The sequence below is a fragment of the Ixodes scapularis genome, unplaced genomic scaffold, assembly GCF_016920785.2.
Source record: "Ixodes scapularis isolate PalLabHiFi unplaced genomic scaffold, ASM1692078v2 PGA_scaffold6__148_contigs__length_123643588, whole genome shotgun sequence".
NCBI lineage: Eukaryota > Metazoa > Arthropoda > Arachnida > Ixodida > Ixodidae > Ixodes > Ixodes scapularis.
The window spans coordinates 49,671,883-49,789,886 of NW_024609881.1; the positions used below are offsets into that span (position 1 = coordinate 49,671,883).

The 118,004-nt window shown below is 45.8% G+C and overlaps 1 protein-coding gene and 1 pseudogene across 1 annotated transcript; one reads left to right on the forward strand and one right to left on the reverse strand.

The window, feature by feature from the left end:
• Window positions 1-29,807: 29,807 nt before the first annotated feature.
• On the forward strand, window positions 29,808-33,495 carry LOC115315680 (annotated as a pseudogene).
• A 20,951-nt stretch (window positions 33,496-54,446) lies between these two features.
• LOC120837172 (venom metalloproteinase antarease-like TtrivMP_A) lies at window positions 54,447-93,037 on the reverse strand. Its single transcript, XM_042294638.1, has 12 exons — window positions 92,983-93,037; window positions 88,887-89,065; window positions 85,617-85,709; window positions 85,384-85,510; window positions 82,222-82,272; window positions 80,192-80,322; window positions 78,703-78,774; window positions 78,058-78,200; window positions 61,549-61,571; window positions 60,154-60,268; window positions 57,451-57,609; window positions 54,447-54,547 (listed from the first exon to the last, which is right to left on the reverse strand). Exons 1-12 carry the CDS (start codon window positions 93,035-93,037, stop codon window positions 54,496-54,498), a joined length of 1,200 nt encoding a protein of 399 aa, XP_042150572.1. The 3' UTR covers window positions 54,447-54,495.
• Window positions 93,038-118,004: the final 24,967 nt, after the last annotated feature.

The window sequence follows — 118,004 nt, forward strand, 5'->3', positions numbered from 1 at the left end:
CGTGAGCAAAGCCCCCTATACATCCGTATGTGCATTTAGGCGACACCTGTTCCTTTTTTTTCGTCAAACACCCCTGAACAAAGGACCGAACTGGTCCTGAAACGTCGGGTAAATGTTTAATAAATTTTTGGTTAGATTCCCTATTTTTCGCTTCATGTCTACTCCTAACCAGGCAGAGGGATGCCGAACGTTTACCTCCAAGTCAATTTTCGATGACTACGGTCAAGACACATGTCAGCTTGCAAGGCGGTATGTACATCTTACGTCTTCCGTCACCACTTTCAAGTCTCATCTTATGGTCAACAAGAAGTGCAAAGACCTCGACTTTGTGCCCAAGAGCCTACGCCTGAAGCGTTTTGTCCACACCGCTGAGGGAATTCGCGTCATCGACCAAGCAGAACGCCGTCTTTTGTGTGCATGGATCCACGAATGCCACGACACCATCAAACGGAAAGGCATGGCACTCTCCTTCATGCTACGACAGCTGGAATATTCAATGCCTGAGATGTTCCAGGCCCTGGATACTTTGGCCAGGGACACCGCTTCCACGTGCTCTCGGACCAAAGAACAGGTGCATGCAAAGAAGCTGGCTGCACTTCAGCCGGACAACTCAGCCTCCAGCCTCCGCGGAGCCGACACAAGGTTCGTGTGCAATCTCGAGAGAGCTCTCCCCTTCAGAGACATTAGTACTGGCAAGAGGCCGGGGTTTTAACTTAACCACTCGCAAGCTGCCCCTCCCCGCTATGATTGCGTCCTTCGAAGACGGTCTTCGGGGGTTGGACCCGCCTACTCGCGAGGAGGCTCGGTTGAAAGCAATCGGCGTCATATGTCAGGCAGTTTCAGCGGAAACCTCTCAACGATTCGGCCGGGGAAAACCGGACCTTGCGTCGCCTCAAGAAGGACAAAGACATCGCAGTGTTGCGGGAAGACAAGGGAAACGCCACCGTCGTCATGGACAGGGTGAAGTACGACCAAAAGCTGCTTGAGCTCCTTGGCAGCAGTGCCTACACTTCCTTGCCAAGAGATCCCACACAAAAAAGTGCAAGAAACGCTCAACCAAACACTGGCAATCATCTTCCAGAAATAACCTGACTTCCGCAGCCTTTACATGAGGCTCATCTGCAGCAACGGATCCATCCCGGAGTTGTACGGTCTCCCCAAGATACACAAGGCAGGTGTACCACTTCGACCTATTGTGGACTTCACAACGCCACCTTTACGCGCCGTCTCCAACTACCTCCACAGGCTTCTCTCACCCCTCACCGGAAAGACTCCAACGTACATGCAGAACTCTAGTAACTTCATAGAGCTTGTTTCCGACTTAGAGCTACGTGACGACGAGAGCCTCGTCTTTTTTGACGTGGTGTCTTTGTTCACCAGCATCCCGGTACCATTGGCGGTATCTGTTGCAAGAAGTGCTCACTCGGAAGACGAAAAACTCCCGGAGAGAACGTGCCTATCGGTTGACGAGATCTGCCGACTACTAGAGCTCTGCCTGAACAGCACATACTTCTCATTTAACGGGAAGTACTACAAGCAAACCAGCGGCACAGCCATGGGGGCAACCATTTCTGTGACAATGGCAAACCCCACAATGGAGGCCATCGAACGCCAGCCTCTCGACACTTTCGAGCCTAAACCCAGAACGTTCCTGCGTTACGTGGACGACTGTTTCTGCGTTGTTAAAACCAGCGAGGTGGATCGTCCTCTAAAGCACCTGAACTCGGTGAATGAGCCGCTACAATTCACGGTCGAACGCGAAGACTAAGGTTCCCTTCCCTTTCTGGATGTACTGGTAACCAGGAGTGGCAGTGGGCTAAGCTTCTCTGTTTATAGGAAGCCAACCCATACTGGCAGATACTTGGGGTTTGATTCCCACCACCCCCGATGTCACAAAGCGTCGGTGGCCTCTGCACTCTTCAGGCGCGCCTTCGCCACCTGCTCCACAAAGAAAAGCCTCCAGGAGGAAATCAAGGTCGTTACATCGGATCCTCTTAAGAACGGCTACCCTAAACGGTTTATTTTTTGGATACTCGAAAAATCAAGGCATCCGCGCCACCCCTAGGGCGGAGCAGTCCCTCTTCTGATCGCGTCTGTGTCCCCTACATTAGCCGCACCAGCGAGACCCTTTCCCGCGTCCTCGGTTGCTACGGGATTGCGGTGACTCATAAGCCCGTGTCGACAATCGGTCATCACCTCCCCCTCCCGAAGGATCGGCTTTCCAAAGAAAGGGCCCAAGGCTTGGTCTACCGCATACCATGCAAGAATTGCCCGGCCTCATACGTTGGCGAAAGTACGAACTTCGCAGAGAGGCTAAAGGCCCGTTCACACTGTTGCAACCTAGTACGACCGAGGTAGACAATACCGGTTTTTAAGCCTCTTGCGATGTCTTAGGACCAGCTCCGCTGCGGCGCATCCTGTCCAAAGACGTCGCAAGAGGCTTAAAAGCCGGTCTGGTCACTCTCGGTCGTACCCGGTTGCAAGAGGGTGAACGGGCCTTTACGCGACACAAATATGATGTCCGGAAGAAGGATGTGGAGGCGAGCGCCGTCGCGGAGCACGCAGAAGGAGCCGGCCACTTTGTCGACTTCCAGGGAAACACCGTGCTGGCCTTGGAGAGGAATTGGCGAAAGCGCCTCTTCGTTGAGTCCTGGTTTATCCAGCACACGAAGGGGAACGTGAATCGTTCTTCAGGCTCCCTAACCAGCAGCTACGTCTCAGGACTGCGTGACGTGAGCAAAGCCCCCTACATCCGTATGTGCATTTAGGCGACACGTGTTCTTTTCATTCCCTATCAAAAAGGTCATCAGGAAAATCCTCATGGTCTGATGGAGTCATATTTTGGGACGTCTGATGGTTTGAAGGTATGTTCGCCTGATGGTCTGTTGGCCTGATGGTCTGTTGGCCTGATGGTCTGTTGGCCTGATGGTTTGATGGTCTGTTGGTTTGGTCTGAAGGTCGAATAACCTGTCGTATTTTGAGACGTCTATTTTTACGGTTTGATTATGGTGGTTTCATGGCTAATTTGAAACAGTTCGAGTTGGCCACAACCTAAAAAAACACAATATATGAATGCATAATGTGGAAACTTAATTATGCCATGTCTGGAGCATGACGAGGTGCATATCCCACTTAGAATTAAATTATATTGTCCACTGCACACTGGTAATCGCCAGCCTAACATTTGAGTATGGTGAATGCAGCTACTAATAAGAATAAAGTCAAACAAGCTGCATTGCTTTGATATTTTTATTATGAAATTATTAGATCCTACATTGTTTCGCTGGGCGGAATGGCTAGGTGGTACAGAAAAACCCGAAACATTTGAGGAAGTACCATTGTGACCAATACTAGTTGAAGTGCCATGACGCATGGCGTGTGGTACTGTTAAAGCCACCTGTCGGATTTTCAGTGAACCTCAGTGTTTGCTGAGGTTTAGGCATGTTGCTTCTTGAACTCGTTGCGCCACTATGAGCTGGAAATTGACACGGAACGGCATAGTGGTGCAACAAGCACAAGAAGTGATTTGTTTCTATTTCAGCGCATACCAAGGTTTGCTGAACCATCTGAGAGACAACTCTCACATTATTGCGTGCCACGTGTGGTGGCGTTTCAGCTCGTATTGGCTGCGATAGTACATTTGCTCCATTTCAATAGTATTGGCGATATATAAGTTAAGCTAAATTAATATGAAGAAAAGGGTAAAAAGGCTACAACGTGGGGTGCAAGCGATGGCAGACCTACAACAGCAAGGGCAGTCCGTGGAGGGACCGCGCATCGGGGGAGGACAGGCAGCAAAGGGATGAGCCTGGACATATCAAGGGCAATTCAGAGATCAGCAATGAGTCCAAACACAGGACGACCATTGACATACGTCGACAGCAGAGTGGGCCTCTAGAGACGACTAAGGTGCACTAAGAGTGACGTGCTTCATTGTAATTGTGTGACCATGCAACTTTTTGGAGAGTGAACCAACACGACCTGATGGAATGGCAGTAGCGACCAAGCAACCCACAGCCTTTTTCAAGCGGTCAGCTGATCAAAAACTACTTTGAAGTTGTTTGCGTAAACATTTAGAGGTATATTAACCTCTAAATAATTTATCTATATCATAATTTCAAATAATTGCTTGTAAACTTGAGACCCAAAATAGTATGTTACTTAACTAAGGAGGTTAGAGTATAGGAGCACATACCTTTGTAGCGATTTCTCTTGAGATTGGACAGCTTTTCTGACAGGTACCGCCGTATCTTCTGGTGCCGGGCTGCCCTTTCAGCCTGGCGGTACCTCTTCTCCCCCAGGTGTAGTCAAAAGCAGCCTGGAATATTGAAAATCCAGGGTAATAATTGTTTGCAGTGCTCAGACTTAAAATAATATAGAACGTCATAAATACAGGCCGGAGGGTCATAGTTAAGAAGACCAAGGGTAAATTAGTCTCAAATGAAAGCAGTTACGTGGCAGCTGGCACCTAAAATAGCTTCAACGTTTCTTAGTATTTACAGTGTTCAGAGATTACCATAAAAACAAAAGTCCCGCAGTATCCTGATTCATGCTCCACTCCCTACAGACAACCCACCCTGGCTTATGTCAGATTCTTTTACGCACAAAACAGGTAGCCCATGTCTATAAATCTCACTGCTAGGCTAGTGACTTTGTAAGAAATAGGAGCTACAACTGTAGATAAGTAGACAATGAACGTTGGAAACTGCTTACACTTGGTTGTCATCCCTCGTTCTGGTAACAGCTTAGACAGGCCACAGAAGTAAAAAATAGCATCATGAACATCAGAAAGAACAATGCAGTTCTATATAAAAACAATCTTTCACATTCCTTGAAAGATCTTCCATTCATGGCCTGGCTACAATATTTATAACCCTTTTTGGTAGCACTCTACAAGGTAGACTACCTTGCATTTTTTACCGAATTTCTCAATTTTAAGTGGGGATACCTTCAGGATATTATGGCAATGCTCGTTTTTAGTTAACCTTCGAAAAGTCTACAAGCCCTTATTTCTTTACTTATTGAATAAAGTGATGTTTGCTTCTAGAGCACTCACGACAGTAGTCATAAGCAGGGATGGGCAAAATGCATGCAAATATGTATCGAAATACAAATACAAAATACTTCGTCAAAATGTATTTAATTACAAATCTAATTACATTTCCAAAAAAGCATTTAAGTACAAGATACGAATACAACCAAATGTATTTGGTCTCCTCCAAATACTTTTCCAAATACATTCCTCAAAATTAGCGTCAGCGACTTCAGGGCACCTGCAACGGGTTTCTGGGTATCTCATTTTAATTTTGCATCGCACACTCAGGAGTTAGCGCGCGAGGCTCTAGTAATGTAATAGAAATATAATCACAAAAAAATGTAATCAGCTTCGACGTAATAGGCGAAAAAAATACAGAGCTTCAAGCAGCTTTTTTTGTCGATTACATTTTGGTATAGACCAACAAAGAACTGATACGACCAAGACGCGCAGCACTAGCTAGAGATTTTTTTATTGATGCAACTCGCACCAGTTACGAAAATCTGGACGACCCGCGCATTTAGAATGTTCCAGGCAAAAATATGGATGGAAATCAGTCTGGGAAGCATCACAAGTTGTCACAGGCACTTATTTAGCCAGTCTGCCTGCGAGCGTCGACTTCGTCACTATTCTTGCCCTGGACTAGCTCCGTAATCACAAAGTCACTAAACGCGTGTGCTTGATTGAGAGACACTGCATTCGGTGCAGAACGTAGTTTTCTTCCTGCTCTGAACAGTGACAATAAATTTGAGGGATGTATTTTCGCCCACAAAATTGAATTTAATTACAATTGTATTTGAAATACACACGTTTTAGTATTTAAATACACACGTCAAATACATTACCCAATTTGTAATTAAATACAAATGCAAAATACACAAATTATCTAAAATACGCATTTAAAATACTTGTATTTTAAATACTGCCTGTCCCTGGTCATAAGTATGCCCATATCCAATCTAACAATCTGAGATCTGCATAACAAAGTGATCCTTAGGTTGGGAGTCACCTGAAGAAAGAAGAGAAATTCATGGTTAAAATGAATTCAGAACATTTACCGCTCTACAGTTGGCGTATATCATGAAAGGTACATTTGAAACCTGCAATACACATGTCAGCAAGCAGATTATGGCCATAAGAAAATTAAATGCAAATGCTAAGAGGATCAGTTTATGTTGTCTTTCTTTTTTGAAACTAATAGCCAATAGTATTGAATGCCTTTCGTAGCGTGGGCTGTTCAAAACAATGAAATGTTTGTTCCTGCATTGTTGCCAATTTCTTTTTTACTTCAACATGCTGCTTTGAAGTTTAATCTGATGCATGTGTCTCCCCACTAAGAAAAAATAAGTAGATAAACAAAGCAAAACAAACAAGTTTTCCTAATGCCGAAATTAATTTCCTCTAGGCATTAGTTGGTGCTTTTCGAAGAAGTGTGCCTCCACAAGAAGTTACTCAAATGCCAGAATGTAGCTTACAGCAGATCTTAAAGGGGTATGAAAACGAAATTCCAGCACTCATTTGCTAGCTTGGATGTGGGCTGTATTGCAGCATCATCTCAAAATCAACAAACTTTCGTGGAATGGCACAAGAAAACTACATTTAAAGGTAATTAAACAGTCTTTCAATGTGCACCTGGTGGAGGCCTCCGAAGCTTCGTTTGGGGGGTAATCTAGCAATGTTGGGGATCTTGGACGTAGTCGTGACATGGCAAAAACCGCTATGTAGCTGCACTACACATCGGAGCAGCGCCGCTCTTTGGAGTGATACTCAACTGTTGGAGTAATTTCGCCCTGAACGCGACGGCCTTGACATGACTTATCACACACATAGGCGCTTAGACGGTTTGGTCCGCGTCGGTCCACGTAAAGCCCACAGGTGTTTCAAATGGCTAGGCTGTAACACGTCTACGCCACCACTATGCACCCGAACGGCACAGCTCGTAGCCACGCCAGCTTTGCCGGATAGCCCACGACGCATCGAGCTCTCCGTTGACTTCTCTTCGAGCAGTTGCTCGAGTTTGCTGCTTAGAACGAATAATAAAATCATCTGTTCAAAATTCTTGGCGGGGTACCCCCATCACACGTCCAGGTGTTAGCAGACAACCTACTAGAGTAAAATCTCGGTGATACTAACTGGTACAAATTTCGGAATAAAACAAATTCGCAAATTCCCCGGCCGAAGCGCATTGTATACGACGTGAAAATTTACGGGTGTTCCGAATACCTCTACGCGCTGCGACGGCTGATACGAGTGCGTGCTCCACAACCGATGGTGGCAAGGAGGCCACGATCGGCGACTGTAAGCTCCCAAGGCTCCCGGGCGGCTGATTGCCTGCTGCTGCCAGGGATCAGTCGCACTTTACCCAAAAACTGGAGCTCAAAATTGCATGCGTGTTACAATCGGACCCAAAAACCAAAACTAAACAAAATGCTAAAAAAACTGTGCAAAGTGGCCAGCCCCATCACCATCAGCACATGTTTCAAATCTAATCAAGTCTGAATCCAAATTCGCTTTTTTGTTTTTGCAATCTTGAGGAATGGTGTTTCAGCCTTGGAAATGCAAAACCGATTTTACTATAAGGTTACTTCTAAAAAAGAAAGTAAGTGCGTTGGCAAAAGCAGAAAACCGAGTGATGTTGGTGGTGTCTTCGGTGTGGTCCACGGTGACATGCGAGCTTGGTTGGAAAGACAAAGGAACCGAATTTTTGCTTGCAAGTTTTTGATGTAGGGCTTCAACAGCACATAGTGTGGGCACTTTCCGGGTATGTGCATTTCACAAAAAGTTTTCCGCGAAGTGTATGCTGTTCAGCCATCATTATTTTATCTGCGCAGTAGAATCGACATTAATTAATTTTTTAACATTCGTGGGTTGATTATAACCATGTGTTACTATCGGGGGTGTGTTAGAATCGTGCATATTGCATACAAGATATTTTCTGCCATAAATAAACGCACATTCATGCATTCCTTGTGTTTCAAGATATAAATTTTGTTTCGCTTTCGTCGATACGAATTTAGCATGAAATATTTTACGCGACTCCGCGAGATTCATATCAAGATTTTAAAAATGTTTGCTTAATGAGAGAGCCTGCACCTCGCGCTGAGTGAATAGGGCAAACGCCTTCTCTTGCCTCGCTGCCTTTGCCTTGTTGGAGAGGGTGCCGGTCACCGACCTCTCCAAGAGCACTTCCACTGGCCCTATGGAAGCAGCAGTGATCTTGCAAAACAAGGAGCCGCACTCTGCTTTACGCATGTTGCCCGGATTCCTGGTTGACGTGCACACCTTGTCCGACATGAATCAGTTATAAACAAAAGCGAGAAACAGCTTCACACAAGCCAGTCGTTGACGCAGAGTGGTAGTGTATACTTAAAGATGCATCGAAAATGCACTAAAATAATTACATGCATGAAATTTAGGCCTTTAAATTTAAGACAGCACTACCTATGAATTCCTATCTTCATGGGAATCTGCTAATCTGATGGGCCTACAAAGCTTCATGACATTTGCATGAAACAGGTACGTAATTCCTTAGTTGCATCAGTTGAGCATGACAATAGCATGTTTTCCCAGGCCCTGGCTATAACTACAATTAAGAGCCTGGCTACAATAATGTTTTAATAACTTCTGGTTGCAATCGATTCAATCTACTGTGCTTACACTATCTCAGGAGTGGCCAAACTTAGGCTCGCGAGCCGCACGCGGCTCTTTGCGGGTCCAAGTGCAGCTCGCGGCTCCCTGGAAAACGTGTCCCCATGACGCGTGTCCCCTAGACGGAAAGAGTTCTAGAATTTAGAAAGAGCTCACAGTCTTGACAGCCTTGCAACACACTACATATATACACCTGGAATGCTTTTTGCCGCATAGATGCGTCGAGTGACCCTGTTTGCTTTATTGTTCTAGAAACGCTTTCAACCGTATACGCATAACAGTTGTCAGGGGCAGTGACTGGCTTGTGAATCGTGTATTAATTTTTGCTTAGCAGTGGAAAAGACCTTCTGATGCATAGGGTCATTTGTTGTAGTCGCCCATAATACTTGTTCTCTTTGGTAATAACTGTTCACTCCATATTGTTTCTTGTTAAAAGTAGCCCCCACCCCTTTCTTTTTTTCCAGAGGCTCTAAACTTTCGTAGTTTTGTCTGCGGCTCTAACTCCATGTCACTCTGGCCATTCCTGCACTATCCTAAACTCTTTTAATGTATATTATACACTGCATGAAAGTGAAGTTTCTTTATTTTACCATTCCATCCTTATTCTGGAGGTCGATGGTAGGATCCACGATCTCATTCTTCGTAAGGATGTCCTCGTCAGCAACTGAAAAAAAAAACAATTTCACAATAAAGAGGTACGGAAATCAAATTCCAGAGCTCATTTCTGTCGCTTTAATGTCTTGCATGTTGCAACATAACCTCAAAAATACCAGTCCTTCGCTGAAAGGCACAAGCAAACTAATTTTAAAGCTTATCAATCAATCTTTCAATGTGCACCTGGTGGATGCATGTCGAGCCTATTTGGGAGGTAATCTAGCAACGTTGGGGAACTTGCTACGTAGTCATGACGTAGGAAGGACATTCCTCGGTCATCCTGCTCAGCAACAGAGCGCAGCCACAACAGTAGAGTAGAGAGCTCTTTGCCGTTTATGCGTTCTTTTTCAGCATTATTGTTTCCACCCTTTATGAATGAATATCCTCTATGCAAGATATAAGCGATGTGTTACATATGACATGTTCGGCTCTATCACCGCACAGCAAACCTCTTGCATATAGTGCAGGTTCATTAAAAAAGTCACCTTTTCAATGCTAAAGCATGGGTTCTGTGAGTACGGTAAACATAAAAAGTACCCAGAGGTCAGGCCATAAATGACTTACGTGTTAGGCAGTAGGGCCCTAGAGCACCTCCCGCATCTTCTGGAAGCCGAGCCGCAGGTAGTCCTGCAATTGAGAGAGCAGGGTATGTCAGAGAAAGGTGTTTCTAGCTGCTCTGCCGGTGTGCCCCCTAGCAGCATTACTCACGCACATTGGGGTGTAGGCAGAAAGCATGGCATTCCTCATAAAAAAATCATGACAACACATTGTTGCGGGCATCAAACTGGATCCTCGTGCTATATTTGTTTTGTGATTTAGTTGATTCTTTGTCTTCCTTGTCACTCCCGACTGCTTTAGTGGCCTTTGTGAAATAAAGAAGGCTTGGTAAACTGCAAAGCCTTGGGTGAGTGGTGAAACAGAGTAATCACAAGGAAGAATAAATGTTAAGGACTCGACATGACATTACGCAGTGTTGGGATTTCCAAGCTGCTTTCCACACTCACATTTTGTGTACGATCGGCTTTCTTTCTGCATCAGTTGGACCGGTCAGCTGTGTGCCCGTTTCGGTCGCTGCTAGCCATATGTGGCTGGCGCTGCTTTTCAGAGCCTTGCAACATCGTCCCTTTCAGCTTTTGTCCTGACATAAACTGCATCTAAAGATTTAATTAACGTTAAGATTTAGCTTTCGGACACTCCCAGCAAAATAGGCTGTACCACATTACATAGATAGGTAATGATATTCTGATGACAGAATTTCCACAAAAACTGTTTTGCATTTAAGGGCACAAGGGGGGGGGGGGGGGGAAGGGGGGTACGGCGTCGACCTGCGGAACGAGAGGTAGCTGGTTCGACGCCGCTCGGAGTCGGAAAAAAAGACTGATCTTTTTTTTGTGTTTTGTTTTTTTATTTTTATTATATCTATTGGTGGTGGTGGTGGTGTTGAAAACTTTACTTCAATCTACAACCCGTGCATGCGACGCTCCTTCGTTAACGACCGCCCTGGTCCAAAAGTCTTCTGGTGCAGCTGAATACTGAATGATGCGGGTTCTTCTACCTTTCGTGTCGCCGGTTTTAGTAGCTTTAGTGACTCGGCGTGTTTTCGCTCAATAACTTTGAAGGTAGTCTGAACGACGAGACAAATAAGGCTTTTCCTTAATAAAAAGCTCACATCAACTCATTGACCACGCGGCTGCGGCCCATCATATATCATACGCGAGATTCAACGACAGCTTTTTTTCGCGACTTAGCCTCAAATCACCTATTTTGTAGCTTGCAAAGTTGTGGAGCCTCCTCGACTTTGGGCTGCTTATTCAGCGAGGCGGTGGCGCATTCCCCCGACTATTTGAACTTCGAGCGAAGTAAAGCAAAGCAATGGCCTTGCGGTCTGTTTGGAAGCTGAACTTAATTGCCGCCGCGACCGTCCGATGCGCACAGCGGTCGCGGGGCTCGGGGGTGCCGTGTCTATAAAAAATAATGTGTCGACGAAAAGTCTGTCGACCTTCCATTGGTAATCAAAGGCGTAGATGAAGCATATGCAAAACTATGAACCCTACCGTAAGTACGGGTTTCCATGGTGCGTGATTGCAGACGAACGCACAGTTGCCGGTGAATCGGGGACTAGGAGAGTAAAGAAAAATCGCGTGACATAGTTGTGTTAGCACCTCGCGAGCCGGCGACTCATCACATGGTGGCAAATATGTTGCGACCCATATATCAATTGTTATTAAACGCCTCTGACGGCGCCGTCAAAATACGGCGAGCAACAATTAATTAAGCACTTTTGATAAACATTCTGTCCAAAGAACGTCCCGACGGCTGGGAGATAAGACGCTTTTTATGGACCCGAAGTGAAACATGAAACTTCTAATACCATTAGACCACCTCTGACGGCCCATCAAGTGTGTCCAACAGACGATTAGGCGCCGTCAGGAACTTCTGACGGACCATCTAAACGCATCTGATGGTCCATCAAGACAGTTAGATGGTCCGTCAGGAATGGGCTGATGTTCCATCAGACTTTCTTGATGATCCATCAGGAAGCCTGATGGGCCATCAAAGAAGTCTAATGGTCCATCAGGAAATTCAGATGGTCCGTCAGGAATGGGCTGATGGTCCGTCAGGAGTGGGCTGATGGTCCATCGGACTCCTTTGATGGTCCATCAGGAATCCTGACGGACCGTCAGAAAAGTCTGATGGACCATCAAGAAACTCTGATGGTCCATCAGGAAAACCTGATAGTCTTTTCGATCTGTTTTTTTTTTTCGTCACTCACCCGTGAACAAGGGACCGAACTGGTCCCGAAACGTAAGGTAAATGTTTAATAAAATTTTGGTTAGAGTCCCCATTTTTCGCTTCATGCCCTGGTTGAAGGTATTAAAGTTATAAATAAAATATGATTCTTTTTGCTCTCTTTCAGTTTTTGCGCTGAAGCCTGATTCCAAAATTACAACAGGGTCGCTAAACTCGTCAACAAAAATATGCTTTGTGTTATGACATAGTGGGGGGAGGAGCCGAAAGATTGCTGCGCAGTTTTCTTTTCTCACAAACCTGCAGATCCGCCTGTCTGAGTGACGTTTTTCATTAAGGGGACGAAAAATCCCTACGCCTCCCTAGGCACCGAACAAGAGCAGCACTAGAGAGCGCGCGGAGACGACCGTGGCTCACACGTGTGACGTCACAACAAAGATTATCAGCTGCGACCGGCATGCTTGATGGTCTCTAAAAAGCACGATGGATACTTGGCAATTGCATTTTAAAATCAACACTGTCGAAGTAGATAGTCTGGTATCGTTCTTATTTCCGCCGATAAAGCAGAATTTACTAAAAAAACGTCCCTGGCGTTTGTTTGTTTTTTTTTTGTTTTTTTTTTTTTTTTGGTCTTTTGAATCTGGCCAAAGTGTAGCCCGACGTGGATAGGTCACAACCAGCCGACTACCGTTGTCCACTTCCGGGCGAATTTCGCCTCCGGGCAGTTGCCCCTTTATCGGCGGGATGAAATTATTTTATGGTAGACATTCGAAGATCAGTCAGTTTGGGATTAAGTATGTTTATCAACGGAAATAGGGAAATAAAAGTAATGTCAGGTTGTCAGTATTGACAGTGATGCTTCAAGAACGCAAGGGCACTAAACTTGACATCGTCGATTTGAACACGCACCATCCAATTTGTCGTTCACAACTGATAATCCTGACTCCATCGTCAAAGGTATCAACTATAAAATGACGTCACTGAACGCACCCTGGCACACTATATACGTGCCCTGGCACGAGTCTTTCGCTTGAAAGTCTGTCATGGCCACTCTTGAGTTCATGGAACGCGCGCCGTTTTAATTCCAGAATCTCTTGAACCGTTATTTTGAAAATTGCAGGCTGTGTTGTGCCTCGTCATTGCTCATTGGAACACCTCTAAGCAGGGTCGTCGACTGGGAAGGGGGGGATTTAGCCCCCCCTCCCCCAGTTGCGTCGAAAGAGGGGGCAAGGGGCATAAGGGTGGAAGGAGGGGAGGGGGGGGGGGGGGGTATCGCCCCAGTCCCGAACCACCATAGCATTTCAGATAGTTATAATAAAATATTAGGGGAAAGGAATATCCCTCTTCTTCACCACCATCACCTCCTTTCTCTCTCTCTCTCTCCCGAGCAATTTCTACGGCCCTTCTTGAGACTCTTATTGTGTGTGTGTGTGTGTGTGTGTGTGTGTGTGTGTGTGTGTGTGTGTGTGTGTGTGTGTGCGTGTGCGTGTGCGTGTGCGTGCGCGCGCGCGCGTGTGTGTGTGTGTGTGTGTGTGTGTGTGTGTGTGTTTGTGTGTGTGTGTGTGTCGTACCTTAATTTTTTCTTTAGAGCGCAGCTCTTCGGCGCCCGTTTCCGGGTTTCGCGGCGTGGGCGTCGCCATCGGCGTAACTAGAGTAACTGTATATGCTCCGCTTGCGGAGCAGAGTACCGCAATGGTGCCATTCCGGAGCCAAGCACTGCGGGAAGCCACGATCGGTTTTTGCAGGGGCACGAAGGCGCAGACGCGAGGCGGCGGCGTGCTGAGGCGTGCTGCGGCGCGCTGCGGAAGGAAAATAGTGCGGCGTGCGGCAACGAACCGCGCATGCGCCGTAATCGTTGTCCCGTCGTTTCCTGTCTCCTTCCCGCAAAAAGCACACCCGCGTACGCAGCCACCATACCCGCGGGTCCCGCGGGTCGCGTGTGAAATGAAGTCGTCAAGTCGCTGTTGCTGGGACGCAGATAGCGTCGTGAGCCCGCCGTGTGCCCAACTTTTTGAGGACCCTTTCCCTCGAGCGATCGCAAGCAGCAAAAGAACGCACGCCTGCTTCTTTTTCTCTTGTGTTTAATCGAAGAGCAAGTGCCGCTGCTCAACCTGACTTTTTTTTTTTTCAGCAGACAGTTTACTAGATATTATGTAGACGGAAAGGTGCTTTACCTTCGTGCGTTCCAATTATATGCGAATCTGAGGAATGTTGAGCACCTGCACTTTCATGCTAAAATAGTGTACAACTTTTCTTTTTCTTTTTTATCCGAAGTTTTTGCCATTTGACGAATTCGAGACGCCCGAATTGAGAGCTCTTGGAGACCGGAATTTTCGCAAGCTTCCAAGTTGGGCTAAATTTTGAATTCGCTTGAATCGCAAACATTAGGGGCTCGCGAATAATAAATGTTAGACGGTTTTCCGAACTCTGGGAGATGCGCCGCAAGGTGCAAACTGCTAATATATAAAAAAAGTCCACCTACGTTCCACTTTCATTGCGGATAAGGCTTTGAAAACGCTGTCTAATTCGTTGCAGGGACCAGAACGATGCCGAGATTGACTGTTTTCCTATTGACCAGTTTATTCCGCCTCGAGAATAAGGCGATACTAGAGGTCTGTCTACTTTCAGTGCGTGACACCAACCTACCATCTCGCTTTCTCTTCTATTTTGAGCATTTTGCTGAACCTATTAAACTGTTTTACTACCACCGACATGGCAGAAATCTTTTGGGGTATTGTAAAAGGGCAGACAATGATTAAAAATGATCTCCTTTCCATACGAAAAAGCCAGACGAGGGAGCGTCTCGCACCTTGTCTCGCGGTCGGAATCCGGTACAAGCTTTTGCCACTGTCTGCGCGTATTGTGCACTTGGTAACACTACAGCCTGTCATTTTCACGGGGCTCTTTCTACGCGCATGCAAAATTTAATGCGGCAAACGACGTAGCGGCTGACGAAAACGCCGTCCCCACGCTTTCAAACGTGAGCTCGGCGACTCGCCAAGATGGCTGGATGTGCTGATCGCGTATCAATCCGCGAGAGCCGCAGCCGCGGGGAACGCAATCGCCGTCCGTGTCGTCTGCTTCACATACCCTGAAAACGAATGTCCCAGAACATCGCTCGCGTTATAAAAAAACGCGATTCTACTGTGCCCAGTTGATACACATAATGTTCAATGACTTTGGACGCTTTCGGTTTGTTCAATTTTGGTCTAGGATCTATATTTTGCGAACGCAAAGCGGAAAATATGTTCCCCCCCGAAACTCGGCGCTCTGGAAGGCCGCTTTCCCGCACGAAGTTCGGCTCCAGTTCTGCGCACGTGACCACTCCTCCGCCAATCGGGAGATGGCGGCGAAAGGAAAAGGAACGCGGTACTCTGGCTCTGCAAGCAGAGCCAGGCGTAACCGGCCGGCTAAATTTAGCGCGAAATTGACGTCACATGACCTCAACACCAATTCAATTCCCAGCTACGTGACTTCAACGCCAATTCACTTCTCCGCTAGATTGTCATGTGATGTCCTTTTCCCTGCTAAATTTAGCGGAGAAACTGAATGGGAGGAGGAGGGCAGTAAAGGAAGAAGGGAGGAGGAGAGGCATACCCTCCTTACCGTACCCTCCCTTATTCCTCCTCAAGAGTTGAGCTCTAATTTTGCATTACAAAGATTTGTAAACGTCTTTATTTTTTTTTTATTTCCCTTTCTTCGGCTTTTTTTTTTTTTTGTTATCCCTTGTTTTTCCTTATCTTTCAGACATTACCGACGTCTCTACACAAACCACCTGTGGGTGACCCCGGTGGCGTTGTTGAGAGTGGCGGAAGATGAGCTCTATAAAGTCGCCCGCGTACACCGCACACAGCTCCACAACATCACAAAGTTCAATCTTCACCTCGATTCCGAAGCGAAGATTTTGGCCTCAAATAACTCCTTCCCAAAGTTGTGAAACGTCACTTTGTCGTCACCAATAACTTCCACAAACGACGATCTTGCGACGAGAAAGTTCAGAGTATTTACCCCCCGCCTAGGTACAATCTACGCATCATTGACTCTAACGCGGCGTAGGGATGTAGGGACACTCGGGCGAGACGTCATCAGTGCAGCCGTTCAATCGGCTGGCACCACGGTGTTGCTCGCACGCGCTTCGATGGAGCTCGCTACGACTTTGTGTTTACATTCTCTCTAGAATTTGAGCACCGAGAGAGCTTGGATGATTGACACCTTGCTCGGCTTGACGTCAGCGTCGCGAGAGTCCAATTAGCGCGTTGCGCAACTTTCGGACACAAAGTTGTGCTCGACGAGTTTAGCTACCCAGAAATCTGCTTGATTGAGAGATTAGGAAGAGACAGGGGCTTTGAGAGCGGAAGTTGGGGAGTGTTTGTGCGTGACATTTGTGGCTGTTAAAGCGTAGTCTGAAAGCCAGATTAGTCTGTCCGGTGTACTGTTTGTTACAGACATTGCAGTGCAGGAGATAAATCACGTTTGACGTGCCGCAATCGTAGCTACCCCTTATGTTCCACGTGAACACTGAATTTGTGCTTGTGGCGTTTTTTTGTTTCTGACATGTGCTTGCATACTTTGCACCTGGGCTTTCGGCATGGTCGGCAACCTAGGGTTGCGGGAGTGCTAGTTTTTGATTTTACTAAGACGTCCCGGAGATTCCTGCCACGTCGATAGACGACCCGATTAGCGTCGGGAAAGATTGTTTTGAGGCGGTCGCTCTGTGACAGAAGATTGTAATTTTTGCTCAGTAAGTTGTTCATGTTTGGAAGATTGCTTGTATCCGTTAAAATAAGGTTAGACTGTCTGCTTTCTTGAGGACGCTCTATTTGGTTGCCAATGATGTCTGAGCGGTCCAGCTTTCTTGCCTTGCTTATTGCGTCATCGATTACGTTTGTTGCATACCTCTGCTGGGTTAGTACGCGTTTCAGTTCCTGAGCGTTTTGTTCAAACTCGTTGTTGTCTGAGCATATGCGCTTAAATCTGTGCGCCAAAGAGTAGAGCAGATTAGTCTTACAGTGTCGAGGACGGCAGCTGTTAAAATGGAGGTATTCTTGCCTATCTGTACGTTTTCTGTAAAGTTTCGTACTTAATTTGTGTTTAGCAATTTCCACAGTTATATCCAGGAAGTTTATGTACTTTTGTGATACGCAGTGGTAAATTTTATCGATGGCTGAGCTAAATTGAAAGCGGCGATGAATTTTATGAGTTAGTCTTCAGTACAGGCCCAGATCATGAATATGTCGTCCGTGTATCTTGTGTAAAACAGTGGTTGAGTGGGGCGTTCGGCGAGAAAGGTGGCTTCTAGTTGTTACATAAATATGTTAGAGTAATTTGGCGCCATTTTAGTTCCCATAGCGGTTCCGTTGATCAGCAGGAAGCGCCTATTCTCAAATTCAAAGTGATTTTTCTCCAAAACCGGTTTCATCAGACTCGAAAAAACGTCCCCCTCGATGTCAAGTGTGTGATGAGCGTGTTCATATGCTTCGATCAGTGCCGCAATTCCGTCTCTGTGGTGTATATTTGCATATAGGGAAGCCACATCAAGGGTTACGAGAAAAGCGTTATCCGGAATGTCTAGTGGGGCAATTTTCTGCAGGAAGTGGCTGGTGTCCTTAACAAACGAAGGGAAGTTTGGAGGAATGCCCTTGATCAGTGTGTCGACATGACTCGAGATGCGTTCGGTGACCGTACCTATTCCTCACACTATGGGTCTCCCTTGGTTTTTGATATTGTGTATTTTAGGGAGGAGATAAAAGCGACCGGGTTCGGAGGGGGATGGTTTTGTGGCGTTAAGAACCTCCTTGTTTATTTTGCCACTTTTCTTTAGATCTACTAAGTTCTTTATGATGGCCGTTTTAAGACATTGTGTGGGGTTTGTCGGTTGTTCGTGGTAAAATGATGCGTCATTCAATTGCCGAAAGCCTTCATCAAGATAATGTTGTGTGTTCATAACAACTATGGAGCCGCCCTTGTCTGCAAGTTTAATAATTAAATCTGCCCTGGCACTGAGTCTTTTCAGGCACTCATTCTCTGACCGAGAAATGTTATATTTTGTCGGTCTTTGCCTCTTCATAGCGAAAATGGTTTCGCGTTGCATGATATCAATTTACATGTTGATATACTTATCTCTTCGTGGATTAGGCCTGTCTAGAAGAACTTCGACCATCTAGCACAGTGGTTCTTAACCATCGATGTTTCGTGGACCCCTTGCGGATCGGTGGAAATGATGGAGGACCCCGTTCGGGGTAATGGGAGGGGAAAGGTATAGGGGAAATTTAATAATTGAATAAATAGATTTCAGTAAGGGCTAGTGTAAAGTAGACCTTTCTTATTGACATGCACACGAGGAAACTCGCCCAAAAACTGAAACATTTCTTCTCGACCTGGAAAAAAAAACTTTTATTGCCGGGCTTGACTGATGAACGCGGATCCCTAGAATGCTTTGGGGGACTCCGAAGGTTTGGAGGACCCCCATTTGAGAACCACTGTTCTAGCGCAAACGAATGTCTCGGGATTTGGGCGCGTCGGTGGTCAGATATGACCTATATCTGCTTTGAAGACGTGCCACCCCCTCCCAACCAAAAATTTTCGGACACACTTTTTTGTGTGTGTGTGTGTTTTTTTTTCTTTTGCTTCAAAACTTCTCACCTGTGTTCTTTTTTTTTCGCTTTTCTTGTTGTGCGGGCGTAGATAATCTCTCCGCCAACCGTTTTTTTTTCTTCTTCTTTTTAGCATTCGCAAGTTTTTATTTATTTATTTATTTATTTACCCTCAGGGCCCTTTCGGGCGTTACATAGGGAGGAATTTTAACACCAATATTAGAAGCAATACAAACAATGAAGAAATAGCCGTAACACACCGCGAGCAACGAAAAGAAAAAAAGAGAGATAAAAGCCACGAAGAAACAATTCAAAATTGTCATGGCGAAGCAAAGCATACAAGTGATAATGACTTTGGCTTTTTCTGAGATAAAAGAAATCAAGAAGCCAACAAAAGTTTGGTAATCCTGTATTACTGCAATGTTACTTGGAAAGGCGTTCCATTCATTTATTGCGAGGTTCAGCGGGAAGTATTTGTATAAATTAGTACGTGCAAATACTGAATTTACTTTTTTAGGATGATCAAAGGCGGGGAAAATAGCGAGTAGCGGACATAATGTGCGTTTGACGGAAAGATGATGAACTATGGTAGATTTTATGAAATAACAAAAAACGTGCGATTCGCCTTCTGGTCGCGAGGGGCATTAAATCTAGGGATTCTTTGATACGGGTGATGCTACTAGTAGGAGAGTAATCGCGTGCTATAAACCGGGCTGCTTTATTTCGTAGTGACTCCAGACTGTTAATTAAGTAAGCTTGGTGTGGATGCCATATCACTGAGGTGTATTCCAGTTTGCTTCTTACAAGGGATGCATGTGCCATAAGTTTCGTGTTAGTGTCAGCTAGAAATAAGTGCCTTCTGAAGAAACCTAATATTTTAGAAGCATCCCTTAAAGTTATTTCAATATGGAGGTTTCATGAGAGGCTAGGTGTTAAATGAATTCCTAGATATTTATAAGATTGTACCCTTTCAATATCTGTATTGTTAATTTTATAAGTATGTTCGGTTATCTTCTTTTTTGTAGCGAAAGTCATGCATTTAGTTTTCTTTGTGTTAATCTGCATTTGCCAATGAGAACACTACCTTCAAATTTTCTCGAAGTCAGCTTGAAGTAAAGCGCTATTAGAGAGAGAGGTTATGGTCCGATAGATGACGCAGTCGTCTGCGAAGAGCCGAATTGTAGAAGTAACGTTGGTATGAATGTCGTTAATATAAAGGAGAAAGAGTAAAGGCCCAAGGAAAGAGCCCTGGGGAACATCGGATTTAACGGAGACAGGCGGAGAGACAATGTTATCTATAACAACACACTGGTATCTATTTGAAAGGAAGCCTGAAATCCATTAACGATGCCTGCTTCTATCTTTGCTCCTCTTGGTTTCCTTTCCCCTCTGTGTAAACTACTATCTGATTTGACAACGTTATTTCCATTTCCTATTGCTCTTTACCACCTTATTTTCTTCTTAGGAATATATGCACATTCACGGGCTGTACGCTCGTTGTCCCCGCTCGGAACGTCGTAATAAACTTCCAATTAGTAACTCCGACAGTACGCATCTTTGACTTATATATATATATATATATATATATATATATATATATATATATATATATATATATATATATATATATATGCAGACTTAAGTGTCAAGAAGTAACAAATAAAAGAAAATGAGAAGTGGACACACACAAAAAAGTAGACAGTTTTGTTTTGTTTTTTGTATATTTGACCCCGCTAAGGCAAAACGTGGAGGTTTTTTTTTGTGTCGTCAGTATTTATTTATTTATTTATTTATTTATTTTTAAATACCCTCACGGCATGAAGCATTATAGAGGGGAGTGGTACAGCAAATACAATAAGTAAAATGAAATAATAATTGGGAAAGCATACACGAAAGAAAATTAAAAAAAACAATGGTTACAAATGATTAATACACTTTGATACTATATAGTCCACTAGCCTGAAACCGGCAAACACAACATCTTCTACTAAAACAGTTAAATAATCAATCAGATATATTTTTTAAGGCAGATTGAAACAAATCATAATTAGTAATAGTGGCTATCAGAGAGGGAAGGTGGTTCCAGTCACTAGACGTACGTGGGATGAAGGAATAAAAAAAGGAATTAGTGTTGCATGAAATGACTCCTACTTTATGTGGGTGATCCATCCGTGACGACATGTATGAAGGTGATGTTAACAGTTCACCGCGTAAAGTGGTGTGGTGGAAAATTTTATGGAACAAACAAAGTCGTGCGTTTTTGCGTCGTGACGCTAGGGAAGAAAGACCTAGGTTAGATTTCCTGGAGGATACGCTAGCAGCTCGTTGGTAGTTAGAATATATAAATCGAACCGAGTTATTTTGAATCATTTCCAACTGATTAACGAGAGTTCCGATGCCAGGATCCCATTTCGCTGAAGCATATTCTAGTTGTGAGCGCACAATTGTTTTGTAGAACTGTAATTTAATAGAAGTAGGGGCCGAGTAAAAGTTGCGTTTTAGGTACCCAAGCATACGGTTAGCCTTGTTAGTAATGGAGTCGATGTGAATTTGCCAGCTAAGATTAGAAGTAATATGGACGCCTAAATACTTGTATGATTCGACAATTTCGAGTAGACTACTATCAAGGTGATATGAAGGTAAGTTAGTGGAACAACGAGAGATTCGCATGAATTTTCACTTGTTAACATTTAGTGTCATATGCCACGTTTTGCACCAAGAAGTGATAGCGTCAATATCAGATTGAAGTGCATGCACGTCATTGATAGAGGTTATTTCCCGGTAAAGAACACAATTATCTGCGAATAGATGAATCGAAGATGATACACAGTTTGGTAGATCGTTAATATAGACAAGGAAAAGTAATGGCCCAAGTACAGTACCTTGGGGTACGCCAGATATTACAGGGTGAAGGAGAGAGCTGACTTCATTCGCGGTTACAAATTGCTGACGATGTGTGAGAAAGCATTCAAGCCATTTTAGTATGTTAATATCAATACCTATTTTTTTAGTTTTAGTAGCAGGAGCTGGTGAGATACCTTATGAAATGCTTTCGCGAAATCCAGATATATACAGTCGGCGGATGATCGGTTATCGAGTATAGATTGCAACTTATGGGTGAATAAAGCCAGTTGTGTCTCGCACGAAAAAGATTTGCGAAAGCCGTGCTGTGCGCGGTGAAAAAAAGAATTTGATTCCAGATAGTTCGCGATATGGGAGAAAAGTATGTGTTCTAGAATTTTGCAAGGAACGCTAGTGATTGATATGGGTCTGTAGTTGTAGGGTGAGTGCTTGTCGCCAGATTTGTGTACGGGAACCACCCTCCCTATTTTCCAGTCCTGCGGGAGCTCACCAGAATTGAGGGATTGCTGAAAAATTTTAGCGAGGGCGACAGACGTATAGCCTTTCGTGTTTTTTAGGAACATGGGAGTAATACAGTCAACACCAGAGGAGGAGAAAGGTTTGAGGGAGTCAATAATTTTGGCAACACCATCAGTCTCAATCTGCACAAGATACATGGGTAAATACTCAGGGTTACTAAATGAAGGCAAAACGTCAGAAAAAACACACGAAAAAGCGCTGGAAAACACGTTGTTAAGCGTATCTGAACACTGTTTGTCATCAATTGGTTCACCGTCCAAATTCGTTAGTACAATTCGCGAACTATCAGCCGGGTTCACTGCATTCCAAAATTTTCTTGGATTGTTCAGCAACATATTTGGTAATGTGTTGGTTAGAAAATTTTCCTTCTCCGATTTGACTGCAGAATTATACTCATCAGCCGAGGTACGATATAGAGACCATCGATGTTGGTCACTAGACGTTTTTGCACTTCTATACATGCGTTTTTTTCGATTGGAAAGGCGCCTGATAAATGAATTATACCATGGTGCTTGCGGATTATAACAGATTACACGAACTGGAATAAAACGGTTAGCAAGCTCTGTCATCTTCGTTTTTAGAAGCTTCCAATTATATTCAACTGAGCGTGCTTCGAACCCGTTTAGAAACGCTTGTAGAAATAAAAACAGTTCATCATTGATTTGGTTAAAGTCAGCATTAGGATAATTACGTATCACTTTAGTTCTATTAGAAAACTTTTTTACAGGAATAGTCACAGAAAAATTTAGTAGAGAGTGATCACTTATTTTTGGCATGTATGTTACTTCTGAGCATAACTCGGGACAAGTAGTTAATACCAAATCTAACAGGTTCGCACTTGTCGGTGTAACTCTGGTTGGTTCGGAAATAATTTGTGTAAAGTGAAAGTATGAACATAACTCGATAAATTCCTGGCAAACAGACGAGGACGAATTTAGTGAAGGGGGGGGGGGGGGACGTAGACCATTTGATTCCTGGATAATTAAAATCACCCAGCAAGAATACAGGGGATGTTGGGTACCGTGTGATAACGATGATTATGGCATCATAGAGCTCAGTAACAAAGGTAGAGGAATCATTCGGGGGGCGATAGCAAACCCCGACAACCATTCTACAATGAGCTAGTTTTACAGACACCCATATAATCTCTAAGCATGACGCAATATGAAGTGCGAATGACTCAAATTCCTTTTTAATCGCTATTAGTACACCACCACCTTGCCTCGTTTCCCTATCTCGTCTGTAGAAATGAAATTGATTGGACAAATCGAATATTTCATTTTCACGAATGTTACTGTTAAGCCATGTCTCTGTTAACACGACAATATCGGCAGAGGAAGAATCAATAGCAGAAGAAATTTCCGTGCGGTTTCTGACAACGCTTCTGATATTAGTAAATAAAATAGAGACTTGTGATAAAGATGCACGATAACCACAGCCCCTCGGTAACCCCTACGTGTCTGACGTATCACGTTGCCTGGATGACGCAGCATGTTGTCCCGAGGGCACAGTTGTTGGTGTATCGGTAGTAGCTGATTGTGAAATCGGAATTCTTGACTCACAAATTTTATCGGAGACAGGGTCGTACGTGTATAATTTTCCATTAACGGACAGTTTGTTGTATTTCAGCTGGAAGGAGGGACTGTTAGGCATGGTTTTGGCAAATTCGGTCAGCTTCCTCCGTACTTCGCGCGTCGCGGGTGAAAAATCCTCAGTTACACGCACGTCGTGTTCTTTCAGTTTAGCTTTGGCCTGAAGTACCTTTTCTTTAGTTTTAAAACTAGAAAATTTTATTATTACGGGGCGGCACCTTGAGCCGGAAAATTTTCCTAAACGGTGAGCGCGTTCGATATCAACCGAGGCTAGCTGAATACCAAGCCAGTTGGACAACAAGTTTGATACCTTTTCTTCTGTTTGTGGCCATGTTTCCTGAATATCTGGAATTCCGTGGAAAATCAAATTGTCACGCCGTGACCTGTCCTCTAGCTCGTTAATACGAGTCTGCAATAATTGGTTTTGTCTTTAAAGACCTTCTACCGTGTTGGAAGTATTCCGCAAATCAACTTCAACACTATCTAGCACCTCTAGCTTCTCTTCGACAGCTGTTAATCTACCGCCTATATTTGTAAGCGTAGATTCAATGTTTTGTTGACCATTTCTAATTTCAGTGATGCTTTGTTTTAATTCCTGATTACCTGTTGCTATTTCAGCTGATTGCTTTTGAAGATCGCGCAACATGCGCAAAATTTCTATGTTTTGCTCTGCCTGGGTCAGTGCAACCGCTCCCTCAGTATTATCTTCTGTCATACTAACTATGGGCTGGCTAGTTTTTCCTTTGGTGGACTGTGACGACGTGGTTCGTGTGAAAGGGCCGGGATTGGACTCTACGTCACCCGACATCAATAAAAGAAGACAATTTTTCAAGTACTCCAATATCACACTAAGAAACACCCGTGGGCTCAGGAACAGCAATAGCAAACGTTTGTTTTTGTTTTTTAGGTTCAAAGGAATGTGGATACCCACCTGAGGTACGAAGAATCAAGGTTTGTAAGCCATTGCGGCCGTCGCGCTGCTCCCGTGCCCACACACCATGGCACCTATTGCTCTCGCGAACACTCACTGTAAGCGAACATTGATAACCGGATAACAGTACAGGGAACGAACTAGGAGCTGGGTGACCTCTCAAAATGCCAACAAAGTGTCCCCCAACGTTGAGTGCTTTTCTGAACGCCACCTACTTGAAGAAGGCGCGACCACTGCCGTGGCTATTATGTGGGTTCTTTTTGTTACCCATTCATTCATATTCGTGTCCCAAGTTCGTTTATAGTGAACTCCCCGTATAAGGAATATGGATTGTAGTTAAATGATGCGTCTAAGGTGCGCCGCAGGATGTGATACTCAGCGATGTCACTATTGGCGAAGCGCTCTGACCCGTTTGTCACCCCCATACCTCAGTGTTTACCCAACACAAGGCCTCTGCACATGCCCACAAGCCTTGTGGGCATGTTCGTGTCCTCTTTTTAATAGAGCGCGGGGCATGGGGTGTAATGAAAAAATACCAACAATTAGTGAAGTGACGTTAAATGCCGGACCTCCCCCGAAACCAGTCGTCAGAGGATGCGAACAAGACCCACTTGGGCCTTTCTGCTGAGCTGGGCAGGGTGCATGCTGCATTTTTCATGGAGGCCGGAGTGATAACAAAAGAGCCCCTCCTCCCCCTCACCGGAGAACACGAACTTTAGCCGAACGCTGACGCCGCGTTCGGTTATGTCAGCCGAGCGCTGAGCCATTATATTTGTTGTCCCCATTCATCTAGTTCTAATGTTAACCGCTTGGGGCGCCACGGTTTGATCTCCTCCCCAATAGCTAAAGCGACCTCCTTCTTGCTGTCCCAGAAGTGTTTTGTAACATCTATCAGTGATATTGCCACGTGCGTTGCCCAGCTAGGGCGTGGCCGAATGGTTACCGCGCTTGGCTCTCGCGCGGAGGCTCCGGGTGCAATACCAGAAAGCGGACTTCTCTTTTATTTATGTCTTCAAATCGGCATTCTGGTAAGTTCGAGAATTTTGTCGTCTGATTGAGTTACGAATGTTTTACGCGCCGAACTTTCTACGCCGAATGTTCCAGAAACACACGCGGGTACAAAAGGTGCTCCGAGTGGCGGTCCGGAGTCAGTCTCGCCTCAGCGGACGATTCTGCTGTTTTGCCGACATCGACGCCTGCGACGCTAGCCTTTCTCTCTGTTGTTTTGGGAACAGGTTCGCCCCAGCCTCATTAAACGTTTAGTTTCTTCAGTTCTTCGCCGCCTTATAATTTATCATTCGTGACAATATTTTGCTCTTTATAGTCGGACTGCATAAGACAGCCCTACGATACTTTTTGTTTTCCGTTTTGTGTTGTTGCGTGCTAATACACCATTCTGGTAACCCATATTTGCTTAGTTGCATAATTGTCGTCGTCAGTGACGTCAACACAAATTAAGCAATGCGGAAGTATCTTCAAAAGTAACTGAAATACATTTCTAAGTATTTGTACTTAGAAGTTACTTTACAGTGAAAGTAACTCTAGTAGTATTTTAAATACTTTATGACGCCGGTATTTAGTAACTTAACTTAAATACGTGTATCGAGTATTTTTGCCAACACTAGTTGTAAGCATAAGTAACAAACGGCGAAACCTGATCCCAGTTGTCTTCATCATTGGAAATGTACATTGCTAGCATTGAGGCGAGGGTTCGATTAAAGCGTTCAGTCATACCATTTGCTTGAGGGTGGTAGACGGTTGTGCTGCGATGGATTGTGCAACAATACCGAAGGACGGGCTGAATGACTAGATAAAAAGACGCGCCCGCGGTCGCTCACAAGTTTTCTGGGGAATTCATGTCGCAGAACAATATTGTGCAGAAAAAACGAAACCACCTCTTCTGCAATTGGTGCCGTGAGAGCCTGGGCTTTTACCATTGCTACAACTGGACGACGGCGACGATTATCCATCGTTTTTTGTGTGTCGACTCAGGAAAAGGGCCGAATCGATTCCCACACTCTCAAATACGTGGCTAGAGGGAGGAATGGGATGTAGATAGCCCGCAGGAGCGAGGGTAGATATTTTCCGATGCTGGCATCCTTCACAAGATGTGAAGTATCTGTGGACACTCTCCTATAACCCAAACCAGAAAAAACGACAGCGGGCGCGGTTTTATGTTCGAAACACTCTCAAATATCCGTCAGTCGGATCATCATGAAGGGGACGAGGTACATTAGAGCGTAAATGTTGCGGAATTGTGACAAGCAGGGGCTGTACTGTGGGTTCATAATTGCGACGATATAGAACTCGCTATACAGTTAGATATATATGTTCCATTTTCGCTGCTCTGCTCCGTGGCAAAGGATGCTGTAAGAGGGAAGGGCGCCATGAACGCGCACGACTGGAGAGCGCCGCGACACGGTAGCACACGACAGCAGAGCGTACCACGGGACAGCGCTGCGACACGAGAGCGCGTGCCAATTGAGCGCGCGTCACGAGAGTGCATGTGCGCGCCTAGTTTTCTCGGATCGAACACTTTCCGTTCTTTTTATTGGTTGATTACGCAAACCTGTGGGAAGTTTAAAAAATACAATTGCACGACTAAACGCCGTAGAATGTAACCAAACATTCTGCAGGAATACCCGTTGCTATTACCGGACACATAAAAACAAGAAGGACAAGGTCATATTTCATGAAACTTTTTGGTCCTGCTAAAAACGAGTAAGTTGCGTTAAAGACCTCTTGTTCTGCAGTTTTTCTTTGGCTTCAAAGTATAAAAATTTTCCGCCTCGCTCTCGCGTGTGCACATCATGATTAACTATCACCAGCTCGCCTGGACGTTATCTATTTTGTCCGAATAACTTTTGACACTGAAAAACGTAATGCAGTTCATGGGAACATGAACCCTCAGCCCTTTTTCCCTTTCCGCTTATCTCTAAAAAAGGGCTACTAAAAAGGGCACAGGTTCGAAAAAAACTTGGGAGAAAAATGGAAAGACGACCTCTTCGTCGCACAAAACCTGAACGGAGGAAATACAAGCATTGGAGAGGAGAACCTTTGTGGCGCTGGCTTGGAACGCCAGTGGGACGATCCGCTTCATGATGAAGGCTTTCGAGACACCGGAGGCAAGGTGGTACGTCTGCAGCTCGCCCAGGAAGTTTGCCAGGGACTTGACGTCGTCGAACCCCGTGTAGACTGAACAGTCAGTGTGGTCGGGGCTCTCGCGGCGGGGCTTCCTGCTGGCCAGGCGTGTGGGTCAGGCGCTGCATCACGGAGTTGCACACCTTTGTGACCTTCGTGAGCAGGTGCGTTTATGCGGCTGCGGCCACCGCGGCTTCCGTCTCCCATGTGAGCATTCCTGCAAGCACAAAAAACGCCCTCCAAAACACAAAAAAAGCGGAACACAAGCGCAAAAAAAGTACCCCCCCCCCAAAAAAAAAAAAAAAAAAAACCAACACACGCGTGCAAAACGATTGCCGCGGTCACAAAAACCGTCAGAGACAGGCCGATACAACAAACGCGGACGTGACGGAAGCACGGAACGACGATGGGAAACACGGGGAATACGAAAAAAGCTTATCGAAAGAAGAAACCAAGCCCGGTGAAATTCCAGCGAGTTGGTAGCATACCACGTTTGGGCGCCATTGTGGTCGGTTTGCCTAGGGAGCCTTCATGTGCGCTTTGCTAGGGTGATGCCACCCTTTGTAACACCACTCGCTGACAAACCAGCAACCATTTTGGTCCTCGGCGATAATCCGTGGGCATATAACCCTCCCGGAAACAAGCACCTTATCTCACAAGTTCAGGGCAGTGTTGTGGAACCCACGGAGGGAGGATTAGCATTTCCCCCCTCGGATGGGAGGACCGATGGACACAAAGGGCACTTTCCGGCGCACGGGGAAACAATGAGGAACAAAATGGCGGTGGACGAGGTTGTGGGAAAGGGAAACAGGCAGTTGGCATCACCCTATGCAAAGCGCACATGGAGGCACCCAAGGTTTGCCTTGCTGCATACCCGACCCGGAGGAATAAAACGGAGCCAACGGTTTCAACAACAAGAAGCTATATTTAAGTGGACATGGACCAGACTAGGGAGCCTTCATGTGCGCTTTGCTAGGGTGATGCCACCCTTTGTAATACCACTCGCCGACAAACCAGTAGCCATTTGGTTCCTCGGCGATAATCCGTGGGGCTTATAACCCTCCCGGAAACAAGCACCTTATCTCAGAAGTTCGGAGCAGCGTTGTGGAATCCACGGAGGGAGGATTAGCATTTTTCCCCTCGGATGGGATTACCGATGGACACAAAGGCCACTTTCCGGCGCACGGGGAAACAATGAGAGAAACAAAATGGCGGTGGAAGGGGGTGTGGGAAAGGGAAACAGGCAGTTGGCATCACTCTATGCGAAGCGCACATGAAGGCACTCTAGACCAGACGATTAACACTGTTACCAGCGGCGCCGAGTCCAGGCAGCGACTCCCTGTGCGCCGCCTCTATTCTGCCTTATCTAGGCGGCGTGTACGATGTGCGCGTGGCCGGCGTGACGTCGACGCCACGCGGGAAAAGTTCGCCACCTGTGTCCTGCAGTCGGGCAACTAAGCTCGGGAGCCGCCATGGTTCCCACATGGTATATGCCCTGGTTTTGAGCTTTAGGCCTCTAAATATGCTAAAAAAAGAGCAAATGCCGATGGCGGGTTTATGGGTTATAGCTGTATATTTTATTCTTTATGTTAAGAATCTAAGGGGCGTTTAATAAATATTCCTACAAAATACATTGACGTCGTAAGGCGTATAATAACAAGTTTCAATTCTAAACGTCTAGACACTATAAAATTGCAGCTGCCTAAAGCGGGATTTCAGACAATTTTCGCCGTTGCCATGACTGAGAGGCCTCAAGCGTCTCCAATCATTGCGCCCTATGCGCTACATAATTTATACTGTGCTAGCAATGTCAAAGTATAATATTTTAAAACATCATAGTAAAATACATTCGCAATAGACCTTATGCGAAATTGCTTGGTGGTCTGACAACACTGAGAGCGTCGCCATGTTCGTTGTGGCAAGCCGGCGGCAGCGAAGCGTCTGAAGGAATGAGCGAACGGTGGAGATTTCTGTATTTTGACCACGTAAGGTGGCGTAATAACCTGGAAGACTTACCACGGGTGTCTGAAGGCGCGTTAGAAGCCTTGAACGCTTCGGAAACGCAATTTTCACGGCTGCGGAGAATGTCGTACGCCTTTGCCACCGAAACGTACACCCTGCCTTCGTTAGTGATGACGAACGTCTGCTACTCGAGGTACGAGAGTACCGTTGCGTAACTTTTGTTCCTTTGTAAACATTGTAAAAAAAAACTTTACTTGCTACGCTTGTTCACGTCGTCCCTTTGTTGTCCTAGTCGTAGCAACGCCGGAGTCGTATCTCCTACGCAACCGAGCAAACCAGTTCTTCCAAAGCCGCGCTTTTGCGTTCGTTTTGAACTCTTGAGAAGTCAACGATTGTCAGTGCTTGGTGAGATGCTGAAATGTCGCTTAAACGAGGTGGTTTTTATGAACCAGCCTAGCGTTTGTTACCGATGGGAGGCTTTACTTACTAGGCCATGACGGTGCGAGCTTGTTGGGCTCGCGGCGGGATCCGACTACGCTGCGTCTGAAATGGGCCTTAGCTTTCGGCACGCATTTACATCACTTAATGAAAGGAGACGAATTTAACAACAACAAAGTGCGCGCATAGCTTCCCGATGCGGCTCCCAAATTAAATTTTTTTTATAAGCGACTCCTTTGGTCACTGCCTGTACCTTTTTCTTTGCTGTCCTTAAGGTGCTTACATGTAGAAAAAACAAACATTAAAAAACAAGGCATTTAGCGCAGCTCACATATTCTTCCTTGTTATCCCAACAGCCTCGGTGTCGTCTATGCAAAAGCTACATGCTTCAGCAGCCAGAAGAGGACTGGAGTGCCATATAAAATTCAAGTCGCATTTAGGTTTGACACTGGTGCAGTGACAGGTGAGACTTGTGAGTGCCCTGCTGTCGCAAGCGGGGCATACAGCCAAAATCTCGCCAGTCTTCGGTTGATCATCTTGTTGAAGACAAAAGGCTACAAGGAGACACCGCCAGATTTGTCGCGCTCCGAGCTCCCACGACAGTGGGGGCGCCCTCGACGACAAGGCATTAGGCCAATAAGTGTCCAAGACGTGGATTGGTGGAGCCCCGTGAAGGCGCCGTGCCCACATCAATACCAGTGCGGCTGTTTGATGCCTGCGCCAAGAAGCAGGACGAACAACGGCAGCCAGAGTTGCTGCATGAACTGGGCAGAACTCTCCAGAGCCTTGGGAACCAGGACTTTGGCGCAGTACTACTGGCTGCACGAGGACCACGAACGGACACAAAACTGGGGCCTGCATCTGCTGGTTCACCACTGTCTTATCACTCAGCAGGCAATGCTACCCTCCAGCTACAAGACGTGGACCTAGGGTAACATTTCTGCAGGAATCGGCCTTGCAACTTCCCGGTACCGGAGCTCTCCTTCTTCGAAGGGACTCCACAGCACATATTCTCTGGCACGTTCAGTGCGGAGGAATGGCAAATATTGGTGGTAAGTGCTGCTTACAACGACAGCAGCAGAGAGTGCAATACGTTGCTGGGCTGGCTGGTATGATCGTAAGACATAGTGCATAGCGAAAACTAGGTCACCAAACAAGGAAGTACACAAGACGAGCGCTGACTCACAACTGCTTATTTCAGAGATTCGCACGCACCTTATAGAGGCAAATTTGACGCATACCCGCTGGGTACTGGTCAGAGTGCGCCACCGTCGATTGATCGCCAGTGCGGCCAAACAGTGAAATGCTGAGGCGGCTCGCATTGGCGACGCTGCTGCCGCCTCTGTTTATACGTGCGATATACCGCCTGTAAGCCCGTTTCACATGCTGCGATTCCGATCTATTCGACTAATATTGCAGTGGCACTGTCGCAGCGGCTCTTCGACAGGGTTTCACCCAGCTGGAATCCTGTAGCAGCGTCGGCAGCGTCTGCTGTGCGCCACCTGACCAGGAGAGACAGCGTTTCATGCACATTGCAAGGCTAAAACTGAAATGAAACTCGTCTTGTATTAGCAATGTAAAAATATGAACGTATCGGTTAGTTCATGTAAACGTGATATATCCACGGATATGAAGGCGTATACACTGTATGTAAGCAAAAAAAAAAAAAACACGTGGCGCTGCAGCAGACATTGCGACGGTGGTCAGATGATGTGAATGCAACTGTTGCAATGACTCTCACGGTGCCTGCTGTTGCACCAGTTTTACTCGTACAGTCGCTGCATGTGAAACAGGCATTACACGTCTTACGGAAATTGTGAATTCCTGACGGTGTTGTTTTTCCCTCAGCCTCGATGGTTATCCGGCTTCTCGCCTGATAAGCCTTCAAACCTTCCCCCCTTCGATGCCTTCGAATGGCTGTCCTTCAGTGAAGTCATCTGGAATTTCACGGGACAGTCGATAGCGTTGCGACTGCTGCAACCATACCCAAACAAAGACTGCTTAAGTCAGCACAGACAAAGTGGAAGGAGAGGTTCCACAGTACTTCGCACTAACAATAACAAACATGGCGAAAGGGCTACCTCGGTGTTGCAGATATTTGGGGTTAGGTAGTGCCACCTGTCAGGCAAAACTTGACTGCCCTGCAGGTTGATGCATTTGTCGTAACGACCTGCATATCTAAACAAAATAATATTTTAAAGCACAAAAAAATTATGAACTGCAGCGCATACGCTCCAGGTCTGAACAGCCAATGCGTGCACCAACTATTCTTGCAGCGGCATTAGTCAAATCGCAAAAAAATATATATATCTGGTCATTGGTGTCAATTAATGTTCAAAGGGCCTGTCTGACAGGGCTATTATGCCAAGTTTAGTTCCTTCCTTTAGTATTTTCTTACGCAGTCTCACAAACTGTAAAGCTATAAAATTTCATGTCGCCTAGTGTAAGTTCCTTACAAAATCTAGACACAACACATCTTAGAAAAAACATCTAACACGTGTAAAAGATTCTCAAAGAGGAAATGAAGGTGTAGCATTTTAAGGTAGTATCATTTCCAGTCAAGCAAAAAAAACTGTTTGTGATATCACTTCTTAGCAAGGCTGATGGGCCAGGTGAACTGCGGTAATCTAGCGGTGAGCTGGCTCAGATGTTGTGTTCTTATGCTATAACAACTTTTACTGTTTGTCGCAGCGGATAGAAATGTCGCCGGAAAGTGCAAGGGAGCTCGAAATGAACTCCAGACAGCAAGGACGGAGTGCGCACTAGCGAGACGCGCGGCCCAACCGATTAACCGCGTGAGGTTTTGGTCGTGGATCCAAGCAAGAACAGTGCACAGAAACGGACTTGCGGAACCTCATCGAGCCAAGAGACACCTCGCATGTTCGCGCAGTTCAGAATGGGCTAAAAAATGAAAGTTTGGCTGCGGACCGTTATACAGATGGTATGACTTACTTCAAGAACGATGTGCCGCTCCCGCACTGCGGCTTAGTAGTAAACCCTAGATTCCCGTAGCTTGGTGCCACACCTGACAGGCTGGTATATGATCCAGAGGAGCTCTCGTATGGACTCCTCGAAATCAAATGTTCGTATTCACTCAAGGACACTGTACCAGATTATGCCAGGATGCAGGACTTCTACATAACACTCAATGAAAACGATGAGCCACACCTTGACCGGGACCGCGACCACTTTGCCCAGGTGCTTGGCCAAATGGCTTCGACTGGATGTCGCTGGGGAGACCTCGTTGTCTGCTCAGAGAAGTGGATAGTCGTTGAGCGCATTCGATTTAATTTTGAGGACTGGGTGGAAATGCGTCGAAAGCTTGTTGATTTTTACTTTCGGCACAGGTTGCCCCATCTTGCCCTCAAGTAAAGTAGCTCAAACTGCAGTAGTTAGGGCTAAATAGAGAATGAATATGTCTCTGACTCGGTAAACTGTTGTGTTTAAATCATATTTGTCACCCCTCCCATCGGCACACTAGCATTTAAGGTTCATCACGCCGGCAGACATCTCTTCCTTTTCAACAAAATGCTCTGTCTCACGAACGAGTATGAAACAAAAAGAGACCACACAAGCACTACACCCATGTCAGGTTTCTTTCGTGAAGGTCAGCACACATACAAGGATTAGACAAGGTCAGTCTAGTCGTACAAAGCTCCGACACACATAACGCAAAGTAAAATGAAGTGAACATATCGGGAAACTGCAGAGCATGTGCCCATGTTGCAAAGAGGCACCCACACCCTATTTAAAGGCACACACACAAAGCAAGGTCTCTCACAAGTCTGTCCTGCTTTTTCGTACCCAAACCTAGAAGGTGCCCGTCCCTCCCCCCCTTTCTCGCGATTTTGTCTGTACTTAGAGTGGCCACTCGATCAATATTTTACGGGAAAGGCAAAGTTTATATGTTCTTGTCATAAATATGTGAGTTAGTTTTCAGCCTGCCATTATATCTGCGCTGCCTGTGCGATTTATGAGGCGGGACTGAAAATGTTTGAGTACGGCTGCCACTGTCCAAATTTGATTAGCTACAGGGGCAAAGGCAAGTAATATCAGCCGATCGATTGTCTGCTACGCCTTAATTTTTTGTATCCTACGTTCCACATGACTTCTTAGAGATGCGATCTTCTTTGTTTTTTGCACTTGTCCATCTGTGAATGGGCGGCCTTTCAAGAAAGGGGGCAGATTCAGCTTCACACCTTTTCTCTCAAACAAATCCTTAATCAGAAAACCCTTATCTGCCATCAAAGAATCATTATCTTCAAATTACAACTCTAAAAAGCCGCTCCTTATGACGGTTTCACTGTCTGATGTCGATTCTGTGTAAAGCTCGGACACGAACGCCAGATGCCCGTTAGGCAGTACACCGACAAGCATTTAAAGGTCTTTGCTGATTTGTACATTGAGTATGGGTTCGACTAAAGCGACGGAGAGGTCGGCACTTCACACTGTACCTCCGTTGCATCCAGAATTACCCTCGTTGATGCCTATTTCTTAACAAAATCACCTGGCATCGTTGCATCTGCTATTTCCCTTGGTGCCCACAAGGAAAAATGAGCTCAACTTTGCATACAGGAAATTCAACCAGGACATGCAAATGCTTGACACTGTGGACCGCGCAATAAAATACCTGTGTGCCAAGTCTGCTTCAAAGAGACCAAGACGTAGCCTCACAAGAACTAAAAAAGAGTTCATTATTTGTGGTTAGCTTTCGCTTGCGGCTTCTCAGAGAATTCTCCCCGCTGCTAATTTCTGTTCGCAAGACATTGCAGCCATCTTTTGCAGTCTCCCCAAGACGCAGCAACGCTGCAAAGTGTTGATATCCCGGAAGACCAGCGTAATACATGAAGTCTTCATCGCAGACTTTGAAGCGCTCAATGCAAAAGGAAGCTGATTTTCCCTGCTCTTGCGAAACCTGGCACTCAAGGCTGACTTTTCTGCATGAAGTCCACGTAGTGCACCTCTTGTATTTTCCAGTTGCTGTCTCAGCTGCTTACATTCATCACAAAGCCGTGCTATTTCTCTCTTCTGCTGCTCAACTACACTTGCAAGATGCTCGGCTTCTGCAGCACGTGAAGAGCGGTCGTGAACAAGTTCCACTGGGCTTGCAACAGCGACATTCACTCCATCACTGCTGCCCATCAGTGCGCCTTGGTGCACGTCTTCACTTGCTTGAGCTGTTGGTGCCACTGGTGGCAGTGGCTAATCATTCTTCTTTAGCAGTGGTGGTGCACTTTGTTTTGGGGGCTTCCAAACATTGCTTTGCGGTTCGAAGGTGAACACTGACGGCACTGCAGTGTCCCTAAGGAGGTTGTGCCCGCTAGCAGCGCCAGGCATAAAGTCGTTTGTACGAAAAAGCTTGGAGCACACTTTCGTTGATTTTATGTTTACGCGGAAGTTAGCACCTTTGTCTCTTGTTATTTCGATAATCCATTTCTTGCAGAGGATGGGGTCTCTCAGAAAGCAATGGAAGGATACCTAGAACAAAAACAACACACAAAAAAAGGAACACAGAATGCAGAATTCAGAAGCGCCATTAGTACGCGCAGCATTTAACACGCGTTTGCATAATTTCACTCTGGCTGACTAGAAAAACGGGGTTTTCCAAACAAACATATCAATTATTTTTTATGTTTTTTTTTTGGCATGGTAACGAGCAGAAGACAACGTAATAAATGAAACGGCGAAAGCAAGCGGGTGCTGCTACCCGCGACCAAACGGCACAAATTGTTGAACGATTCCGGTCGGACAGAATCACGACAATAGCGCGAGAGTCCGCACTGCGGCCCTATCATACGGACAGTTACGGTAAGTCTCGCCAGTATATCGCGACGAGGACGAAAGCTCTCGGCTTTATATTTTAGTGCAGTAACATCGTCACGATAGTTCCCGGTCACCGTCACCAACCAGATACTATTCAATCGGCTCAAAGTTGAAAAATCAAAACACTCCGTCAAAGGAGATCCCCCATGCGGTGCTCTTAGGCTGTATACATACCTTGTTCTCGTCGCTGTCGCTAATGCCACGCTGCTTGCACTGCGGAACGCAGCAATGCGCCTTCATCTTGCCAGCGTCAATAAAAAACTATTTACTGCTACACGGATGTATACAATTGCAGAATACAAAGGGTACGCCGCCCATACGAGCCCGCGCGCACAGCCTCCCGGCCGTTCGTCGCCACTACCAAAATGGCGAACGTGGTTCCTCTCCCGTTCACTGGATGGTGCGGACAATTTCAGATATTGCCTATTGGAAGCCTAGATTTTTAATCCAAAATTCATGCTGATAACACAACAGACTAATTTTTCTTTATTTTTGCCACTCTTTATTTTTAGAGCGCAGCTCTAAGGCGCCCGTTTCCGCCTTGAGCGGCGTCGGCGTCGCCGTCGCCGACACCGTGAGATCACGTGACCCCACCCACCGAGTTCACGTGACCGCCCCCCCCCCCCGATGTCACGTGACACCGGGAAGGGGGGGGCGGAGGAGGAGGAGAGAAGGACCAGGAGGGAGAGGGGAGGACCAGGGGGGAGGAGGGGAGGAGTAGTAGCATGCAGGAGCACGAGGTGAAGAGGAGGGAGGAGGGTATATCCTTCCCTCAATACCATTCCCTCTTTCTCCTCAAGAGCTGCGCTCTAATTCGACGTTACAGGGAGTTGGAAACGGCTTTCATTTTTATATGTTTTTATTTTACCCTGCAAAGAACTGGTGGCTTAAAAAAAATTAAATGCTTTTTATACACTTGCTGAAACTGAACAAAAAGTGAAAACTTCTGTTTCATAATTTATTTATCAGTAGTCGTACATGAATAAGACACAAACTTTGCATAATCCGGAAGGCAATGAAAGTTTCTACACGTGGTAATGCTTTAAAAGCGATACTAAACATACGCGACTAAAACAGTCCACAGGTTCGGTCACAGTTGTTTGCGGAGGCATGTTTGGGGATTTTTACGAAAATTGGATAGGTTAAGTGGGGGGTTTTCAGGGTCAAGCCTTTCGCTGATAACCGGAACAAAAAGACAAGCTTTATATTTATTTTTGTTTGGAAATAGCACTATATCGTGTAAGCAGGTGAGTGGAAAGTCTTCGCCCCCAGTGCCATCTGGATTCCGGAAAAGTTCCTATCGGAGATAAAATTCTACTGAGATATCCTCTTAAGCTGGCACGAAAACACGACATCCACGTCGTACCTTCTGGCGACTGCCCTGAGGCGGTGTGAGGTGTTGTGGCAATACGGCGTGACCAAGAACTTTTTTGGGCGGGGTAGCTTTTTGCGATCGAGGGAAGACTTGGAGATTAAGACCTTTAAAGGGATACTACAACGAAATTTCGGCGCTCATTTTTTAGTCTATATGTGTTCAAAAGAGCAGTATCACATGAAGCATACCAATATCTTGTTAAAAAAGTCTCGAAAAGGAGTTTTAAAACGAATTAAACGATTAGCAAAGAGCACCTGGTGGATGTCGCTAACGCCTCGTTTGTAATGCTCGTCTAGGAACCTTGACAGCTAGTGACGGAGGTTGTCTCGTCTCCGGCCACGACGAGAGAAGGGGGAAGGAGGAACTCCCCTCTTCCCGAGAATCCCTTTTGTGTGTCGCAGAAGTCGCTATTGTCCCCCTAGAAGATTATAGAAGATTAACCCGTCACTCAAAATTCGTATAAAAGCAGCCGCTTCGGGGGCTGGAACGACTAGGCCATCCTCTCGACGTCAGCCTCGCCGTAGCTTTGCTCGTCTTGAGACGACCTACGTCACAATTGCGTTGGATGTCACGTGCTCTAAGCTGGGCCTTCTCCGAGCGCTTGCCAGAGTGGGCCATTTATAACGAAATATACAGCCACCAGGATCAAAATACAAACGTGCGATTGTCATTTACGGATATTGTGGATCATATTCAACCTATTTTTGAACACGACGGGAATATTTCAAATTTCGTTGAAGTATCCCTTTAAGGTGGCTGCAATGAGGTCACGCTGGTAACCGTTTTTTTTTTTTTTTTTTTTTTTGTGCGATTGATTTGGTTAGTTAGGCTTGCTTGGGAGAGGTGGGGGCAAGAGTTTGTGCAGGAAGAGGGGAGAAGGCTATTTTTAATGCCCAACTTTATATTTCCTGAGTGGTGGCTCGCGAAGGGGAGTGCCGGCTTCTGGGATCGCTGCTGGAAGCTCCAGCAGAGGCCGCTTGGTGTTGGTTGTAGGCGCAAATCAAGAAACTGCAGGCCATCCACAGGAGTTTCCTCCTTCGTGAAGATAAGGCCCGGGAGTGGCGTGAGAACACTTGCTCGATGGAAGCAGGAGAGACGTTCCAGTCGTGAAGCATTGCCTTTCATTGCCTTGGAAACTAACCGCCGAATTCAGAAACCTTACTCAAACTACACTCAAACTGAAGGGCCCCTCCACTTCCTCGAGGAAGGCGCGAGGGCCGGCGCTGTCCAATCGCGACGGCGGATCCGTCCTCGCGATTGGCCAGCGCCGGCCCTCGCGCCTTCCTCGAGGAAGTGGAGGGGCCCTTCAGTTTGAGTGTAGTTTGAGTGAGGTTTCGGAATTCGGCGGTAAGCAAAGTTTACGTCTTTATTATGTATGAGTACTGAGAAATAAATTATGAAACAGCGAAGGTTTTCACTTTTTGTCCAATTTGAGCACGCTGTATAAAAAAAACATTTTTAATACCTTTTTTTCTCGCGTCGCGTTCGCTTTACACTCTTCTTTTAGCCAGAATACATACCGTTAAAGGTACAGGTACTGGTTTTGAGTTTGAAGGCTCTAGATATGCTAAAAAAAAAAAAAGCCGTTTACAATTCCCTGTAACGCCGGATTAGAGCGCAGCTCTTGAGGAGGAGGAGGATGGAAGCGTACTGAGGGATAGGTGACTCCTTGAGGTCACGTGACCTCAAGGGGGGGGGTCGTGTGACGTCAGGGGGGTCATGTGACTTCGGGGGGAGGGGGGTCACGTAACCTTGGGGGGTCGCGTGATCTCAGGGAAGGTCGCGTGACCTCAGGGGGGTCACGTGACCTCAGAGGGTCACGTGACTTCAAGCGGTCACGTGACCGTACGGTTACACCGACGGCGACGGCGACACCGCTAAAGCCGGAAACGGGCGCCTAAGAGCTGCGCTCTAAAAAGTGAAAGGCGTTTACAACTCCCTGTAACGCCGAACTAGAGCGCAGCTCTTGAGGAGGAGGAGGGAAGGTACTGAGGGGAGGGTATACCCCTCGTCCCTCCTCTTCGCCTCGTGATCCTGCCTGCTACTCCCCCTTCCCTCCTCCCTCCTGCTCCTCCCCTCCTCCCCCTTCACGCCACCTCTCCCAGGTCACGTGAACTCCCCTCCCCAAGGTCACCGAAGGTACCGGAGGTTCTCCCGAAGGAACCCGAGGTCCTCCTGAAGGAAGCCGAGGTCCTTGGGCGGGGGGAGGGGGGGTGGGGGAAGGGGGGGCTCGCGGCTACGCCGACGACGACGGCGACGTCGACGGCAACGCCGCTCAAGCCGGGAGCAGGCGCCTAACAGCTGCGCTCTAAAAAAGCAAATGCCGATGTGGGTTTATGGGTTAAATTCACGATTGTCATGTGTGGCGTATTTTAAACACTCTCAATCTGGAAGTATTCAAAAGAGAGCTTCTACATTTTTGTATTGTGATATATATATGCAAGTCTGTAAAACGGCATTCCAACTACCATTTATTATTAGTCAATAAAATTTTTGTAAAAATCCCTAGATATGCCTCCGCAAACAACTGCGACCTAACCTGTGGATTTTGTTTTGAGTCGACTATGTTTAGTATTGCTTTTAAAACATTACCACGTGTAGAACCTTTCATTGCCTTCCATATTATGCAAAGTTTGTGTCTTATTCATGTACGACTACTGAGAAATAAATTATGAAACAGGTTTCCACTTTTTGTTCAGTTTCAGCAACTGTATAAAAAGTGAAAGCCGTTTACAACTCCCTGTAACACCGAATTAGAGCGCAGCTCTTGAGGAGGAGGAGGGAAGGGTACTGGGGGTGAAGTGACCTGGGGGGGGTCACGTGACCTTGAGGGGTCACGTGACGATGCCATCAGTGACGTCACTGATGACGTCATCAGTGATGATGACGATGACGATGCGGATGCCGGTGAGGGCATCAGTGACGTCACTGATGACGTCATCAGTGACGATGACGATGCGGACTCCGATGACGTCATCAGCGATGATGACGATGACGATGCGGATGTCGGTGACGTCATCAGTGACGTCACTGATGTGTAATGATGTGATCAATACGGCGACAAGAAGAGGAAGAAAAGAGAAGGAGACAAGGGAAAAAGAAGAAAAAGAAGTAGGGGAGAACGAGGAGATTCAGGGCGAAGAGCGGACGGATTCGAAAAAGCTTGGCTCCGGAATACACCGGCGAAGCTGTCATTCACAGGAGTCTGCCGACCTGTCTTCACCGTCGACTTTGAACGGCAAGCCTGGCTCAAGAGCGAACCGGCAAAGCCCTCCTAACAACCGGTTGACTGGTCACCATCGGTACGCTGGCAGCTGGAGCCTAACGAGACCGGCTTCTACCACCAGCGTAAACCAGTGCCAACCTCGGCAAGTCGAACTTTGGACGTACGCCCTTTTCTTTTATTTATTTGCTAATAAGTTTCCCTTTTTTTTTACGTGGATTCGGAAAGTAGAGTAACTGGGTGCAAATATATTTTTCTGACATCAAAAATCAGACGGACCTCTCAGTTTCCTTTCTTTTTTTCATAAAGAACCTGACATGATGACGTAATCCGTGATGATGACGATGACGATGCGGATGCCGGTGACGTCATCAGTGACGTAACTGATGACGTCATCAGTGATGATGACGATGACGATGTGGATGCCGGTGACGTCATCAGTGACGATGACGTCATCGGGGAGGTCACGTGACCTCGGCGGGGGTGTCACGTGACCCTCGGGGGTGGTCACGTGACTTCGGGGGGAGGGGGGCACGTGACTTTGGGTGTCACGTGACCTTGGGGGTCAGTGACCCTGGGGGAGGGGTCACGTGACCTTGGGGTGACCTTGGGGGCCACGTGACCTTGGGGTGACCTTGGGGGCCACGTGACCTTGGGATGACCTTGGGGGGTCGCGTGACCTTGGGGTGACCTTGGTTACGCCGACGCCGCTCAAGCCGGGAAGGGGCCCCTAAGAGCTGCGCTCTAAGAAACATTTTTTTTAACTCACCCGAGTTCTTTCCAGAATAAAATAAGAAAAGTAAAAAAATGAAACCATTTACAACTCCCTGTAACGCCGAATCAGAGTGCAGCTCTTGAGGAGGAGGAGGGAAGGGCACTGAGGGGAGGGTATACCCTCCTCCCTCCTCTTCACCTCGAGATCCTGCCTGCTACTCCCCCTTCCCCTCGCCCCTCTTGGTCCTCCCCTTCTCCCCCTCCACCCCTCCGTCCCGGGGTAACGTGACCTCGGGGTGGGGTGGGGTCACGTGACCTCACGGTATCGGTGACGGCGACGCCGACGCCGACGCTGCTCAAGTTGGAAACGGGCACCTTACCGCTCATTCACAGTGGAAGCGGATCCCGTTCGCAAGGTGGTTGCGAACGCGGTTGTATAAAGATCGAGTACAATTGGACGCGCGCTTGATGTCATCGAGTGCGTGTGCAATTGTACGGGATCTTTATACTACCACGTTCGCAACCGCTTTGCGAGCACGGATCAGCTTACAGTGTGAATGAGCGGTTAGAGCTGCACTCTAAAAAAAAAGAGTGGCAGAAATAAATAAAAATTATTCTGTTGTGTTATCAGTAGGGATGTCGCGAACCACCCCAGGTTCGATTTCGAAAGGTTTCGATATTTGCGAAGCGAACTGAGGTTCGATTTCGAAAAATTTCGATATTTTCGTACCGACCGAGGTTCGAATTCGAAAAATTCGCAACTTTCGATGATAGTGGACTTTCGAATTCGAAAAGTTCGAAGCTTTCACGGTTTCTAAAATTTCGAATACGAATATTTCGAATATTTTTTACTTCAGGTTCGAAAAATTCGAAGATCTCGAAATTCTTTGGAAATAAAATTCGAAAACTTCGAACGCTTCGAATTTTTATAGACATGAAGTTCGAACAATTCGAAGATTTCGAATTTCTTTCTGCATAAAGTTCGAAAAGTTCGAAAGTTTCGATTCATTTTTAACGCTAAATTCGAAAGAAAAAAATTTGAAGATTTTGAATTTCTTTCTAGTCCAAGTTTTCATAGTTCGAAGTCCGGTTTTCAAGTTCCTCTACAGTTTGTTTCAAATAACGCTTTCACGTCTCACTGGTTTTCACAAAATCAAGTTTAGAAAAGTTAGGGTGTGATATCTAGATTCTGCGAAGTTGGTCAGGCAATGAAATGAGACGACGAGTGTCCCTGAGGTGCTGTAATATTTGCTAGCGCATATGCAGAGTGACGTGTGACCATAGATCAGCAATTGTGACCGCCAGCCCGGGGGGGGGGGTCTTTAACCTGTATCACGCAGTAGTAATCACACGAACACACTGTTTTACGAGACTCATTTAGTTCGAAACGGCCAGGGGCGAGCAGAAGGTTGAGGCTCAGAAAAACCTTAAAGCGACCTGGCAAACTACCTCGCCACCCCTTGCACGTTGGTAGTAATCCGATCGAATGCCGCTCGAGTGACGCTGGCATATAGTAAGTTAAGTTTGTAATTGTCCTGGAGGTTTATTTTCTGAGGCGGAGGAATCGCCTCGCAAAAAAACCGACACAACTCGAGGTCGAGGAGCGTTCTACTATACAAGTGGCGTCGGAAGAGGAAAAACGGGGGGAAAGAGGGTAGCGGGAAGGGTGGAAGGGTGCTTCAGTTCCCTTCCCCCCCCCCCCCCCCCCCTTCCAGATATTTCGGACTGCTAATGAAAACAATACGGGGAAAGAGAGCGTGGTTGAGCTTATTTTAATCTGATATTATTTATGCATATGTATAGCTACTGTCGCTCTTCACTGCATAAAAGATTGTGTAGATGGTCATTGTTAGAAACTCGTTGTCAGAAGGCACTACTCGTCACATGCTTAGTGGCTCGGAAGTTCAAAGCTATGTCTTTTCAATCTAAATACCTGTGCCAATTGTAAAAAAAAAACACACAAAAAAAAATAATAATAAATGCGGAGATATAAAGCTGGACAAAAATAACTATCAAGAATTCGCCGGAAGTGTTGTGTTCTTGCATATTTAGAGCTTCAGAACTTCGAAAGAAGTTTCTTTTCTCGAAACAAGTCCCAGGAACGTGAAGCGAAAAAAAAAAATGTTTTCTTTTAATGACGTGCTGAACTTGAACACTATTAGAAATCTTCTCCCATGGGTTAATTTATTCCTTAACGTTAAAAAACAATAAATACATTATTTTGTATTCTGCAGATGGCAATGATATGTACAGTCTGTGGTGTTAATTCAAATGCGATACCTCAAACAACTTAGACGAAAATAAATATCAAGTTTAGGGCATAATTGCATGTAGATACATGCTTGGACATTTCTTCGAAACTCACGTTAAATAATAATAACCACATCTTAAGACGGCACTTACCTATGCTATACATAGATCATTCTTAAGAAAGTATGACATCTCTACCATAAATAGCTCCGGCTACAGCGCGCTTCAAATCTGGCATAAACGATAATCGTCAAAAACCCGTCGTCCTACCTCGCCCCTTCGGGAATTTATTTCTTTAAAACTAAGCATGCCAGAACATTGAAACAAATGGCATTGTCTTCCGTAAGGAACGCAGCACAGCGTGTAAAAGTTCGAGAAAAAAAAAGTACGAATGTACCTCACTACTTGAATTCAAATGAAACCGTCCGCCGGTCTTTCGAAGTTCGACGAACGTCGAACTTTTACCCTCAAAGTTCGAAGTTCATCGAACTTCTGACTTTCCAGAATTCGAAAGTTCGAAACTTTTCGAATTCTCTTGATAAATAAGTTCGAAAGTTCGAAATTCATCGAATTCTTTGGTCAGTTAAGTTCGGAAGTTCGACAAGCATCGAACTTTGCAGCTCAATAAGGTCGAAAGTTCGAAAAAGATCAAATCTTTTAGTGCAATAAGTTCGACGGTTCGAAAAGCGTCGAACTTCTTAGCTTAACAAGTTCGAAAATTCGACTTCTGTTGAATTCTACGATGTAGACAATTCGAAAAATTGAAATCTTTCGAAACCCTTTAAAACCGCTTGATTCGATCATCGAAACTTCGATTCGAAAAAAGTTCGCGGCATCCCTAGTTATCAGCATGAATTTCAAATTAAAAGTTTAGGCTTTCAATAGGAGATGATGATGATGATGATGATGATGATGATGATGCTTGTGGTTATCCCCTTTGAAACGGGTGGTCACGTATGTCGTGTCCAAGCCATAGGTGGCTTTCACTTTCCCCTCTTTTCTCTACTTATCCACCAATTTTCTAGTCGTCGCTTGGTGACGTCGACAGTCCATCTATCTGTCCATGGATGAAAGCCCAGTGCCTGTGGTACCAATGGTAGCATTGGGGCCGCTGCCGCTGGTGGACCGATTGCCGCTTGAGCGACTGCCGCAGTCTGTCTGGTCCAGCCTGTGTTGTTTTGGCTATGCCCTTGGTTGTGCACGCGCCACGCTTCATCCCATTCTGGTGTCAGGCCGGTGCAGTGCAGAACTAGGTGCCTGATGGTTTCTTCTTCCTGACCGCAGGCTCCGCACTGCACTGATTCTATTGCTGGATCGAACTGCTGCCGATATAGTCTTGTGCGCAGCGCTCCTGCTCGGGCCTCAAACAGGAGACGGCTGCCTAGACTGTTATCCTAGTAGACCTCCGGTCCAATTGTGTCCTTGTGAGCAGTATAGATTTGGAGTGAGGATTTGTTGTTTGCCTCCTTAACCCAGTGGGTCGTCTCTGCCTCTTTGACCCGTCGCCTCACCTCACTTGCCCACTTACTCGCAGTCCCCTCCATGACTGGCTGTGTGAAGAATCCATATTTCATGCGGAGCTGGTTGACCCGCTTCGTCCACTGCGTCTGCACGCAGTTGACACTGATGTAATCGAACACTTGCCTTGCCTCTGAAATCTCTATTGTCAGCGCCATCCAGTGAACGGGAGAGGAACCACGTCCGCCATCTTGGTAGTGGCGACGAACGGCCGGGAGTGCTTCGCGCGCGGGCTCGTATGTGCGGCGTACCCTTGGTATTCTGCAATTGTATACATCCGTGTAGCAGTAAATAGTTTTTATTGACGCTGGCAAGATGAAGGTGCATTGCTGCGTTCCGCAGTGCAAGCAGCACGGCATCAGCGACAGCGACGGGAACAAGGTATGTATAGACCCTTTCTTCAAGGGCGCCGCCATCTTGAATTGTCGTCACTTCCAGTAGGGGCGAAAACATCGTTTTGCCGTCGCCCCGCCAGTAGAAGACACTTAGGAGAAAAGCGTAACCGTGACACAATATCGTTTTGCCTGCCACTTATTTTTTTACTAGTTGCAGGTTGAAACGTTTTAGTATTTTTTCGTCGCCCATACCGGATACGCCCATTAGGTGGCCGGGGGCGAGGGTACACAGAAAAGTTCTATACTGCCTAAGAGCACCGCATCGGGGATCTCCTTTGACCAGAGCGTTTTTATCTTTCAACTTTGAGAGGATTGAATAGTATCTGGTTGGTAACGTGACCGGGAACTACCGTGACTATGTTACTGCACTAAAATATAAAGCCGAGAGCTTTCGTCCTTGTCGCGATATACTGGCGAGACTTATCGTAACTGTTCGTACGATAGGGCGGCAGCGCGGACACTAGCGCTATTGTCGTGATTCTGTCCGACCGGAATCGTTCAACAATCTGTGCCGTTTGGTCGCGGGTAGCAACACCTGCTTGCTTTCGCCGTTTCATGTACCACGTTGTCTTCTGCTCGTTACCATGCCAAAAAAAAAAACATATCAAAATAATTGATATGTTTGTTTGGCAAACCCCGTTTTTCTAATGAGCCCCAGTGAGATTATTTAAACGCGTGTTAAATGCTCCGCGTACCAACGGCGCTTCTAAATTCTGCATTCGGTGTTCTTTTTTTTTTTTTTTGTTCTAGTTATCTTTCCATCACTTCCTAGAGACCCCATCTTCTACAAGAAATGGATTATCGCAATAAAAAGAGACAACGGTGCTAACTTCCGCGTAAACATAAAATCAACGAAAGCGAGGAATAATAAATAGTAGTTATAATGTTGTTTTAAATACTTGCTTATATATCACGATGAAAAATAATATAGACGCTCTCTTTTGAATCCTTTGAGATTGAGAGTGATTCAAAAACGCCACACACGACAATCGACAAAACCTCGTCGTTCTTTCCTGCTTTTTTGAAATATTTTTTTCTGGAAACATGTCAGGTCATTAAATTAAAAAGAATTGTTCTTCTTGGAACATGCGCCACAAAATATAAAAGAAAAATTGAAGAAGAATAAAAACAAATACGACTGCACTTCGTTGTATGAATTTGATTGAACCCGCCTATATATATAGCCTCGGTGAGACCGCAATCACATAATTTGGTTATACAAAGAACGACGAAGTAGCCGCGGGAATGAGAAAGAGGAAGTTTGTCGTAAATAAAAAAACCGAACTGACAAAACGTGGTTTCCGTGTCCTCCAAGTCCTTTCACACCCTATTGTCTGGCGGAGGTAGAGGGACTCCTACCTCAGGGCTGGGAATCGGACGTCGAGCTTCGATCAGGTAATCACCGGGGTCTACAGCCACCGTTGGGTACAAACACCGAAACATTCCAAACCATGCCGAATCCACCCGTGACAACGTCATCAACCGTCACCTCCATTGTTTGCCGGCACAGCCACCCAAGATGTCGTCAATTGACGATTTGGAAAAAAGCTGCTGCGCAAGCGCGAGCAGAGTGTGTTTTTGCGAGCGCCCCCTGCTCAGTTGGAAAACAAATGGGCGTGACGGCTATTCCTAGGCGGCAACAGGCGCGGAAGCGGGTTCGATTTGTTTGTCGCCATGCCAGCCCACTGTGTTGCGCTTGGTTGCACGAATTATTTCTACGGCAAAGAGAACGCCAAGTTTTTTTTAGATTTCCGTCTGCCAGGCTGTATCCTGCTAAGACAGGCTTGGATAGCTGCCGTGAGGATAAGGAAGATGGACGGCTCACCATGGCAGCCGAACGAGCACCGATAGACCTGCAGGGCACATTTTGTCACGGGTACGTCGTTTTCGTACGCTCCTGGAGGGAATTTTTCACACTATTCAATTTGGGTCTCGAGTCAACGCTTGGAATAGACTGCGTGCACCAGTTTTACGCCCCACATGTATCAAGCCAAACCATGCATCGCGAAGCCTAGTTGTATTCCAACCACTTTCCAGCCTCGCACCCAAAATGTCAAAGTTTCCGGCGTTGCGCGATAGGCGGCACGCACTATTTTGCAAATCGTGGATTGGCTCCGCGACTATGACCGGGCAAGCGCGCACAATCGCTGGGATGACACGCTTAAACCTGCTAACGTTAATTTTTACCTCAAAGACACGGCGATGATCTGGTATAATAGCAACGAAGACGCTTTTCACCTCCTGGGATCGATTCAAGAAGAAGTTTCCCGAAGTTTTAGGACTTCCCTCGCAGCGCAAACTGGCCGAAGGGCGTTTCGCTTAACGTGCCCAAGGTCGCGACGAGGTCTACTTTGGCTACATCGAAGACGTACTTGCTCTCCGTAAACTTCCAAATCCCGCGATGTCGGAGGCAGACAAGGATGGGCCTCAAAGGAATATCAGAAAACGGGTTCCAACACCTCATGGCTCATGTCTCCCGCACCATCTAGATTCTAGAACACGAGACCAAGAGAACCAGAATTCCAGCAACCCCCTCAACCAGGTTACCCTCGCTACCCTCGCGACTGCAAATCCCCGTCACTGAAACTATACGCACAGTTATTCGTGACATCATCAAGGAAGAGCTTCGGATTATGCTTCCCGACAGTTCCAAATTACTCTAGCCTCAACTCAAACAAGCCTCAGCGGTTATCAACTGGAACTTGCGTAGCCTCTGTTTATGCACCGCCCACTCGCCTAGTCTGTACCCCTCAGCCGTGCGCTGAAACATTAGTAGGCTCGCCTACTTCGATGTCCGACTTCGTCTCTTCTTTATTATCCATGGTTGATAAAAAAACTGCCGGGGGAACATCAAGGGTTACTGTTGGATTTATTGAAACAACACTCCTCATGCTTTGACATCGACGATGGCGTATTGGGTTTTACAGCCTCCATAAAGCATGGAATTGATACCGGCGATACTTTACCAGTTCTATACCGACCTCACCGCGTCTCTCTTTCAGAGCGAGACTTAATTGATCAGTATGTTGAAGACATGGTCCAAAAGATCATAATTGTAGCATTACCAAGTCCCTGCTGGTCCTCACTTGTAGTTCTGGTAGAGAAAGATGGGTCGTGGAGTTTTTGCGTGGATTAACGCCTAAATATGTCACTAAATAAGACGTGTATCCTCTACCACGAATCGATGACGCTTCAGACAGCTTCCAAGGATCTGAACATTTTTCATCTTTAGACCTGCGATCCGGATATTGGCAAATAACAGTACATGACCGAGATCAAAAGAAAACAGCGTTCATTACTCCCGACGGGCTCTGAGAATTCAAAGTTCTTCCTTTACTTTATGCAACGCTTCGCAAGTTCGAGAGAATGATGAATGTTTTATTCAGGGGTTTAAAATGGCAAACATGCCTGTGCTATTTAAACGATGTTTTCTTCTTCTCAGCGACATTTAAAGAGCACCTCTCACGATTGCAATCCGTCCTGGAATGCATTAAGACAGTGCGTCTCCAACTTAATACTAAGAAATGCCATTTTGCTTACGGCCAAATTCAGATCTTGGACGGCATTCGTCCTGACCCCAACAAGATAGGAGCTGTCTCAGAATTTCCCCGGCCACTCAACTTTATACAATTGAAGAACTTTTTGGGCCTCTGCTCATACTTTTGTCGTTTTATCGAACATTTTCTTGATTGTTCTAAATAACCTTCTCTCAAAGGATATACCATTCGAATCAACGGAAGACCAAGAGAACTCTTTCAAAACCCTAAAGCTGCAGTCCTTGACTAATGACCCAATACTCTGCCATTTTGACCCCCGCCCTTCGACAGAAATATATTCAGACCCAAGCGGATATAGAGTTGGTGCTGTCCTCATTCAAAAGAAACATGTCAAAAAACAGGTCAACGCATATGCTGGCCGCACGCTCACTAGAGCGGAGGTAAATTACTCTGCGACAGAGAAAGGGTGTTCGACTATAACATGGGTCATAACTAAGTTTCCACAGCACCTATTTTGGCGACGCTTTCGAGTAGTGATTGACCACCACGCTCTCTGCTGGTTAACAAACATTAAAGACCCATGAGGACGTCTTGTTAGAGGGTCACTTCGTCTACAGGAGTATGATGTCGAGATAGTTTATAAGGCAGGTCACGCTCACCAAGATGCCGACGCTTTGTCCCGCTGCCCTCTACAACCCACCACCACCGATTACATGGATGCCACTGAGGTCCCTGTTCAAGCCCTATCCCTCCAAATGGACATCGCCACGAAACAATAAAACGATCCAAAACTGCGGAGTATCATCCGACTCTTACAGCATCCTTTGCCACGGAGCAGAGCAGCGAAAATGGAACATACGTATGTAATTGTCCAGCGAGCTCTATATCGTCGCAATTATGAACCCACAGTACAACCCCTGCTTTTCATGATCCCGCAACATTTACGCTCTAATGTACCTCGTCCCCTTAATGATGATCCGACTGACGGATATTTGAGAGTGTTTCGAACATAAAACCGCGCCCGCTGTCGTTTTTTTCTGGTTTGGCTTATACGAGAGCGTCCACAGATACTTCACATCACGTGAAGTATGCCAGCACCGGAAAATGTCTACCCTCGCTCCTGTGGGCTATCTACATCCCATTCATCCCCCTAGCCACGTATTTGAGAGTGTGGGAATCGATTCGGCCCTTTTCCTGAGTCGACACACGAAAAACGATGGATAATCGTCGCCGTCGACCAGTTGTAGCAATGCGCAAAAGCCCAGGCTCTCACGGCACCAATTGCAGAAGAGGTGGTCTCGTTTTTTCTGCACAATATTGTTCTGCGACACGAATTCCCCAGAAAACTTGTGAGCGACCGCGGGGGCGTCTTTTTATCTACACTCATTCAGCCCCTCCTTCGTTATTGTTGCACAATCCATCGCAGCACAACCGCCTACCACCCTCAAGCAAACGGTATGACTGAACGCTTTAATCGAACCCTCGCCTCAATGCTAGCAATGTACATTTCCAGTGATGAAGACAACTGGGATCAGGTTTCGCCGTTTATTGCTTACGCTTACAACACGGCCATTCATGAAACTACGCACTATTCCCCATTTTACTTAGTCTACCGTCGGTATGTAGTAACGCCCCTAGACACGATCCTTTCAAGCGTTTCCGAACCATCACCTGCCTACGTACAAGACGTTCTTCAAAGGGCGGAAGAGTTCCGCCAACTCGCTCAACACCGCACACTTGCTTTTTAGCAGACTCCAGTCATCCGTCATAATGACAAGCACAGGCAAGTTAACTACTGTGCTGGTGATCTTGTTTTAGTCTCGTCCCCCGTTCGCGTTGTTGGACGTTCAGAAAAAAACTTCTCTCGCGGTATTTTGAACCATACCGGATCACACAACAGACATCTGACGTCAATTACGACATAGAGCGTGTGACGCCTGTTGCACACGGTCATTTACGGAACAGGGATATCTTTTATCTGTCTCGCATGAAACCATACAACATGCGCTCCGACAGCGACAACCATACCTGTACCTTCCCCTTCTCCAGAGGAAAGGGTAATATTACGGTTAGACCGCAATCACATAATTTGGTTATACTAAGAACGACGAAGTAGCCGCGGGGATGAAAAAGAGGAAGTTGGTCGTCAATAAAAGACCGAACTGATAAAACCTGGTTGCCGCGTCCTCGGAGTCCTTCCACACCCCATTAATATATATATATATCTATATATATATATATATACCGCTCTTCATCAGTTAACGAGTGTACAGCCCATGAATGTGTATTTACCTCCTAGAAGAAATTAGATGGGGTAAAGTCCAATAGGAAATAGAAATAACTTTGTGAAATATTAGATAGTAGTTCACAAAGAGGGGAAAAGAAAACCAAAACTTGCAAATGCTAAAATTAAAAAAAAAAAAAAAAACGATTGGCGGGGAGATTTTTTACGCCCTCACGACAAGAAAAGCGAAAAAAAAAAAGAATAAAGGTGAGAAGTTTTAAAGCGCAAGAAAAAAACTCAAAAGATAAAGTGTGTTTGAAAGTTTCTGGTTGGGAAGGGGTGGCTCGTCTTCAAAGCAGATATAGGTCACATGTTGCCACCGACGGGCCCAAATTCCGAGACATTCGTTTGTTCTAGAAGATCGTAGTTCTTCTAGAGAGGGCTAATACACGAAGAGATAAGTATATCAACATGTGCATTAATATGTGCATGTTGATACGTAATATCACGCAACGCGAAATCATTTTCGCTGTGAAGAGGCAAAGACCGACAAAACATAACCTTTTTCGGTCAGAGAACGAGTGCCTAAAAAGACTCGGTGCCAGGGTAGATTTAATTATTAAACCTGCAGACAAGGGCGACTCCATAGTTGTTATGATCAGACAAGATTATCTTGATGACGGCTTTCGGCAATCGAATGACGCATCATTTTACCACGAACTACCGACAGACCCCTCACAAAGTCTTGAAACGGCCATCATAAAGAAATTAGTAGATCACAAGAAAAGTGGCAATATAACCAAGGAGGCTCTTAACGCCACAAAACCATCCCGCTCCAAACTCGGACGCTTTTATCTCCTTCCTAAAATACACAAGATTAACAACCCCGGGCAACCCATAGTGTCATGAATAGGTACAGTCACCTAACGCATCTCGAGTCTTGTGGACATACTGATCAAGGACATTCCTCCAACCTTCTCTTCGTTTGTTAAAGACACCAGGCACTTCCTGCAGAAAAGTGCCCCACTAGACATTCCGGATAACGCTTTTCTCGTAACCCTTGTGGCTTCCCTATATGCAAATATACACCACAGAGACGAAATTGCGGCACTGATTGAAGCATATGAACACGCTCATCGCACACTTGTCATCGAGGGGGACGTCCTTTCGATTCTGGTGAAACTGGTTTTGGAGAACAATCACTTTGAATTTCAGAATGGGCATTTCCTGCAGATCCACGGAACTGCTATGGGAACTAAGGTGGCGCCAAATTACGCTAACATATTTATGTAACAACTGGAAACCACCTTTCCCGCCGAACGCCCCACTCAACCACTGTTTTACACAAGATACATCGACGACATAATTATGATCTGGGCCTGTACTGAAAACTAACTCATAAAATTCATCGCCACCTTCAATTTGGCTCACTCATCGCTAAAATTTACCCACTGCGTATCACAAAAGTACATAAACTTCCTGGATGTAATTGTGGAAATTGCTAATAACAAATTAAGTATTGAACTTTGCAGAAAACTTACCGATAGAGAAGAATACCTCCATTTTAACAGCTGCCGTCCTCGAGACTGTAAGACTAATCTGCTCTACTCTCAGGCGCACAGATTTAAGCGCATATACTCAGAAAACAACGACTTTGAACAGAACGCTCAGGAACTGAAACGCGTACTAACCCAACAGAGGTATCCAACAAACCTAACCGATGACGCCATAAGCAAGGCAAGAAAGCTCGACCGCTCAGGCATCATTGGCAACCGAATAGAGCGTCCTCAAAAAAGCAGACAGTCTAACCTTATTTTAACATATACAAGCAATCTTCCTAACATCAACGACTTACTGAGCAAAAATTACAATCTTCTGTCACAGAGCGACCGCTTCAAAGAAATCTTACCGCCGCTCCTCGGGTCGTCTATCGACGCGGCAGGAATCTCCGGGACGTCTTAGTAAAACCGAAAACTACCACTCCCGCAAGCCTAGGTTGTCGACTATGCCGAAAGTCCAGGTGTAAAGTATGCAAGGACATCTCAGAAACAAAGAAAGCCGCGAGCAAAAATTAAGAGTTCTCGTGGAACATAAGGGGTAGCTACGATTGCGGCACATCAAACGTGATTTATCTCCTGCACTGTAATGTCTGTAACAAACAGTACATTGGAGAGACTAATCTGGCTTTCAGAGTACGCTTTAAAGACCACAAATGTCACGCACAAACACTCCCCGACTTCCGCTCTCAAAGCAACCTGTCTCTTCCTAATCACATAATCGAGCACATTTCTTTCGTAATTTTGGAATGAGGCTTTAGCACAAAAATGGAAAGAGAGCAAAAAGAATCGTATTTTATCTATAAGTTGAATACGTTCTACCAGGGCATTAACGAAAGTCCGGGAAGGCTGTTTAGTTTGCAGCTGGCTCGTTGGAGAGCTGATCCTCTCCGTTATTCAGCTTCTCAAAATGCACACGCTGAATACACTAGGAGATCTTCAAATTTAACAACCAATATTTAAACCACACCCTAATACGTTTAAGTACGAAGAGAACCTCAAAACGGATAAATGCGGCTCAAGCGGTTGATCTCAGGCACGCATAGACTTATCCATCCTACCACTCATTATTCAAGGAAAAATCTCCCCAAGTTTTAATCCACCTCAAACTTCGATCTTCTTGCACAAACGAATGTCTCGGGATTTGGGCGCGTTGGTGGTCACATACGACTTATACCTGCTTTGAGGACACTTCCTGTGTGTGTGTGTGCGCGCGTGTTTTTTTATTTATTTTTTTTTTATTCAAAACTTTTCATTTTTCTTTTTTTCTTCTTTTCGCTTTTCTTGTTGTGCGGGCGTGGATAATCTCTCCGCCAACCGCTTTTTTTTTTTCTTTTTTTTTTAAGCATTCGCAAGTTTTGGTTTCTTTCCCCGCTGTTGTGAACTACTACCTGATTTCACAACGTCATTTTCATTTCCTATTGATCTTTACTCGCTTCATTTTCTTCTTAGGGGTATATAATATTCACTGGCTGTACACTCGTTACCTGATGAAGAGCGGTACCTGCTCGAAACGTCGTAATAAACTTCGAATTTGTAACTCAAACGGTGGGCATCTTTGACTTATATATATATATATATATATATATATATATATATATAGATATATATATATATATATATATATATATATATATATATATATATATCAAACGCTCTGTATACACCCGCACAAAAAATATCAAAGGAGGTATTAAAGCGTTCTAGTACGAAACGTCAAGCTATTTTTACACAAAATAAACAATCTGCGCAATCAAAATCCCTGTTTTATTTACTTCTGGTAGGCTTTGTTTTCGCTCAGAAAAGTGGCTTGCCCCCCGTCAGATCAAAGCACCGCTTCGTCTTCGTCCTGAAAAAGAAAATCCAGTTGGTCAGTGCGCCAGTGTAACATCGCTCCAAAATGAGAGAATATTGTGTAAAACGTGCCTTCGCGAGGCTTACTTCTATAAAACAAGTGCATTTCAGCAATTATCGAAGAAAAAGGTCTCGTAAAACTTAGGCGCTTTGATCATTTCGCCCCACGTTTCAGTTTCAGGGGGGGATGCAGTCAAGCTTGAGTGTGTTTGCCGTATGCTTGCGCCCGTCTCATCTCCTGCGGGAGCGTGGGTCGCTTTCCGCAATACTTGGAGGGCAAAATTTGAGACCGTCGCGTTACTCTGCTCTCCAAGTCGAGCACACATGTTCTACCCTGTTCCTTAAAAAAAAAAAAAAAATTGCTTCTGGCAGTTTCGGCGGAGTATTGTATGAGTATTAAACAAATAAGGTAATCAGTTAGCTCAACGTAACGAAGAACAGTTGGTTTTGAGCCTTCTTATTGAGAACGATTTACATGCCTAACGGTTTTTGTTTGAGCGAAAGTGGTAACAGGTGAGCTTTAGCGCGTTATCACTGGACAGTTCGAGAAAAGCACGAAGTCTCGACTACCGAGCATCTCATTATAGATACCCGGCCGTTGCGATAATTCCTTCTCAAAACTGAGCGCCTAATAGTAGTTTCTGAGTCAGTTATATCCGAGGCCGCCATTGTTTGCGCATGTACTTTGATCACGTGATGTACAGGAGGGCTGCGCCAGCCTTTGGCGCGAACTCCGATCAGCTCGCATGGAAAACGGTTCGGCCTGTGAAATTGAGCAATTATTCGATTCGGTCAATTATCTGTAGTAATTTAATCGCGATGCAATTTGAACCGGTTAATCGGCTGCGTTTTCTATTAGAAACTCCGGTACAAAGTAAAAAAAAATACTCGCATTACTACATTATTTGTGCAATTTAGGAGCCATTACCTTTACACTTCATTGTGGGTCACTTTAGTATCGCTCATAAATGTCATCCAGAGTAATTATGAGATCCATAATATAGTCTAAAAATATTTTATTTGTTTATTTTTGTTCTACTACTTTTATTTTTAAATGAGGCTGCACGTTCAAACATGATTGACTTTTGCAAAATATACTAAGAAGAAAAACTTAAAGAACTTTTCAGGCAGCTGGCTTCACTTCATCATTACCTCATCTCAGAGGCGGACAGGCCTCTGAGAAGCCTGACCGCTTTCAGTGGCCCGCCATCGCGCTAAAAGAAAACGACATCGGCAACGGCGGCTCAAACTCGCGCTCGTTTAGAGCGTGTATAGATTTGCATCTTTTTAGATATCATGCCGCCGTGTCGAAGCAACGAATTAATCGACTCGTTTATCGATTAAAGTGTAGCGATTGATCGCGTTACAATATTGAATCGGCGTCCAGCACTAAAACGAGTATGTTGTACCGTTCGGCGAGGTCCCGCATCCAATCACACGCTCCCTGTCCCCCCGAAAAATGTTGACCGCCAGTGTTGCTCGACTGGATTTTAGAAAAGTATCTATTCCGTCATTAGCCGACAAGAATGACGAAGAAGCAATCACGGAACTAGAAGCGCGGATAAAATGACCCATGCCCTGCCTTTCTTAAAGGAATTGGCCGGCGCCCGACTAGGAAACGGGCGCGGACAGGAATAATCGAAAAAGCTCATCTTAAAAGAACAAAAAAAAAAAAATTCTCAGCAACTACAAAAGCACTTTTCTAATTTTTTGTGTGTGTGGAACATATGAGGTAACTTTAACATTTGGTTATTTCGATAGTGGTGGGCACCGCTGCCTACATTGCCTTTCCAGACTCTCACTATGGCCTTTTCTGCATAAACTGGATATTCTGTAATTTAATTAAAACGCAACGAGAAGAGGCTTTGAAAATTTAATACAAGCAATAGAATTATTCGTTTTAAGGTAACAGTTGAAAATAGTTTTGTAGCTAACACCCCAATCAGAGTTAACAAGAAAATAAAGAAATTTTATAAAGTCTAGTTTTTGGAGCTCATATTTGAACTCAAAATGTCGTCTTTCGATATTTCTATCTTGGTGTAAGGTCATTTTATTAAGTAATTAAGCACCCACCTAAATTTGTGTGGTACGCAATCGTTTTTATATTAGTATGTTTTTCTTAACTACATGGGTTTCATCACATTCTAGAAATTTAGAAAATCATTTCAGAAAAAAATAATATTTATATTTTCACAAAAAAAAAAAAAAAAGAATAATGTCCTTGGAGTTCAGGGGCTTTCTTATCCAAACTATATTTTAGTACATATCCCAGACACGATAACATTGCCGCGTCTGCTTTGGCATGGAATGACCGCGTGTGCCTTTTGCGGGTGCAATCTGAGCAGTTGTGCTCTCTTTAAGATTAAATTACTGCCTGTGTAATGGAAAATTTAAAATTCGGATATTGAGCGGATGATATTCCTAAAAAAAAAAAGTACAGTAAAACTTATATTCATGTCTAAAAGACAATATTTTACCGGACAATCCTTTAAGTTGTTAGTGACACGAGCACCAACGTACTGCGAATGCTAACAACATTATACCGCGTGTTTTCAGCTGCATAAAAAAGTGTCATTTTATTAGTAGTAGTATAATTTACGTCGCTTGATTTGTAACAAACTTCCAACCATTTTTGTTTGCTACAAGTATGGACTTTAACTGGGGATATCTGCCACGGTTTTATATTTCTCGTTTGAACAATTGACAAACATATTGAAACTTGCTTTCGATTACACATAAACAGCCATAATAACACACACATGCGGGCTTTTCAGAACAGTTTCGCCGCGCCGGCCATACAAAATATGTAAAGCGGTGCGAATTATACGTCAATTCGACTTATGGATCAAAACAAAAACAAGAACACACGGTACATATGATGGGCGAAAGTGGTCTTACATCAGACATCCTCTCGCCTGGTCTTGAAGACAACGCGAGAAATAGTGCGGTGGTTTGCCGGAACCCATAACAGATCCGAACTCCTGCTTCCTGCAACGGAGCCCTTTCTTCCCCGGTGTGTAATACACAGGACGCTCTCCTTCGTGAGTCATTCCGAGCCTGAAACGTTAGTTACATACGTTTGTTATGAGACGCACAGAAAATCAAATATCGCAGAAACTGTGTGATTGGTTCCACCGGTGACGTCATACGCACAAAGACGACGAGCGCCATGACCATGCACTTTTGGCGCCGGTTGATTGGCTCCGTCAGTTACAATGCGGAGCGGAAGTGTGTCTGCGTCTTGAACAGGGGTAGCTGTGACGTCACAACGACGCCGAGCTCTGATTGGTTCTTGATTGTGGGTTGACCCGAATGCTAGATTCCTCGAGGGCTACCCAGTAGCTTTCTTTTTATTTTTTCGATCAGTCATTAGGTGATTGGCGTTCTGATATCGTCGCAACCCCTGTGTCTACAAACAGACGAACTTGGGCTCCGCATAGCGTCCGCTGCGGTCGCCTTCAGAGTGAAACGAAGTATAAATGGAATCCGAAAGAACTTTCCTCGGAACCGGATTTTCCGAAATGTCTCAAGATTACCTTCAACCATAAAGCTACTAGAAAAGTGAAGAGCCCCAAACGCCATTAAGAATTGTAACGCGGGGAGGGGGAGAAGGTAATTCTCGTAGCTGTCTTCACTTTCGTCGTTTATTCAGACGTAGGAATCACTGGGCGGTTACCAATTTGAACTCTGCTCAAATGACCACGTAGTTTTAGAAGAAATTAGGGTTAGGGGCTTCAGGGTATGATAATTTACGCAATAAAACCTCCCGGTAAACGCAAGTTGCCGCTCGCAAGCAGACAAAAATTTCTTTGGTCACCTTGTATGGTAAATGTTTTGCTTGGGCCAGGCTGGAAAAATAATGTTTTGCCAAGCTGGCAGCTACGTGAAAGCTTGACTGTGAGGCAATCTTCACACTCCGGTAGCAGACGGTGGCTCCAGAGGCGTTTGTACCTGCGGACGTCTGTACTTCCTTTTACCCTAAATCAGAGTCCAGCTGATGCCGCAAGCAGATGGCCCATTCACGCAGGGGAGAAAGAGCAACACCGCGGCGTTTGCCGTCTTTCTGAGTGTTCCCCATTAATGTGGCAACTGACTACGAGTGCATGCTTCAATTAGGTTTCTCTGCTTTTGATACAAACCGATAAACCCCGAAAATTAAAAACTCAAGTCGTGTTTATCAATATGGAAAAAAAAAGATGCAAGCATCACTCCTGAAGAAAATCATTGTCCACGGCTTCATTTTGCGCTAACCTGTAACACAGTGCGCAAACAACTGCCTGCGAAGCTTCTTCTTGCTTGGAAATTGCACATCTTATATTTGGTTTTGTTTTCTTATCGGTACAGAAACATTTTCAAGTGTGTGGGGTCACGCGGATGTCACCCTCAATTTTAGGGAATCCCCTCCCCGTGCCCCACGCAAGTCAAATATCTCTCCGACATTGAAAATAGTTACCAAAAAACACCGAATCGGTAAGAAACGTCATAATCCGGCCCCCGCTCCCCCCCCTCCCCCCCTCCCCCCCTCCCCCCCCTCTCCCCCCCCATCCCCCCCCCCAAGCTAAGAAAAAACATACCAAAACATGGACATGGGGCCTCACTATAAAAGCGCACCCGTTAAGCGAGTAAGGAATTCTTCACCGTTGTAGTCTCCGACCTTGTGTAGAGTCGGGCTAATCTCAAATGTCTCTCTATTTGTGGCTTTTTTTTACGCCTCTAATTGGTCTGCGAAAGCCACCACCTACCCTTAGGTTGTGTCCTCAGTTTTAAGCTCGTCTTCTGTTTACGTTTATCTCTGGCACATTTATGGGAACCAAAACGTTTTTTGCAACGACGTTGGAGGAACTTTTCATTGTTTGTACTTTCGGAACAAAGTTTTGTGTGGTGTTCGAAATTTGGCAGCTTCTGCCACGCCAACATGGTAAATTCCGCGTTTCAGGCTTGCGCTTGGTTAGATGGGCAGCTCTACGGAACGTTTTTTGATGTCCGGTAAATAGCATCCCGCCATGTTGATGAACAGCATTAGGCAATCTTTCCCCATTAGTTTCCATGCAGACACTCAGTTGTTTGCGTCATTTTTGGTGATCGTCAAAAGCACAAGCATAGCGAGTGGCTCCGTCGACTACATAACTAAGTGCGACAGGCCAGTGCATTTCGGGCGCATAAACTAAGCTTATTTTGTGCCGTTTCTTTTTTTTTTTTTTTTCTTAGTACCGCTTTGCAGTGTTTTCCGGGACTATTTTGCCTGCCGACGAGCCAAATTTTCGAGCACCGGCTAGTTTTAACTTGAAAACCGGTGTGTAGAAACATCATGTTCCAACCGACGTTCTTTTATGTTCCCGACCATTCTCGCTGGCACAGTCGATCCCGGTACAAAACAAACTCGAGCGAGCCTGAAAACCATCGATAAAACAAGAAAAAGCGAAAGTTTTCCAACATGGCGCCTGGCGAGATTTCGATCCGGAAGTACGTCACATGATGACACCGCACTCTACGAGACTAACACGAGATACAGTTCTGAATTCCGGCAATTGTTGATATTCCTGGTAGCCACTGCGCCGATAATTTCGAAGCATTCGATCAAAAATATGATCGTATACTCACGAGTGTGCCAGTTCATGAGCTATTACTAGGGGCTCCCATGTTCCAATTCGGCCGAAGTTCATCGTTTGAGTGGTGATGGAGTTGTCCTTGCACACGTGGCAATAATTTGAGCATCCTGACGAGACAGACGGGGCTTCATCAACCAAAGGAGACACGGCAATCAGAAGGCTTCGCACACTGGCGTTTGGTTCCTTCGATCGACTGCACTACGACAATATGAGCTAGAAAACAAGCCCCACCCCCGCTCTTTCCCCCTCCAAAGCACACCCAAACGTCCTCACTGGTGCAAACACGCAGCGCGACATAAATCGCGTCAGCGTTGCCGCCGGCGTGTCTTCTGCATTGCCCCGTACTCTCGCCACGCATCAGCGTGTTTTCCTCGAGGTACGATTCGGGCATCTGCTAACAGGCCCTTTGTTTTCTGTGGCGTGGGCTACGAGCTCTTGTAACCACATAGGACTAGAAATCACCGCCTGATTATGCTTCAAAATGCCTCCAGTTGGTCGGTTGGGGTCACGTGTCTTACGGATCGCCTTAGTAATACGTGCTACGACCAGTTGACGCAAGCGTTGATCGGCTGCGAGCGTTTAGGCGCCTCCTCCAGCTTTCCCACGCCATTCGACAACGCAACGCATTCCGACTTGCAACCAACTGGCGCGTGGGTGTCCGCCATTAATGTGCAAGCGCTCTTTGTGGTTTCAGTTGCTTCCTCGTTTTTTAAGTGTTGACTCTCTAGAACCCACTGGAGCGCTGTCGCCACCAATGAGGCGGTCCTGGAGCTGCATTTCACCGGACTAAAGGTTTCGCAGTACTCACGAGATTGAATGTACGTGCTATCTACGAGAAATGGTGGTTAATAATATTGTCAAAATTGTTTTCGAGCCCGTGGTGAAATAACAACGAGCGAAAGAAACAGTAAATATACGAAATCTACGAGCCTCCCACGGCTATCCAATAGGTGACGCCAGTGTATTTCCTCGTCTCTAGTGATCACAAGACTGCACAGCGCACACTTTTGCAACCAAACGCAAGTGCGTGAAACCGACTTTACGTCAACTGCGTTCTCGCAGAAGTCAATGGCAAGGAATGGACGACACGCCCGCATTACAAAAACGACATTGACACAGTCTATTTGACGCGGGATTTAGAACCTCTTTAGTGCACATGTTTCTTTGTGATGTGCATATTTCAATATTCCAAATTAAAGTGTTCCAAGCAAAAACTAAAGTTTTTGTTTATTATTATTTTTTTTTTTTTTTTACGGTTGATTATGTATGACCCGGGCTACGAGCCGATCAGTGGTTTCTCACTGTCGTCAGTGATCTTATTTCACGCTAGGAAGATTGCCAGCTTCACTGTTTGACATTCGATTGAGTAATGAAAACTTGTACATACCACCAATAGCTCCATTCGAGAGCCTGAAAGGAAAAACATAAAGCATGATATGGACGTGCAACAAACAATTACCATCAGTGTAGCGTGATTGTCGAGTGATTCGGAGTTGATGCGCGATAACAGGGCGCAAGATATGAACATTGCATATGAATAGTGCAGCGCGTCTTGATTTTGTGCCACGAATATCTATTCATAGGAGTCACACTCAAAAGTGGCGAAAGATTTTTCAAAGAATGATGGTATGCTCCACGAGCTCCACCACGGCCGGACTGGAAGCGCGCCCTCTCTTTCTCTTCTTACGGCCTATGCAATTGTGGCAATCGCCAGCTCCTGCCGCAGTTCGCGGGGGGCGCTGTCACCTTACCCCTGGGCTACACTTTGCCGTTTGCACAGAGCGCGCCTGACAGTGTATCTCAGCGCTGTCGCAACTTGCGGATGAAATTTTTATTGCCTTTGACACCTGATCCTTATGTTTAGACCCTGAGCCAGCATCTAATGCGCTTCTGATGAGCCCAAAACGGTGAATATTTGAGGCACATCTCCGAGACATTCGGGAGTAAAAGGTAGTAAGTAGAGACAGCGAATGCAATTGCGGAAGAGCTATACTCGTCTTTACCTCCAGGACTTCTGGGGGGCTATGTTGCACGTTTTGGACTCCCAGGAGACTAGAGAGAAGGAAGTGACGTCAACAACGCTCTTTGGATGTTGATTGGTGGAGACGCTGATGACGCGTTGCGTAATGCTGCTAAGATACGTCATTCACACCTACGTCACTTCCTTCTCCCTAGTCGCCTGGGAGTCCAAAACGTGCAACATAGCCCCCTGTTGCAACTCAAAAACAGGAGGAGACAGACCCCTTCTACATGGAGGAACTTTAAATGATAAATAATTCGTACACTCTCGTGAAATGTAAGTAGGCCCAATCTATCTATTGCCGTGGTCTGCATCATCATTTCATAGGCCGCTTATGAAGTCGGTCAGGTGCCCTACACGAGGGTGTAGTAGTCTGTACAGTTTTCGCACAGTGCATATTACAGCCTAAAGTGCTTCCCGAGGGCTTGTGCACATATCCAGCCGATTTTTGGTTTCTGCCCGTGACCGCCTTTGCATGGTTAATCAGAAGTATTCTGAGGAACTTGTTGCAAATTAAACCAGCCAAGCGCTTCGAGTGACTGTTGTCAATGCCCCCTGGGTAACTTAGGATTGGCGCGTCTTCAAGATAGGGTGCAATGAGTAGTTGCAGAACTTCGTGCACATTTGTACGCGGAAGGTGCTTAACAGCTTTTAAAAAAAAAGCAACAATGTTGTTCAGAAGTGCGAGGAACCCAGGATTTGGATAATAAAGTCCGCTTTTATCCTGGCCTTGCAGTAAGACGAACAGAGGATCACCTCTGTTACTCGTAGTCACCATAACACAGGCGGCGCACCCAAACTCACAGATGAATTTCACCAGATAGCCACCGACGTACACCAGACCAGAGTATGTCACGGATGGAGATGGAGCGCAAGGCTTTTTCAGTTTTTTCAGGTCAGTGGTTACCGAGTCGGGCACAGGCGCTGCCAACTGCTCAGAATCAGCGTCTGACGTCTGTATTTGCTTAGAAGGGGCATTTTCTTTGACAATGTGATCAAGGGCTGCTATGACAGCCCTTGTATGGCTTAAATCGGAGCGAAGTTCACTAAACCGTTGCCAAAACAACAATCTACGAAGCTCGAACACCAGCGCAAAGCAGCTCGAAGGAACTCTCCGAGTGGGGTGAAGTGGGGTGAGGTGGTTGCGCCCCTGGCGGAAAGCAAGTGAACTACATACGGAGAAAAAAATGCCATTGACTCCCGGGCGATTGCAAAGGCCGTAAGAAGAGAAAGAGAGCGCGCGCTTCCAGTCCGGCCGTGGCTCCACAAACCTCCCACGTATTTTGGGGAGAGAAGCGGGCCTCAGAGATTTGATGGGCCATACATAGGCACCGGCCGGTAAGTGCACGACCTTGACCTTCAAACAATCAATCAATTGAGCAAGCAAGAAATCAATCACTTAATCAGTTAATCAATCAATCAAGTGAGCAAGCCGGTGAGCGAGCAATCGTTCGATGAAACGGAAAAAAAAATAGCCCTCGGCACTGCGACGACAGGGACAATAGCGAACAACCGCCTGCAGATGTATCAATTCGACAACGAACCGCTGTTGATCCCGCAACTATTTAAGCTCCACCCCTGGCGCTTCCTTTGCCCGCGTTTGTGTCATCCTTGCTAATAACGTGCACCAGAGTCACAGGACGCTTCTAGTCACTATGCAATTTCAGCAGATCTGCTGCAGGTTCGGCTTGCTAGCGGGATCTCGTGCCGTTTCTTCGAAGCCTGTATTGAGCACGCGCCCTCTAGGCCAGCTTTCCGCAGCGTATAGGATCTACTAAAACTCTATAGACACTTTCAGGTAGGTGTGCATGGCCGCCGCCATAACCGACTTTCAGTTTTTGTTTCCCCTTATTCCGTTCGCTTCAGTTTACCATTACCACAGCAGGACAGGTTATTTTTAAATGCTGCTGTGTCCTTCTCCCTAGCACAGGCCCTTGTGGAGGATCGTCAACGCCCGCTTCAGTGGCTCGGTATCTCGGTAGGACCAGTGAAGGTCGGCAATGGCGGCTTAATCTGGCGCGTGTTTAAAGTGTCGACACTGGACACTGACAAGCGCACTTGTAAGGTAGAATCGATTGGAACTAATCAAGTTACTTCAATTCGATTCGTTTCTTGAGTAATTCTGTAACCATTTGATTGCATTTCTTAGGAAGTAATTTTCACAGTATTCCCATTACTTTCGAAAGTATTACAATTACCTGTAACTTAGATTTTTTTCCTCTTGCGCTTTCTGATGGCTCCGTTCAAATGTGAGTGTTCCTACCAAGAAACCGTCGAACCCAGTCTTCGACTACTTGACGGTTTATCGAATTTGGTGGATTAAAGAGATAAGTAGTTTATAGTTTGGAATCTTAATCCAGTAATGGATAGCAGGAAATACCTGTTCTCGAACCGACAGGAATATGTGCCGTATTTAAAACCTGAAGTAATCGGTTATGTAACGGTTAGTTTTTGGAGTAATGACAAATAAGTCATCTTCTCGAGTAAACCAATAATATAATCGAATAGTTTTTTGTTAACGAAGAGTAACTCTAATTGTAGTCAATTCCTTTTGTCGAGCAACGTTCACGTGACTGCTGACAAAACGCCGGGGCACACGCACTCGTTCTTTGCTTTTCTTCGTGCTTCGGTTTCGCGAGCACACTCGACGCCGAAGCGCTATCGAAGGTAGAGCTAGAGGTGGGGCAACCGAATTTCCTCCCTGCCGCTTATCCTCTCAATGAAAATATAGTGTTCACCACTCCCATGTGGTCTCCAATCATTTTGGTGCTGTGCCAAAGATCAGACCCAACAGCGCATAGCAAACGGTCTACTCGGAGATTGCTAGGTTTCTCGTCGGCTCTATCCCGTTCGCGCACGATTGTACTTTGCAGCACTGTTTACTTTTACAGCGGAGTTGTTAGGGGCTAGTTTCGCAAGTATCGCGTCCGTCAGCGAATAAGTAATGACACGAAACTGTGGACAGCTATTGCCGTCTATAAGCGAAGGTGGCAACCAGAAAACCGGCCTGCCGGTTGTCTGGTTGCCGCCGTCCCTTATGGATGACCCCTAATTTCCAGCCTTTTCACTCTGGCTTGTCGACTTTCGGTCGGCCATTAGTTCGTTCCCACCATAGTACAGCTTCGCTAATCTTCCTTCTTCACCAGTGGAAAGGCTGAAAGTTTTTCTTTTTCGAGGGAAATGTAAGAACATTTTCGCAACTTAGCTTTCTTACTGTACTGTACTTTGTTTCACCTTAGCTCTGAACGTAGCCGACGCTATACGAGCTGGTGAGACCGACCACAAAGCGTCAAAAGCACACCAATGCGGAGAGCAAGTAGCCTGCTCCTTCCGCAGGAGTTGTGGCGACGTCAGAATGACGCCGATCTTTGATCGGCTCTTATTGAAAAAATAGTAGTTACACCTCAAATCAAGCGGCCGTGATGTCTACCCACAATCCTTCAATTGCAGCGAATGAGAGCTCGGCGTTCTGACTAAACCACAACCCCTGCAAATGAAGCCGACAGACTTGCGCTCCGTATAAGGTGTCCGCTATTGTTTTGTACACATGTTCTATCGCCGCTGAACAAATCGTGTACAGGGAAGGTCCAGTGAGTTACACCTTTGACGCTATTTGATTGGTCTCTTGACCCTCATCAGATCTTAGCGTCGGCTCCTTCCGGATCTAAGGTCAAACGAGGTATAATGCAGAATTTTCTCATTGTAAATTTGATTACAAGAATTTTTTTTCACTGTACTTAGGGTCAACTTTCAGTGGCAATGAAGCCAAGGCTACGGAGCCGGAGCACGTTGTCTTACTGCGCAGCTGAATATAGCTCAACAGAAATATTTTTGCTTGGTGTAACTTAAATAAATGAAAGAATAAATTGTTTTTAAGCTCTGATTTTAGAATGTTACTGTAATACCAAACTTGTAGCATTTCTTTTTCTTAGCTCTTTTTGCAGCAGACCTTCTAGTTCCCTTCAAAACAGACATGGCCTCTTTCTCCTGTGGTGTGCATCGTCAGTAGCGGAGAGTGCCGGCCACAAGCGCGAAACACATGTACGACGAAACTGTCCTATCTGACGTCCGATCAGGCAATACGACAATCGGAGGCGAGGGTTTTCAACACTCTCCGGTGCTACAAAAGCCCTCGCCCCCGAAGGTCATTCCATCAGTTCGCACGTCGAATCGGACGGTTTCGTCGTACATGTGTTTCGCGCTTTAGGTTTCGGCGATCTGCGCTGTCGCACAGGCTAAATGGGGGGCGACGCCGCGCCCCCCTAATTGATTGTTTATTTGATCACATTCCTGACACGACGTTATATGCTCATGTTGGGCCACTACTTGCACGGTCACTAACAACGGAATGTCGTACCTAGTAGATAGGGGCGTATAAAAAGGGAGGGGGAAGGGCGAGCGCCACGGCCGGATCATCCAGCGCGCTTTATGGTATAAGACCGACCCTGGTTGGAGCCGCAGTCTTGGGCAGTAACTAGTTACTAGTAACGCGTTACCGGTAACTAGTTACTTTTTCCGGTAACTTTTACCTGTAACGCGTTACTCTTTAATGCTGGTAACTTTTAACTGTAGCACTGTTACTTTTTTATTGGGTAACTGTAACTGTTTACACCGTTACAGTTACTTTTTTTTACTATATAAATTAGAACCCACCGCCGCGGACATGGAGAAATTTCCATCTTGAAGTATTTTTTTCCAAACTTCGTGCTGACAAAAAAATAATAATAAGAAGAAGAAGAACAACAAGAAGCGTGGCCACGCATTAAAAAAAAAATTGCAGTGACCAAGAATGGACGACGGACGAGTCAGCACGAAACCGGGAGGTAAAGGAAGCGGCGCCCGCGGTGGTAAGGGCGGCAAACAATGTCTGTTTCACCGACTTTGACTCACTCTTCTCTCGTGGGGACCATCTGCGGGTGTCGGTGGTCGTGCGATGTCTCCGAGTGTTCCGTCTGGGCTGTGTCTGGGATATGTCCGTGCTGTCGTTTTTACACCCAGCCGTTCGCCGTTTCCTCATCCGCATTAGTTTTCAAGGAAGCCGTCCCCATATTGTGCAGAAAGCCGGCGCTTGTTTAACTTATTCATTCTCTTCGGAGCCGCTCGAGTGAACATGACTTCCACAGTTGGCATTTCGGACATAGACGCCGCGGTGGTCGTCGTACACTCGTAAAGCACCATAAGCTAATTGTCTCCTTTCCCCCTTTATTCTTTGGAAGCTGTTTAATCTGCAATGTTTAGGCTTGATTCCGTGTGGGTATATCCCATAAGGTCATTATGTGACCATCTTTTTCCTCATTCGTTTCGTAGTGAAAAAATAAACCAAAACGTTCACTGACGCGGGCCGATGGCAATTTTGAAAAACGGTTGATTCTAAGTTATAACAAGTATTGGAAATAAATTATGCACATCAAAATGCTGAAATGGCGAATGCCGTAAAAAAGAAACACCTTTCGGGTTCAAAATTTCTCTAATTTCTCAGTTTACCTTTCTTCACAAATAAAATATATTGTTTTGGTTTGTGATTCCTTGTGTCCATTTTTCGTACTGTAACGAGAAAGTAACGGCGTTACTGTTTTTGGAGTAACTGTAACTGTAACACGTTACTTTTTGAAACCGGTAACTGTAACTGTAACAGAGTTACTTTCTCCGCCTAGGCAACTGTAACTGTAACACTGTTACTTTTTACTGGTAACGTGCCCATGACTGGTTGGAGGTATGGTGTAAGGTCACTACCACATGACCTAACCCTGTTGTTCGCCCTATACACCTTTCCAAGAAACACTCGACCCCAGGGACAGTAAACCGTTTTCGAGCCCATTCACTGGGTTTGAGGCTAGACTCTGACCGGCGTCCCTGTTTACCTAACCGAGTGGACTGTGATTTTGATAGGCGCAGCCTGAGTAGGCGCAGTTTCAAACACAGCTGGTGGCTAAATTCTCTTCTTCTGTCACTGCATTTTCTGTTTCATGGTGCATGTATTTTCCCGAGGTCATTGAGAAAGCAATGTACCACATTTGAAAAAAAAGCAATAAAAGAAACCTATAAACTATTCTTGTTGCGTACGCGCGCGACAGAACAAATGCGACTGGAATGTATAGACCTAGCGTTTTTTTTTTTACGATGCGTTTTGACGGCGCCGCACGATTCGCCGCATGTCAAACGACAAAGCGCTTAGCTGGAGAAAATAATTTACAACGGAAGATAGGCGAAAAGCACGCAGTTTTCCCGCTCACAAATAACGTGTTTACCGATGAACAGGACACGGACATACAATTTAACAAGTGTTAACAATCGAACGGTATATTGTACGTACCGCATGATGCAGCATAATCTGAAAAGAATTTATTTGAGAAAGACCTCAAACAACACAGTCACAGTCGACGACAGTCACATTTCGACGATTGGACAAAATCCAAGATGACTTTGTTCATGGGGCACGTTTTAGGGAGAGCTTCCTTTTTTCACAGCAGCACCGTGGCAAAGGAACGAAGGTGACTGACCCGTTCCCCACCCCAAACCCGGACAACGATATTTTCGGAGATGACTGAGGATTCTATGCGCATTATCTCTGAAATGGGGGAGAACAAAGTTCGCAAAATCGCGTCGAAGGCCGTTCGACGTCCTTCAACCTAGTCGTTTCCCGTGAATGTCGAGCAGGAAAGCTTGAATGACAGGCACTTACCAGCCTCATTTCTCCCAATGGAAGATAACACAGAAAGGGTACGCACCACGCAGAAAGAAAAATTAAGTGGAAACTTCCAAGAAGCGCCTGAAAACGTCAAATGCCAAACCACAAAAACATAGGTAAAAAAACGCGCTGAGCGGGTCTTCACAGTCCAAGAGAGTGGCAGAAAATTTCTAGCTGACAGAGAGCGCGGGAGTCGCGCCAGCCGCATCAGCATCAGGAACATGGCGGCGGCCTAGGAGCGTTTTTCGGAAAGGTGTATAGGAGTTTCGCAAAGTTTGGCCACCGAAAATCGTCTGAACAAACGAAGCAAATCGCATGCAACGTGTACCTTCGAGTGAGACAGAGAAGCCGGGACCCTACATTGATTCCGTATACCGGCTGGTAAGCGAGCTCACTGGCGTAAGCGAGCAGGGGAGGGGCTTCAGCTTAGGATCCCTGGGTTCTGCAGCGCGAGCTTTCACTGTACGTATTCCAAGCTGTGGTGCGTCACTGGGCTCCCTGCAGCCAGGAGTAACTGAACGCGATTCTAGAAGGATTTCACTTCGTGCCGTTGCGTGTGCTCATATTTCGGTGTATAGTGCTCGCGATATAATTATTCAACACCACAGGGGTTTACGTATAATTCACCTCAAAATTGAAGCACTGATGAAATTCAGGGCATTTCTCAAATTGTCGCCGCATGTCTGCGTTGGTCGCTAAAGGAATAAAAATCGACGAGTTCCACCGCGGTGTAATTTTACTCGTAAGTCGGTTCGAGCGGTTCAGAAAAGGTTAGCTCGTGCTTAAAAATGAAAGACGTCTACAATCCCCTGTAACACCGAATTAGAGCGCAGCTCTTGAGGAGGAGGAGGGGAAGGTACGGAGAGGAGGGTATGCCCCTCCTCCTCATTCGTACCCTCGCCGCCTCCTTGTCTACTGCTCGCTTCCCATTTAAGGGAAAATTTTCCCGCTAAATTTAGCGGGAACTTTTTTAGGCTAAATTTAACGGGGAAAAGTTTCCGCCAAATTTAGCGGGGAAATTTATCCATAGTGCAACGCGCGCTGACGTCATCTATGACGTCACTGGTGATTCTCGTAAGGTCACACGTGACGTCATGTGTGACGTCATCATAGGAAACGTCCCATACTGCACCGCACGACTACGCCGACGGCGACGCCGACGCCGCTCAAGCCGGAAACGGGCGCCTAAGAGCTGCGCTCTTAAACGGGTGAAACGTTTAGAAACCGGCGAGGATATGTCTGAATGCTCGGCAATCGCGGATCAGCGCCCTCCATCGCGGTCCTCCTACGAAAAGATGAACTGTAGCAATGTGTGGCTTTCAAGCCAAAACGCAAACTGAAACCGGAACCAAAACAAAATCATGCCAAAATCGCCGCTGTAGCTACTCTGATCCTCATCAAAAATGCATTAATATTTAGCGCAGAAGTTCCGATTCAGCGAAGGGTGAAAATTTCAACCTCCCAACGGTCCCCACACTGTTGTGTTCGGAGAGCCAGTTGGTTCTTCAGGGCGTCGACGGTTCCGGATGCAGCCATCACAGCTTCCTCCGATCGCCGCCTACGGTGCGAATACGGTTTTCTACGAAGAGCCGATCCTTCCTCCCGAGTGTCGGCGGTTTCGCGGAAGTGGCATCGTCGCTGCGCCTCGGTTTTACGTTGTCGCGTAAGTTGTGCCCCGCCACGGCCGCTCGGTCCCCTCCTCTGCCGGCCAGGCGACGCGTCATTGGAAGCGCGTCGGAAGGCTCTTCTTCTTGTAAGAATGAAAGTGGAGGTAATGAACGAATGAACGGAGCAGAAGATCACGGCGGTAACCGCGCATCGTCATCACCAAACCAGTCCAGTCAAAACCACGACCGTTCAAACCAAAGACGACTGCATGGACCAAGGTAATAACTGCTCGCGCATTTAAAAGTCCGGAACTATTTGGCGGATTGGCACAAAGACGTAACTCCGCCCCCTACCTTTTTTGTCACTGCCACAGAAAGTTGATCCCCTGAAGACAATCTCACTTCCCAATCTGTGAACTTTCCTATGCACCAACTCAACTCTTTCCCGTCACACCAAAAGGGATGCCGCTGCTGTCGGCACCGTGCATGCGCATGCGCAGATGCTTCAACTCACGCAAACGCTGTACGCACACCTAGTGTGGGAAAATGCCGGCTTGTTTGCGCATTAGGTGTTGGTGAGGGACATAGATTTCTCTGAGAAAAAAAAAACGAAAATGGTGGATCCGTGACAGCATGTGCAAGTACAGCGGGACTCGAAGTACGTGGAGCGAAATCTCTCGCTGGAGACATTCACTGTCGTAGCCCCCTCTGGAGGTTTCAATATGACAGAGCCTCATGCAGGCATACGGCGATCTAATGATTAGTAAGTGATGAACAAGAAAAACACCAGGTTAGCAGTCGCACTACTTTAAAAGGTATTTTCTTTTAGGCTTTATATTTTTTTTAAGAAATCCGTGACAGCAGTGTTAACATTTTACAGCCGGCTGCTGGTGTCTTTCGTGCGCAGTTCAAGATAGCTTCTCTTCGCCTCAAGCCTACGTTTTTTGGAGCAAAACCGCCTGTGTCTGGAACCAAGCTTTGTTGTGTTTTGCATCGTACGTCAACCGGCTTCGCCTGGACTGCCATCTGTTCCAAGTGCGTAAACATTCAACGTCTTATCGCTCGGCATGAGTGGGCGGTACCCGAGAACGGCCTGAGCAAGTTACAGACACTTTGTTGGCGGCAGCGACAGCGAAGGGACACCGAATAATCCATCTGCATTTCACACCTTTGTTCTATTTTTCTAAATTGCTTAAAGAACATATTGAGATACACCGCTGTCGTTGTTGCTGCCACAGATGTTCCCTTGTGTTTTGCATTTCCCTGTGTAGTATATTTTTTTTACTGCTGTTGTTTGGGTTGTGTGGCGCTTTGCATTGCGTAACTGTTATCTTGTGCCCTACTCTACTATTCCGATTGTGTTTTTGTTCGTGTATTCCTCCAAGTATCAGGGGAAGATATTCTAGAGACCTTAGTGATGTGGTAAAGTATACGGGTGAAAAACAACCTAATAGTATTAAGGAGGTCGTCAAAGCCCTAACTGCCCTGGTAAGCAAGCTGGACGTGTTTGCGACTGACATAAAAGTTGAAGTCGGAAAGGTATTGAGCTCGAATACCGCACTCCATGCCGAGCTTGTAGGAATACGCGATTCAATCACCTTTCTCAATGCGGACGTGGAGCAGGTTAAGAGAGATGTCGTGGACATGTGACGAGAGGTTACTGAGGTGAAACGTCAGAGCTCCCGGCTACTAGCAAAAAAGTAAAAAGATACTGCAAGAACTCAGTTAAGAAAAAAAGCAAATAGTGGAACTATAAACAATAAAGCAGGAATCTGAACATCGAAATCAAAGACTTCCCTGTGGTTGTAAATGTAAACCTACAAAATGTAATGGGGGCAGTGGCTGCGTTCCTTGCACTGAGATCTCTAGCGGTGATATTGACGTCGTGCATCGGGTGCGGTCGAAAGATAAAGGGAAGACCAACCTTGTGGTGAAGTTCACAAACCGAACTATGCGGGAAAGGTTGCTCTCCAAGGCAATGAAGACGAGATTAAACACCTGCCTCCTTGGATTTCAGACTGGCCAACCCCTGTACGTAAATGAGCACCTTTGTGTTGAGAACAAGATCATGTTGAGCAAAGCTCGTCAGGTGAGGAAAAAGAAAAACTGGAGTTTCTGGGTTTCGCAAGGAAAGATGCTAATGCGCAAGACCGATAATTCGCCCGTTCTGCATGTCACGAGTGAAGGGGACCTGGCGAAGGTAGTGTAGCTTCTGTAATGCTAACGTTTAGATTGTGTTTTTGTCATCATGCCTTACACTTTTCATAAAATTGATCAATTAGTAAAAAATTAAGACTGTGGTTTCCATATTTCATAGCAACATGCATAGTCTTCCAGAAAAAAAACTTTCTGGCTGCGTAGATATCGCGGCATGAGTTCATCTTTCACGTAATTTCTGTAACTGAAACGTGGCTCAAATGTGATGAAACAGTTTTTATATTTGGCCATAATCTGTCCTGACTTCCACGGGAGTCACGCACAAGAGGAGGTGGCGTCGCGTTATGTGTGAAAGAATATATTTTCTTTCAGGAAATGGTAGCTGTCTCCGTCAGTAACGAGGTAGTGTAACCACTATTTATAAGGCTTGATTGTGGATTAATAGTTGGTGTAGTGTAACACCCGCCTAGCTCGAGTGTGTCAGCATTTTTTATTATATTTAAAGCAATACTTACATTACTATTTAATGGATCTAAGAAAGCATTGCTGTCGTTAGAGACTTCAATACAGACTCCGACGGTGATAGTAACATTAACTACGGGCTACTTTTGGGATCACTTAACTTGCGTAATCTTGTCATAGAGGCTACTCGCATTACTGGCACATCTAGTACGTCAAATTACCATGTTCTTTGTAACATTTAGACCGGTGTGTGTGCCAGTGTTTATACTGAACCAGTAACCGACCATTTGTTCGTATTTGTTGTTGTGCTAAAACAGCTGCCTAGTCATGTCAAATCAACTTGACAAATACTACTCACTAAACTAAGTTATGACCACCTTTGTAAACAATTACAACAAACAAATGCTACCACAACTTATGATCCAAATATTCATACGGAATGTTTTAACTTTGTTGCTGTCCTGAAAAATGTGATAACGGAAAGTAGCGTAAAACATACCTTAAACAAATACAACGAACCAGTCTGCCCTTGGATGACTAGCCACATACTAAATGTTCTAAAGGAAAAAGAGCTGGTACTAGAAATGGAAACGAAACAAAACTAATGATTATTATCTAGGCCAGTTTCGTCAGTTAAGAAATAAATAAGTCTCTTTGATGAGAAAAAGAAAAAAGAATACTCTTCTGCGCTTATTAAACTTGCGGATGGTGATACTAAAACATCTGGGACGTAGTTAATAAGGCAATACATCATGATTCAAAGAGTTGTGTATCTCGTGACATAGTTGAGCAGGATACGGTGAACGTTATAATGACTATTTTACAAATATAGGGCCTATCTTGGCGGCTCAAATGCCACACGTATCCCACTTCCCAGATTCACTGAAACCTTTTACTAATAGTTTTGAAATTGACAGCATAGAAATGTATGAAATTATATTAACAGTTGGAAACATTCGCGAAAATAAAGCGACTGGACTCGACACTATTCCCGTAAAAGTATTTAAAGACAATATAGATATTATAGATGCTCATCTCTTACATCTGTTCAATCATTCTTTAGAGAGCGGAACTTATCCCAATGAGCTTAATATAGTCAAAGTCATGCCCACTTTCAAGGATGGGGATTCATCCGACCCATCCAGTTGTAGAGCAATCTCGATTTTAAGTGCAATTAATACTATCTTTGAGAAAATACTTTGTAATCGCTTTAAGGAATTTATAAATAAATACGACATTCTTTGTCCTACCTAACACGGATTTAGGCCAAATAGATCTACTTCCACCGCAGTCCTAGCTATGACTCAACTTCTTAACAAGTCGCTCAACGACCACAAGATTGCTATAGTTTTCTATCTAGATATAAAAAAGGCATTCGATACAGTAAGTCATACTATTTTATAAAATAAGCTTAATAATTATGGATTTAGGGGTAAAATAATTCAACTACTCTGTAGCTATCTCTCGGATCGAAGACAATCCGTAATAATCAAAGGCTTCGTTTCCTCCTCATAAACTGTGCAAACTGGTGTTCCGCCGGGTTCAGTCCTCGGACGTATTTGACTATCTTTCTACGTAAATGATTTTTCGTCTATCCTGAAGTACTCGGACTCATTAATGTTCGCTGATTACACGGCTTTATTTTTTATAGTTGATAGTGTCGATGAAGTACAGTCAAAAGTAACTGAAGAATATATTAGGGTGCTAAATTGGTTCACAAGTAATCAACTCACCCTTAACCTACTAAAACCAAGTATTCAGTGTTGCATTTTGGGTATTATTGTGGATTCCGACATGCACTGGAAACGTCAAGTTAATAATATTTGTTTAAATTCTGCTTATGGGTGTTTTACCTTACCAAAGGAGCGCGAATGTTTTGACTTAAGTATTCTACGCATTATTTGCTTCGCATTCTTACACTGTCAGCTAACACATTGCTTAGAGTCATGGGGAAATACATATCCTACGTACCTATAGTCAATTAGTTGTCTACGGAAACTTTCGCTAAGAGCAATCACATTTTCTAGTAAAACTGACGCAAACCGACACTTATTTCAATCATTACACGTGCTTGCCATAAGCTTAGAATATAAATTAAAAATATCTCAAGTAATACATAACATTATACGAACTAATGAACCACTGCCTTTATCTGTGTTTAAATGCCCATCAAGAAATACGAGGGCGTGCTGTTCATAGTCAATTTAATTTACCACTATGTAGGAATGTTTATGATCGAAGACTTGTTGAATTCAACGGTTCATTAATTTGGAATTATATACCCACGGATACTAAGCAGAAATCTAACGTTTTGCCTTTATTAAAAAGTTGTTTTATAACATTCAGGGTTAATGACCCAGCCATGTCATCTCGTACGCAAGATATTTTACGTAGCATTTGCTTCGTGCTGCATGGCGATACGTAGTTTGTGATTGGACCCGATACTAGCCGTAGTGGCTATGGGTCCAAACAATTGTTGTGTAAATGAATAAGTGATTTAAAAAAAAAATCTGAAATCTGAATCTGAAATGTGAAATGCTCTGTGCGCAGATGAGCTATACGGCCTTGGGGACATAATATAGGAGGATAAGTATGACGATGGGTCGAATAATTAACTTAAATGTTTAAGTTAGTTTTTGTTTAACTCAAATAGATATATAGTTTCAACTGGAACCTTGCTGAGCGTCATCGAATATCACAAAGTCACTTTAGAAAAGTTATAAGCGCGTGTAAAGCACGGTGGTGCGCTAAGTTGGTGTGACGGGCGCAAGGCTAGTGGCGGGAAAACCCGGATGACGAGAGACGAAACATCCGCCAGGGCACGTACTCGCACCCCCATCTTGTGCCGTGTTGCACGAGTGACTACTTAAGCGTACCCGCTCTTCCCACGTGTTCCGAGCGTCTCGTAAATTTACCGAAATATTGGTTCTCGATGGCGCTGTGTATCTTTACCTATTAACACGTTATTTACAAATCTTAATTAATTAAGTTACTTGTAACGATTAACTCGAGATATTAGAGAGTTTTAGAATAGCGCATGCTAAAGCTTTGCGAACGTAAAAAACAGCGTCGTCGCCAGTGCGCATGCGCCGAACGCTAACCACATTTCGCGCTTTGCGCGTGCAATTTTAGCGTGCGCTATTTTTCGGAAATTGCGTGCGTACGCAAAGAGTCTTTGCTTTCCTCCAAGGAGGATTCGTGATGGGAAGTTGGCTAAAGCCAAGACGAGCACAGTTAATACATGGCGGCTCCCAGGACCAGGTCTACGGCCGCTTTGGCGGAGTCGTAAACGTGGCATTGGTGGCATCCTCGCGACAGCAATTTTCAAAACGGGACGACGTTGCACTCGGTTTGGCAACGATCGCCGGCAGCTTGACGCTTGCGACGCGCGAACATTTCACGGTGAAGGCAGCGAAGTGTTTTTATTTATTCAGCGAAAGTTAGTACACGAGACTTCTCTTGTCGAGGCGACGCACGCTGACACGACCGGTCGACTGCTCGCGTCGCATTCTCATGTTTTAAGGAAATCTAAAATGTTAGCCTGAACCAAAAAGAACTTTTTTTTTTTCAAGTTGAGGCCGGTTCACACTTTTGCAACCGAGTACGACCGACAGAGAGGAGAGTTCTAGAAACCTCTTGAGATTTGCTAGGACAAGAGAACACACTGGCACTTGGTGCCATCTTTGCGGTGACCCTGGAACTATATTTCACAAGAGCAAAGGGTTTGAAGGATTTCCGAGGTCAAATGTGCGTAATATCCATAAGAAAGGCGTGTTTATAACTCTGAAACAAAGTTTTCAAGCCAAGAAACGATATATAATGATCGAGAGAAATAGAAATTATGCCGAACTGAAAAGTTTACACTGCAACCCGATAGATGGCGCAAGTGTGTCCAGTCGTTATAAGAGGTTTCAGGGCACCGAGTTCTAAGAGGTCGCAAGAGTGTGAACGGGCTTTTACAGCATTTAGTGTGTGATATAAAAATTGTGACTGTATCTTGGTGGCGTTCAAAGCGCGAGATGGTTGGGCTTTAACGTCGAGGCGGAGAAACGCTATTCTAAAACGCTCTCGCGTGGCGTGCGCTAACCCAAGGGCTAAATTTAGCGCTAGCATGCGCTAAAATTGCGTACGTTATTTTAAAACTCTCTATTATGTCCTGATTGCATAACTGACCTGCACAGACCGTAGTAGGGAAGGTTTTGCGGCTTTTCTTAGGAGTCGGTAAGCATTTAATAAAACACCCTCTATATAAGGCGACGATGAAAAAAGAATTATATTAACCCTTTTTTACCCCCAATGATCCGCACTCATACAGAACACTTGCCAGGTCTTTGAGTCATTGTTGGGAAGCTTTAGTCAGTCTGTACTCGTTACCGAAGAGAAAATGTAACGAATTACGTTACTCGTGATTTCAAAATAAGAAGGGCGCCTTACCGATCTATATCACCTCAAAATAAAAGGAACGCGTTACGCCTTTCGTTACAAAGGTAACGCGCGTTACTTCTGCGTTACATTTGAATGACATTTATCCACCCGGCATCGAGGGCGACAGCGTTTTTCGACACTGGGAAAAATAGCGTGGATGTATTGTGGGATGAGCGCAAGAATTTATAGGACCTGGCGCTTAGACACAAATATATAAAGTATTTTTCTAGGTTTTGGTGAGATGTAAAAAGGAACGCAACTACAATCCCCGTTTCTGAAAATCAGTAAAGTACCCGTTACTAATTTGAAAAAGTAACGAGCGCGATATTATGTTACCAACAATGTAACGTGTTACCGGTACGCCGTTGCTGCTAAGGCGTTACCGCAAACACGGGCTTTAGAAGATTGTTTCCATAACTCCGATCACGATATTCGATGTTCCGCTTACGCATTTGCGAATCCATCGTATCGTTATCGGAGGCATCGAAACGATTTACTAAACGCTCTATAATTAAGTAGGGAGTTTTGTTAGCTTACGACGTGACATAGACAATAGCATCTCGTGCGTCCCTCGTGTACGTTGCGTTCACGTAATTGAAGAAGCTGCCCAAGGTTCCGCATAGGTGGATCATCGATCTATTGCGTGCAGGATCGGGTATGAGACGAGTGAACGTGTAGTTCTGGAAGAAAGTGACAGGCAGGTAAAGGGATCAGAGGTGGCAGTATATGTGGTGCTCGGAACGCGTCTTCGACCAGTGTGTTTATCCCTCATCCTAAAAAAGTGGTCCCTCGATTTCCGCTCGATAACGTCGAACTCGCGTCACGTTGTTGCCGGCCGCGACCCTAGTGGTGTCACAGCAGCGGTCGTGGATGTGGCAGACGCGTGTTCTGCTGCAGGTTGCTCTCTGGCTTGACAGCCCAGGGAAACGTCGGCGCCGAAGAGTTGGGACACCTCGACGAAGGCGACATCCACGTTCAATCGTACATTTTGCCGCCATTTCTAGCAGTAAGCCTCAGGATCGCGACATCTGGCAACATGACAGGCCGCTGTCGGTGACGTCATTTTTTGCCACTTTGGGAGCACTTTTCACGCGTGAGCGGGATGTAACGCTAAACAAACCAGTCGAAGACGTGTACTTGGCAGTTATTAGAGAGAAGCGAGGATGTTGTTCCGCTACGTACCGTGAGTTTTGTAATGCTCAGGACGATGAACTGTACTTTGGGCCTGGTCAGTTGGCTGTAATACTGGTTCACCTAAGAAAATTAGAAGTATTACACCAATATCGATAATAACCGCGGTGGCAATAACGTCACCGGCGGGCAACACCGGACCGAGCTAACGAGTTGGATTTTTGGACACTCCCGCTCCCTAGGACCTGCACCAATTCTTCGTGTATTTATTTGCTTTTTCACTTAAACGAGCACTCCCTAGCAATAAGATTTAAAAAAATTTCCTAGAGTGGTTATAATTTTCTGTGGCGATCGTGAACTAAAGACGCGTTTCGTAACCCAATGGTTTCTTCGTCAGTCCAGCTAATGGTATTTAGTTCTCTAGCTGGACTGACGAGGGACCTTACAGTTTCCGAAACGTTTCTTGATTCTGCGATCCCGATCTTAAGCCACATAAAACTACACTTTAAAATGAATTGTCACAAGAAGAAAAGCACATAGAAATACACAACACAAACATAAATTGAAAACGAACTGATATGACTAAATGCTTGTGGGTCTACCTTAATGCATCAAAAATGGGAGTTGATTTTTCCTACTAACGCTAGTTTGAATCGAGTTCTTCTGTGGTATAGAACATTCGCAATTGAACCCTGGCTGGAGGATTGTGACCGCACACTGCTCACCCCAGGTTACCGTAGTATGTACCTAAACTTTGTGCTACGTGTGTCATCTATTTTATAAGCCTAAGCATCGTGGTGCATTCCAAATTATTGTAAACAAAGTAATTGCAGCAGTACTCTGGACGCACCTGACAAAACCGCCTTACGTCGAATATGTTTTCGGGTTGATAAACCTCGGTGTATTTGGGTGGCTAGCGAAACTCATAATGCCGGTAAACCCCGTTCGAAACGAGCACGCCATAGTTGCTAGGCCAGTTCTCTCATTCCGCCATTGTTTGGGAACATTCTCGGAGCTCGTATTGGACACGAGGGATACGTCCACGTTCGGCTAGGACTGGGATCCAAGAACCCGCTACGTGCCCGATAAATTGCGACCACCAATGTTGCTCGACGGGGCTTTTAAAAAAGCGGCTAGCATGACGAAAACGCTGTTATTTTTTCCTATGGTCACGTGATCGCTTACACCAGCCAATGAGAGTGCTGCGTAAGTCTTCATTTTGGCTGTGTCGCACTCTGCTTATATTAATTTAGCGAATTAGATTAGGCTCACGCCTCGCCAGAACTGACGGAACTGCTTAATCGCCACTTTTTTTTTTTTGCCACGTTTATGAGTTTACCGTTTTTTTTGTTTTCTTTTCAAAATGACGGAAATGCATTATACCTTTAATGTTTTGTATTCAATTCTCTCATTCAAAAACTATTACAACCGTTTTTCGGCCTTCTGTTAAATTAACAGCACGTGCAGTCCAACGTGTTCCGAAGCATTAAAGGGCACAGTTAAGATATCTAGAAAACTATACAACGCAAATTCCTCATACCTTACTCATTATGATGCCAAAATACTGGATGAAATCATCCATTGTTTTGTTTGGGCCGTGAGAAGGGTCTGAAAATATTCTGACTTCTACGATAAATTTTTCCGGTACGTTGTTGAGCTTTCTTTCAGTCACTAAAAAGAGAAAAAAAAAGCATTAAGAAACCGAAACGTTCCAAATAATTTTCACGCCAATCTCTCATTACGCCATCCCGCTTGAAGTACTAAACCCGATGATGTTAAATTGTCTTAAGACCACAATTGATGTAATATATTAAAAATGCGTCTCAATAAAATATATATCTCAAGTAATGAGAAGCTCGCTCCATCATTTCAGTAGTAGCGGCTTCACCTACCCTATTGAAGGTTCTCCGCTAGAAGAAACAGCATCCTATAAGTTACTAGACATCCAAATAAACTTTGAGCTGAACTGACAAACACACGTGAATTATATTATTAACTACCCTACTCGCGTGTCTGTGTATTTACCACGTAACTTCCACGTGGCGCCTTCAACTTTAAAAACTTCTGGTCTAGAGAACTCTCTTCTGTTCTAATATTGAATATGCTTCTTCAGTGTGGGATCCAGCCTCGAATTTTCTAGTAATAACCTAGCATCAGTTAAAAACAGCGACGCGCTTTTTATTTCTCTGACCTCTCTCGCCTATCGAGCGTACGATCCATAAGGTCTAACTTAAACTTTCTCCACCTTGTCCTTTCCAGAAGAGTATCGGAACGAGCTCTCATTTTCTCAGAATACACCATTATAATTAATCACTAAAAAGTTAGCTTCTTTCCTACAGACGTCATGCTTCTCCCATACAGACCAACTTCATAAAGCAGATGTCGATTATTTGATCGCTAACGTGTTTTTTTTCTCATTTATTTGTACCAAAGACGAGCATTGAATGGAACTATCTGCCGACCTCAGTCACCATATGTAGTGACCGTAAAGGAAGGTCTTCAAAGTCGCCATTTAAGATCACTTTCTCTCCTATGCTCCGTTTCCCTTCAAGTCCGAGCGCAATCTATGCCACGATCCGGTGCAGCCAATCAGGCAGCAGCAAAAGGGCATCGTCACGGCACTCGTCGTCTTTGTGGATTGGCTATTGTCACGAATGACGAGGTGACAAACAAGGAATAACAGAGAAAACTTAAACTTTTAAGGGGGGCGAACTTGTGCCCCAAACAAAAAGGGAACGCAAGATAACAACAGAGCGTCGCGGGCGTCGAATTCGGCGTAGCAGCAGAGTCGAACGCTGGGACGAGACTGACTCCGCTCGCCTTGCGGGGTAGCCAATCCACAAAGACGACAAGCGCCTAGAGAGTGCAATTTTCACACTGCTTAATTGGCCCTAGTTCGAAACGCATATCGTCGGATGCGGTGGGACTTAGATTGAAACGGATTACGTGAACCTATATTCGTTGACGAACACACAGTCCATGCGCAGGCGGGGTGGTGGAAGTTTATCGTGATGACTTTAACCCGAGACTGGGGCGGAACAAGAGAAAATGTTTCAGTGGTAGCATAGGAACGGTGACAGACGCGTGTCTAGTTAGAGACCTGTCTTTCCCTGTTTCTTTTTCAGCAAACAATTAAAGTAGTGTTTTTTTTGTTTGTTTTTTTTGGTGGGGGGGCTTAAGTGAAGTCAATTTGCACAATGCTGCGCGATCATATCTTGAATTCCTCCTGGGATTGCGAGCTTCCGAGAAATGGAAACCGAGTGATTGGAAAGGTTAATTGATAATCAAATTGTGATCGACTTGTTTTCGGAATTAGACAAGAGGTAGTTACAGATGCGAACCTATTTAAAACCTTCCTGTTCTTGACTTTCTTTTTTGCCTCTGAAAACATTCATTTCCCTTGTGCCCGTCCCACGTTAAAGTATTCATGATAAACTATATTTGTATTTTTATAGAACGTTTTATCAATTTACATTCATTTGTTTTGACTGCGTCTCTCTCCCTTTTGTAATACCCTCAGGGTATTGAAAGCATTAAAATAAATGAATAAATATGTATAATATCGCTTGCCTTCAGGGGTGGACGGGCCAACATCCTTTGTTAGGAGGCTTAGATCTTGAGCTGCGTGAAAATGCATGACACCGAACGATAATTTAATATAATATTGTTTATACTGCATTAACCTAAAATTGTAATAAAATAAACAACTAATATTCTTGAATACTGCCTTGTTCGAATGGAAGGTTCAAGTGTTGCTTCTTGAGTTTAATTAAAACCCTTTCGGCCCTGGCGTTGTCAACTGACGCCACAAGTTAAAATTCATCCTGGCACTTTGAAAACAAAACAAGAAGTGTCAGTTTTTTTTTTCCAGCTAGTCTTTAGGAATGCCTACTGCCATCGACATCAGTACTTACGTGGTGGTGTCGAGCTGGCGGCAAGAAAGAAAAAGATTCTACATCGAAAGCATGGCGAGCCGCGCGCCAGGTGAGCTCGTCCTTTTAAATATTATAACTAAATAAATCGTAGAATACATGCGTTCCAATTTATATATCATGTTTTTCATGCTTACCTGAGCGTACGAGCGCTTGACCTGGTGTGATGTGGCGCGTAGCTTTTTCGTAGAGTATTTTTTTCATTATGTGCTATTTTGACGCCATCAGGGCTCAACGGCTGCAAATGGCGGCCATTGAGTTCACGGCGGGCGCGGCGTTTCAGGTTTGCTGTTTCTGTTTTCTCGCAGGTGCGCCTATACCGACGCCGTTATTCTACGCGCGCCAGCGGTTCCAAGTAGCCACAGACACACGTTTTGGGGACCTATATAATAAACATTTGTCCGATGTAGAGGGCGAATTCGATGGAGAAGGCGATGCTGTCGAGCTTCATGGGACCGACCCAGCGCAACCGGACAGTGAGAGCGATAGCTCTGATGACGAATGCGAACTCGGAACAGCCAGTGGACGGAGAAGCAGACCATTTCAGAAACCAGACCTAACATTTCAAGGAGACGTCCATGAAATGCCGGAATTGGAAGAGGAAATACCACCCCCGTATCAATATTTATACGGTATGTTCCAAACAGTGTGGTCCTGGAACTCGTGGATAAAACAAACCAATACTCGATGCTACAGGAAGGAAGCTCAGTGAAAACCTATCAAGAAATAAGGCGTCTTGTAGCACTCCACCTCACATTGGGTGTTCTGCGCTATCCGATGTTGAGACTCTACTGGAGGCCGAGCATGAAATCGGCTCTTGTAGTGTCAACAGGACTGTCACGGCGGCCGCTTTGAGAAGCTGCGGAACAATCTGCACATCATTGATGCCAACAACGCCAGCACGATTGACCGCCTTTGGAAGGTTAGGCCCCTAATGGTTCCTTTTCAGGGATGGCGCAATGAGCTCGATCTAGAGGAGCGCCTTTCCCTTGATAAGCAGATTGTGCCATTGAAGGCCCGTCTTGACACCAAACAATATGTCAGGGGAAAGCCAAACCCGTGGGGCGTGAAAATATTTATGCTTTGTGGCGAATCTGGCCTTATTATTACTTCCTTCCATACCACGGGTCCACAACTAGCTTAGCTGAGGACCTAAAGTGCAACTTTGGTATCACAGGTGCGATAGTTCTGCATCTGGCTCAGCGCATTCCATCTGGTTTTGGACATAAGTTGTGTTTTGATAACTATTTTACGTATGTGCCTTCCTTCGTGAAGTGCTGAAGAATAAAATATTTGCTGCCGGAACAGTAAGGTCCAACCGGTGTGAGAAATGTCCCTTGATGAGCGAAAAGGACCTCAACAAAAAAGGGCGTGGCTTATCTGATTGCCTCGTGAGTGGGGATGGACATGTGGTCGTGACGAGGTGGATAGATAACAGGAAGGTGACCTTGGCATCCAACTTTGTTGCTGTGGAGGACGAAGGTACCGCTCACCGGTGTAGCAAAGCAGACAACTGTTTTCTCGACATCAAACGACCAGCTGTAGTGGGAGCATAAAACCGCAGCATGGGCGGCGTCGACAAAGTGGATTTTTTGGTAGCTCTATTGCACGACCAACCGGTCGAGGAAGTGGACACTCAGGAAGATATTCCATTTCATGAACCTGGCAGTTGTGAACGCCTGGCTCGAGCACAGGAAAGACGCAGACAGGCAGCTTATCTTGTCCACTAAACAGCTCGACCTATTTGACTTTACCTTAGGTGTCATTGAGGCGCTTTCAGTAGCTGAGAGAAAACCTGTTGCACGGAAGAAAGGGAGGCCCTCGGATTCCCCTCTGCGGCCTTCGAAGCAACCTAGTTTCGCAGAAAACTGGCCAGTGCAAGATGTCAGGTTTGATCAAATGGGTCATTGGCCCGGTCACGACGATGCAAGATGGAGCGCTGCACTGGAAAACCTCGAATAATGTCTGATAAGTGCAAAGTTCACTTCTGTTCGTCCAAATCAAGAAACTGCTTCAAGGCGTTTCACATGCCGAACTAAGACAATTTCTGCGTCTTTAGCCTTCCTGCAAAGTTTGCAATTAAAGCACCCACAAATCCCATTTTACAACCCTTGAGCCCGGATGTCCTGTTTCGACGCCATAACAGTAATTCGGTTATTACATCGACTACAAGGCTTCAATTTGGAATGGGTATTATTCAACCCATAAAAAAAAAATAAAACACACTAAAAGAAATCTGCACTCAAAATGAAAAGGTCAGGGCCGAAAGGGCCAAAAAGGCCGAAAAGTCAATTCGCACAATGCTGCGCGATCATATCTTGAATTTCCTGTGAGATTCTGAGCTTCCGAGAAATGGGAACTGAGTGCCTAGAAAACCTAATTGGCAAATGAATCGTGGTCGAATTGATTTCAAAATAATGTGTGTAGTGAAATCGCGAACATTGTTGCTTGATTGTACTTTATAAAAGTGCTTAGGTTTGAGGATTGTCATAAAAATGCCGCCTGACAAAAAATTGTCCTGCATTGCGAAAGTAATACATTATATATTTTTTACCCTAATATTTTAAGCAGCGGTTTCATAGAGATGTTACAAAAACGCGCGTGCGAGCAATTTGTACCGCAGACGATAATCGAGTGGAAAATGATTCGTTGATTAAACCGTAGTATCAATCAAATTTGCAGCAAATATTCTTATTTTAGTTACTCTGCACTAAAATAATTACTCGGCGCTAAATATTTTTCCACTCATTTTAAAACAAGCTTTCTCTGATAGATTTTGTTTTTTACATTTGAGTCTTACCAGAGTCGGCGCCGTGTGGATTATCGATGTCCTCAAGATCTAATAATGAGTGAGCAACGAGATCATCTTCTGACCGGCCATTCGACGCGATTGGCTCGATTGAGAATTTGTTGTCGAGGATTCCCCTCTACAAAAAAATTGGGCGTAAGCAAAACATTAGAAAAAGACTTGTGTGCAACAATATATTTTAAGAAGCTTAGATATCGTTCTATAAAAATAGAAGTAAATCGTACCACTTGAACAGTTCCTTTTTCTTCATCAACAAACACAACAGAGGTGTGGTTTCGGTCTTGATACAAATTTCTTTCTAGGTCCTTGCCATCCATCTGCAAGGAATGTTTTAAATTATAAAATAAAATTTGTAATGACTCCGCAAACACTTGCTTGCCCCCAAAACTTATTCTCCATTTCATTTTGAATGCACCATATTTTTCATCCGCTTACAAATTTACCAAGAGCTTTCCTAGTTCCACGATCGGAATAGCAAATTAAACTATGACCATATAAAAGTATCATCATCATCATGTTTTTTTTTTTGTCTGCTTACGAACAGTGAAACTGATGTTGCACATAGAACACATCTTAAAATTCCGATGACCGCTCAATGCTTTTGTTATACAATATTGTATTTGGGTAAGGAAACTAGCTGAAATGGTGCGATTAGCAAAGGTAGTTGCAAATATAGGTAAATTAAAATGAAGAATTATATATTAAAAAAAAATTAGTATAAAACTCGCAGAAAATATTTTGCTTAGGGTACAGTATAAATTTTTAAATATTAGACAGGTAGAACCTAAACCTCTGAATGTCTGAGTTGGAGATGTCTATACTGGTTCTACTATGTTGTATAATATATTGCATCCAGTTAAGGGGCTAGATAAGTTTTTTTTTTTTTTTCAAACTGAGAAAATTGGATTAACCATCAATATTACTCGCGGCACCTAGAACCACTAGCTGACGAAGTTTGCATAGTTAATCAGTCTATATGCAAGCACGTATGCCAAGGAAACAAGATCTAGCTCAAGCCTTGGCAGTACTAAAGTAGAAAGACCACATCGTCGGGGAAGTCTCGCATTATAATAATACACTGTGGCAAACTTAATGCAAATGCAAATGCAAATGAATGAACCCTACTTGATCCATTGTAAAAAGTTCCACGAAGCCGCCGAAAGACAAAATCTAATGGGGTTCCGGGATTTGAACTCCGGGCCTCCAAATATTAGAAAGTTACTGAGCGTTATGAAAAACCGCAAAGTTTGTGTATTTTAGAAAAACCTGAAGCAAGTTTGGGGAGTGGAGGGGCGCTAATCTTACCACCTGAGGTACAGGCGGAAGCCTTGCGTTTCGAAAACGCAAATGATAAGAAAAGAAAACTCCGCGTGGCGGCGTCGTAGTTGGATACAATTTGGCGACACAGAGGCCCGATTCACACTTTGGAATTAAAAACAGCGCAAAAGACGAAGGACCAGACGAAGAAGAAACGCGATCACAGCGCTGTGTCCGTGATGCTTCTTCGTCTGGTCCTTCGTCTTTTGCGCTGTTTTCAATCCTGATGTATGGCGTAAACTCGCCCTGGCCTCAATTTTAGCCAGATGCAAAAAATCCTTATAGCTTTGAAGGGAAAGCGACTTTCTCGTTCAGGAAAACACGAACATCTGGCGTCCCGCAAGCTCCCGATTAAGACGAAGAGGGCTGTTGCCATAACAGCCAATCGGAGAGGTCGGCATGATCTAAGGACGTAGATTTTGGATCACGTGCCATTTCCGGCAGCGCTTGTATGGGTATCATGTCCGTGCGATGTAATGTCGACATAGTGAAATCGATTTAAATGGTCCCGAATACCCAGTGCTGCCGTGGAGCGGCATTGTCGATTGCTACGAACTGGATCGCTACGAAGTCAACGCAACTGCCGGCGTTGCTAAAAGAAGACGGCCCGCATGGCTGTGCAAAGCCGCGCACATGAAACCAAATCGCCGCGGCGTTCTTCGTGGCCTGGGGGATGCAGGAGGGAGACGACGTTCAGGGAGATACGATTGGACTACAAGATTGTCAGCGATAGCCACGTAAATAGCCGTTCACTTTGGGAGCGGAACCGCGCTGGCACCGAGATGATGGACTGCGTCTTGGTAGCCGCTTCGAGAACGACGTCTTATAACAGAATGAATGAATTGCTGGGCTACTAGACTATCGCAAATCGGTGCTGACGTGGTGCTCTGCAGACAAAGGTTTGGCCGGGATTGCGCAGCTCGCCAAAAGTGCTCTAACTCGACATATGTTGTTGCATATCGTCATGTCGGAATAAAAAGCACATGCCATATAAAGTGTACGTACCCTTGTCGCGTATCAATTCATAAGGCGTTTTTAGTTTAACTTTAAAACACGAAAAAGAAAAAATAGAACCGAGGGGTGTGGACTGCCACTTCCGACGAGAGCGTTCGCCACCGCTGATTCAGAAAACAAGGGGACGACAAGTGGAAGAAGCTGACCCTCTTACCCGAAAATAGAAGTCGGGGTTCAAACTATTTATACGGGAAGGGTTTGCAAAGGTCGCGCGGGCATATTACACTAGGCAAGCCAGTCGATCGCGGTTAGACGGTGTTGGCCAGGGACCGTCAAAGCAACGTTGCGTCGGAGTACATTGCTAGGCCTAGCATTCCCAGTCAGCCCTTGGCGATCGCTTGGTCGGCCATTAGGGAGTTTTCAGATCGTTTTCGCCGTCCCGCAACTCTCTCCGCAACCTGCTCGATGTGTACCTGGAACTCTACAGTCAAGGCAAACTGCACGCAGGCGCAAAGCGGCTTCTTTGTTGCGGAGGGCTTAGCGGAGGGGAAAATGAGGTCTACGAAAACACCCTATCGCCGCTGTAGCTTTTTCCGGGTATCAGCACAAGTTGCAGCGTTCATCTGCGCGGCGTTGTCTGGGGTACTTATTTGTCTTCTCTTTTTGTTTGAAGTTGGGACGCGCGCGGAGTGCACGTAGATACATAAAGGTCTGTTAGTCGATCGTCGCGACGACGAAAGCGAGAGATGTGGCCGCCCATGTGAATTTGATCTTAAAACTTGCGTAAGACACGTCTGGAGCGATCGTAGGATTACAACGTAACCTACGCAAAACTTACGGTAATATCGCTTCGTGAATACGGATTTGTTCTAAGGTTTTGTCATACGCACCTGTTGTGATCTAGGATCGTTTCGTGAATCTCTCCTCAGATGAAGGAAGCACGCGCACAAACTCTTTCTACAATTGAGTGATTTAGGGGTATTCGATGACGCTCAGTTGGCTTCCAACTGAAACCCTAAGGTTATTTGCAATAAATATAAAGCTCGGTAAACATCTAAATCTATGTATACAACTTATCATTATCCCCCCATATTTTGTCCTTCTGGCCATATAACTCACCTGCAAAGTCAGCTCTAGTGCAGCTTTCACGGCATTTACTTAGAAAATTTTGTAAAGCCTAGAAAAACACTTTGTTGAAACCAGCAGGACTGGAATGTACTCACGAATTTGTCGTGTCGATTTACACCGTCGTCTATTGAGAAGACAAAGTTGTCCGAGAAAACTTTGCTCTTTTCGAGGCTCAGCACGAGTCCGTGACGAATGTAGAGCGTCTTTTCGCCATTCTGATCTCTCGATTGAAGTATTCTCGGGTACACAATGTTCTCTGAGGGAAGCCCTGCAGCTGTAGAAGTTCATTGGTAGGTTAGGTATTAAGTCCGCACAGGCGTCAGATGTAATTCTACAACTCGAGGTTTCACGATACCCCTTTTTTACAAAGGTCCGCGCCGACGCCTGTCCGCCATTGCTTGATCACCTGCTCTGAGATCGTATTGTACACGAGGGATGCGTCAGCGTTCGGCGAGGACTCGGATCCAGTCACCCGATTCGCGTCCAATGAATGGATGGATGGATGTTAATGGCCATACCCTTTGTAACGGGCGTTAGCTTGCGCCACCTAGCCTAAGTGTAAAAATATCAACAAGCAATGACGACCACCAATGTTGCAAGACGGACTTTAGAAAAGGGTATACTGCTGACGATTATGCAGATCACGCACAGCGAAACACTACGATTTCTTCGCAATTTTATTCAGCCACCAACCTGTTGTGAAAGGGGAATTCCGGTGGTTTTCCGAGGTACCACCCAAACTAAAGCACGTTTCCTAAATATCCAGCCACCACTCTTCCCGGCATGCTTATTACTATCACTAAATCGAAAAGAGTTACTGAGAAAACGTCGAATGAAGAATTATTACAAAACCAACATTCATATTTTCCCGCGCTTGCCGGTGGGGTAACGTCACACATTGTATAAACTGCAAGTTGATCATGCAGTTATGGTGTACAAGAATACTGGGCAGTGTGTCGAGCGCGGGCGGAGGGAGGTCTCTTTCAGGGACAGGGTGGCCAGATGCGGCCGTGCGAATAAGCAAATAGTCGTCCCCAACCAAGCCCCAAAAAAGCGCCGTGACCTTCGTGAAGAAGCCCAAAACAAGCGGAAGTTCAATAAATGCACACATTCTTGAAAATAGTTTATTAATAATAAAATCAAAAAGAGAACTGGCTCAAATACGAAGTCAGCGTGCCATGCCACTATCCGCCGGATAGCGGCATGGCACGCTGAGTAACATGCCAGCTTGAGCTCCAGTTCTGGTATCGTTCTTGGAAGCGACGACTTGGTGAAGCCCATGTTAGTCAAACATGCACTGGAAAGTGGCCAAGAGTTCCTGGCGTGTTTTTCTGTTGCCATGTGCAGAAACGAAGTCGGCATGATTAGCGCGGATCTTGCACTTGCACGCTGCTCTTTTATCGTCTCCGGTGACTAATCCCGGCCAGTCCTTAAGCTGTGTCTCCTTTTCCACATCTTTACGATATTTTTTGCCATACTTCGAAGCCATTTTTTACAAAATACAATGGACACTAGAAACGACGCCGCGACTGCCGACTGGCAAGATGGGCAAGGCGCCAAAACATTTGTGAATGGACAGTAATTGTTTTGTACTTTGTGACGGACGGTAGCTTGCGCCAACTAACCGCGGCGCCAAACGGTCATGCTGTTTTTCGTGTTTTTGACGACAAACGCGCTGTCAATGAGCCATGACGAGCAATAAAATAACAATATTTGAGAAAAAAACTCGAATAAGCCCCAAAAACGCGACAAGCGACTGGAAAAATCTACCAGCGACTCAGTGAAAAAAGAAGCCCAAATCAGCTCATAATAAGCGGAACTGGCCACCCTGTTCAGGGATGACCAGATGGGCGGCCGCGAGGAGGTCCAACGTGTCGCAGGCGTGCTGTTGGAGTGCCAAGCTCAGGCAGCGGTAGCGCTTGGCTGTCCTGGCGTTCCGCACGGGTTCGATTGTTTGGTATTGTTTGGCTAACTCTTTATGGTACTCTTTATTTCTTCTGTTTCACATATTATTTATCCTACTTTCGTTGCCAAATGCTCTGCACGAGACGTGCTTCTTCGGGCAGGACGCCACAGTACACATCGCGACCCTGCTAGCGCGAACACGATATTGGTGCTTTTTCGCACTTGCTTCGAAAGAGTATTAGCGAAAAAGAAATTTTATTCCCTGCATTATGAAACTGAATGAGCTTTTTCCGTAGGAATCAGAACTTTGCTGGCATCTTTCGGTTTCTAAGAGAAAAACCGGCGATCGGCTATTCGCGCTAACAGTGTTGGGTTCTGCATAGGCCGAAAGATCTTCCGTCCCCTCCCCTCCCCTCCCCCCTGGGAAACGTTTCGGACGCTTGAGACATCCCAAACGTGTGTAATCCCATGGATAACGTAGGATAAGCATGCTGACGGTGTGATACCAAAGCAAATGTTTGCCTTTGTGACCCTATAATTTGCTGTCCTTGCAATTGTGATTAGTGATTTTCGTGGTTCAAGTGCACTGACCGTAATGAATTGTTTCAACATTTGGTAAAACAAAATGGGGCTTATAAAACGTATTATGTCGTGTACTTCCGTAGGCTGCACGTCCGCTAGAGGCGCCACTGTCGTCATTCGTAACTACTTCCAATGACCTTCGAAGGAATTTCCAGCACTAGCCTTTATCGTATTTGCTAATACTACGAAGGGTCTTTGAACAGTACTGAACGAATAGTTGGGGAAATTTATCCACTCACCAGCTCTCGTCACGTAGTACCTAAAGCTTGTGAGTGGATGCGTTTTTATTTATCCACTGAGCGCCAGCTATCAATATGTGTGGGCACCAGGACGCATAGATGAGATTACCGAGGTGCACCCAGAAGTTCTGGAGGTGATGGTACTTGCTTTTCCAAAGAGCTCTGGGGAGGGGTAATGGGAAGAAGGGGTCGGATCCCCCCCTCCCCCCTCCCCCCCCCCCCCCCCCCCCCCGGGCAGTCGGCGCCTATGGCGTTCTGCACTTCTACATTCCCCAGCGTGAGGTCATGATAAATGACTCAGTCTCTTGCGCTGAGCCACAAGACCTTTAAATTTTTTGCTACAAAAGAGGCCTCTTAGCACCTCCTTACTGAATAGACGGAGTGCTGGGCCGACCCTCATCATTTCAAAGCCGTTTAGAAGATGTACTCTGCTCTTCGGTGTGTAGAAGCCGGTGCCTATGAACCGATTGAGCAAATTCTTTACAAAATGCGGAAAGTAAAAAAAAAAGAAAAAAAAAGTAGAGCACGATTGTTATCACCTGGGTGGGGAAACTTGCATTTGATGCTTGTGGCAGAGCCTGCATTACATGACGCAGAGTCTCCCGGCCACTCTTCTTAATGTTGGCGGACCCCGTTTCACGCCGACCGAACTCGGTAAGGGCACGAACAAGAGAACAGGCTTCGTTGCAGAACCGGTAGCCACTGTTGCACCCCGGCACAAAACACGTCCTGTCTCTTTTGTCTCGCTGTCCCCCCCGTCATAATACGCGTTGTCTACATGCCACTGAACGGCACCGTTTGCAGTCAAGTTCACTCAGTCATTAAATGACACTACTGCAAAACAAAGCGAAGACGCTAACCACGCAAACACAAAGAGTACGACAGCACGACAATCCGAGCGGGAAGGAGCACGCCTGTTACCCGCAGCGCCTCCTGCCGTCCTTACGTGCCGTCATCGATGCGCCGACCTCCTCCCTCCCTTGATTCTCGGCGTGGACGACATACTGCCCAGTTCTAACACATCATCAGGCAGTCTAAAAAGTTACACTAGTGTGAGCGTTTTAATTTTTTTTTGTTTTTGTTTTGTTTTGCTCGCGTGAATTTACACAGCATTCATTTCACACCATAAAAATTATTCTAATCCGTCGCAAACACACCGTACTAAATATATTAAACAATTGACGCCAGGATTTTAAGTGTGCCTGGCAGAGCATCTCAGTCTCTTAGACCAAATTTAAAGCATCAACAACTGCGCAAAGAAAAAAGTCATTGTGACGTGTAATTTTGGTTACTAGTTCAGAAGTGGCTGGTAATATGTTAAGCCACATTTGAGGAAGGTCAGTTTCTACCCAACTTTCGCCAGAGAGTTTACCGTGTTCAGACATAATCTAAGTAATTCATTGGGAACCAAGTTTTCTGGTTCAGAGCGTTTATTATCTAAAACTAAGGGCACTGTCACACTTACCTGCAAGGACAGCTGACAGCATCAGTGCTACAACGAAACCAACGTTCTCTGGCATTCTGCCTGATCGCAGCCTTCCAGTGCGCGTTGCTTTCGGCAATCTCCAGGATTTTTATAGTCGTCCCTAGTCGTCCTCGTAATCAACGCGGTTTTCCAGAGTTTAGAACACGACAACGGTATGACCTTTCGGAAGTGTTCAGAAAAAATGTGCGTTCCCTCTTTGAACTTTTTTGTTCATTGTCACGCGACGCCTCCTGCCGCTCTTGAAGGGTTAAATTACTAGAGCTAATTAATCATGTCGCGTACGTCATGTACTTGACTAAAACCTGCCCCGACAACATGCTCGGTCACTTGGACTTAAAAGGTGTTCTAAATTGATAAGCCCCGCCGCATCAAAACCAAAAAGGTTGTCTCCAAAAGCCAACGGGAGAGTCGAGGGAACACGTCCAATAACCACGCTGTAAAAGCCGAATAAATATAACAATAAAACGACTTTTGCGGTTAAAGGTTTCGTACCGAAAGTTCAAAATAACTTAAGAAAAGCTTCAACTGGACAGAAGCGAAGAGAAAAACTGGTAGAAACATAACCTTTAAGCTTGAGGTATAATAATCCAGCGACAGGCGCAAAGCATTTCGTACAGTTAATGCAAAAACGAAACGTGTCTCGAAAGAAATAATAAATTAAAGATTTCTTATTTTTTTGTTCGTTGACATCTGCGATTAATAAGTCACAGTTGTCAACGAAGTCAGAACGCCCACACATGATCGTGGCTTTGGACAAACCTCTCTCAAGCCGTGAGAGAGAGCCTTAACCGCAGTTTCGCAAAATATTTTCCCGACTACTTGACCTCCCCATTTTTAAAGCTGCTTAATTCGTCTTCCGCTGTCCGCTTTTTCTCCAGTTATATCTGAGTGGCGGGAGTTCCTGATTGATGACCGTGCCCGAAGACAAGACGTCGCCAGCAGCAGAGATGATCATCATCTTTAGGTGACAATACTGCAGTGAAATAGGCGTTAACTATACTGCTTGCCATGCTCAATCCAAATTCGCCTTCAAGATAATCGGAAAATTCAGTCTGGCATCATCACATTTTATGTTTTTCCGGCGAGTTTTTTTTTTTTTACCATAAAATTTGTTGTGCTCTTATGAAGTGCACAAGGAGTGCCGAAACTGGGCGACTATTCAATATGTTCAAACCATGGCATCTACATGTATTCATGTGTGTGCTGTGTTTGTGTGTTAGAACTTTATTGTCAAAGGGACGCCCCGTGCGGCGTTGAGAAGAGGGTCTGATGGTCTATGTGTTCATACAAAATTAAAAGTTATTTCAGTTTATTTGACGAACTAAGGCATCTGATGATGCGCAATATGAGAAGGAAAGAAACCAAAACAAGGTATCTGCTCGAAACGTAAGTGAATCTGCCAAAAAAAAAACAAAATACAAGATGTATAAAAATAACGTCCTATAATAAAATATAGTAAAGCATATATATCACAGGCGCAACGTCGGTGGTGCAATGCCCGGATCAGTAGATTATCACCCGCGTGTCGAATCGAAAGCAGTTTTCGTCTTTCCATCCGGGCAAATCCTTTAATCCTGGACCTTTGCGCCGCCATTACTAATCAGACAACTGCAGACGCACGGCAGGTGTACCCGGCTGTGCGTCGGATCGGACATGCACGCGAACTCTTGGAGTACGACAGCGACAGCACTGTATTCCCTCGCGGAAAATATGGCGCTCTTTGTGCATCAATCTTTTAAGCGAGCGAGAACGTTTCCGACGAGTCGATAAAAGTTCAAAAACTCGATATTAGCGAGTCATTCCCATATATAAATATGGTAACAGAAGCGAAGGCACTAACTACATGCCTATCTCTTTCCAGGTACGTAGCGAGGTGGGTGGCCAGGGGGGCTCGGGCCCCCTCCAAAGTCCTCAGTTTTGCTGGGATCTCCTCTCTCCCCTCTCCTATTTATGGTGTTTTGCCATGGGCAGCCCCCTCCCCCCCCCCCCCCCCCCCCCCCCCCCGCCCTTGCCCCGAAACGATATCCTGGTTACGTGCTCGTCTCTTTCAGTTGAACTTGCTGCAAAAATGGTTAAGCCCATTTCACCGTTCGTAGAACAAATTTATATCAACCCTACTACACGGCTTCGGACGACAATTATCGACTGTGACCCTTCGTCCCTCCAAGTGGTCGATCAGTGAACGCAACTCAGGATCCTCTCGCTGGAGCGCTGCCATACCGTGAATTCTCACCGCGCCAAGAAAGTGGTCGTCGTCGTCGCCGTCGTCTTTGGTACATCCGGTAGCTGACTCGACAGGGCTCTGGACAGGCAGTCGGCGTCGCTGTGTTTTTGGCCTGACTTGTAGACCACGGTCGCGTCGTACTCTTGCAGTCATAGGCTCCACCGAGCGAGGCGTCCCAATGGGTCCTTCAGGCTCGCTAACCAACACAGCGCGTGGTGGTCGGTGACCACCCGAAATGGACTCCCGTACAAGTACGGGAGGAATTTCGTGATGGCCCAGACGACGGCCATACATTCCTTCTCGGTTGTTGAGTAATTGCGTTCCGCGTTCGACAGCGTCCGGCTAGCGTATGCGATCACGCGCTCCGCACCGTCTCGTCGTTGGACCAGTACCGCTCCGAGTCCTGTATTCCGTGTGAACCTCCGTTTCGGCTGATTGGTCGAAGTGGCCGAGAATCGGTGGTGACTGAAGCCGTCGCTTTAGTTCGTCGAATGCCTGTTGTTGTTCTCCACCCCATTCGAAGTTCACGGCGTCTTTCGTAAGGTGCGTTAGCGGCGCAGAAAGTTTGGCGAAATCCTGAACGAATCGCCGGTAGTATGCGCAAAGTCCAAGGAATCTTCGGACGGCCTTTTTGTCGGTGGGCGGTGGAAAGGCCGCTACGGCGCGAGTTTTCTCGGGGTCAGGACTTACACCTTCGTTGCTCACAACGTGGCCCAGGAACTTCAGTTCGCCGTAGGCAAACGGACACTTCGTCGGCTTGAGGGTGTGTCCTGCGGTCCTGATTGCGTCAAAAACGGCCCGAAGGCGTCGCAAATGCTCGTCGAATTTGGCCGAGAATACCACGACGTCGTCGAGGTAAACGAGACAGCTCTGCCACTTGAGGCCTGCCAGGACGGTGTCCATGACGCGTTGGAACGTCGCCGGCGCCGTGCACAATCCGAAGGGCATCACCTTGAACTCATACAGTCCGTTGGGCGTGACGAAGGCAGTCTTCTCTCGGTCCTGTTCGTCGACTTCGATCTGCCAGTAGCCACTCTTAAGGTCCATCGATGAAAAGTATCGAGAGTGGCACAGCCGGTCCAACCTGTCGTCGATGCGGGGGAGCGGATACACGTCTTTCTTCGTGACCGCGTTGAGCTGCCGGTAGTCAACGCAGAATCGAAGCGTTCCGTCCTTCTTCACCAGTACGACTGGAGAGGCCCACGGGCTGCTCGAAGGCTGAATGATGTCGTCGTTGAGCATCTCGTGTACTTGTTCCTGAATGGCCTCTTGTTCCTTTGGGGAGACCCGGTACGGCGGCCGATGCACAGGGAGCGCCTCCTCGTTGGTAATGATGCGGTGTTTAGCAACGGTTCTCTGGCGCACCCTCGACGTCGTTGCAAAGCAGTCGCCGAACTCGGCGAGGAGGTCTCCGAGCTGTCGTCGTTCCGTGGCGCTGAGATTGGGGTTAACGTCGAGCTGTGGCGGCGGTGTACTGTACGGCTGACATGACGAGGGCTCGTCGGAGATCACGGCGATTTCGGCGTCGGCCCGGAGTTCCTCGACGTGTGCTACAGCAGTACCTTTTGTGAGGTGCTGCGCCTCCGGTCGAAAGTTCGTCATGAGGACCACAGAACGTCCATCCTGCAGCCCTGCTACGCCTTTTGCGACGCCTATTCCTCTTCCCAGAAGCAGTTGGACATTGCCTTCCAGAAGGACTTTCCAGCTGGCAACTGTATCGGTCACGACGGGCACAAGAACACTCGGCCGTGGCGGCAGGTTCATATGGTCCGCAATGACTTGGACGGCGGCTGGCGACGTTTTGGATCCCTCCGGAGGTAGCACGGGCTTTCGCAGCGTCAACCTGTTTGCTCCACGGTCGATCACCGCACCGTACTCACGGAGAAAGTCCATGCCAAGGATGACGTCTCTCGGACAGTCTTTGAGGACGACGAATTTCACGGGGCAGGTCTCTCCGTGGATGTCCACGCGCGCAGTACACCTTCCCACTGGTGTGATGAGATGTCTGCCGGCGGTTCGTGTTTTCGGGCCATCCCACCGCATCATCACCTTCCGAAGGCGGCGACAGGGCTTCCCACTTAAAACGGAATAGTCTGCTCCGGTGTCGACGAGTGCCTTTGCGTCCAGTCGATGGTAACGTCGAGGTTATTCGACACCGTCACAGAAGCGTCGTTCTGATGCGTCTCGTCGCTAGTGGGGGAGCCCTGCTTTCAGCTGGTCCCATGACATAATCGAGGTTTCACGATTCTCGAACCAGTGTCACGCCGTTCCCTCGAGGGAAAAATAAACGTTTCGGAGACGCTGTTCGGGAGTTCATTAGTTGTGCAGCGCCACCCGTTCGTATTGCTGCAACCAGTCTTCGACGTCTTCGTAGATCTCGCCATGGGAGGACGTCGGCGTGCGAGGGGCGACGGACAGATAAACGACGGGGGGTGCTGCTGTGGTCTGCGCCGTCGATGAAGCCATCGTCGTTAGAGCTTGACTTGTCTTCTCCGGGAGTGGTCCGAGTTCAGGAGCTTGCCCTTAAAGACGGCGGCTGGCACGATGTTCCGAGTCTTCAACGGAGGGTCGTCGCGGAATGGGGCTTGCTGAACGAGTTCTCGTAGGAGTACGTCGCACGGGTTTCATACCCCGCAACTCCATCAGAAATGTTACGACTGAAGGTGACGAAAAGCCGAACAGTGAACTGAAAATAAAGGTTTAATGGGCGAACTTGTGCCAACCAAAAATAAGTAACGAAAGAGCGTCGAGGCAGCAGAAAAGCAGGCAGCGGTTCGGCGGCACTACAGAGCGTAGCGAGACTGACTCGACAAAACAATTGGTTGGTTTGCTCTTTATGTTTATACAGCCTTGATGAGATACGCCACGACGGGTAATCGGTCTTTTAGCTGTAGATGAGAAATTTAGCCAGTGCAGTACGACCGCTAACCTGGGGTTTTCAACGTGCATCACGCAGTAGTGATCACACGAACGCGTGCCGGTACGAAACTCATCCAGATCGAAACGGGCGGGGGCGGCTGGGATCGAACCCAGAAGGCTCCCAGCGCAAGCTTTCGCTCCACGCTCCGAGCTGAAACGCGTTAGCCCACCCGGCCACTACAAGGTCGCGGGTAGCTGCTTATCTACCGTGCGTCACTATCTCGAAAGTTAGGCAAAGAAGGCTCGAGCGTCGCGCACTTTGGGCAAGGATGAACTGGCACTTTCGAGAATAACAAAGCAGACGGAAAGTTACGTCTGGTGCGAGAATGAACGGGAATCTTCTAGAAGACCGTGACCAAGCGTTGCTTTCTCGGCTCTGCGGGCGGCAATATATTAATCTGAGTAGTTCCCATGCTGGGACTACCTGTACTGTCTGTGACTGTCTGTATATAGTTTTATGTCACGCGCAATCACGTGGCGCGTATGCTTGGTTTGTGGAACATAAAGATGTCTCCGATGTCTCCTTGAGTACCCGGCCTCAAATTTCCTCAGAAGATACAGCATTTGGCGAAGAGAAGGTGGAATCATAGGAATGACGACAATGACGTCGACTGCTTCAACTACTGTGGGAAAGATTCTGGAGCTCTACCCAGACTCAGGTGACATCGGTGTGTACCTTGAGCGGTTCGAGCTGTATGCAGTGGCGAACGATGTTGCCAGAGGCAAGAAGTTGCTGGTTCTTCTTACCGTGATAGGCGAGAAAGCCTACGTGACGGTGCGCAGCTTACTTCTACCGAAAACATCGACGGAAGCCGTATATGAAGAGGCTGTGGCGTTTCTACCAAAGCAGTATACGCTCCAAAGCGATGGGTCGTCAAGGAACGTTACCGATTTCATTGACGTGACCAGGGTCTCAAAGAAAGCATCTCGGACTTCGTCGTCTCACTCAAGATATTAGCAGACACTTGCGCCTTCGGCACTTTCCTGGGGGAGGCGTTACAAAACCGCTTGATTGCCGGGCTCCGAAGCGAAGACATTCGCTGCCGTCTGCTTGCCATGGACGACAAGGACGTCACGTGGGAGCGCGTTTTCAACGTGGCAACAGCCATGAAAGTCGCAAACAAGGACACCAAGGGGATGCTACAAGCGGCCACGCTCAGCACCACAGACGAAAACTGTTGTAAATGTAAACATGAGTGGTAAAGAGGTTCCAGTGAAACTCGACACGGGTTCGGCTATTCCGATAATGGCAGAGAGCGAGTTTATCAACCACTTCCCGGGTGTAGAGTGCTCTGATATGGATGTGTAACTTTTTACGTGCAACGGAACGCCAGTGCCATGAAAGTTAGCGTGAAACGTCAGAGTAGAGTACAACGGTCAGAAGTACCACTTGCCGCTAGTGATAGCTAAGAACCAGTATGAGGGACGGAAGCCGACTCTTCTTGGCCGAGATTGACTTGCCAAAATTAGACTAAACTGGCCCGAGCTCATGCAGGTGAATTAACTAGAAGAGGAAAAATCTCTCAACAAAGAAAACCTCTCGAGAGAAAAGTTGCCTGATGTGTTTGAACCAAGGTATGGCGCGATTAAGGGTTTTCAGGGTAGCATTGTTGTGCGCGAGGAAGCTAACCCCGTGTTCTGCAAGGCTAGACCCGTTAACTAAGCTCTGTCGGAGGTGGTTGATAAAGAGATCAATAACTTTGAAAGAACTGGTGTCATCTTTAGAGTGAGACACAGTGCCTGGGCTACGCACTTGGTCATAGTGCCAAAGAAAAACAGCACTGCTGTTCGGATTCGTGGTGACTAACGGATGACCGTGAACCCCAACATAAATGTAGACCACCACCCTTTTCCTGTTCCTGAAGACATTTTTGGGTCCCTAGGTGGTGGCACTGTTTTCACAGTACTAGACCTCTCTAATGCATACTTGCAACTCGAACTCGACGAGTAAGCACAAGAGTTGCTAACTGTGAACTCACCTAGGCCTGTTCAGGTTCCGGAGATTGCCGTACGAGGTAGCACGCGCACCCGCCATGTTTCAGGCAGTCATGAATCAAATTCTACAAGGTATACCTGGTACATCCTGTAACTTAGATGGTGTGTTCGTTGCTCTTAAAGACCACAAAGAATGATACACCCGCGTGGAATAGGTGCTGCAGAATCTTAGCACTCACGGCATCCGAGAGACTGTTGGAAAACGCAAGTCCTTTCAAAACAAAGTTCAGTATACTTATGACACATCCTGGATAGTAGGGGATTACATCCAACAGAAGAAAAAGTGGAGGCGATTCGCAAAGCACCCGAACCAACGAACGTGAACCAGCTTAAAGCATTTGTAGGCCTTGTAAACTATTACGCTATATTTTTGTCAAATTTGGCTGCTCTGCTTGAGCCTATGCACGCCCTTCTCCGACAAGGCAATGAGTGGGATAGGTCAAGCCAATGTGCTAACAGCTTTAACGCGGGTAGAGTCAGATCTTGGAGATGTGTGATGTGCACAAAGAGATTGAGCTGAAATGTGACACATCGGCGTATAGTCTTGGCGCGGTGTTGCCCCACATAGTCGAAAAACTAATTTCATTTGCATCGAGATCGATGTCGCGTGCAGAGCGTAACTATATGCCCACATCGAGAAAGAGGCGCTTGCAATGGTGGTTGGAGTTAAAAAGTTTTAGAAGAACTTGTATGGACGCACCATTAAGGTTGTAATGGACCACCAGCCCTTGACGGTACTTTTTGAGGCTAAGCGACCCGCTAATGCAGTGGCTGCGGCCCGGATTCATCGCTGGCTGACATTCCTGTCAGACTACAGTTACCGCATTGTTACATCTCGGGGAAAAATAGCAATAACTCTGGTGACCTGTCAAGGTTACCCCTGCCCAGCGTGACTGACTGCTCAGATGAGGTATTTTATTTCTCACCTACGAGTGAACTCCCAGTAACCTCGAAAGATGTCGAACGGGAAATGGCAAAAGACAAAGTCTTCAGTGCTGTAAGAGATATTACCTATCGAGGCCGGCCTTGAAAAGTAACTGATGAGTATCAGCCATTTTTTGTTCGAAGGTTTGAGCTCTCTGTCGACATGGCTTGTCTTGTGTGGAACAACAGAGTAATTTTCGTAAAGTCCCTCTAAGATGACATGCTTAGCTTGCTGCATGAGGAACACATAGGCATCACAAAGATGAAAGCAGTCGCTAGAGCCATGGTCTGGTGGCCAGGCATAAACAAAGCTCTCGAAGATGTAGCGAAGCGGTGCGCTGTGTGCTAGAGCGTTGTGTCAATTGGACAGCCTGCCCCTCTGCAGCCATGTACTAACACGTGGGAGAAGGTACGCTTAGACTTTGACATGATCGCATACATTTTTTAAGTTTTGATTATTTTTAAAAATCACCTGCCATCACTTAAATGTTGTGAGAGGAATCGTAGCACCTCCATTTCACAAGGTACTGGAGATCAGGCGCACGTCATTTTCTCGAAATCTCCACGATGATTCAGGCCTTGATTTCGGGGTTGGAAGCACGCTGCAATTCAGCTTCATAGAAGGAACCGGAAACAAGCTCTTTTCTCACTATGTCGACGAGGTACTATGTTGTGGGAATACCTAGTCGGATTCTGTCGATGATAAATACCTCATCTGCGAAGGACTGTTTGTACTTTTTTTTTATAAGAATGTTTTGTTCTTTAGATATGCACACATGGTCCCCGATCCGAAATTTCGGCTTCTTGGGTAGTCCCGACGGAGGAGGAAAAAGATGAAGAAACAAATCGATCTGATTCTTCTCGGTGACGTCGATGGGTCGAGCACCCAGTGTCCTGTGGTGGCTGGAGTTGTATGATTTCACAATTTATGGAAGGATTAACCGCCTCGTTCTTGTATGCTCATAGTATTTGTAGATGGGACTCATAATGGTTCTTTGCAAGCGTTCCACTATGGAAGCCTTTTGCTTTGATAGCACAAAATACAATTTAACTACCTTCTCATTCAGATATGACCCGACTAATTTTCCGTAAAATTCACGACCGTTGTCCGTCCACTAAATATCGTAACACCCTTGTGGGTGCAAATGGCTTGTCCTATAACTAACGCCCATTTGGATGTAGAACAACCCCCTTAAAAAGGGTGTTATTCCTAACACCCCTAAAATAGGGTGTTTTGCCTAACACCTTTAAAGGACGGCGTTATTCCGAACACCCTTAAATTAGGGTGGATTCCACTGTACACCTTTTTATTAGGGTGTTATGACTGCGCAGTACGTCCTCTAAATTGGGTGCATCATCGCCAGAAAGGGAAATAAAAAAGGCGCGATTACCAACACCCATAAAGTAGGGCGTAATAACCCAAAAGAGTGCACGAAAAATGACTGCAAATGCCTGGTTCACTTTTTATTTTTTAATCTAGGTTCTAAGAGGTTCTACAAAATTCTTTATAGACGATTGCAAGCCGGTCATCTGGCCGCAGCCATGTCTCAGGTTATGCAGGCAAGTGCGTGCAATTGTACAAGAATCATGTGACGGGCTAGTTGTTTATACATTACGAATTTAAAAGTAGGTTTTCATTTGAATTTTTTTAGTGTAAATTTTCAATTTTTGCGTACTTTTTTCTTACTTCTTAATTTTTAACTGAAAAATCATTGCTGCTTTCTTTCGTTTTAGTTAGTCTTCTTTTTCATTTCGTATATATCCATGCACTTCTGCTTTATCTTCCTTTTATTCTTCACTAAATATAAGTTGCGAGTCAGCGCCTGTCCGTGTCTGTGTCCTCTACTTGTCCTCGTCTTTAGCGCTACTTTTAAATTCGTAATGCGTGCAATTACAAGCGTGCCAAAGGGCAAAGCTACGTTCACGCGCACGTCATCAAACTTGGCAAAGGCAAGACTGAAAGAAATAGTTCTCCTTTATCCTCGCAATTCCACCACGACCAAGACGCTTCTAAACCAGTGGCGGTTCGTGCGTGTAAGGTCATGAATATTTCGACCGGATATTGTTTCATAATCCCTTCACATTGTACAACCGAAGGCCCTAGTTGAATCTCCAACTGTACTTTTCTTGTGACGTTTATGCTTTTTTGCACTGGTGACGTGGACAAAACTGGCAGGCTTGCAAAGACGGTACGACTGGGAGTTGCTTGGGACGTAAGCGGCAGTTCATGTTTGTAAACCGTAAAATGGTCTACTGAAACGGAAGCAGGGAGGCTATGTTCGACAAATGTTTCGTTACTCCTAAAAATAAACCGAAGTTACGGAAGTGACGATATCGCGTTTGATTGGTTAGAGGTTCATATGACGAAAATTACCTATTATCGCCATTTGACCTTCTAGCCAATCAAACGCGATATCGTCGCTTCCGTCACTCCCGTTTTTTTTTTTTTTATGAGAAACGAAACATTTGTTCAACATAGCCCCCTTGGACTATTATCAGAAGCCTGCTTGCAGAGTACTTACAAATGAAACAGCGATCTCATGTAATCCGTTATTGATGCATAATCCGATTCGGGCAGCACAGAACTATCCACAAACACAATGTCGAGGATGAAGGCGGTCGCTCACATTCAGCAGAAGTTTCGCGGTCGCCGATGAACACCTCTCTGTCGTGATAGATGCGTAATCCGATTAGGCAGCACAAAACAACGCAAACATAATGCCGAGGTTGAAGGCGGTCGATCACATTCAACGGAAGTCTCGCGGCCGCCGATGAGCATACCTTCCGACAGAATTGGTCTTGCCTTTTCAGTCATATCCATGGGGGACGTTCTAAAGGCGTTTGTTGAGATTTTCTTCTTTCCCCGTAAGAACGCGTTCGTCTTACCAACAGGATCATCGTCGGGTTGCGCGAAACACGAAAGTTCTTTCTTTCCGTTCTTTCCTCGCGGACATGATCTGGACTCGTGGCCTGATCTCTGACACACTTGACAGAACCCGTGTGTTTTTGGCTTTGATCGGCAATCTGTAGCCTTGTAGCCCAACTTACCACACAAGAAACATTTTATCTTTGGAGCGGGTTTGCTGCCCTGCGCATCTTCCTTGAGGGAATCTAAGGCTACTTTTGCCTCCCTCTTGAAATTGGCCAGATTAGGCTGGCTCTGCGCCTCCAGGAAGTGGTCCACCATTTCAGCCAACGCCGAGATGGTCCTACAGCTTCTTTCCTTTAAGAAGACCGCGAGCCTCGGATGACAATTCCGAAGAAATTGCTCCCCGATCGTCTGGTCACGAACCCCTTCATACGTTTTTGGGCATACGTTCATATTGACCCAGCGGTCGAAGAACCCCTCTAGTCTTGCAGCAAACTGGCTCCTTGTCTCTCCGTCTAACGGCTTGCTCTCTCTAAATTTCTCGCGGTACCCCTCTGCCGTGTAACGGAACCGCTGGAGCCAAAGCCCTTTTCACACTATCATAATCCAAAATCTTCAGGCGACATCCTACCTATAACCTCCAGAGCTGGGCCAACCAGGCACATGCTCAGACCAATCGCCCACTTCTCTTGCAGCCAATCTTGCCTCTGCGCTACACGCTCAAATCACCTCAAATACGAGTCGAGATCGACCCTTTTGTCATCGAAGGGAGGCATAAGCTTGTGAGGACTAGGAGATAGCGATATAGATGCGCGACGTGACCCTTCACTGCCATCTGTTCGTCCAATCTCGGTTGGGCTAGCCTCTGAAAGAAGAATCTTTAATTCGATAATGCGTTGCTCACTTTCTGCCTTGAGGCGCTGTGCTTTCCTCTCAGCAGCCCTCTCTTCTCGTTGGCGTGCTCGCTCCTCGTCCACCCAAGACCTCAACTCCGCTGCTGCCAGTCCCAACTCAGCGCCCAAAGACATTAACTCTTTAACCTCCATTCTGATTAATTATTGTTACGTAGAAAAACGAGGGAACAAAATATCTTGTCCTGTCGCGGATGCGAGTTAATTGTTGCGAGGTTCTTTGGGGTTAATAATTGACAAAAATACAATGTACTTCGTTTTTCTTAAAACATGTATTTACAAAAAAAAAATCAAAGGGTTCATATGCTTATACTAAAAGAAAAAAAGAAAATTTGGTTTAAAAAATGGAAGAAAGGAAAACGCAACAGTTACCATGTCTTTGAATCGCCATGCGCAGCAGCGGGTCTTGAGTCTGGAGCTGTCGTTGTCGGCCCACGGTTGTGGCAGGCAGTCAGGAGCGGGAGCGGTTGGCTTTCGTCGATGACCCAAGAGTCACCGCACCAAGTGCTCGCGCAGTAGGAAGCCGGGCAGCGTAGGCTTCTATGCGTTGATGTTGATGGGCGATGTCCTCACTGTGGGGAAGTTTCCGATAACTTTCACATGGTGTGGGCATGTCAGATGAACATTTCCCTTCCCCCTAATCCTTCCCCCACTAGAGAGGCATGGGAGGCAGCCCTACTCAACTGCTCGGGGCTGGAGTCTCAAAGGGCTCTAGTCCAACGGGCGCGGGTAGCGGCTTTGTCCAGCGGGGTCCCGGACTAAGGACTCCACCTATGTAAAGGGCCATTTTGGCCTCCAAACTCTCCATTTATAAAATAAAAGTTTTTCACCACCACCACCACCCTCGTCGGTGGTGTCGTTCCGACCCAGCACCTTCTCCCCGGCCAGTCCTTTGCACGCTCTCCGTGCACGCACTATTAATCTCTTCTCTTCTTCGTCATCTTCCGTGTCCCTCTAAGCCGATCCATGGTTGACTTGCACTTCTTCATTTGCACACTGAGTCACATCATCACAACCCTTTTTCTTTCTAATGTGAGGCCTATTTTAGAATATGCTTGCGTGCTCTGCGATTCCAAAGAACGCTATCTAGAAGAGAAAATTGAACAAATCCAGAGCAAAGCTGCTAGGTTCGTTACAAAAAAATTACAATTTCAAACAAAGTATTACTGCCCTAAAACGTCACTTAGGCTGGGAACCTCTGAACTCTAGAAGACGCCGCCTCCCTATTGGAAAAACCAGCATGAAAATCAAACTGGTCAAGCTGGTAATTAAGGTGGTCAAGCTGGTAATCAAGGTGGTCAAACTGGTCAATGTGGTAATTAAACTGGTTTAGCTGGCAATCAAGCTGGTTTAAGCTGGGCAAGCTGGAATTTAAGCTGGTCAGTCTGGTCTAAGTAAAAACCAGCATGGTCTCACTCGAATCTGGTTTTAGATTCAATCTGGTGTAGCTGGGAGCCAGTCTGGTCTTAACTGGTCAAACTGGTTTTCCATGGAGCCAATGTGGTCAAGCTGGGAGACGAGCTGGTCATGCTGGGAGACAAGCTGGTGAATCTGGTCGAAATAATAATCGTGGTGGTCAAGCTGGTCATGCTGGGAGCGCGCACGCCAAGGTCGGCTAGAGATAGCCGAACTGGCATTGCTGGGAGCGCGCGCGACAAGGTCGGCTGCTGGAACGAGGCCACGTCCTGTTCTTTGTCCTCTCGTTTTTGGTAGACCACCGGGCGCGTCAGGCGCGCTGCAAGCTACCTTTGTGTGCGAGAAAAGAGAGAGAGAGAGAGAGAGTGGTAGAAACGGAGAATCGAAGACGCGTTTGGATAGCTTGGGCAGAGGGCAGATCGAAGGGACGGCTGTGTGCGCGTTGTTTGGAGACTAGTTGAACGACGGTGCAAGCGAAGCGGGTTTTGAGAAGACAGCGAGCGGCAGTCCGTTCAGTGCGGGAAGATGTCAGACGTCCCGACTGCGGCGTCGCTTCGTGTCTTCGAACGTGTGTGTGCCCAAGAATGACGGCGGTGCCGAGGAGTATCGCCAATGCCATCCAAGCCACACGGATTTCCTCGCCTCTGCCGACCACGCAAGTTGCCGCTTCGCCCCCATCGCTGGCGGGACCCAGGTTCGCTTCTCTCGTCCGTGTAGTATTTTCGTCTGCTATTGCCTGTTTTTGGCCTGTGTCTGGTATTTTTTTCGTGTTGAGAGATAAGCAATCTGGTTTTATTAACATTGTAGACAATTTGCACCGAGAATCTGTGCGTCGGTTAGTACTGTGTCAGCGCCGAGGATGTGTAGCATTTGAGTTCATGTGAGGCTGCCGCAAGTACGAAAATAATAAATTGGATGCCGAGTTGGCTTTTCTGACGAGCTTGGCTTTTTTATTCTGTGTATTAATTTAAACAGGTTAAACTGGTTGGGAAGTTCACCAGCATGACCAGTTTAACAGCATGACCAGCATGCCAAACTGGGCATGCTGGGGCAATAACCCAGCTTGAAGCTGGGACCAGATCAACCATCATGACCAGTATGACCAGATCAACCAGCATGACCAGCATGCCAAGCTGGGCATGCTGGGGCAATAACCCAGCTTGAAGCTGGGACCAGCTTAAGCTGGTTTTTTCAATAGGGCTCCGTTTAAAATTTTAACATAAGATTTATCATGATCAAACTGGACTAGATAAAACTAAACTCATTGAACTACCGCACTTTGTGTCACGCAGATTAGATCATTCCAAAAAAGTTAGAGAATTTTCAGCTAGGACAAATATATTCAAATTCTCATTTTTCCCTAATTCCATTAAACAATAGAACGAATTGCCAGAGGAAACTATTTCAATTCTATCGTCTGATAATGTTTTTTATAAACTGTCACGTGATAGCTGGGAATAAGGAAAGTGAATTTCTCTTTGTGAATGTGTATTCAGAATGCTTGATCTGTAATGCTGTGCTTTGTCTTCTTACCTTTACTTGTACGGAAAATTATATTGGTGGCTAAAGCTTAATACCATTGTGGATTCATTTGCTAAAGTGTTGAAATTTTGCAACACAATTGTTTTTTCGCGAACTTGTTTTTTTCATGTGTTTCTGTATTTCACGACTATAATTCTTGTGCACATGTAATCTCACACCTCCCCCCCCCCCCCCCCCCCCTGCAATAATGCCTCTTGGAGCTGCGGGGTAACATGTAATAATAAAATTTAAAAAAATAAAAGATAGTCTTAATATTACTTTGGTAGCTAAGCTCTCAAATTCATTTTGAGATTACTCAAAATGCCTTCATTTTTTTATTCAGACGTAAAAAAAAAAAAAAAAAAAAGGTTGCCTAGATGCATTCGTCTCTGGTTTCGTATATGTGGTTACGCATGCAACTACAACCTCGTGGTCGTTAATCCCAGGAATGCCAGAGACCATAGAGTTATTATAATGTACGCTAGAGGTTCAAGTGGCGCTAGTGTGCTGACGCAAATTGAAGCAGACAGCAACCAGTCCGAAATTGACTTCCGGTAATGCATTTCTATGGGAAAGAGTGAGTGCATTTTCTCCCTGCGCTCGATCATAAGACCAAATATCCCAAATAATTCGTACGTACTAGGTAGTTTGGAACATTTCTCAGTCAGGCCAACGAAAGAATTGGTCAGTTACGGCGTTTTTCTTTCGAATTCATCGCATTAAAAACGGTGCTAAAACGGCTTCGTACGTGTATTTATGTGCACTGTCGGACACTGTTAGCGCGAACGCGGCGTCGGCGATTTCCAGCATGGGGGATATATATACATGCCAAACGAACGAAGCACATCTGGAAAATCAAGAGCGGCGGCAAGAACTGCGCAGTAACAACGGATCAGTAACTCGCAGTGCATGTACGATCAAAATAGATTGAAGGCCACGTAATCTATTCCGATTTTAAATAAGTAAGTACCGCTTTATTCTTTCAGCCCTGAGCGAAGCTGCTTGTTCTACGTTCAATCACCCGCGCGCTCGATATCTTTGAGAACAAGTGTGCGATAAAAGCTGCCCGGCAGAGAAAACAATACGAAGAGACACCTTTCATAGCCCACGGACTTTATTATCTACGTTTTGAAGGTTTTTATCCCCTCATGCACGACGGGATCATTTTCATATAGTGACAGGACTGGCATATTGTCAATATACAATCGTCACCGGAATGCTGGCGAGCCTTGAACCCACTCTATATTCGTTTCGATTGTAATTTTGCTTTGAATCGTCGCTTGTTTTTACACACCTGCTGCGGAACACACGTTTGGGACTGAAATGTAGCGAAGTTAAACATCGTTCACTGATGAAGAAAAATGCGCTAACTAAAGCAATTACACTTTCACAGTGTTAATCAAGGTGCATACTATTCGGTACGACCCAAATAACCAAAGTGTTCCGTGTTATTTTCCGGCGAAAAGGAAAAATGCACGTGCGTTTTCCCGTAGGAATGCACAGGAGCACCGCAAAAGTAGACTGGTTGCTGTCTGCTTCAATTTGCGTCACGGAAGTCGCATAGACACTAGCGCCAGTTGAACCTCTAGCGTACATTATAATAACTCTATGCCAGAGACTGAGGATATCAGGTCGCGCCTCCTATGGCGAATTCGCGTGGTCAATCGTCGGCAACTTATTTTGCCGGAAAACCGGCAATAGTGTTCGCGTGGTCAGTTTCCGGCCGGCGCGCACCGTTCGGGTGGTGGTTCTCCGGCAAGCACCGGCAACTTTCCGGCGCTTTTTCCGCCCGAGCTCCGAACGGCCGGGCGAGTGGGCGCCAGACTGTATCCGGTGTCGTCACTTCCGAAATGAGAAAGGTCAGTGAGAAAAAAAAATGAACGAAAGAACGAAACTGATCTGAAGTAACTTTAGCAGCCGCTACGAAAGTCAATCCAAGTCGTTGGGACATGAGTGACAACGGCGACAGGCTCTCGCTAGCGGTGTCGCGCGGGCAAGAGGCGAAGTAAACTGCCACCGTCTGGCGTTTCGTGTTCGGGTGGTGAGGGTCACGTGGTGTGCCGCCGGCGCGTTTCTGGTTGCCGGTTCCGCCGGCTCGTTCTCGCCGGCAACTGACCACCCGAATTCGCCATTAGTGAAAGGTCTAGCGGACTTGCCATCGTTTCGAGTATTCTAGTCGGGAATAACACGCACTAATATCGATCTCAGCTTGAATAAAATTAAAGAGCATTTTGCATATTCTAGATGTTTTTCTGTCACGGGTTCGCGATCCGTTCTCCGAACATCCGGAAAATTAGTCTCCACCGTGCACTAGGTGAAAAATGGCTATGCTTAACAAAATGTAAAAAAAAACACATTGCAGTTTTACTAGAATATGGCGGTCTGCAAAGAGAGCCCACAGTAATAAATTGTCCGATCTGTAAGGAAATCTTACGCAATACTGATTCACAATTCACGCCACTAAACTAGACTGCGAAATGTTGCAGACTGTCCTGAACTAGCACAAACATGCGGCCCCCACCATGCACATTTCTATATTTCCTTCACGCAACATACTGTAAACAACTTATTTTTCGCGGGCTCAATATTTCGCGAATTAGGTCAAAGCTGAAGTCTTGGAGTCATTCGCTGTTTCTAATTTTCGCGACAGCGGTGGGATCTCAATATTGTCACGAATGACAATGGATGAGGCGGTGATAACTGAAGAAATTAAACGTTTAATGGGGCGAACTTGTGCCCGAAAATAAAAGGAAACATAAGATAAGAACAAAGCATCGCGGGCGTCGAAGTCGGCGTAACAGCAGGCTCGAGGGCTGGGGCGAGACTGACTCCGGTTCGTCACGTGCAGCGCCTTATCTACATGCGGAAGCTTCTGGTCTAATAGACCGATCTCACCAGGAGTTGCGCGACGCCACCGCTGCCGCGGTGCATCCTGGTACCTGTAGTTCTCCCCAGTTTTCCGGCCGCGTCGATGCGCACTGTACGCCCGGCGTTTGGAAGTTTTCGGGTTAGCACGAGACTTTAGCCAGGTGTTTACTCATGGTTTTCAATCGGTGGCTTCACATGTTGTATGTCACGGAGCTATAATAACAGCACCAGGCAAAAAGGCCTTGAATATTATGTCTTCCCGCAAGAAAGAAGCATGGCAAAGAAAGGTCAACAGAGCGACAGGAAAAATAGCATTTTACGATTTGTTTCGCAATTTGCATCATAATTTATATCCAACCTATTGCACGTCAGCTAAAATGTGTAAGATTACAGGGCACGAGACATAGAGCGTGCCGAAGTGTTCCGTAAGCTGGAATCTCTCTGACCATTTACTCCGTGGCGGTCTATTCGTTGGTCTATCTCAAATAGGACATCCGCACTGCTTTGTGGAGGCCGTTTTTATTACACTTCTTGATCAGTGTATTTTGGTGAAGGATGGCTAGTTGAGCTAGTTGGTTTTGCATCATGGTGTAATACGCCAAAACAACAGGGACAAAAACGAAGATAGAACCAGACAGGACCCGGCGTAATTTTGGTGGTTAAAACTGTTATTGCGACGACATGTTTCAAGCACAATTGTGCTTCAAAAGATCAGGGCAATCACTAAAAAAAGCAGCGATTCCCGATATGCTTCGCTTGAAATAAAACAACCTTTTCGGAAGCAGCCTGCATTTTTTTTTCATACCAACGTTAAAAGATTACATAATGCAATTTAGAAGTGCATCACGTATTTACCACGAAAAATGTAACAAACGAACCTCATTCATTTTGTGGTGGTCTATTAGGCTGGTATTACTGATCCATTCTGCATTAGCACCAGTCGAGACCGCAGAAAAAAGCTTCCCCCGTCGGGCGACTGTTAGCGTTCGAATCTTGCGCAAACAAAATAAAACTGAATAGAAACTGTGCACGAAAATTCATCTCCACCCCAAGCTTTTAGGTATTTGGCATGGTTGCTCCTTTTTGATAGATGCCAATTATTACGACGCGTCAGGCATGGCCCTTCTGTAGATCAGTTCTTTGTGTGCAGGCTTCTCCTGCTGTTCATCTGTACTTTGCCGCACATGCTGTCAACCAGAATGAAACAACTTTTAGAAAACTATCGCTCACCGAGAAAGTCTATTTAGCTCCTCTTACTTGATGGCTGATTAAACGTTATGCACAAGACTGAGGACCACCAAGCTCAGTTTTTCATCACATTTGATGCTGTTCTGTGGTGCTACACCGAGGCGATGGTCCTCGAATTTTGTTCTTTGCTATAGCACTAGATATTCACTTGTTTGCAAGGTAATTGAGACGTCCGAGGAGTCGGGATGCTCCAGTAATGGCGCCGTTGCTTTTTGTTTTTTTTCCGCGGCCGCAGTGGGATTACCGCGTGAACGGCAGTGGGCTCACGCGTTCACGAAGACGAAGAAGCAGACGACGACGAAGCAGACGACAAGGCGATTCTAAAGCGATAGGACGGCTGAAACTGCTTTTCTGCACTTGCTGAGGAAAGTAAGGCATCACAAACAACACAATCTTATGAAGTAACAACATGCAAGAGAATCAAGGTGATACCGGGGCGTGCCGAATGATAATCTATGATGATGTACGTACGCGCAGCCGTATGTAGCCAGGAAGCCGGGAAGGGATGACTACAAGTAGCATGGCGGCGGCACCACTTCCGGAATGCGCGCGCCTTCGCAGTTCGCTTGGTGACATCGGTCTATTGGCGTAGAATGTTCGACGCGTAGAACATTCGGACCTCGAACACGCCCAACAGGATTATCGGATTTACCAGAAAACTAAATTGCAGGAATAACAAAAGGTGCGTCGCTCCCAGGAATTGAACCCTGGCTTTTCGCGTGGGAGGCAAACACGATAACCGTTGGGCCCCGCGCGCGCTGCCTCCTTGGCCAGCTGCGCGCGCGGCAATATAGATTCCAATGGTGTTTACATTTTACCGGAATTGTTCGCGATTTTTATGCGATTCGCGTATAGTCCACGACAATATGATGCCCTCGCGAAAATTAAATCGTTTACAGTAATCCGAGGGAAACACATCAGCGTTGTCCAAAGGCGCTTTTAGCCAGGATTTTGAGCCGATGACAACACTGTATTTGGTTAAAGTAATGAGATCGGCAAAATCATCCGCTTTATTCCTCACACTAAGGCAGATAACAATCACGATGGTACCTTCACGCGCTGTTCTTACCCCGCGTTCAGCTTGAAACAGTGATTGCTGAGGGCTTTTTTCTTTTTGCGCACCCTTCGGGCATTATCCTAACAGTAAATCTTATTTCTGATGTATAGCTTAATAAACTGCAGCGACGTTTCAAATGACTTTTCCTATTCTAGAAGCTGTTTCCGTTTATATCTGATATAACGTGGGAAAACCCCGCAGACTGAAAAGACACTTTCTTTTAGCTTAAAGGGGCACTGACACCCCAAAGGTCGTATTATTTTTTATTGTCTAAAACGGTGCAAGTTATAGTCATAGACAAGCAAAAAAAAAAAAAAAAAAACCGCATCGCGAAAAAAATTTTACCCCGCGCGCGCGCACCTTTTTATTTTTGGCGTTTATATTGCCTGCGCTCACCTCCTTGCTTCTTTTGGTCGGTGACGTCAAAAATCAGACAATTTAGAAGCCTTGTAGGCGACATTTTTATAACATTTAATAGCGGCAATCGTAAAACATGTTTTTTAACGCAATTGCGAACCCACTAATGCCCCTCTTTTTGAAGTACCAAAAATCAGATTTCGGTGTGATGTCGCTTCCTGAATTTGTATCCCCCCTCGGAAAACTTGGCGGCGCTCGAGCAGAGGCTTATCGACGAGTCGGGGAAGAAACCGGTTTTTTCCCTTGCCAGCTTCTATCCCGCCCGGCATCGTTTTCAATCGTTTCGGATAATAAAAAAAAAATGATTTTGATGTGTCAGTGCCTTTTTAAATCCTTTGGATATTGCACAGATCTTGTGTACCTATGAAGGATGGAAACTTAAAAAGCTTAACGATTATTGGTCTTTGCTTTCTGGTTCTGGGCAGCCTAGTCTTTGCGCGCGTTGAATGTCGTTCACCGCTATGGTCACGCCAAGTTTATTTCCGCAAAGGTCGAGCGCTTTGTCTTCCAGTGTAGATTATGTCTGATTTAGTTTGCCTGTTATATTCTAGAAGAGAAGATTCGTTCTTCTCGACCTGTTTTCCAGGTCATCCTAGCTATTTGTAACAAACCCAAGTAATTTGAGTGAAGAGTCTCGTCGAGCATACGCCGACTTCGTGTAAGTAATGAAATTTACGTTTCCATTGCTTCGAATCTTCTTGTGCTGGTTCATCATTTTATCGAGAGTAAAAAATTGTTGACACCCGAATAACGATCAAAAACACCTTGTAGAGGCTTGTACAAGTTATAGCAAATGTAAATATGTTTCATGACAGAGTAATATGGCGAGCCAGAGCCGTATATTGGGAGAGTTTGGCCACTGGGTGTGGCGACGAAGGCGCGGAGAGGAGAAAAGTAAATGAAAGGGAGGAGAGCGCCGAAGGAGCGAGAGAGAAAGAAGGGAGCAGAGAGGAGACGACCGCCATTTTTGAGCAGCGCTGTCGAAGACTGGTCAGAGAGGAGCACTGCTGAGGCTACACGTCGTCTGCTACGGGCCGACTTCTTTTTCGTCTGAATAAAAGTTTGTGGCCCTACGTTCAAAAATCTTCATTGATTAGCTTTTTAACCCACTGAGGAATAACAGAATGTCATTTTCTTGCCAGAGCCAGCGATATAAAAGGCAATAATCGAGATTTAGATGCCGATCCCACGCATTCCGCCGGGAGAATGATCGAAGATGGCGGCCGTCCCCACTCAGCTGGGAGCAGCCGGGAGTTCACGCGCATGCGCTCATGCCTCTCGCTCTACGCCGCGTGCTGATTGGCTCACTTGGGAGGAGAGCGTTACGGCGGCGAGATCATAGACTGACCAAACTCTCCCCATATACAGCTCTGTTGTGAGCAAGCTACTAGCGCCACCTACCCCGGCCCGCTCTTTTTTTCGTCCTTGCTGTCAAGCCTGGCCGGACAAGTGTCCCAGCCGGCTTCTGTGTTTTGGCGCGACCGAACCATGCGGCGCGTCAGTGCCTCGTTCCTTTTCTTATACGCTCGTTAATAAAACTTCTATTGAACTGCTACTTGCCCCGCCCTTGCCTCATCGCCGTACGCCTCACCTGGCCGACGCCCGGCCGTAGCCTTCACACTACACGCTCCGCGCGACGATTTTTGTTTATGCTTCTGCTTCCTAATACTCTGAATCAATAATGAAGGCACAAGTGAAACGCCTTCGTCATAATCATTTATTTAACCGTTATTGCATATACGGGTACCACATAAGAGGGAAGGAGTTCCAGGGCATATTATTAAGTCAGTCGACCTTCAAAGTCCTTGAGCGAAAACGCGTCGGGGACGCAAAAGGTACAAAAACCGGCGACACGACATTTACCAAAACGTTTACGTGACATCTGCGAATTTTGACATTCCTCCGAAAAAAAATTTCGCTTTTGTTCCTCGGCTGGCATCGAACCAGCGACCTTTCGTTCACTGGTGATAAGATTATCATCGCGTTCCGCCAATGCTGGCTATGCGCCTGCTTCACGATCGGTAACTTTGGCGCGCCCCCGAGTTTCCCACGAGCTTCAAGTCGGTCTAAAAAGAGTTGATTTAGTGGTTTCCGATGACACTCAGTAAGTTTCGAATTGGAACCATATGTCTATTTTCATTTATTAAAAAGTTTATTAAAATTTTAATTAATTAGCCAACTTATCGCAAAGACTAGACACCCACATAATGTCCCACTGGCCGTAAAACTCACCTGCACAAACCGCTTAAGTGTAACTTTCACGGCTTTTATTTTAAAACAAGTCTAAATCCTAAAGAAAAACACCCTTCATATATGTGTGTGTTTGAACAAAATCAAACGCCGTGTATACACCCTCCAAAAAAAAAAAATAATAAAATGAGGCATTGAAGCGTTCTAGTATGAGACATAAAATTCTGTTACACGAAATAAATAATCTGGACAATCAAAATCTTGATTTTATTGACATCTGGTGGCCTTCGCTTTCTCTTAGAAGATTTTCTTGCCCCCCGTCAAGTCAAAGCACCCTTCTCTCGCTTGCCTGAATAAGAAAATCCAGTTGGTCACTGCGCAAAAGTAACATCTCTCCAAAATGAGAGGACATTGTGTAAAACGTGCCCTCGAGGCATACGTGTACAACACGAGTGCCTTCCAGCGAACATCGGAGAAAAATACTAGTTAAATTTGGGCAGTTTGATCATTTGGCCCCTCGTTTCAGGGGATAAAATAAAGCCTCAATGTGTTTGCCGTATGGTGGCACCCGTCGCGTCTCCTGTGGGAGCAATGGTAGCTTCCCGCAATAGTTTGAGGCCGGAATTTGAGACCGCCGCGTTACTCTGGTCCTCAAGAGCAGCATATACAGTTACTCTACCGTCTTCCTTTCCAAAAACAACAACAACAAACAAACAAAAATACAGAACAACTAAGTTTGTTCTGTTCTGAACTAAATCTGTTAGCTTAATATGACACAGAACAGTGCGTTTCGAGCGCTCTTATTGCGAACGATGTACACGCTTGGCGATTTTAGTTCTGGCAAAGCGTTAACAGATGAGCTTCAGCGCGATATCACTTCACAGTTCGAGAAAACGCACGGTGTCTTGACCGCCGAGCATCTCGTCATAGAGGCGCAGGCATTGCAATAGACCCTTCTCAAAAGTGAGCGCCATGTAGTAGTTCCTGAGCCAGTTATCCGAGGCCGCCATTGTTATGGCGCGTGCTTTGATCATGTGATGGACACGAGGGCTGCGTCAGCCTTCGGCGTGAACTCAGCCCAGCTCGTGTGGAAAACGAGTAGGGCTGGGGAATTGATCTATTATACAATCCGATCGATCCAGTAATGATTTAATCGCGATAAGTCTTTAACTGGCTAATAGGTTAAGTTTTTTTAGTTAGAAATTTTCGGTAGAAATTAGAAAATGATCGTAGATGTTGAACATCTGATGTGGTTTTAAATATTGGTTATTTCGAAAGTGTCGGGCACCGCAGCCCAAATTGGTTTTTCTGGCTCTCAATGTGGCCTTTGCTACATAAACTGGAGATTCTGTAATTTAATTAGAACGCAACGAAACGAGGCTTTGAAAAAGTAATACAAGAAATTGAATTATTAGTTATAGAAGAATAGGGGAAAATATTATTGTAGGTAACACCCAAACCCAAGTTAACTGAAAAATAAAGAATAGTATGAAGTCTCTAGGTTTCGGAGGTTCGTCTGGAATCAAAATGGAGTTTTTCAACGTTTCCATCTTAGTGTAAGATAGGTCATTTTACTAAGTAAATAGGCGCCCACCTAAATTTCTGCAATAGGCAACCGGTTTGATGTTCGTATGTTTTTCTTAACTACGTGGTTTTTATGCATATTCTAGAAATTTAGGAAATGACTTCACCAAAATAATATTTATTTTTTCACAAAAAAAAACTCTTTTCCTAGAGTTTAGGGGTTTTCTTTTACAAACTATTTTTTTAGTACCTATCCCAGACATTATAAAATTTCCCCGTCTCCTTTGGCATTGAATGACCCCGTGTGTGTTTTGCGGGTGCAATCTGTGCAGTTGGGCTCTCTTTAAAATTAAATTACCGCATGCGTGGCGGAAAATTGAAAATTCGGATAGTCTGCGATTGATATTCCAAAACGCAAGGACACCATAGTTTATATTGTTTTGTGGAAGACGAGATTTTACCGTACTATCCTTTCAGTTGTTAGTGACACTAGCACCAATCTACAGAAAATATTAAAAATATTATGCCGTGTTGTGACGGAGTATATTACCGACTCATTCGGTGCTGTGCGTGCGGGCACGTGTGTGTGTGTGTGTGTCCCATTGTGGGCGTTCGCGCCAGATTACCAAGAATCCTCGCCTCGCGGCCAGGGGAAGAAAAGTGGACAAAGAAGAGAGACAGCAAAAAAGGGCGGTTAGCCATCGCAAGCCTTCGGACGGAGAAAGTCGTAGCAGTTGCCTGTGTCGCGAACTCCAGTCGAGTTTAGGTAGAGTTATATGTGCCGGAACTAGTGCTGGGTACTGTCTCTCCTCAACGTCGGGCCCCGACGACGGTGTGTGTGCAGCTCCTAACCAGAGTTTTCACAGTGTTTTGAGCTGCATATATATTTTATAATTAGTAGTAGTATTTTCGTTTTTT

What these genes read in the sequence shown, in the direction of transcription:
- LOC120837172 (XM_042294638.1), bottom strand. Translation starts at nt 93,037, where the DNA reads ATGCCAGAGAACGTTGGTTTCGTTGTAGCACTGATGCTGTCAGCTGTC. An exon ending in GCTGTCAGCTGTCCTTGCAG is followed by an intron (nt 89,066 to 92,982) that starts GTAAGTGTGACA and finishes GAACTTCTACAG; the next exon opens with CTGCAGGGCTTCCCTCAGAG. An exon ending in GCTATTGTCTATGTCACGTC is followed by an intron (nt 61,572 to 78,057) that starts GTAAGCTAACAA and finishes TTTTCCTTTCAG; the next exon opens with GCTCTCGAATGGAGCTATTG.